Below are 141,935 nucleotides of genomic sequence, written 5' to 3'. Positions count from 1 at the left end.
GAGAGAATCTTAAGCAGGCTCCACACTCAGCAGGAAGCCCAATGCAGGGCTCCTAACACCCTGGGTTCACGACCTGAGCTGAAATCAAGAGTCAATCAACTGAGCCCCCCAGGCGCCCCAATTTTAGAGTTTTAATTTTTATTTTAAATATTGAGACAGCTCCTGTATTTCAAAGCTTTACTTTAACAAAGTAGAGCAACACTTTGGTACATGGCGACCCACATACTCAACAGACATCTACCGGACTCCCACTGCTTCGGATTCTTTTCTGGGTCTCAGTGCAGATTTACGCTCTAGTGAGAGAGCCAAGAAAAAGTAGACATGCCAGGAAAAAACAACATATTTTCAGCTATAAATGGCAGGGAGACTACAAATGAGAGCAATGGACATCAGCAATAATGGGCTGGCGGTTATACGCTCATTTTATTTGGGGCCACTGCTTTGCGACATGACAGGAGTGTTCGCCACACGAGTGTTCATTTTTGTGCACACCTACGTCCACTGTTCTTTCCATGTAATGTCAGTACAGTAAATACTTTGAAATCTGGTAAAAAAAAAACCAACAGGTTATTTAAGAAAAACAAAGAGGCTAATGAAGTTTGAAACGAGAAGTATCAACACTCAATGGATGATACCATTCATCTGTAGAGAATCCACTCTACATGATAGGCTCTCTGTCTAGGGAAAGTCTGATGCCCAGTCGAGGTTTCTGGGCTGTCACTTCATGTCCACGGTGTGACTGTCACCGTGGCAGTCTGCAGCAAAGAGCAGGACTTGCCCAGCCCACTGCGTCTATCACTTATATCCCCACCGCGGGCAGAGGGCAGTCTCAGGCTACCATGGCTTGACGACTGTCGCCACAGTGGCCACTCAGAGCTGACCCCATACTCCCGGGACCATCCTGCGAGGACAGCCGGCCTCTGCACAGGGGAGAAAAAGGTACTACCAACCGCGCCCACTTAACCACTCTGGCCCCCCAGCATTGATACTGCTTACTTTAAGTTAATAAGCTGACATTCCATTCTTACGGACTGCTGCGCCCTTCAGAACTTGGTTAGACAGTTTCCCCTAAGCCATATCACTGTCAAAGCCAGTGTCTGAACTGCAAAACTAAGGCCTGAATGCTCCCTGGGTCTTGAGGTCCCAAGTTCTAGGAGGCCCTGCTTCCTTATTTCCCACTCACTCTCTGCTCTGATGTGTATAGTTCCCACCTGGGGCTCAGTTTAACGGGTCACCTAATCTTCCCACGTTCTAGGTACTGTGCTAAGTGTTACAGACTCAGAGATGAATAAGACACAATTGCTGCATTTGGAGAGGCGGTCTTATACACAAAAAGATAATTTTATATAAAGGGATAGAAAGGAAGCTTAGAGGCAGGTGCTGGGTCCTACCTGGGGATATCTGCTGGATGACATTGCACTTGAGATGGAAAGGCTAAATAGGAGTTAGCCAGGTAAATAAACACGCAGAAGGGTCATCAGGAGGGAGACAATATATCATACACAACATCAAGAAGGCAAAATGCATACCGTGCAGACACGGTGCCAACAACGAGTGAAGTGGAAGGAAGGGAGCGGCGGGCGATAAGGGAGGGACACACGAATCAGGTCAGGGACCTGAGCTCATGCTACAGGGGACAGGGGTGGGGGTCTTAGCACAGGAGCAGCACGATTGCCTCCGCCCAGGAAAAACCCCTCGGCAACAGCTGGGAGGGGAGGCCTGAGGGGAACACATAGCTCTCCCAGACTTAAAATGCCTGGGATTGTCCTAGCACAATGGAAAGGCAGAAATGGATTCTGAAGCAGAAGGAAAGCAATGGCAAGACTCTGATTAAATCCATGGAGGTGGGTGAGGGCAAGGAAAGATTCTAAGATGATGCTCAAGTTTTTGTGTTGGGCAACCGAGGGAAAGGCAAATGGGACAGCAGAAAACACTGAGAACCACAGGGAGGGGAGGGAGGCGCAGGGCGGGAGAGGGGAGATGCGCGGAGTTGAGTTTTCAACACAGAGGCTGGGGTGGCCAGGGGGCAAGAGCCTGCAGTTCAGCGCGATGAAGACGAATTTGGGAGTCACCATTTCTTCAACAAACCCTTACGGAATGGCTGTCCCTACCAAATACGGGCTGTGGGAGAGAACAAAAGGCGCAGGTCACCGGAGAGGAGCATGCGGTCAGGCTATCAGAGGGCTGAGAGCAGAACCGAAGGAAAAGCAGCGCTGGAGCACTGGTGGCAAGAGCACTGATGGCAGGAGCGCCGGTGGAAGGAGCACTCGTGGAAGGAGCACTCGTGGCAGGAGTACTCGTGGCAGGAGTACCGGTGGAAGGAGCACCGGTGGAAGGAGCACTCGTGGCAGGAGCACCGGTGGCAGGAGCACCGGTGGCAGGAGTACTGGTGGCAGGAGCACTCATGGAAGAGCAATGCTGGGGTGAACGGAAGAGCAACAAGAAGCAGAAGCAACGTTGCAAAGACAGAGGAAGTTAGATCAGCGTGACTGAGGAAAGCAAAGAACGAAAAGGCCCGGAACAGGTCACTTGACTTGGCAACACCAGGTGGCCTTGATCAAAGTGTCGCACAGGTGAGAGGAGGCCAGACATCACTGACATGAAATGTGAACAGGAAGTGCTAGAACAGAGCACAGAACAGAAATGCTCGCAATCCGGGGAAATCAACAATTTGTGATTTCCACCTTCAGCGTATCTTGTATAATTCAGTACTGGTGCGGTGATTAATTTTATGTATCATCTTGGCTGGGTCACCAGCTGGACCAATAATCTTTGGTCAAAGATTAATCTGGATGTTTCTAAGAAGGTGTTTTTTGGATGAGATTAACACTGAAACTGACAGACTTTGAGTAAAGTAGATTATCCCTCACAGTGGGGGTGGGGGGGTCATCCATTCAGGTGAAGGTCTTAAAAGAACAAGAGATTAACCACCCCTAAAAAAGAATACTACCGGCAGACTGCCCTCGGGCTCAAACTATACTAGTTCCCCAAATCTCTACCTTGCTGGCCTACCCTGTAGATTTTAGGGTTACTAAGCTTCCATAACTGTGTGAGCCATTTCCTTAAAATTATCTACCTATCCTTCCATCCCTCCATCCGTCCTTCCGTCCATCCGTCCGTCCATCCATCCTTCCATCCTTCCGTCCTTCCTTCCATCCATCCGTCCTTCTGTCCATCCATCCTTCCGTCCGTCCTTCCATCCATCTGTCCATCCATCCTTCTATCCATCCGTCCATCCTTCCATCCATCCTTCCGTCCATCCATCCATCCATCCGTCCAACCATCCATCCATCCATCCTTCTGGTTCTGTTTCTCAAACACTAATACAGATTTTGGCATAGAGAATGGTTGTAGAAAATAGAATCTCAAGGATAAGTTTTCTGAATTTGATCCTGGGGTTTCTGGAATTGGCTCTCTAATCTGACTTAGATTTAAAGACACAAATGACTCAATTTCCCAAAGAGCACAGACAGTCCATGGCATGATCTGGCCACAGAGATACGTATCCCCACTGGATACTCCTACTAATTAAACACTTATAAAAGGCAAGGTTCTGGGTCCCGAAGTATAGAAAAACTTTTGAGCGTTCATCGAACTAATGAATACAATGATATCACTGATTGTTCCTAATGTCACTACATAAGGTGGGAGAGACACACGGGCTCTGAGGGTTCAAGATCTAAGCTGAAGTGCTGCATAAGTGATCAGAAGACATCTACTCTATCCTGAAAGAGGCCCTTATCTGCTCAGCCCCAGAGCTGAGCTACTGATACCGAGCCCAGAATCTCATCCTGAGAGGGGCTGAATTACGAGCAGAGCAAACGGAATTCCTAACCTCAGAGGGTAGCTATTAAAGTGACGGCACTGATTAGAAAGGAATGGAACCGGGGCACCTGGGTGGCTCAGTTGGTTGGGTGTCCAACTTTGGCTCAGGTCATGATCTCACAGTTCATGGGTTCGAGCCCCACATCGGGCTCTGTGCTGGCAGCTAGCTCAGAGCCTGGAGCCTGTTTCGGATTCTGTGTCTCCCTCTCTCTCTGACCCTCCTCTGTTCATGCTGTCTCTCTCTCAGAAATAAATAAAACATTAAAAAAAAGAAAGAAAGGAATGGAACCCCGAGAACCGGGGACCCTGTGGGAAGACTCTGATGAAGGTGGAGGCATTGAGCCCCTAACTGCCGGCAGAAGACCCTCTGATCTGAGCAGACTGTCCATGCTCTACCTGAGACCCCGCCGTGGCCTGTCTGGAGGCAGCCGTGCTGACAGACACCGATTCTCCTGGGAACCCACACCCACTGCCCTCAGTGCTTCCAGATTTACAACTAGACTCAAGTCACAGAAGGCCCCTGGAGGTACAGGGTATGACCCACGAGAAGGCCCGCTACACTCCAGAAAAGCTACTTGATGTTTCTCATTTACACAGACAGAAATCCAGGAAACACCCATGGGCTAACGCTAAAAGAAACAAAACTGCATCAGGCCAGTTACCGATCGGGGCGCACTAACAGATGTTCTGCATTTCGGGCTGCCGCTCAGACAATCACAAAGAGCTCTAATATTGGGTCCTTGGCTGAAACGTGGACCACAAGTGGCCACAGTAAATGGACACGAAGTGCCGGACCTGTCCAGTTCAGTAGAGGAAGGGATTCAAAGGCTTAGGTAGACTGGGCGTTAGAGTGGACTTGTCATTCAAGACCCCCCACCCCGGAAGGGTCCAGCAGACACACCTCTCCCCACGACCTTGAGAAATAAATTTCTGGGAGGAGCCCCAGCATCCCAGAAGAGCACTGCGATTACTCTTCTCTTAGGCCGGCCCTTCGGTGGGAACACTGCCTCCTAAAGGCGATGGAAGGAAGTGCATCCTGGAGCAGCCAAGCCCCAGAAGTGGGTCTGGGCACCAGACGGACAGTGGAGTGAGGCGGAATCAGAGCAGCCTGCCTTGCACAGACCTGCGGCATTGGCTGGATGATCACGGAGTTCTGAAAAGAGATACAGACGGGCAGCCTCCTCAATCCTTACTTGACCTGTAAAGACTTTTAAAAAAAATTTTTTTTTATTTATTTTGAAAGAGAGGCGGGGGTAGGGGCAGAGAAAGAGGGTGAGAGAGAATCCTAACACGGGGAGCCTGACACAGGGCTCAAACCCACAAACCGTGAGATCATAACCTGAGCCGAAATCAAGAGTCAGATGCTTAACCTATGGAGCCACCCAGGTGTCCCTCTTACTTGATCTTTAGAAGCAGAAAAGTTCTAGGTCAAGTGAATTAAAGCCTTGAGTCATAAAAACATAAAGTTACATGTCCTTAGTCATTCCCAGCCTTGAGCCTGTTTACAGACCCAGAGCCCCGGAATAAAGGGGAGGCCAGGTCCAAACGAGCATCAATCAAAAAAGGGATTTGAGTGAAGGCATTTAAGCGGCAAACCATTAGCTTTATGTACCGAAATATTTAAAGAACTAAAAATGTGTTTTGTTGTTCTTAGTATCAACAGCAGTAAAAGAAAATGTCAGAGATACAATACTGCGCAGGCCCACAACGTCTGATTGAAAACCCTTGGGGCCAGATGTGTTTCAGACGGAGACTTTTTCAGGTTTTAAAAAATTAATACAATGCATACAGTATATATTCTACACCGGCCTCGGCAGGGCCCCAGGCAGCAGCCCATGACCCAACACGTTGGTATGTCTGCAGTGAAACACATGATCAGTCACTGAGGGTGGGATCCTGACTAAAAACAGTCTCTCATTAGTACAGGTCAAATCCTGCCACCGAAAGAGTTATGTCAAAGTTCGAAAAAACGTTTCGCCTTCCGGAGATCTGGAAATTTCTTTTTTTTTTTTTTTTTTTTTAAATATTTTTATTTATTTCTAGAAGAGAGAGAGACAGCGTGAGCAGGGGAGGGTCAGAGAGAGAGGGAGTCACAGACTGAAACAGGCTCCAGGCTCTGAGCTGGCAGTCAGCACAGAGCCCGATGCGGGGCTCGAACCCACGAACCGCGAGATCATGACCTACGCGAAAGTCGGACGCTTAACCGACTAAGCCACCCAGGCGCCCCTGGAGATCTGGAAATTTCAAAGCGCAGATAAGAGATGGTGCAGCTGAAGCCTGAGAACGAGAAACTGCCCCTCGGCAGGTTCTGTCCCGCAGCCTGTGTGCGGGAGCCCGATCCACCCGGTGGCAATGGGTGTCGCCTCGCCTCATTATCAGTACATTCTCCGCTTGTCAGGGTGTCAAACTCAGCAAGCCTCACCCGGGTTCGTCTACACAGCCGGTCACTGGGGGGAGAATTAAATTCCTAACAGTGGGAAATGAAGACAAAGTGCCCAGGAGTTCGGAGAGGAGGGCTGGAGCTCCTCTTGCGGCTGCGTGGGGCCCCAGGGCCTCTGCCAACAGGGTGCCCGGGAGGGGTGCAGGCGCCGACCAGCCTCGGCTGCGGACTCTCGGGGCCTGTCTGGACGCCCCGCAGGGCAAGCCTGCCACTAGTCTAACTGGGAGAACTCGGCCCAGGCCAAAAGGTAAAGGCTCGGCGGCTCGGCCCACACGCAGGGCCTGCCCAGGGACCCGTCTGGGCCCAGCATGCAGTCAGACACCTGGTTAAGCGGATTCACACTGTGTCCCAGCCAGAAGGGTCAGCGTAAGGGTGAGGAACCTACAGAAATCACTCAAGATTACAAATCCCTGAGGACTAGGGGCACCTGGGTGTCTCCGTCCCTTAAGCATCTCACTCTTGATTTTGGCTCAGGCTGTGATCTTGAAGTTCATGAGTTCGAGCCCTGCATCAGGCTCTGCGCTGACAGTGCTGAGCCTGCTTGGCATTTTCTGTCTCTCCCGCTTACTCTCTGTCTCTCTCTGTGTCTCCCTCCCTCCCAAATAAATAAATAAATATTTAAAAATCCCTGAGTAGTCAGAGCATTGGGCGGCCCAGGTTTCGCACTGTTAGTAAGGATGGCTTCAGCACGGCAGCTCTGCCTCTGCAGAGTACAATCTGCAGTGTGGAGGCACTGACATTCTTACACAAACATTACCACAGAGAGAAGGAAATTGGTGGATATCCCCGGACAGAGTCAAGATGCTCTGTAAACATTTCAGATACGCCAAAGGCCTCCTAAAAAAAATGCATAGAGGCTTTGCAAGAGAAATTCTATAATACAGCAGAGAAGTGGCAACTAACTATATGCTTTGAGCTCCAACTCTATCATATACTAGCTTTATGTGACCTTGGACAAGCTACACAACCTCTCTGATTCTTAAGTTTCCTCATCTGTAAAATTCATAAAAATAATAATCATCACACGGAATTGTAATGAGTAGATGTGAGAATGCGTAGAAGTTGCTTAGCGAGGCCCGGCTCACAGGATGCACTCAGTCCGTGAAGGCAGAGCAAAAGACAACATGGCTAATTCTCTTTCCAAACTTCTAAGGACTAAGACACAGGAACTATGAAGGGCAGAGAGAGAGCAAGTAGCTAGGGAGAACTTCTGAATTGATATTCTGTCTATATAGATACGGGCTGTGTGTGTGTTGTGTGTCTTCTACTATCTATAGTTATACACACACACACACACACACACAACACACACACTTAACCATTCAGGAGATTTCAAATATTTGCATTTTAACACATTTTTCTCTTAGGAAACTGAGTCCTTTACCTATTACTTGTGTTTCCAAGCAACACCCTTTGAAGAAGGCTATGTAGCAACTACAACCTGAATGTGACGGAAGAGTAACTAACTATAAAACACGGCCTGGCAGAGACGCATAAAATTCTCACTGAAGCTTAGTCTACAATATGGCACCTTCAGTTTTCCAAGTGCTATCTGGAAAAAGCACAAGATTATGTTAAAGTGACATAACTCCACACTGTGTTCCTTCATGTTTGAAGAGAAAAGAATAACACATTTCCTAATTTCGATCAAAGCATTCTTAAAGATAATTTTTAAATTCTTTTTAAAAGCTTATTTACTTGAGAGACAGAGAGTGAACAAAAGCATGAGTACAAATAGGGAGGGGGCGGGGAGGGTGGTGGAGAGAATCCCAGGCAGGCTTCACCCTGTCAGCACAGAGCCCAGTGCAGGGCTCATACCCACAAGCCGTGAGATCAGGACCTGAGCCCAAGTCAGATGGTTACCCGACTGAGCCACCCAGGCATCCCCCAGAAGTGTTTTTAAATTGTACATAGTAGATTCCCAAGATCTCAAAGTAGAATATCAGAGTCCTAGTATAAACAATGTTTGTTGCAAATTCATCAAAGTTTACTTGGTTACAGCATGATACTGACAGAGCTCAAGTTGTGGATTTCAGTCTAGGTGACAATTACCTACAATAATAAATAACTTAAGCTCAGTAAAGACCTAGTACATTTCTGAGCACAATTAATGAAAGCTAAGGACTGAGTAAGGTGTATCAGTTGCTAGAAAACTACAGTTAAGCCTTGAACAACACCACTCAACAGCAGGCCATTAGCAGTTAAGTTTTCAGGAAATTAACATTATATACGAATTTTCAACTGTGCGGGGCAAGGGGGGGTGGTGTCAGCGTCCCGAACCCCAGCGTTCTTCAATGGCCAACGGTATTCCAACCACACACCCAGTCAATCAGAGGTATTGCAAAGCATCACAATTTCTAAAGAGACCCCTGAGTTGGAAAGAAAAATAAATAAATAAATCACTGAAGACGTTATTAATGTAACTATCCTTCTTTTCTTGATAAAGGCTTAATGGGACCAAGAGAAAATTATAAGTGAATGAAAATTATAGCACCCACATGCACTCAAAAAGAGAATGAATGAAGAGGTTTAAGGGCAAAGATATAAAGGTCCCAAGAGAACGTTAAATTTCTCAATTTAGGCACTAGGAATGGGCACAAAGCCAACTGATGTCTCCTTCTCGTGGCAAAGCCCCAAGGCTGTGGTCTGGACTTTAAGGCACTGCTGAGGTCAAGCACTTGCAAAATAAGACTGGAAAAGGCAGAAAGGCAATCACTCAAGATACATGAAGGCTTCATGTCTCCTCGGCCATAGGGACCCAGACCCAGAGCCTTACGACACTTCAGACCTCAGGGGATGCTTCTAGTTTTCCTAATAATTAAACTACCTTTGATGGGACCTAAAGCCCAAACTAATCCATGAAATTTCTGTCAGAGCAAACCCTTTATTCTCTCTTTTCAACTCATGCCAGTGGTTGTAGAGAGTAAAACTAAAATCTTCACAAGGTTTAGTACATGTGAGATGCATGTTTCACACAGAAAATTCAAAGTCTCAGATAAAATATACAACTTAAATAAAAACACTGGCCTTGGGGCCCCGCCAAAGATTCTAATCATCCAGGAAAAAAGCAGCCTCAGTGGGAATAGAAAGGAATGTGAGAAATATTTAACAGGTAGGCCAGCATGTTCTAGAGGGAGGGCATGCAGCAGTATTTCTGAAAAGCTGTGTAGATCGAGTCTTTCCCAATCAAATTACATGCTAAAAACTCAGGAGGAAAGATCAACCATCAGTGAAATCCCACATGTCCTTTGTGAGTTTAAAAAATACTTATTTTGGGGGGCCCCTGAGGGGCTCAGTCAGTTAAGTGGCCGACTTCGGCTCAGGTCATGATCTTGCGGTTCGTGGGTTCGAGCCCCGCGTCAGGCTCTGTGCTGACAGCTCAGAGCCTGGAGCCTGCTTCCGATTCTGTGTCTCCCTCTCTCTCTGCCCCTCCCCTGCTCACACTGTCTCTCTCTCTCTCAAAAATAAATAAAACATTAAAAATAAACAAATAAATAAAAAATACCTATTTTGTAATACACGTACATGCTCTACAGTTTTATTAATTCTGCAAATTTTCATAACAGGTGAATCCTATTTCCTTCAAAGTGGTGACTGTCAGGAATGTCCGTCTGTCCTTCATTATTCATTACTGAAGCACATACATCCTGGGGAGAAGCCAGGCTCCCCACTGCACCCACAGTAACTCAAACAGCACCAGGCACGCAGGTGTCCGGGAAATGAAATGCATTAGGACTCTGTGTGGTTGTTATGAAAACACAGACTTCCGTTTCACTTAGATCTCTGTCACTTAAGAGTTGTCTTTAGGGGCGCCTGGGGGGCTCAGTAGGTTAAGCTTCTGACTTCGACTCAGGTCAAGATCTGACGGTTTGTGATTGGGGATTTGAGCCCCGCGGCTGGCTCTGTGCTGACAGCTCGGAGCCTGGAGCTGCTTCAGAGTCTATGTCTCCCTCTGTCTCGGCCACTCCGCCTCTCTCTCTCTGCCATCTCTCTCCAAAGTAAATAAACAATAAAAAAAAAAAAAAAAAAAGACTGTATTTGTTTCTTCTTTTGGCAGTGTCCGAGCCGAGTGGCTATGCCAGAGGCAGGGGTGAGAACAAGTGGTAGAAATTTTTTGTAAGACTAAGTTTTCTTTTATTATCCCGGCTGGTAACTAAGTAAAAGGCTGAGGGAATTAGTACTGAGATCAGTGGCCTTTCAACTGCAGGGACGGTGTCTCAAGTCTAAATCGTGGCAACAAGGATCAAATAATTTTGAATATTGAAATCAAAAAGTCCTATTGACAAAACGGGCTACAACAAACATGATAAAATTACTTAAATATGTAATAACTAGTAATTCCAAAACGATGCCATTTAAAGTAGTTGAAGAGGGCGTCTGGCTGACTCAGAAGAGCATGCGACTCTTGATCTCAGGATCACGCGTTCAGGCCCCACACTGGGTGTGTGGAGATTACTTATATAAATAAAACTTAAGGGGCACTTGGGTGGCTCAGTCAGTTGAGTGTCTGATTCTTAGTCTTAATTTTGGCTGAGGTCATTTTCTCACATTTCATAGGTTCGAGCCCCATGTCAGGCTCTGAGCTGACAGCAGAGCCTCCTTGAGATTTTCCCTCTCTCCCTCTCTCTCTGCCCCTCCCTCACACACTCTGTCTCACTCAAAATAAATAAATAAACTTATAAATAAACAAATAAAACAAAAAAGGAGTTAAAAAATGTTAATTTATTGCATATATTTTTGAATATGAAAGAGTGAAAATAACCAGATAATACATGAAGTCACACTTGGGAAAAATATTCCTTTTTTTCAAGAAACATTTACTGGACACCCGCTATGTGCCAGGCTAAATCCCAACTACACATTACAAACTACTAACAGTTATCAGGACATGCGTATGCCTCACTGCCCTTTAGCAAACATTAGCATCCGTCAAATCCACCGTGCTAAGCACCAGGAACATGTATACAAACCAGACAAACACTATCTCTGTCCTGGGTTCTCAGAGATGAAGAAAGAAAAACCAAAGAGTTAGAAATTACAAAAAAGAAATAAACAAAGGATGAGGAAACGGTAAGAGGGGACTCTTCTGGATAGGGTGGTTAGAGAAAGGCCTCTCTGCAAAAGCGACATTAAAAAAGAAATGTTTATTTTTGAGAGAGAAAGCACATGTGTGTGCAGACGAGCAGAGAAGGGGCAGAGAGAGGGGGGGCCAGAGAATCCCAGCAGGCTCCGCGCCGTCAGCACAGAGCCCAACTCAGGGCTTGAACTCGCGAACCTTGAGATCATGACCTGAGCTGAAATCAAAAGTCGGTCACTTAACCCACTGAGCCACGCAGGTGCCCTTGAAAAAGTGACCTGTAGGCGCTCACTGATGCAAAGGAGACGGCTCTGGGCAGTTCTGGGGAAACAGTAGACCAGGCAGCAGGGACAGCAAGTGCAAAGGTCCTGAGGGGGGAAATGAGTGTCAAAGAGAAAAAGATGGCAGTGTGGCTTGAATATAGTGAGCAAGGGGGTGAGTGACACAAGCTGAAGTCAGGGAGGCAGGAACCAGGTCACACAAGGCACGTGTGGCCTTGGGGAGAAGCTGGCATGTCATTCAGACTGTAAGGGGAAGGCCATTACGGAATGATTACATTTTTCTAAAAATCATTCCTGCAGCTGGGTGAAGAATGGATTAAGAAGAGGCAAGATAAGGGAATGGGGAGACCAGCTGGGTGATTCTGCCTAAAATTCTACAAGTGGACTATTGGCCGACAGAAAAAAAAAGTGGCAATGCGGAGAGGGCCGAATGGATGCGGGGCCTGATGAGGGACAGGGCGGAACGCAGGGTGGGTCCCGGGCTTCTGGGATGAAGGCTGGCGCCACGTGCTGAAAGGGGGGCTGCAAATCGCCAAGCTCTGTCCTCCACACGCGGTGTCCGTTCCCGGGGAAGGGGGACCAAAGACATGAGCAGTGGCAAGAGCAGAGAGCCCTCATCCGACGCTGGTCTCCACCTCCTGCCCGGGCCTTCCTTCCTTCTTCATGTAACCCCATTCTTCCGGTTCTTCCTTGATCTCACCAGGCCTTCTCAGGCCCCATGCAGCCAGGGGCTCTGGATCCCCGCTTTTTCCTTCAATACACTCTCTGAGGGGACCTCAGCCAAACCAGTCACTGCTTTTACTATCTTACGTGATATCTCCCAAATCTGTATTTCCAGAACTTTCTCATCTCTCCAGCACCGGCGATCCAACTGTCGTCTGCCCACCTGTATTAGGATGTCTCAGCAGCATTGAAAACTCAACAGACCCCAAAGGAACTTCATCCTCATTTCCTCACACGCCATCCCCTCGTCCCACATCCTGTGAGGAGCCCCACCTGCCAAAAATGGGCTCAGCTTCCAAGCCCCAATCCCTAGAACCGCCTTACACTCCTCTTTCAAGCCGACAGCAAATCAATTTCCAAGTCCAATTAAATTTATTCTCTAACTGGCTCACGCATGTATCCTCTCTTCACACCCACTGCTTTACCTCGTGCCCCCCTCTGGACGATTGCGGTCGCAACCCCCCCCCCCCGTCTCAGCCTCACCCCCCCCCGCCCCGGCCTTCAAGGCTCCGCGGAGAAAGAAATGCTTCCCAGCCTCCCACAGTCCTTGGGATAAAGCTCCAGGCTTACAAACGGCAAACAAGGTCCTCTGCGAGTTCATGCCTCTGGCTGGCTCTCCCACCTCGACCGCGCCCATCTCCCTCCCAGGACACACTCCTGCCTCCCCCCACCGACCTTCCAGGAGATCCATTCAGGCCTCTGTGTACACGCTTTCCATCCAAGCACGTCTTAGATCACGTGCTTCTCCCACTGAACTGGAAATTATGTGAAGGCAGGGACCATCCTCCTAAGAGCACTTCTGGTGCTTGATACTTAGAAGGTGCTTCATAAGTGTCTGCTGAGTAACTATGTATCTGGATCACATTCAGGAAGGTTTTCTATAAAAATGAACTGTTAGGTACACCGTCCATGAGCAGGAAAAGAGGACTTGGCAAGAAGGAACATTCAACAGTTTTCTAAAATTAAGCTAATGTTTGTTAGCTGCTGACACTTACACATCAGTATCCACCTTCCATTACTGAAGAGCTGGGCACACCCAAGGTCTACGTAGCTATTATGCTGATGATCTTTTCCTATTAATACCCATTAATATTCAGTTGTTCAGTTCTGCTTCTTTTAGTACCTTGAGCCTAATGAAGATCGTCCTGACGTGGCCCTCACTTGCAATGTCTGGCCTCTTGTGCGTAATTCTGTCTGAAGCCCACAAGATTTCCGACAAACCTTAGTTTGAGGCTATTTCCTACTTGTTTACTTAAAACACAAATATTGGTACGATCACCAACAACCCTCCCCCCCCCCCAACCTTTCTTTCCCCCTCAGTAGAGAGATTTACACGGAACGGACTGTCTTACGCGTACAACATACATCGTCATGGGGACTGAGACTTCTACGTTTACACCTCACCACCGCTGGAATCACTGGTTAAATGATAGTTTTCCTGGTTCCGGAGATTACAGGAAGGGCTATTCCAGGAAAGAAATAACTGAGTAAACTTGTATCCAGTCACAGTGCTGCAACTGACATTTTGAGAAACAAAAGAAATGAAAAAGGCTACGTGGTTCCCAAGGGCTGGCTCTCCCTATAACCATTACTTAACCACGTTCTGAGGCCGCGAATCCTCCGCTTTGAACAACAGCACAAAAAAGTCCTGTGGCCAACGTTTCAGACGCCCATAAAACAACTCCCCCAACGCAATAAATCGAGCCTCGGGTTTACCTTAGGTTGACCCATGAAATTGAGCAGGAAAAAAGGGTCATTTGAGAAAAATATAAAAGGAAAAGGGCCAAACGGGCTTTTCAATGTCCTGCCTTTCGATAAACTGTGGTGACTCTGCCTGGAGTTATTACGGGTCTGACCAAATTCTTTCAAGCCAGGTCACTGCAGGAGTGTCCCAGTCTCTGCTCCGGAACGCGGTCCCTCGGTGGGCGCTCTGCAGGCCACCCGGGAGGCGCCCGAGACCCCAGGGCTCTTCCATCGCGAGCCTTAAAAAACGGATCGGAGCCTCCGAAATTGAACTCACAAGATGAAACAAAACATTCGCTCAAAGCGGGGAAACACACCAACAAAGGCCTCGCAAATGAGAGCCTCACAGCCGCCCGGCCACCCCGCGGAGCGGAGCGCGCGACCCCGGGCTCCTGAACGGGGGTCCCAGGCGGGCTCCGGCGACCCCAGCTCCCCGGGCGGGGAGGTCAGGCGCCCCCGCCCGCCCGCCGCCCCGACAGCCCCCAGGGAGGAGCAAAGTGGGGAGCGCGCCCCTCCTCCCGCACACGCAGGGGTCGGGAGCAAGGCAGGCTCCGCACCCCCCCCCCGCCGGCCCCAGAGCGCGCAGGCCGCGCCCCCTCCCCACCTCGGCGCCCGGCGCGCAGGGCCCGCGGCCGCCGCGAGGGAAGGGCGCCGACCCCCGAGGCCCCCGCCGCCCCGGCCCGGCCCCGGCATCACTCACACAGCGCGAGCGCCGCCGCCAGCACCGACCACAGCCGGCGCCCGCGGGCTACAAGCGCCGCCTCGGCTCCGGAGGGCGCTGCCATCGTCCCGCCGCCGCCGCCCCGGCCCCGCTGCGCTCGGCTCGGCTCGCGGCAGGGACTCAGCCCCGTCGCCGCCCGCGCCCGCTGGCACCTCCACGCCGCGCTCCCCGCTCTCGGCCCCACGCCCGCCCCCGCGGCCCGCTCATTGGCCGGCCCGGCGCCCTGGCGAGGCCGCGATTGGAGGACACCGGCTGCCCATCACGCCCTCTCTCCGCAGGGCCCGCCCGCCCCGCCTCCGGTCCCACCCAGGCTCCCGCCCAGGCTCCTTCCCCTGGCGCCCGAGGCCCGCGGCTCCGGCGGCGCTGGGCTCCCGGCCGGCCCTCCGCCCGCGCCGGTGCCCGCCGGTGCCCGCCTGCCGTCTCCGCCGCCTCGCGGCAGGTCGCGCCCCGCGGGTCTCTGCCCGGCGCCTCCGGGCCGCGGGCCTCGCCTCCGCGTCAGCCCTTCGGCGCCTCCCGGAGCCTCACCTGAGGGAAGGCGGCAGTCCGTTGACACAGGAACGAAAACGAGGGGGCGCGGCGACGATGCCGCCGCCCGCGTGGGGCGCGACCCCGCCCTGCCCCTTGCGAGGCCCGTCCTCTGCCTCCACCGGGTAATTTGTGTCTAAACTTGAGAAATGTGCCGGCCTGGGAAGAAGTCTCCGTCTTGCCCGGAGCTCCTCTCGGGAGCACTCCCTGGGGCGTTCCCTCCCTGGGTGGGATCTGGGACTCTTTCTGCCGCCCGGAACCCGAGTGAATGTGCTTTTTGTTTGTTTTCCTTCTGTCCACAAAACGTCCCTCCGCGTGTCGATAAAAACGGGCGTGGGAAGTTTCCGGCCCTGAAGTGCGTTGAGGACTCAGCTCGGCTACCTTCGCCCGGGCAGTGCCCTGTGCCCGCTGGATGCCCAGTGCATCCTGAAGAGTGTTTGGAGGGGTCCGAGTGAGAAGGCCCACGAGGGAAGAGGAGCACGAAAAGTTGGCGGTAAATGAAGAAGAGAATCTGGGGCGGGGAGTAGAGTGAAGGAAGGAACAAAACGGAGGCAATTAGGACAAGTGTGGGGAAAAGCCTGGTGAGAAAACCCAAATGCAACCTCCCATCTCAGGGTTTTGTCTAAAGTCACCCTTATAAACGTGGGTCCTGATATTTTTGCTCTTTAAGCCTACGCACCTTGTACTGAAGCTCATAATAATTAGCATGAGTGAGAGAAAACTAAAAAAGCATGACAGCGCTTTGCCCTATTTCCCTGAGAAGCGAGTTCCTAGCGAAGTGTGTCTGGAATGTCGTCGGTTGGATAGAATGCAAATGCATTCAGTGAGTAACTACTATGTGCTGTAGAACATCTAGGCTTTATTCCCAAGAAGTGCATACACCACCAGTGTAGACAAACACTACTAGATTTTTAAAAATTTTTAAATTTATCTTATGAGAGAGAGACACAGAGTGTGAGCAGGGGAGGGGCAGAGAGAGAGGGAGACACAGAATCCGAAGCAGGTTCCAAGCTCTGAGCTGTCAGCACAGAGCCGGACACAGGGCTTGAACCCATGGACCACGAGATCATGACCCACGCCAAAGTAGGACATTTAACCAACTGAGCCACCCAAGTGCCCCAGTACTAGAGTTTTTTAAAATGCTTGAAGAGAAGGGTAAATAAAGGAGAAACCCAAGGCCAACAGGGAAAGTGGTTCTTAAAGACACACGTAATGTTACAAGTTTCTCTGACTGTGATGTACCCGAACACACATACCTTCCCCTTCTGAAAACCACTGGCCCAAGAGACGTGTGGGAAAGGTAGATGCAGAGAGGATGTGGCATTTGAGACGGACTTTAAAGGATGAGTATAGGTTCACCAGAAAGTAGCAGGAAAAGCAAACTCAAACGGGAAAGCAATACCAGCTCCAAGAAACAGTGGGTAAATCCTGTGTGGTTTGGAACTTCAAAGAAGTGAGGGAAAGAGAATGCTGCGATGGAAAGAGGATGCTCTGGGCATCTTTTGAAGAACCCTGGGTTGTCTTTATTGCATGGGCAGTGGGGAGAGGAAGGGGAGTGACAAGGTCAAGTCTGTGTTTTACGAAGGTTACCGCTGCAGCAGACAAGGTGAGAGGGAGGAGAGGTGGAGGGGAAGACAAGAAGTGGAGAAACATTCCAGTGAGACAGTGACAGGACTGGGGATCAATTGGATGGGAAGTCTAATCAATAGAAAAGAATCCAGAAAGACAGATGTGACCTCTAGTTTTTGCCCTGAGTAGAGAATGGTACTACCAGGCAACCAAAACTAAGAGCCAAGGAATAGGGGCTCTTGGGTGGCTCAGTTGGTTGAGTGTCTGACTCTTGGTTTTGGATTGGGTCATGATCTCATGGTTTGTGAGTTCAAGCCCTGCATCCCTGCTTGGGATTCTCTCTCTGCCCCTCCCCTGCTTGCTCTCTGTCTCTCTCAAAATAGGTAAATAAACTTATATGTATCAATCCCTATCAAAATAACAGCAGCATTCTTCATAGAGCTAGAACAAACAATCCTAAAATTTGTATGGAACCACAAAAGACCCCGAATAGCCAAAGCAATCTTGAAAAAGAAAATCAAAGCTGGAAGCGTTACAATCTTGGACTTCAAGAGGGATTACAAAGCTGTAATCATCAAGATAGTATGGTATTGGCACAAAAACAGACACATAGACCAATGGAATAGACTAGAGAACCCAGAATTGGACCCACTAATGTATGGCCAACTAATCTTGGGCAAAGCAGGGAAGAGCATCCAATGGAAAAAAGACAGCCTCTTTAGCAAATGTTGCTGGGAGAGCTGGACAGCCACATGCAGAAGAATGAACCTGGACCACTTTCTTACACCATACACAAAAATAAATTCAAAATGGATGAAAGACCTAAATGTGAGACAGAAAACTATCAAAACCCTAGAGGAGAAACCAATCAACAACCTCTTCGACCTCAACCGCAGCAATTTCTGACTCAACACATCTCCAAAGGCAAGGGAATCAAAAGCAAAAATGAACTATTGAGACCTCATCAAGATAAAAAGCTTCTGTACTGCAAAGGAAACAATCAACAAAACTAAAAGGCAACCGACAGAACGGGAGAAGATATTTGCAAATGACATATCGGATAAAGGGCTAGTGTCCAAAATCTATAAAGAACTTACCAAACTCAACACCTGAAAAACAAATAATCCAGTGAATAAATGGGCAGAAGACATGAATAGACATTTTTCCAAAGACCTCCAGATGGCCAACAGACACATGAAAAGATGCTCAACGTCACTCATCATCAGGGAAATACAAATCAAAACCACACTGAGAGACCACCTCACACTGGTCAGAGTGGCTAAAATGAACAAATCAGGAAACTACAGATGCTGGTGAGGATGTGGAGAAACGGGCACCCTCTTTCTTGCACTGTTGGTGGGAATGTAAACTGGTGCAGCTGCTCTGAAAAACAGTGTGGAGGTGCCTCAAATAATTAACAATAGAACTCCTCTGTGACTCAGCAGTAGCACTACTAGCAATTTACCCAAAGGACACAGGAGTGCTGATGCATAGGAGCACATGCACCCCAATGTTTATAGCCAAATTGTGGAAAGAGCCTAAATGTCCATCAACTGAGGAATGGATAAAAAAGATGTGGTTTAAATATATAAGGGAAAACTACTTGGCAATGAGAAAGAATGAAATCATGCCGTTTGCAGCAACGTGGATGGAACCGGAAGGTATTATGCTGAGTGAAATAAGTCAGTCAGAGAAGGGCAGATATCATATGTTTTCACTCATATGTGGATCTCGAGAAACTGAACAGAAGACCATGGTGGGAGGAAAAAGGGGAAAATAGATACAAATAGAGAGGGAGGGAGGCAAACCACAAGAGACTATTAAATACAGAGGACAAACTAAGGGTGGATGGGGGCGGAGGAGAGGGGGAAATGGGTGATGGACATTGAGGAGGGCACTTGGGATGAGCACTGAGTGTTGTATGTAAGCCAATTTGACAATAAATTATATTCGTTAAATAAATAAACTCGTTAGTAAAAAAACAGAAACAAACAAAAAAACCTCTTTGACCTTGGCAGCAGCAATTTCTTACTCAATACGTCTCTGGAGGCAAGGGAAACAAAAACAAAAATGAACTATTGGGACCTCATTAAAATAAAAAGCTGCGCAGTGAAGGAAACAATCACCAAAACTAAAAGGCAGCCGACAGAATGGGAGAGATATTTGCAAAGGACATATCAGATAAAGGGTTAGTATCCAAAATCTATAAAGAACTTATCAAACTCAACATCCAAATAATCCAGTGAAGAAATGAGCAAAAGACATGAATAGACACTTCTCCAAAGAAGGCATCCAGATGGCTGACAGACACATGACAAAAATGCTCAACATCACTCATCATCAGAGAAATACAAATCAAAACCACAATGAGATACCACCTCACACCTGTCAGAATGGCTCACATTAACAACTCAGGCAACAACAGATGTTGGTGAGGATGTGGAGAAAGAGGAACTCTTTTGCATGGCTGGTGGGAATGCACACTGGGGCAGCCACTCTGGAAAACAGTCCATTTTTGAGTTTCCTCAAAAAATTAAAAATAGGGGCGCCTGGGTGGCTTGGTCGGTTAAGCGTCCGACTTTCGCTTAGGTCATGATCTCGCGGTTCGTGGGTTCGAGCCCCACGTCGGGCTCTGTGCTGACTGCCAGCTCAGAGCCTGGAGCCTGTTTCAGAGTCTGTGATTCCCTCTCTCTCTCTGACCCTCCCCTGCTCACGCTGTCTCTCTCTCTCTCCTAGAAATAAATTTTAAAAAAAATTAAAAAAATTAAAAATAGAACCCTGTGACCCAGCAATTGGACCACTAGGTATCTATGCAAGGGATACAGGTGTGCTGTTTTGAAGGGGCACATGCACCCCAATGTTTATAGCAGCGCTATCGACAATAGCTGAAGTATGGAAAGAATTCAAATGTCCATCAACAGGTGAATGGATAGAGAAGATATGGTATACGTATACAATGGAGTATTACTCGGCAATCAAAAAGAATGAAATCTTGTCATTTGCAACTATGTGGATGGAACTGGAGGGGATTATGCTAAGTGAAATTAGTCAGAGAAAGACAAATATTGTATGACGTCACTCATATGAGGACTTTAAGATACAAAGCAGACGAACATAAGGAAAGGGAAGCAAAAATAATATAAAAACAGGGAGGGGGACAAACATAAGAGACCTTAAATATAGAGAACAAACAAAGGGTTACTGGAGGGCTTGTGGGAGGGGGATTAAGGAAACTACTCCTAACTTGGTTGTAAATTAAAAAATAAATTAATTGGGGCGCCTGGGTGGCTCAGTCGGTTAAGTGTCCAACTTCGGCTCAGGTCATGATCTCACGGTTCGTGGGTTCGAGCCCTGCGTCGGGCTCTGTGCTGACAGCTCAGAGCCTGGAGCTGCTTCAGATTCTGTGTCTCCCTCTCTCTCTCTGACCCTCCCCTGCTCACTCTGTCTCTCCCTCTCTCTCAAAAATAAATAAAACATTACCCCCAAAAATTAATTAATTAAAAAACCACGTGTGTGTGTGTGTGTGTGCGCGTGCGCGCGCGCGTGTGCCGAGGAAGAGAAGCTGGTCTGTGAGGACACCTAACGAGCTGGGCCTAGCTTCCAGCCCCAGCCAGCTACTCCCCTGCACTGCACCCCTTGGCATTCTCTCCAGTCCCCCATAGCCTGGGCGCGACCCCCACAGGCAGGGAACCCAGGCCAGAGGGAACAAACAAGAACACTTGACCATGAGGTGTCTCGCAGGGGGCGGCCTCTGCCGTGCTTTCCCTCCGCGTACCTGCAAGAGCTCAGATATTTCCAGAACTTCCACAACCACCTGAAAGCGGACAGAATGAATTTCCCATGAACACCCTTTCTAGAGCCTTTCATCGGCTCCTTGTTGCCCTTAGCACGAAGTCCCAGCACCGTGGCCGGCACGCACGCCCCTGCAGACGGCGTCTGTGAGCTGCTGCCCTGGGACCTCTGGCCCGCAATCCAAAGCCACTCGCAGGTCCAGCCCCGCCTCTTCACGCCCGCAGGGCTCTGTTCTCGCTGCTTCCTCGGCTTCGGGCCTCCCCGTGCCCCTCGGGCAACGCGTATCTTCTCATGTTTCACCACAGGAGCGGAGGGTGATTTCCTCTAGAAAGACTGCCCGCAGTCTCTAACGTCTGCCCGCGCTGCCCTGTGCGCCCTGACCACTGCCACCCGCTGCGCCTCTGCACTCGTTCTCATTTCCAGAACACCGTCCTTGGGTTTGAGAAGAGGACTCCTCTCACAAGGTCTTTGTGAACACAAATGGGAGTATGTCTTGGGCAGGACGTTCTTGGTAAACGTTACGAGCACCGTATCAGCACCTGCCTGTTACCCACTTACTTGTCTGTGTCCCATATGAAATGGTCCCCCCCCCAAGGAACTGCAGGGACTCACCACACAGGTCTCTGTTTCCCCAGGGCTTCAGACGGAGCCGGGCACACGGGCAGCCTCATCTATTACTCTCACACTTGCCCCTCCTCTCAGCCACACTGTCCTCATTGCCGTTTCTGGAACGTTCCAGGTACACGCCCGTGTCAGGGTGTCTCCACCGGCTATCCCCTCTACCCGCTGGGGCTTCCAGACACGCACCTGACTCCCACCTTCCTGCCCTCCCAGACTTTGCTCTCATGTTATCTTCTCAAAGAGGCCTGTGCTTACCAGCCATTCAGACCGCAAAGTCTCCCCATACAATATAGCTCTGCTTGTATTTGTTGGATAAAGAGATGGATGAAAGATCATTAAATTAATCTAGTGGAGAAAAAACCACCATGCAAGCTTATTTGAGCCATAGTCCTTACACTGTGGTTTCTGACCCTGCTGTAGAAAGCAAATGGGGGAGAGGGGGCGCCTGGGTGGCTCAGTTGGTTGAGTGTCTGACTTCAGCTCAGGTCACGATCTCACGGTTTGTGGGCTCGAGCCCCACGTCGGGCTCTGTGCTGACAGCTCAGAGACCGGAACTTGTTTCAGATTCTGTATCTCCCTCTCTCCCTGACCCTCCCCTGCTCACACACACACACACTCTCTCTTTCTCTCTCAGAAGTAAATAAAACATTTAAAAATTAAAAAAAAAATAACTGGGAAAACAAACGAAAAACTCGTGGATTCCAATCATTATCAGTTAGCCCAGAATCCTCATTCAACAAACCTCCCTCTCTTCCCATGCTTCCTACTTCCTCCTAGAAACTCCCCTTCATCAGCTTAAGCAGTTTAGGCGATACAATCGGAATCAACTGAGGACTTCCAATCAAGTCAGAAAGATCCTTCTTATGGATGGCTGCCTCTGACAAGAAGGGGAGCCTTGGGGAAGAACTTTCCCCGCAGAATCAATAATAAGAAAAAGTCATGTGCAGAGGCTTTCTGATAAGAGTTGTGTACACAGGCCCATTGCCTCACAGCCTTCCTTTTTCATGCAGTGCACAAAAAATGCAGGAGTGGGGCCCTGGGTGGCACAGTCCGTTAAGCGTCTGACTCTGGGTTTTGGCTCAGGTCATGATCTCACATTCATGAGTTCGAGCCCCGCGTCTGGGTCAGCGCTGCTGGTGTGGAGCCTGCTTGGGAATCTCTCTCTCTCTCTCTCTCTCTCTCTCTCTCAATAAATAAATAAATAAATAAACTTTAAAAAAAAAGATAAGGGACACTCAGGAGCATCCAGAGTTAGCAAATATACACGGACAGAATTTTCTAGAGCTGGAATTAGTGGGAGAAATTAGGAAGAGGGTGACAGGCAGCAAAATTTCCAACAGCTATTTGTGATTGTGGCAGAGTCCTCCCCCACCTCCCGCATTCTCGCTGGCGTTCTTTCCCTCCTTGTCTTTTAAGATCTGTTGCTACAGGAATTGGAACACTGTGATCTGGCTCGCGATGGCAAGAGGTTCCTGGAACACTGAGAATCGGACTATTCATGGATAGATAGCAGAGCCAAAGATGGATCCCAGGCCACCACGAAAAAGATTTGCCTGAAGCGAAATCAATTTCGTCAGCATATCTATTGCCAGAATGGCTTGATTCAGGAGGAGGGTTGCATTTCTGCTAGAAGATGCTGATATTTTGAGCATTAGAGTTCTAGTGTCTCTGATGTTTCTGGGCACCAAATTGGGGTAACAAGCATAATGGGGGTGCTTCGAGAGGGGTGGCCAGTAGACGTTTGTGTCACCGGGTTCTTCCTGCACTGTGAGGGGAGTAAAAATCCTTGATCCCCTGTACACTGCGACCTGTGTACCCCACTTCCGCCTCACAGAATCCTACAAGGAAGAACGTCCCTTGCAGAGGTCACAGCTCACGGGTGTTCCTTCACCATGATGCAGATCTATTTCTCACTGGGGGTTAGGCGATTGCTATTCTGAGTTTTGTTACTGAGGGTCTTCCTGCATTGTTGTGAGAGGCAAACGAGACAGCCTAATGGAGCCTGAAGAGTAATAGACAAACTCTTTTCCAATCACTGGAGCGAAGTAGGAGTTAGGAAAAAATCCCTGAAAATACTAATAACTATAGTAAATTCAAATGGGAAAGGAGAGCACTTAATATTTAAGTGTTAAGTGTCCCGGGGACATTTTTTTCCAGTTACATTTTGATGAATAAAGTGAGCTGGCATCTAGAATTAATTAACATTTTAAAGGGTATTCTTATCCTCCTTGCCTTGAGCCCTAAAGAACTCCAGACTCAAGTTAGGACAGTTTCAAATAAAACAAAGCAGGGTGGGGAAAGTTAGAGCTCCAAAACTATAATTTGCCAGTGTCAAACCGTAGGAAGAAGGTTGACAATTCGGTGCCTGGTACCTAGTACTTCTACTGTTTGTTGAATGAATGAGAAAACAGATGAATGAATACACTGATGAGAAATAAAATAAATGAAGAGGTCTATTTAGGCTACCCACCCTTCTATTTGTTGTTGCCCATATGGTTAGTTATTTGTTAGAGAGACAGTTTACCAAGATTTGTATCTTTAAGGAACTTGAAACTAATTGCACCCATTCATCAATTACTTATTGAGCACAAGCTTTGCTTGCATAAGCTTAAATACTAAGTATTTAAGATTTAAAATGTAGTAAACAAGCCATGCCATACAGATGTTGGGACAATCGGACACCAATTACAATGAATTATACAACTGGTCGCCAGTTATACAGATTCCAGTGTTGGTGTCTTGTCCTCCAGTAAATCATGATTAGAGAGACGAGAGTGCACCCCAATTATATGCCACATACAACTGATTTTTAATATGTTAAAGGATTTATCAGGGAAGGTTAGAGTTTGGGAAGGTTAGGGTTTGGGATTTATCCAAAAGGAAAGAGATTTTCCAGCTGAAGAGAACAGTCTGAGTAAAAACAAAAGATGGGAATTCACAAGTCTTGGACAGGTGGCATTTTGAACACTCGGATAAAAAGTAGTCCAGAAACGACAATTTTACTATTATTGGAGAGCGCAAGGTCCAGAACACAGTAAGGAAAAGTGTCTGGAATTTTCCTGCCACGGGGACATTGCAACAGACACCTACTGCGATCCATTAGCGATGAATATAAACAGAATTCTGGTTTTCGGAATGAGAGGTAAATATTACACTGGTAATGAGACCGTTTTTTCTTTCTGTGTCAGATTCTTAAGGATAAAAAGTTGATAAAGAAAATAGAAAGCTGGAGAACACGAACACGAGAACATTATAAACACGATATAGAAGCAACCACTTGGGGGCGCCAGAATAAATTTCTTCCTTTAGGATGGCAGGCGGCAGACGACTACATCGGCTCGTTGGTCTAGGGGTATGATTCTCGCTTAGGGTGCGAGAGGTCCCGGGTTCAAATCCCGGACGAGCCCTCTTTTCGCTTTCCTTGATGAATTTAAATATCTGGATCTGGATTTTAGAATGGAGCAATCCACGTAAGAAGTTTATGTTGGTCCGAACACAAAATTGAGGTTTTTGTTTTTTTTTTTAACACTGCCCCCAATATCACTAAAAGACCACGTGAAAACGTAGAAAGTTTGAGGACACTGTAACCCTGGAAACGCTGTCCCCTGCGAGCGTCGGAGTCGCGCGCGTGTGCGAGGGACGCAGGGTTCCGTCTGCGTCGCCCGCAGGTGCGGTTTGCACACGCCGCACGTCCCGCCGGCGGCCGGGCGGGAGCGTCCGCACGGGAGGCGCGGGGGCGGCCCGGCGGGGGCTCCGCGCCCTGCGCACGTGCGGGGCGCCGGGGGGCGCGGGGGGCCAGGCGCCTCTCCCCGCCCCGCGCCGCCGTCAGCAGGGAACCGCGGTCCCGCCCCGCGCTCGCCGACGCACCGCGGCCATTTGGTACGAATGGATCCCGCTCGATTTCTGGCTTCGCAGTATCGGGGGAAGCAACACTCGAGCCCGGGCGCCCAGAGTCCTCTGTCGTGCAAGTCTCTGCACGCGCCGCGTGGGTAAGAAAAGAGACGGGGGAGGGTGACGTGCGCAGAGACAGAAAGAAAAGCCTGGGCTCGTCCGGGATTTGAACCCGGGACCTCTCGCACCCGAAGCGAGAATCATACCCCTAGACCAACGAGCCACTCTCGGCAGAGCGGGTCCCGGCGCCTCCCTTCAGCCTCGCCCCGCCTCTCGGCGCCCTTCCCGCGACCCAACTTGCGACCCTTCTCGCACCCCCTGGCCGTGCACCCCGCAGCGGGGCGCCCCGGGGTCCCTCTCGCCTCGGCGAGGCCACCCAGCGCCCGGGGCCACGCCGCACACGGCGCGTGCGGGAGTCGCGGCCGGGAGGGTGCGGGGCGCCCCCGGGTGCCCGCCGCCCAGCGTCTCGCCGCCGCCAGGGCGCGCTGGTCTCAGGCCCCCGCCCGCCCCTCGGACGGCGGCCCGCGGCTGAAAGCAGGCGGCGGAGCGGGCGCGGCAGAACCGCGGCGGAGGGCGAGGAGCTAACTGTCCCAGCGCTGTTCACGGGCCCCGCAGGCGCGGGGCTCGCGGGGCGCCCGGCGGAGGGGGGCGGGGGCGACAGGCGCCCCGGCGGCGGCTGCGGGAGCCGCGAGTACCGCCTGCCCGGGCGCCCCCTGCGGCGGGCGGGCGGGGCCTCGCCTCCTCCCGCCCCGCCCCCTGGCGCCACGGCCCCAGAGCCCCGCCCCCGGCGCCACGGCCCCAGCGCCCCCTCTCCCCCTCCGGCGCCCCGGCGCCCCGCCCCCAGCGCACCTTCCCCCCCCCCCCGCGCCCCGGCCCCAGCGCCCCGCGCCCCGCCCCCCGCCCTTTCCAGGGCTGCGCAGGGCCAGTCGCCCGCTTCCAGCTTCTCGGACCCCAAGCTTCCTTTGAGTCGGGGTCCGTGGCAGCCGTTGCTTCGTGGCCGTCGGCTCTCCGAGGAGCCAGTGTTCTTGCCCCTTCACCCTTCGGAAGCTCCCCGCTTGCCTCAGCTTCCCTGCTCTCGCCCTGTCGCTTCCTCCTGGGGCCCCGCGGGCTCTTGGGGTGTCTCTGTGACGGAAGGTCAGGACCTGCGCCCACGCCCTTGGCGGAGGGGGGGGGCACAAGTGGAAAGCCCTCAATCAAGGAGCAAAACTGAAGAGATTTGGTTATGAAAAGGATAACGAAATCTGGCCCGTGGCGATCCCAGAGTCCCGCCGCCCCCGGAGTGGGGGGACCTGGCCAGGAGCGCTGCCGGCCAAGCCCTCTATTTGCTCTATTTAACGACACCCCCTTGTCGCTGAGACAGGGTGTCCTCCTACTGAGCCAAGGTTTCAGAGCTTCGAACTCCTTTGTAGTTTGAGGATGGGTTCGGGGTGCGGTGGGTTCAGGGGTGAGCGCGGGGCGGAAGGAGCCCTCCCCTGGGGGTTCGCGGGGCCCACGCCGCCCCTCCTCCCAGGGAGATGAGGCTGGGGCCGCCCCTGCCCGTGCCCCAGGTCATTGTGGGGCTTCCCTCGCCTGCTCTCTCGTCCCTCACGTTGTGTGACGACTTCGGACGGTTCCATCCAGACGGTACGGGCCCATCCCCCCTCTTCCGTCAGGAGCCCTGAGTGGTGTCCAGCCTCTCACCCGTGTGAGCGTTAACTTGACGCATCTGCGGTGTGTCTGCCTTTTCCATATTTTTAGGTGATTCCCTGACATCACGTGATACGGTCAAAGGAGGTGACCGTTTTTGTACTTCGACCACTTCGATGGCTCTTGATGCAATTCCACGGCGACGAGCTTGGCTTGGCCCGTTAGCAAGTTAGACGGACACTGGCTCGGAAGAGGTTCTCGGAGAGCTCGGAACCCCACGCTCTGGTATTTTAATTTTACTTAAGGGATTTGGTGGCAGCAAAGCTTTCTGAGAATGGCGGTGACGTTTTGACTTGGGGTCAGATGCATGAGAGGAAGATGGTGAGATTCGAGTAGGTCCGTTGAGGGATGATTCGAATCGCCCTGGGATGATGTCAGCGTTGATGCCTCGAACCTGCGAATGGCCTTAAAAAGCACTTAAGTTCCTATTTTGTAATTAACGTTTGCATGCTTCTGAGTTCGGGCCCAATCTAGCCCTGAGTGGTGCAGGCTCAGTTCTGACATGATGAGGTTAGTCTTTGGAAATGAGAGCACAATTTAATCACACGGGCCCGCCCTTCGGAGGAACCTTCCCGCTAACCAGGCACACAGGACACAGGACGGGACTTCGACGGGGTGCGCTGAGCCTTCTGTGCTGCCGGTGAGGCTAGGCACCCAGTGCCTCTCAGGCCACCGCGGTTGTCAGAACTGGCGGATGTGCCTCCCCACTCCGGGTCATGTCCTGATCCAAACAGAAACTTGAATCTGCTTGCAAATGCGCATCTTCTTCCAGACTCCAGTCCAATATCCTGTAACAGCTTCAGCTCCTTTTTACTAAAAACATTTCTATGTTTCTATGTGGTTTCCCTCAGTGGCTCCTTGTCTGAGGTTTATCTCATGCCTTCCTCTGAATTTTGCAGTCCCTGAATCATCAGAAACGAATCTCTGGAGCTGCCTCCACCTGAAAGGTTTCATTCCAAAGTTTTCACTGGATTTGAGGTCTGAGAAGGTGATAGAAATCTCAGGTCTAGGTTGTGAAAGAACCGTTTTCAGCCAGAGCACCATTTCCACTGGTGCCGCTTATTTTCCTTCTGTTTTATACAGACTTGGTCTCGCTCTGGAGCTTATTGGCTGAACAGAAGACGACACAAGTGTATAGTTTTCATGAGCAAAAAGTGTGATTGTTCATGATCGTATGTTACAAAAAAGAAAGATACAAGACATATAGTAAGATCTTAATTTGTTACAACCAAGAATTAAAGCAAAAGTGTATATGCAGATTAACAAACTAGAAAAATCCATTAAAATCTAAATATGTGTTTTCTAGGTAGAGGGATTTTAAAGAACTTTTTACTTATTATTCTTTTCCTCCACATATTTTTTTTAAAATAGAGATGTACTTATTGCTTTTATAATGAGAAAAATAAGGCTAATGAATCTTGGAATCACAGAGGAACACAGAGGGCTTAATGCTTTCTTTGTGTTTGGTACAGGACAGGAGATACGGAATCGGAGGCAATGCAAAGCAGGCCCTTTGCTTTTTCATTCCAGCTGCTTCCAGGGGCAGCCCCAGTGAGGACGTGCCTGGCACCATGCCACACCCGTGGCTTCCTCACATAGTCCGGCAGGAGTGACTAGCGTTGCAGGTGCTATTCTTCTGAGTGCCAGCCACGTACAGTCATTCTAGGGTCTCGTTAAAGGGTCTGCCTGAAGTGCGATCCAGCCCCTCATTCTTTTAAAAAAGAAGTTGAGTGTGAGAACTGACATGACGGGCTTGCCTACATTCAAGTACTGTTCTCAAATATCTTTGTGAAACTACACCGTGAAAGGCCTGAGTCATACCTTACTGAAGTCCCCAGGGGGACCCTTGCTCATTTCACCCCCTTCCTTCTGCTTCCTGGGCCCCTCCGGGCATCTCCCTGGCAGTGCCGGGACCAGGGCGTTGCAGCGCCCACGGAGAAGCCCACAACTTGCCAGGATTAGAAGGAATAAGAGGTCTTTCTGCTCCTGTTTCTGCGGTGGGTGGATTTGCCCTTGGGGCTCCCTTTTCACTGAGAGGCATAAAACACACTCGTGGTCTCCTCCTCTGTGGAGTCTCCGCGAGCCACGGTCTCCCGCCCCGCTGACCACCGCGGGGCCTCTCCCAAATCCCACAGCTCTCCTGGGACTTGAGGCAGAGCTGGAACAAAGGTCTTCTCAGCAACCATCGCCACTCAGGTCAGGATGTCCCTGGGCTGGACCGGGACCTGGGTTACCCCTGGCAATGTCGGGGGGTCAGGGAGTCTCTGCCCCTAGACTTTTCAGTACCTTGCTCTTCCCTTTCAACCCCATCTGGGGAGGAGGTCAAGAACCAACTCAACCCAACGTGTGGTGACAAAGGAGGCTGAAACTATTACCTCTCTCAGGACATGCCGTTTGGGGAAGAAGACTGAAGCCAGTGAAGTGGGGGCTGATCACGACATTGCCGGCATCTGGTATCAGATAAGGGAGGTGTTGGGTGGCAGTGGATGTTGAAAATAATCCTACTCCAGCTCTGAAATCAGTTTATTCATTCATCACTTAACAAATATTTATTGAGCACCTATAGTGCATGAGGCACTGTGCATAACGAACAATACAGACAGCGTCTTCACCCTCAGGGAGCTCCAGCTTAGCTCTGGACAAGCAATACATTACTCCATGAAATCAGGAGACTGACTTCCGTTGGTGGCTTATGAAGACAAATTCCATTTTATTTGAGTAGCACTTGCATTTTGCTCAGTGGTCTTGATATCTTCAGAAGTCACCTGCTCACACATCATACAGGAGCATTCTCTTCATGCTATTTTACCTGGTCCATAGAGCATGAAGTTGATTTTAAAAATTTTAATTTTTTAGTAAACAATGGAATAGGAGTTTGGTGTGTCTGGGATTTCCCTATTGGACACATCTGGCGTGTGTGTGTGTCGCGCACACACCTACCCAGCATAGTTTCCGGTAACAGCGCCCCATTTGACACCTGTTGTTCCCATTGCCGATTGCACAGGATTGACCCTTAGCTCCCGGCAGGGGCCGGGGGGAGGGGGGTGTCAGGTGACCCAGGCCTGGCCAATCTGATCTCTGCATCTCCTCGATCATAAAGACTAGTTCAGGTATGAACATGTGACCCACAGGCGTCCACACAAAACCTTTGCAGGCTTTCCCCCCAGTGTTATTGGAAAAGAGTACTCTCTTTCTGATTGGTTTGCAGGCTGTGAAGAGCCCGCTTGGGAGTGTGGCCAACGCAGAGGAACGCAGAGACCAAGAATGAGAGGTTTCTGATACTGCTTCAGAGTTGCATTAGGTCTATGCATGGATTTTTAACTCACGTTATTCGGTGTATTTTGGAGAGAGAGAGAGAAGGGCAGAGGGAGAGAGGGAGATGGATTCATAGTTTTCTGTTTTTCATCAGCCGATTTGAGTGGGTTTCTTTCATTAGCAACTGAAGGTCCTCATTCATTCAACTGTATGAAATTATTACACTCCAAGAGTATTTATTCACAAGAAGATGATGAACTGGTTGCCTGTCCACTAATTTCTTCCTTTTGTTGGACACGTACTTATCGTCTCGCCTACTGGCCACAGGCCCAAACCGGCACGGTTCACGGTGACCTCGGCGAGCAGCGCGGAGTGCCCAGGCCGCGGGCGTCTCGTGGCCATGTGGCCATTGTGTGCCGCTGAAGCAGCGTAGCAGCCCCCACCCAATACTGGCACACCCCTTCAGAGCGCCCCGGGGCTTCCCCTTGCTCCGGTTCTGGAGAAAGGAAAGACAGTGTGAAGTTCCGGCTGGATGACAAAGGCACAAGGGAGTGACTCTGCCCCTTTCGTTAGCCTTGTGGCTGATACAGAATCCATTTTTCTTTCAAGCCTTTCCTTCAGGGAAGCCTGAAGGAGACAAAATCTTCCCGGCCCGGTGAGGACTTTGCACCACCTAAGACACGCATGGATCCCTTTGATCCTCAACTTTGAAATCCCAGATCTGCAAATGCCACACATCGTCACGGCTGCTTCGCGAAGGACAGTGATAAACAGCCGGCCCGGCCCCATGGCAGGAGCCGAGGCTCCCGCGCGTCATGAACTCCCTGCCAAGGGTCCCCATCACTAACAACCTCTGGGAATAGGGCCTCTGTTTTCTCACAAAATAGATCCAGAAATGTGTCTAATGAGGAACCGGGCAGATAGGAAGGTATTCTGACCCCATGACACCCGTTCCCTGTGTCACATTCTTGTCGTATTGCATTGCTCCTTACTCACCTGCTACTGTAAGGTGTAGCCACTCCAGACAGAAAGTTTCATCTTCACATCTATATCCCAAGCTTTCTGTTCCACTCCTTTTTCAAGTAAAGTGGCAGATGTCCCCTTTATGACACACATGCTCATAGCCGTGCACACATTCACTAAACTCTGGCTTGAATATGCGTGTGTGTAGAAACAACACAAACCCATATAGAACTGTTTGTATATCTCTGTTGATAGATGATAGATAGATGAAGGATAGATATGGAGGGAGGGAGGGAGGGATGGAAAGATGGATGGATGGATGGATGGATGGATGGATAGATACACATTAACAGACTTCAAGTTAACTGAAACACACATCTCTCTAAAATTCTGCTAAAACATAAAACTAATATTGGGCTTGACTATGTTACAAGTTTTCGAAGACGCATGTATTTAAAAATAGTTTTGAAAAAGTATATATCCCGAGTATGAACACTATTCTGGCATTAGGAAAACGGTCATGGATGAGAACTTTGAGGTCCCAGCAGTGACATAAGGCCCTCTGTCCAGAGGACTGTGTCTGAGTCAGGGTAGGAGGTGGTCTCACAGACCCCCAGGAAAACAGCTGCTCCACCTACCTCATTAGCACGACGAGACCCTGAAGTACTCAAATCTGAGTTGAGAACCGACCCTAAGGATCACTTCTTTGGACTGGCATCTTTGGGTGGCAGTGCATCAAGAGGGGACAGGGTATTGGTCAATGAACAGGGAGTCAGGCCCCTGTTCCTTGCAAACCCCCCCCCCCCCCCGCCCTTTCCACAAAGAAAAAGCGAAAGCTACCCAGTGAGAACAGACAGAAGACCCAACCGTCCTGAGTCTGGAAAGAGAGCCTGGGCTTTGATTCAAGAGCAGCTTCCCAGGGACTCTGGGAAGGATGTGTTTGTTATGTACCTTTCAAAACGTGCCGCTTTGAGCGAGAAAGATCTCCTTCTGAAAGTGCGAATCTCCCCCTCCCAGGACAAGTCAGAGGGCAGGCATGGTTAAGGTGCCCTCGCTCTGCACGGAGCCAATGGGGCGCCCAGAGCCGTGAAACCTCAGGACATCTGCCTCGCCATGAGATTTGCTCCCTGCCCCACCTCCTCGTCCCTGGCAGAAGAGGGAGGGCTGACCTGTCACCTCCCAGTGTGCCATCAACCAGAAAACTACCCAAAGTAAAAGCTCCCGTGGCTGGAACAGATACCCATTTTTTAATGCTGCAATAAGTATCTCTTTCCAGTCCAAGCTTTTAAAAACTGGCTGGCCAGTTCCAACTTGGATGAAGCTGAGAGACTGTCTCGGGGTCTGGCTGCAATTGAAGGTCTTCGTAACTTACAGGACTTGTTTCCAGCAACACGAGGCTCTTCTGTTCCCAGCCACCAGAATTCGTTTGTACATACATCTGCGAATCGCAAAAACTCCCAAACAGTACAAAGGCTATCACTTTACACAAACAAAATTGGATAAGCTAAATCAGAATCCAGTTCCGAGGCAGGTGGGTGTGGCTGGGACGCAGGCCCCACCCTTGACCAGCGGGGTTCCTGGGAGCTGCCACCACAGTAAATTGTTTTAAATAATTTTGTTTGTTTTTAACCAGGTCCATCCAGTGACACAAACTCAAGCTGATACGAGGCTCCTGCCCTCGGCTGGTCTCTGTGAGGGAGGGTTCGGCATGGAGACCTGGAAATGACACACTCTGTCTTCCGGCTGCCTCCGACCCTGCGCGGGATTCTGCTTCGGCGATGGCTGCATTTGCTGCTGCTACTGTTGCTGCTACTTCTAGAGAGAGGTCTCCAGCAGCTTTGTCACTAGGCACAAAGCTGCTCACATCTTAGTGTCCTGGACAGGAGTGTCACCCTGTGAACAGCGGAGGAAAGAATGAGTTAGGAAGAGAGTGTGGTAAATCCTGACACTTGGCAGATTTCCGCGGGGAGGCCAGATCCAGCAATAAGTATAACACCGGTAGAAGTGACGGTAACGATAACGGCATGTGCCTGATATAGTGTTTGTTTGTTTTTACAAGCATCAACCCATGTGTTCTTCATAAAACAGTATGAGTTAGGTACTTCCTTTAGCTCTGTTCTACAGGTGGGGCAATTAAGGCACAGAAAGGTCAAGTGACTTCTACTAGGTCACACAGCTAGGAAGTCATGGAGTCAGGATTCAAAACCAAGGACCAGAGCCTGAACCCTCCACTATTCGGTGACATTGCCTATTCCTTGACGCCTGGCTTCCCACGTCCTTCCTGCCCTAGCTTCTTATCTACAAATTCATTCCCACTCCGTTTCATCTCTGTTACACTGCTCCAAAATCTTTGGTGGCATAAAATGCAAAAAGAATGGAAAAAATCGAAAACAGAAGACAGATACTTAAGTTAATAGGGCAGGAAAACAGTTATTTATTCAACATTTATCCCAAAGTACTACTTTTAGCTCCTTCTGGGATGAGCTGCACCAGGCCTGACCGCCAGGAGTTCTCTGGTTGAGAAAGAGGCATTTATGAATGCGCCCAAGCGCCAGGTGGCATGCGCTGTGGGCCCCGGAACGCACTACGCTGAGTGTGCGGTGGCCCCGGGTCTCTGGGGGTGTTTGGCACTGGGGCAGTCGGGGAGGGCCTATGGAAGGCCGAGGTTCGGCGGGAGGATTTCCAGCAGCAGTGAAGGAAATCCCAGTTGGGGGCGCAGGGGATGGAGGACGCATTGCGCCTTGTGGAATGGGGGGTGCTGTGCGCCCCATCACGGGGGAAAGGGGAAGACTCAGCATGCTGAGCGGGGTGCTCTCAGGTGGAATCAAAGGTTTCGGGGGAGGAGAGTAGCCACCGAGACAGCGTTTCCGGGATGATGGATCTGGCGCTAACGTATAGGCTGGGTCTGGAGCCCAGGAATTCCATCAGGACTGGGTGGGGATTGTAGAGCTAAGGGCGGGCAGCGCTGGGGCCACAGCAGAGCTGCCGGACAAGGAGGGACAGTGGAAGGCACTAAATAGGAAAGTCCCCAAGACCCGGGGAGCGGCGAGGCAGGGAGGTGGGAGAAATGGAAGCACCTCATTAGCACAAACGCCTAAGGGTAACAAGGGAATCTGGGGTTCAGGCGGAAGACACCGGAAGACACGGCAGGCAGGACTGGTTCGGTCCTGAGTGCGGGCGGCTGGCAGGCATCCAGGCGCCCGGCCAGCTGGGGCTGGGACATGGGGCCTGCAGGTGAGGTCCAACCCTAGGGGTCAGTCACAAAACACACAGCCGGAGCGTGGGAGCCGGGGCTGAGGACAGAATGTGGGGGTCTTCTTCAGGATGGGAGGCGGGAGGGAGGCTGGCCGGGTGGCCCTGTGCTGGCAGAGAGACGGGAGGGAGGCGGCGTCAGGGGCGGGTCGCCAGCGTCAGCCCCTTGGCGGAGGTGGGGATGACCAGTCTTTGGTGGCACCTGTGAGCTTCAATTCTTAGTGAGAAGCGAGATCACAAGGGGAAGCAAACGAGAGGAGACAGAGGGATAGGGGAGGGGCTGCGGGGAGCTGAGCAGGCCTGGAGGGAGGGGGGGGGGCTAGAAACCCGGAACACGTGGATGGAGGGGAGATCCCGAGGGTAAGCCCTCCCTAAACTGCAGACACACTCTGTAAGTGTCCTGTAAAAATGTCTGGGAAGTGGTATTGGGGGGAAGCCAGATCACAGCAGGTGGGGGTGTGTCTCAGCAAGGGGGGGGCCTGTTCCCGGATTCACGCTCCCAGGGTCTGAGGCAGGCAGGGCTCTGGCTGCTCTTCCCTTCAGACCCCCGGGAGGGGAGGTCATTTGCAGAGCGGGAGGGGCCGAGGGAGGGGTGACCAGCAATGTGGGTGTAAACAGGCTGACGGGTGCAGGAGGAGGGTGTCCAGGCAGCTGGGAAGATGGATGTGGCTCAGCCCGGCTGTAAGAGTTCCCAGTAGACCCAGGCGGCATGGCTTTGTCAAGTCCACCAATGACACGCAGGAGGCGTGGCAAAGAAGGTGCGGCGACAGTTAAGCTTTGCAGATTGAGAGAGAGAGCAGGTCAATGGGAAGGGGGCAGTGAGGGGGCGCCCAGGTGGCTCAGTCGGTTGAGCATCCGACTCTTGATTTCGGCTCAGGTCATGACCCCAGGGTTGTGGGATCGAGCCCCAGTGAGGAGCCTGCTTAAGATTCTCTTTCCCTCTGCCTCTCTCCCCCACTCGTGTGCGTTCTCTAAAATATTTTTTTTAATTTTAGAAAAATAATAAATAAAACGAGGGCGACGAAGGTGCAGGGTAGCACTGAGGTGCCGGCCACGGGCCGGGTCCCCGCGCCCGCCCTGGGTGCTCAGTGTAGAACAGGTTGGAGGCTGAGGGCAGGGCTGAGGAGGGAAAGCAGAGGAGTGTGTTCCCAAGAGAAGTGCAGAGACACAGGCCAAGAACTGAGGCTCAGAGACCCGCCCACTTGACCGGGAGGGACAAGTTAGCAAGTTATAGGGGCAGGGGAGGCCCAGGGGCAGGTGGTATCTCCTCAGCTGAGGGAGAAGGAATTTTCAGTCCAAACACTGAGAATCCCAGGAGAGCGCCTGGGAAGAGCAGCGGAGCCAGGCAGTCAGGAAGCCGCACTTCCCGCCGGCCCTACGAAGTCTTAAGTGCTGTCGACTGTCTTGGGTGTCGCCGCTGGGTACGTTTACCTCTGGCATCGCCTGCGCGCCCTGTGCGGCACTGCGTCCGGACCGAGCGTCTGGGAACACGTGCTCCGTGGGCTCAGGGTGGGAGTCGATGGGGCTCAGCGCCCTCATTCCGGGGCACTCTCCCAGCAACACAATCCCGAGTGCTGTGCTCGGATGCAGCCGGCCTGCTCCAGGACGGAAGGTCCCAGAACAGCTCATTCTTTAAGCACCAAGTGTTAAAATACTCGTGAGGGGCTGTGTCACAGGCAGCTAAGCCTCCACAGAGCTGGGGCCTCGGGCCTACGGAGGCGGCCTCTCCCCGCTCTCTCAGAGGGGTCGCTCCGTCCTCTGTGCCTCACCGAGTGCTGCCGCCCCGGAGGGCCCCAATGCCTGTGGGTGCTGTTCACCTCTGTCTTCTCTGTCATCGTTACTGAGGGAGAAGCGAGGGTGGGAGTCAAGGGGCCTCCCAGGATAAGGAACCTGCGACGCACAGAGATGCGGCGTGACAGGGCGCACTCTGATGACTACAGCTGGTGTCCTTCGTGTCAACACTGAGCTCAGTGACCTTGGACAACTCATGTCCCCTCTTGGAACCTCTGCTCCTTCCTCTCTAAAACTAGGGGGTGGGATGAAGGGTCAAAGTGTTGTGCCTCGGCAACAGGTCAGGAGGGGAAAGGATGGAGAGGTGCGGAGGGGGGGGGGGCTACTCTCTGCGACCCAGGCTCTGGTCTGGAAGAAGAGTGCTCCTGCGGGTGCGGGCCTCGGCTCCCTGGCCAGGGCTGTCCGACGGGGGGTACGCAGGTGACCCGAGAGGTTCCAGGTGAGCCTGAGCCAAAGCGCCCAGAGTTCCTGCAGGAAACCTCTACCTGAGACTCCCTGAAGCTCTTCCCCCGAGGTGACTTCCTAACCCTTCAAGACCAGAAGATGCTGCCAGTGAGACAGGAAGCTCTCCTGGTAAGACGGCCACCTCCGGGCCTGAAAATAAGATGTAGCAGCCATGGGCAGGTGAGCCCGTGGACTCAGTGGCCTCACTGTCAAAAAGAAGTGAGGATGTGCAGGGAGCGCCTGGGTGTCCGCCTTTGGTTTAGTTCATGACCTCACTGTTCATGAGTTCGAGCCTTGCATCAGGCTCTCTGCTGTCAGCTTGGAGCCTGCTTTGGACCCTCCGTCCCTCTCTCTCTGCCCCTCCTGTGCTTACACACACACTCTCTCAAAATGAATAAGCATTAAAAAAAAAAAAAGAAAGTGAGGATCTGAGGCATGTGTTTGCTTCTGGACACCCGGTGACGATCCCCTGCTGACAGGACCAGATCCTGCATCTAGAACAGATGGTGGTGGAGAAACGTGAAGCATCTTTATCTGACAGCCCAGCCGTGGACGCTCAGTCCCGCCTCAAGAGCCTTTGGGACTCATGCCTTCTTCTCTCCAGCCTAGTTTGAGTGGGAATAAGGCGAGGGTCCCTGGTGAGTTCTCCCACCCCCAAACACATCAATCCCTCTTATGTGTCTACTGGTGTCATTCAAGGCTATTTCTTTTGCATCAAGCAGTTTTCTCACTTCTAAAAATTGATTTGTTCACTCAACAAATATATTTTTTAAGAGCTACAATGTTCTGGGTTCAGAAGCAAGTGCTGGGAATCAGTGAGGGGGGAAAAGTAGAAAGAGATGATGAGAAAATAAATAAGAGCGTATCAAACAGTGCTGTGCACCCTGATGGCAGAGTGGAATAGCGGGTGAGGGTGGCCAAGTGGTCAAGACGGGCCCGAGGGACATCTGAGGGGTGGGTGGGAGGCTCCCAGGCGGATGACAGCCGGGACAGCGCTCTGAGCGGGAGTGAGCTTGGTCTAGTGAAGAACAAAATAACCACTGACGTGGCTAAAGCACAGTGAGGGAAGGAGCAGGGACGCCTGAGAGCAGCTGCCCCTCACGCAGGGCTCACGGAGGGTCCGGGCTTCGTGCACCAGGAGCCGTGGGTCAGGGGGCGGCAGGCACAGCGGGCCGCGTACCCAAGGACACGTCCGGTCCCAGCCCCCAGTGCCTGCGAACGCGGCCTTACTTGAAACTGATCTTTGCTGATGTGATTAAAGGTGGATTTAGGGTGGGTCCTACGGCCAGTGACCAGTGTCCTTCTGAGAGAGAGGAGGAGGTTTGGGGACGCACAGAGCCAGGCAAGACCCCTTGAGGACAGAGGCAGAGATCAGAGTGACGTGTCTAGAAGCCGGGGAAAGCTGAGGATTGCTCACGGCTGCCAGATGCTGGGAGAGGCCAGGAGGGGCCCCAGGGTTGCCAGCGGCCATCAGAAGCTAGGGGACGGGCACGGGACAGGGCGCCCCCCGAGCCTCCAGTGGGAGCCAACACTGCCCACACCTCCAGAACTGTGGGAAAATACAGTTCTATGGACTTAAGTTCCCAAGCCTGTGGTGATTTGCTACGGCAGCCCCGGGAGACGAATACAGGAGGGGAGTGAGTAGATGCTTAGCCAGGAGCAGATGGTCTACACACACGTGCACGCGGTTTCTCCTCTGCTTGAGCTCTGCGCTTCCCCGGGAGAACCCCCTGCCCCCCGCCGCCCTCTTCAGCGCGCCCTGAAGAGCGGCAGGTCCCCCACGCTCGCCTGAGCTGACGGACCCTTCATGTCTGAGTCCAGGGCCCTGCCTCAGTCTCCACACGCACCCAGAGCACAACAGACCTCCGAGTGGGCAGGAAGGCGGAGACAGCACGAGACTGTCCCCTCACCATCTGCAACGGCCCGTCTCCGCCCAGTGCCTGTGCCCCTGCACGCGAGCGCCCGCCCGTTCTCCAGGAGTGTGAGCAGCCCCGCCCGCCCCGGCAGGTGAACGCGCCGGCCACTCACCTCGGTCTCGGGGGCCGCGCTGGGGCTGCAGCCTGGCTCCGGAACGGCCCCCTCCTCGGCCTTCCCCTGCTCGCCCTCTGCTCCCCCGGGGGGGCTCGGCGGGGCCTCCCCGGGCGCCTCCCCCGCCAGCGGCGTGGTGTCTGGGCTCCTCGGCCCCGGCTCATCCTCTCCGTTTCCTGCCCCCTCCTCCTCCACCTCCGCAGGCTCTTCCGGCTGCGCTCCGGCTGCTTTCTCCTCTGTGGGGCTCCCGCGCCCGTTGGCGGCCTCCTGGGCCGGCTGAGCCGCCTCCTCGCCAGAGCCCCCCACGGCCTCCTGGGGGTGCTGGGCGTCCTCCGGGGCCCGGCCCTTCTCCTCCTGCTTCTCGGTCCTGCTGGACGGCCTCCTCAGAGGCGGCTTCTCCTGGGACCCCAGCTCCCCTGCCGGCCCCTCGCTGGGCAGCGGGGACCCCGGGGCCTTGCTCTTGGCTGGGAACACGTCATCCCCATTCTCTTCCTTGGCACCATTCTCCTGGGAAGACTCGGGGGCCCTGAAACCTCCCAGGTCCCCACAGTCCGACTGAGACCTTCGGAACCGCCTGGAGGGGGGGCGCCTTTTTATCGAGCCCCTCGTCCGCACCTGGGGGAACGCACAGAGAAACATCACCCACAGCCTGTAAGGAGGCCCAGAGGCTGTCAAAGGTCATTTGACTTCCCAGGAGATACCCCGTGTGCTGGGGCCCTGGGGGGGGGGCGTGAAAGCACATAGTAACCCGTAAATTTCTGTCTCATGAAAACACAAATGCTCTCCGTCCACTAAAAATGATAACCTCTAATTTTATTATCCTGTGAAACATCCATCAGTTTGGTGTCTGACTTGCCAATTTGATTCTAACATTTGTTTTTTCAATTGCCTGTAAATAACCAGTTGTTCGAATGTTCTTTGAACGAGCTTTACCCTCTAATAGGTTTCCCCATAAACTGACAAACTGAAAATACTCTCTCTCTACTGTAAGCAAGAGTCCTATTTTAGCATTTAGGAAGTTATACTTTGACAAAGGCGAACCCAACAGAGAAGAGGGTTAGGGGCCTGCAGATGGCCTGGCCTGGCCGGGGCCCTCACGGGGACACCGCTGGACAGCTGGTGACCAGCTTCGCCCCTCTCCCGGTGTGGCCCTCGGCCCTCCCGGAGTTGGCCAATGCCAGATTGTCGAGCAGTCAGATGCCTTTGCTTCCCCGGGGCCGGGCCCTCCGTGAGCGGAAGCCGTGCCTCGGAAGCGTCCAGCACAGCTGCCGGGAGACCCTCTCCTCTCTGGGATCGTGCAGGCCTCGGCCAGGCCCACCAGACTTGGCCCCAAGTTCAATAGAAATGTTTATTTGGAGGCCCTACTTTATTCACGTGATGGGTCCTTTAAAATTATTTATAGACAAAATCTTATTTTTATAAACCTTAAATCTTATTTTCCCACTGGCTTACACTTCAGTTATTTGTCAATTCTAGTTCCTTCTCAGAAATGTGGAGTCTGTACCTGGTGTACAAGGGCTTCCCAGGCCCTTTGCTGCGGCCCCACAGGCTGTCCAGGCCCAGCCCTCGTTATCAGAAGGATTCGTTCCCCCTGCTGTCGGAGGGCTAAAGCCCCCAGTATTACCACCAGGGGGCAGCACCCCCTCCCTGGCCCGACTCCCCAGCCTCCCTGGAGAGCACCTACGCAGAGACAAGGCTCTCCCCCGGGTTCCTCTCTGCCATCGGGGGTCTCTCCCTGGTCTCGCTCTGGGGGGAGGACCCTCCGAGCTGCCCCAGCCAGCAGGCTCCAGCCTTAGGGCCCGCTTGTTTCCCCAGGGCCCACCTGTTTCTACACACCGAGCTCTCCCCCAGATGGATCTTCCGGAATGGCCCAGGAGACCCCACTCTTTCCATCTGTAACTTTAAAGTTATATCCATTTGGCATCTCTTATGCTGGCCCTTGCCTGGCTCTGGCCCAGATTTGCGGGGGCCCTACAGGGGCTGTACTGGGCCGTATCCCCGATTCTTACTGTGGCGAGAGAAGGCAGAGGATCTGATGAAAGAAAGCGCACACAGCCACCAGGACAGTGTGGGCAGAAACGGGCCCGATGTACGGCTTTTTGCGGAGGGACAGTTGGGTGTTCTCTAACTGGGGCAAGCTTAGCCCACACCGGGTCACTCAGAAGTACTCATGTCAAGCCAGGACGGGCTGTTCCAGAGTCCCAGCGGCCTTGCCCACCCTCTGCACCAATCACTGATCAGGCCTTTAGCGTTTCTTTTCAGCTTGACACAACTCTCTGTGCAGCTGGGTTCGGTCGGGAATTCTCACCCCTCTCCATGGAGGACAGAGCATTCCACCCCACTGTGCCTTCTGGGCGAGCGGCGCAGCTACGGGGAGAGGGGCTGGCGGGCAGGCGAGGCAGCGGGGTTCTCGGTCACAGATCACCAGCAAGAGGAGGAATTTCCCTCCTGCTGAAAACCAGCTCCACCTGCAGCTCGAATATGTCCCCCTTTCCCCAAGGCAACACCAGGGCAGAGATGGTTCAGGACGCTGGGCGGAGCCACAGCGCTTGGACGCGGACGTTACCTTATTGTAGCAGGGCAGGTGGCTGCCCTCGGGGGGCTGGTCAAAGCTGACCGGCACCTCCTCCAGCTCGCCGGCCTGACTCCGCACGCCAGGGCTGCTGGGGGTGGACGGCGGGCTCTGGAACGGTGACACCACGGCCTTGAGTCCGGGACTCTTGGGGGAGGCGCCAGGCAACAGGGCTGCTGGGTCGAAAGCTAAGTTGGCCTGCCGAGAAAAGGTGACACATTTCAACCAGGGGTGGGACGGGATGGGCGCTTCTGCGTGAGCCTGCTGGGTGCCCGGCCTGGGGCTGCTCGGAACCCCGCAGTGAAGTGAGGCTTTTTGTGTTACTTCCTGACCAACCATCTGCTGTCACCTCAGGTCCCGTCCGTGGAAGCACTGCCTACCCAAGCCATCTTGGGCTACCTGGCTCACCACAGCCTGCACTCTAGAATGCTCCAGAATGCCCAGAAAGTACAGCTTTGGCTCCAACAACATCCTGGAACAGATCCAACTTACAAAGAAGCCAAAATGGCAGCCGCCAGCGCCCGCGGCGCACGGTCCCACAGCACGTCAGCGCCCTTCCTCCACCTGCTCAGCGGAGCGACAGCAGCCACTGCCGCCGGGTGCCTACGATTTGCTACAAGACTGTGCCGCCGGCTCTCGACAGCAGCCCCCCGTGCTCCCTTTTGTTCTCAGGGCTGCCCTGGGCTCCACGCCAGGTCTGCCGGTCTCTTCAGCCATGTTGGCAGTTGGCCAGACAGGCTGGGGGACACAGCAGGTTGCCCGGCCCTTCCAAGCGGGAGCCTGTGGGGCAGACACCAGCGTGTGCCGCTCCCCGGGCCACGGCGGGGCAGGTGAACCCAAATTCACATGCACCCAGAAGGCAACAGAGAGGCTACCCGAGGGTAACCGAAGCCGGAGGGAGCCAAGAGCTGGGCGGGCGTGGGGTGAGGCGGGTGCTCCCCGATGCACCTGTCCCAGCGGAGAAGGCCTGCGGCGTGGCTGCGGTCAGCACCGGGGCCTCTCTGCCGCCCTCACTGTCTCCAGACCCGGCCTGGCGTCCTCCTGCCGGGCACACAGCAGGGGGGACCCGCCCTCGCCAGGAAGGGACAGCGTGAGGGACAGACGGCACAGTGGGAAGTACAGGGGCCTCTCCACACACACAGACTTGACTGCAAAACTCAGATTTTTCACTTAATAGCTGCATGACCTCCAGGGAGTCCAATAAATAGCCTGAGTCTTGGACTCTTTATCTGTCCCAAGCGTTTGCCTGACGGCCTGAGTCCTTTGTGATCTGGTCCGTCGCACTCACTCCTGCCGCCACCCACTCATACTCCACGCTCCCCTCCTCCCTCATTGTCCCCTCGGTGCCCCCTCGGCTGGAAGAAATACTGACACTTATTTCTACTGTGATTTTAAAAAGGGCCCTACAGCAGGGGCACCTGGATGGCTCAGCTGGGTAAGTGTTGGGACTCTTGATTTCCACTCGCGTCATGATCTCTTGGTACATGAGTTTGAGCCCCGCATCGGGCTCTGCGCTGGCAGCACGGAGCCTACTTGGGATTCTCTCTCCCTCTGCCCCTCCCCGACTTGTTCTCTCTCTCAAAATAGATAGACTTTAAAAAAGAAAAGGCCTTATAACATGGACAAAACTGAGTCATGGTAAGAATTAAAACATAAAAGTTGCATAGCAATGCTGTGAGCCCAAGCCGTGTCAAAAAGCACCATATGGTGAGTGCCGGTGACAGGGCTTCAGGGCAGTGGACCCTTGGGTTGGGGGTTTAAGGAAGTCTCCCTCCCTGCCCAATTTCAAGCTGAAAAATTTCCTCTGTAAGACTGCTTGCAAATAAAATACATTTTGCTAGCTAGCGGGAAACTTGAACTTGGAATTATGGACTACTCCAGTGAAGAAAAACCATACCTCATAACTCATCTAATAGAATATTTAGAAGGCAAGTCTAGGTGATGATGCATTTCTTAGTTCTGGGCCCCCTCCTTCCCAACAAAGCAAGGGCTCCTATGGGATCCGGCCAAACTATCCTGTTGCTGACATTTTTCCTCTCTTTCTTTTAAAAGTAGGCTCCTGGGGCACCTGGGTGGTTAAGTGTCCAACTTTGGCTCAGGTCATGATCTCACAGTTCGTGGGTTCGAGCCCTGCATTGGGCTTTGTGCTCACAGCTAGCTCAGAGCCTGGAGCCTGCTTCAGATTCTGTCTCCCTCTCTCTCTGACCCTCCCCTGCTCACGCTCTCTCTCTTTCAGAAATAAATAAAAACCATAAAAAAAAAAAAAAGTAGGCTCCAGGACTCATGACCCTGAGATCAAGACCTGAGCTGAGATGGAACGTCTGATGCGTAACCGACTGAGCCACCCAGGCGCCCCCTGCTGCTGACGGTCAGAAGGACCAGTGATCACAACCTCACTCAGCGGCTGAGCTGCCCAGAGAGGCTCCTCACTGCCGGGAAAGGGGAAGGAGACCAAGACTGTGGGGCCTCAGAGCAGGTGGGAACCAATTCCCGGCACCCAGACGGGGGCTGAGGTGGGCTGCAGGGAAGCCAAGGTGCAGGTCCTGGGCTACACCCCTCAGCTGGTGGAGCATCTGGACCCCTGCTGAGAGACCCTCCTTATGCCCATGAGCTGGTTTCCTCAGCTGGGCCCAGACGGGAGGCTACAGTGCGCGAGAGCCTTGCTGTCCTGGGTGGTGCGCAGACCGGTGGAAGCCTTGCATCTCCCACAGGCCCTGTCCACACATGCCTCTGTCCTCTGCGCTCTGGCTCACGCTGTTCCCGCGCCAGCAGCACTTTCCTCCTTCCCTTCTAGCCACCCATCCTGGAGGACTGGTCCAGGGTCCAGGCGTCTCAGAAGCCACCGACTCACTGCCCCTGCCCGCTCGCTCTCTCCTTGCTCTACCATTCTTGAGCATGGCTCTCACCTGGGGTGGCAGTGGGGGCAGCCGCGTTCCCCGAGACACCTGGAGACGTCTTTCATCATCACAACTTGTTGGAGAGTGCTACTGGCATTGAGTGGGCGGGGCCCAGCGACGCTGCTAACATCCCGCCCTGCACAGGGCAGCACCCCGCCACAGAATTATCCTGCGCCAACAGTGCCCAGGCTGAGGACCCCCAATTTGGAGGAAGAGGAGCCCACACACAGCAAGTGCGCCATTTAGACCTCTGGGGTTCACGCTCCTTTACATCTCTTACTGTCCCATGTGTGACAATCCTGTGTCCCCCAAAAGGCTGTGAGCTCAAGTACACGGCCGCACGGTTCAGTTCCAGCCCCAGGAACGCCGGCCAGCTGTGGCTGCAATGGTGAGGGCTCTGGGTTCACAGGCTGACAGATGGAGAGGCAGGCACTCCGAACAACAGGTTTGGCCACGCCAAGGCAACGCCTAGCTGCTGAACCTCAGCACTGTGTAAAGCTGAGATGGTTCGTGGGGGCTTGGGAGGGAGGACTTGGCTAGTCCTAGAGTGTTTCTTGGGCTAAAATGTCTTTTTCCTCAAAGATTCTTGAGACATCCCATTACCCATCAACCGACTTTAGCTGTTAACTTCATGAGCTCATGCTTGATATGTTTACTTTAGCTCTTTTCCCCTAGACAGGAGTCCTCTTCCTTCACAGCTGGTTATCAGAGGTCAACCCTTCAGATGACAGATGGTGCTATCCCAGGAGCCCCAAAGACTTGTGCATGTTGGGTAAGAGGTGGGGTGGGGTCAGAAGTAGCAACGGGTAACCCTTCTGCACTTACCTGAAGCTTCTCAATCAGAGGCGAACTCTTCACCTTGAATTTAGGAGGGTGGCTTGCATTGGGCGGTGATTTCTATGGAGCAAATGGACCAATACAAAGGAATCAGTGAAATGAAGGGAGGGGGGGTTCTGGCTGGAGCCCTGAAGGTTCAGGTGAAAGAAGAGAAGTAGTTGATTTCACCGCTTACCCACTTAGCATCAGCAGCCCACTCACCTGGTCGGGGCCTGGGCGGGCTCCCCTCCACCCCTCCACCCCTCCCTCATCTCACAGCCTAAGACCACTTGAATCTATGAATCAGAACAGGCTGGACAGACAACTAAGACACAGGCGGTCTCCTGTTTCAGAAAGGATGACTTCATGGTCATTATGGGGCAACAGACGATGGCTGAGGGGATGAGACCTTGACCTCATGACCTTCAACAGCATGAGCCAACAACGGGAGGGAATTCCAAAGAGAAGGGGCAAAATGACTATCTCTTCTGTTTGTACAAACACCAGAAGAAACCACAGACCAAAGGTGAAACCTTACAGAAATATAACTGAAATTCCTCCCTTGAACTAATGATATTTTGGAAAAGCCAAACCACCAACAGTGTTATCTATAGATTATCATCTTCCAAAACATCGTTCATTTTGATTAAGCAGACATTTACTGGGTATCTGCTACGTTCCAGGCACTGTGTTGCCTGGTTATACAAAGATGAATGTGATTTAGTCTCTGGCCTCTAGAGGTGGTCAATGGCTGACACACACATTTAAAACCGTACGTATGGGGGCACCTGGGTGGCTCAGTTGGTTAAGTGTCTGACTTCAGCTCAGGTCATGATCTCATAGGTTGTGGGTTCGAGCCCCACATCAGGCTCTGTGCTGACAGGTCAGGGCCTGGAGCTGCTTCGGATTCTGTGTCTCCCTCTCTCTGTGCCCCTCCCTGGCTTGTGGTGTCTCTCTTGGTCTCTCAAAAATAAGTGTTAGGAGAAATTTAAAAATAAAAAACCATACGTGTGTTCTGCTAATTGAAGAGATCTTTGTGATGAACGTATGTCAGGGAACTTGTCTGTGTTTTACTTTATGAAAAAAGATGGGCCCCTTCTCGTTTTGTTCCCTGCAACTTGAGTCTGGCTCCACAGGCAGATGATGACGGTAACGATGGTGGTGGTGGTGACCCGAAGCCCCGGGTACTCACTTACCTGAATCACAGAAAGAAAACTCATCTCTTGGAAATATTCTGAGATACATACTGAGGGAGAAGATTGTATTTTAGTGATGGGAGAAAAAGGATTTACTCAACTGAACCCCTTGTGACCCTTCTAAGGCCCAACACTGAGGAAGAGGCACTGGAGGGGTGTGGTTCCCCCCTGGGACCCTGGCTCTGGCAGGAGCCAGATGGGCGCCCTGGCCTCAGCCCCCCGCCAACACCCAGGCAGGCAGGTTAGAGTAAGTGATTCTAAGGACCCCTGCAGCCCCAAGGCGCCTCTGGCTCCATGAGTTTACATCATCAGACATGCTCCAAGCAGTCTTGCAAGGAACCTTGTGTCGGTGACGAGTGCAAAGAGCTGTCAGCCCCAAATCAGTTGATTCCCGTGCTTTATGGTGAAATTTCACATGAGCCAGTATTTCTAAAGAGACTGTTGAAGGAAGTGCAGCAACGATTTTGCTGACACACCTCACTTTATGTAATACCAGAAACTCTTCTCTTCTCCAAACGACCACTATTTTTTTTTTTTTAAGTAGGCTTCACACCCAGCATGGAGCCCAACGCAGAGCCTTAACTCACGACCCCGAGATCAAGACCTGAGCTGAGATGAAGAGCTGGATGCTTAACCAGCTGGGCCATCCAGGCACCCCCTGACCACAACCTTCTGAAGAGAGTGGAAATTCAATAAATGCAGCCCTTTCACTATAGGACAGTGTGGGGAACCCAGCTCATGCTCCCCAAATCCTGGTTGGTTGGAATTGAGCAGCAAAGCAGGAAGACTCCGAAGCAGCTGCTGGTGCAGTTCCTAGGAATGGCAGCAGGTGGCAGCATCTCCTCTGCCTTGTAACACAGGACTCAGGCAGGTGGCTCGGCCTAATACCATCAAAGGAGAAAAACCAGCCTCAAGCTCTATGCGTATGTGCACAAGTCTACACGTGACGTTCCTATAATGCCTAGAAATTGCGAACCTGGTTTTTCAGATGGGAGTGTTCTTCAGCCCTTCTCTGGCAGACAAGGCAGGGTGTACGACTGTATTCAATACCCTTTTGGTTAAGTCCTCCACGGAGGAATGACTCCTGGCTCCCCCACTGTCTCAGGCAGGAATGAAGGGATGGGGAGACCCTTCCCTGCACTGTGCCTTCGGAACTGAGCGGCAGCCTGATGGGGGCCCTCCCTTCAGGGCTCCCTGAAGTTTCGGCAGGCTGCGCCGTGGGAGTGCACAGTGTAGGACAGCAGGCCCCAGCCTCCGTCCAGCCCAGCCACACAAAGCTGGTTGTTCTTTTTATTGCTACGTGATTTTCTTTTTTTAAATTTTTTTTAATGTTTTATTTATTTCTGAGAGAGAGAGACACAGAGAGAGAGAGAGAGACAGAGAGAGAGAGAGAGAGAGACAGAGAGAGAGAGGGGGGCAGTGTGAGTAGGGGAGGGTCAGAGAGAGAGAGAGGGAGATACAGAATCCGAAGCAGGCTCCAGGCTGAGCTAGCTGTCAGCACAGAGCCCGACGTGGGGCTCAAACCCATGAACCATGAGATCATGAGCTGAGCCGAAGTCAGACGCTCAAACAACCGAGGCCCCCAGGTGCCCCTGCTACGTGATTTTCAAGGTTACAGAAAGTCATTGATCCTGGAAGCAATGTCCTTCCTATGTGCAAGCAGCCTGTCACTCCAAGCAGGACTTTTTCCTCTAATGTCCACCCTCCTATTCATCCAGCCCTCGGCTCTTATATGCCATTTAACTGCCGGGTGGTACCCCAGAATGAGCCTGTAGATTATTTCTCCCAGAGCCAGGGAGCTAACCTGACTTATTCTACTTTTATTCCAGAGAATATAAAACATCCCCGTCTGGCCCCCATCATCCATTTGGTTAGTGTTCCTGTCCTACTTCACAAATAAGGAAGAAGGCTCAGTGCAGTACGGTGGCTTGTCCAGGGCCAAGGCTGGGTCATCAGGGAGCAGCCTCCCAGGAGGCTCCTAACGGCCAAGGCCTCGGCCTATTGCCCAGGGGCTGAAAGTCACAAGGAGAAGTTGACCCTCGGTAAAGAGAACTTGTTGCTATGTATTTGGTCATGGCACAGGCTAATAACCCCATGAAGCTGTATGACCATAATGTCGGTGCTTGAGAAAATGCCAACAAAAAACCTCAGTTTTTAAACACTGTCTCTTGGGGTTCCCATTCCAGAAGAAGACCCTTGTTCAGTGTGTGGGGGAGCGACCTCTGAGCAGTGGGGCTCTAGACACCCCCACCCCACTGGACCAGGGGCAGCTGTGAGTGTCCACTTTCTCTGGTAGGCTCTGGCCGACAAGCCCCGGGGCGGGGGGGGAACAGATCTGAAAACTGCTGCTCTCCTCCACGTGTTCGTTACACAGGTGGTCAAGGTCACACAGGTATCTAGTGTCTACTGTCGGGCTGCTGGTCCCCAGAAGGGAAGGGGGCGGGAGGTAACTGAAGTAGGATCTGGGAACTGAGCGGTCTTTGGCTTGCCTGCTCTCTCTAGAGGTCGGCTTCCCGCTGGACGAGAGAACATGTGAGCTCGTTTCTGGGGGAGCATGCCGGGAACACAGTGAAGGCCCATGGGCTGCTGGGGCGGGGCACGGACAAGTCACTCTTACAGCTACAATTAGATGAATAGGGTAGGTACACGCGCAATCTGCTAACCTACCGCTGGCTCTGACCTGTGATGCCAGAGCCTGCCTGATGCCGGTAACACTGGCTTTTTGTATGTGAGGGCAACGAGGCCTCTGTGTGCTCGGATTTTCTTCCAGTGATCCAAAACGATAGCCAGTGTTTGCGAGGACATCACAGAACCACGGCATTCACTCACGAGGCAATTCTGCCTTATGTAAGCGCCGCCTCTTTCCGGGAGTCTTCTCCACAAAGAAGATGGTGTAAGCCGGACCTGAGTAAAATGTAATTCTCTACGGCCCGCTCTCTGTGTTGAAATTCCCAGGCCTGAGGAACAGTGCTCCTGTCCTTGACAGACCCTGAAGGGGGCTCCGTAAGAGAGAGCGGGAAGGAACCGGGTTTCCAAAGCAAAGGATTCCAGAAGCAGTAAGAGGAGACTCATCCCTGAATCTGAACGGGAGAAGCTCCCCATCCAGGTTTCAAGGTCTACAAGTGTGCGTCCTGTGCCCTGTCCTGTCAGAAGGAGAAGGCACACCCACAGCCAGTGTCCCCGAGCCTGGGAGCAGCACTTACCTCCTCACCGTTCTGGCCCAGCTCTACCTTGGGGGGGAACAGGGGGAGGGAGCAGGGCGGTTTCCTTCTTGTTGGCTTACAGGCTGGTGTCTGGAGGGAGGGGACAGACATACACACAGAAAGAAAAAGAGAGAGAGGTAATCAGACAAGTGGGAGGAAGGGGAGGAAGCGGAAGCTGGTTTAGGAATGTGCAGGGGTGTCTGGAGGAGGAAAGATGTCAGAAAGGCTCCCTGCCACTAGCCACACGCGGGAACCCCCCCCCCCACCGCCCACCCCTGACTCCCAGGCTCCCGTCCCAGTCCTGCTGCTGCCGGAGTCTCCTCTTACTTGGGAGTCATTGGCCTGAAACAGCATCTCAAAATGACATCTGTTTCCAGCCTCCGGGCGCTGCCAGCACCTTAGACCAGCACTATCTCCCTCCCCCTTTATGACAGTCCTATCGCGTCTACAAGTCAAGGACTGGCTTTTCAGATAAACAACTGAATTTTCAGTAAAACAAAAGCACAAAACACTGCACCTAAAAAAGCATGATAGCTGCGCCTTTGTCCCGAGGGGCCACCCCCGACCTTGGGTGCCCTTCCTCCCTGGTCTCCTCATGAGCTCTTCAGATTGCGTGACTCCAGAAAATCTAGCCCAAATCTCTCCAGCATAACGACACCCGCTTTTACTCTGTCCTCTCCAGCAAGATACCTCTGGAGCCCATTGGTCACGGGATCCCTGTCCTTCTTCATCCCTGGCTTCCTCTCTGAATGCACTTTCTGTAACTTTTCTCTTCCTCCTCAAGTCTCAATTCATAATCTGCCCTCCCCTTGCCTTGCTCCGGATTCCTGGACCCTGGGACAGGGCCGAGCATGGCATATCTTTATTCAGGAACAGTCCAGGCCTGGCACTGCTGGGCGAGACCTCAGTCTCCCACGGTGGATGATCAAGATGGAACTGAAGCCAGGCTTCCATCCTTCAGGCTCTCTGCCCCGGGCCTCCTCCCTCCCGGCCAGAGTGTAAGCCTCACTCTGGTGAGGAAAGATCCTGCACAGGCCAGCAGCATGGCCACATTCCTCACATTCAGAGGGACCCCTCTCTGGCTTCTCTTCCTAATTTGGTAATTACCAAGCCTTCTCCCTCCCTCTTCTCCAGGCCTGACCCAGACTTCCCCTTCCTCCAGCCCCCTTCCAGAAGAGGGGCTCGGAAGCCGCCTGACTCACCTCCTTTGCAGCCGCTGCCTGCTCCCTAAACCGCCCAGCCAGCTGGGCCACCGAGGGGGGCGCCGAGTCATCCACACTGGCACCGGTCTCTGCCGATCTTTCCTGGCAAACCAAGGGGAAGCAAAAGTTAACCAGCAAATACACACTCAGCTCTTGTCAGTGCTGCTACTGGGTGTCACCCACGGCACTTGTCTGGTGGCCCTACGCGGAGAAGCTGTGACAATGAGGTCTTTCAATGGCATCTTGCAAGTGGCCCTGGCGTCCAAGGGTTTTAAAAAACCATCTAATCGACCACATTTAGTGAATAGTAACAGTGCGCTCAGCCCCAAGTCCTGTCCTGAAGGGGAACCCAGGGACTTGGGAGGCAGTATGAGCCCTGTGTCCTTCATTCTGCAAAGACCCAGACTGAAAGGGGGCATCCGAAGGGAAGAGGATGTAGGAGTCTCCTTCCCTGGGGTCAGAAGAGGGTTTCAGCAGTGGGGGCTGGCAAAACGCATTGGCAAGCGAGGCCTCAAGCGTATGAAATGGGGTAAGCAAATGCCCCTCGTTAAACTTTCAGTGTGTATGTACGTCTCTTTTCCTTCCTTAACTGAACCCCTTGGACAAAGAAGCGTTCGGCACGTTATTTGCTGAATTAATAAACAAGTGGCATGAGAGGCAGGTGGCACGGCAGGTGAAAGCCATACCCCCTGGGTTCAACGGCCCCTCCCCCCCATCTCTCCCTAGCTCAGTGACCTGGGCAAACGACGTCACCTTCCTGCGCCCTGACGGGGACAACAGTAGCACATCGCTGGTAGGCTTGGTCTGTGGATTAAATCATTTACTATCTGTTTGAAGGGCTGGGACCGGGCCTGGCACACCGTCAGCGCTGGGTAGATTGGTTTAAATCAATACAGCGACGGGGTCCTGCCCAGAAGCCTCGTGATGATTCAGGTCAGGCCCCTGGCACCGTGCATTTGTCTCTACAGCACCTCCTCCCTTTCCCTTCTGTCCGTTTTTGCTGCTGGACCCGCAGGGGAGTTAGGCTTCCCCACGATGGCTCCACGCCCGCTGGTGCCCCTTCTGTGCCTCCAGCGCAGACCACTGCCTCCCTGCGGCCGCCCTCGCCCCGTGCGCCTCCAGGCTCCCCCAGGAGGCCAAGACGCAGCCCGGACACCGTCCACCCCCACCTGCCACTTGTCACCGCGACACGACACACTCGGCTTGCGTGCGGCCTCCGAAGTAACTGTTTAAACGTCCCTCCTACAGACGTTAGGCTTCTGTGTTTTGTGACCACGTTGGCGGCATTTCTCACACCCCTGCAAACGCTCTCTGCCTCTTCCCCGCCTCACGTCTGGCCTGACGCTGGAAGGATCCGGGCAGCTGCTGGCCCAACAAAGCCCACTTCCCCGTGGGCCGCGGACGCCGCGGACAGCCCGCACGCTCCCCTCTCCCGCGCCCCTGCATACTACACTCAGAGACACACGGGCACGCATGCGCATGCCGACGCGGTACATCCGCACGCACGCGCGCGCCAACGCACCGGGCGCGTACGCAGGCGCGCGCGCGCCAACGCACATGCGCACACGCGCTGCACACGCTTCCGGGCGTTCGTTTATGTGCCGTGGTGTGTCTCCACGGGGGGGTGGGGGGGGTCGCTGTAAATGTCTCTGGCTGCTCCCGACGCTGCCCGGTGGGGCGGGGGCCCGGCAGACCCCGAGCCCACTAAGGAAGGTGCAGTTGAGCGAACAGGGCAGAGCTCTGTGAGGAAGGCGTTGTTTAGAGACGCGGAAGAAGTGCTGGGACTACGGACCTTCAGATCTGAGAACAGGGTGTTCTGAGGAAAGACCGGTCCATCTTTACTGTTTCCGGCTAGAATTCAAGGTCAAACGCATTCCAGCCTAAACACCAAATGCTGACTTCGCATAAAGGTGTGAAAGGATTCACCTCGAATATTCAAGATGCCAGGTTCTCCGCGATGCTGGGGAAGAGCGGGGGAATCCGATGCCCACCCCCGAGAAGGGCCCGCTGGGCAGGGTCACAGGACGCACACCCGTCTGCCTGCCACACCTGCCACGATGGGGGTTGTCCGAGGCGAACAGCTCATCCTTTGGGAACAACGGAGAGGCTTTGGGCACAGGGAGATTAATTGAGCCGCTCTTGGCAAAGACGCCAGGCTGATCGGTTTGTCCATCTGTCTAACTTCCTGCCCACATAACAGATCAGTCTCTCCGTCCGTTGCTATTTATTGCTCGGGTCCTGCTGACAGCGTATTTTACCTCAGCTTCGAAGGCACCAATCGCGGGTGTGCAGGAAGATACATTCCAGATAAAAATAGAGCCGTACAGGAATCAAAAACTCCTCCCGAACTTCCCCGTCTCGAAACTGGGCTTGGCCAGGGGCTCAGAAGTCAGAGAACTACGAAGCTTCTGGAAGCATTTAGGGCTTAAAAGCTGGGTTGAAGGAAAGATTGTAATACATCTGAGTTTGTTTCCCTAGGGCCCAATGAATGACTTTTCTTTAGAATGTCTAAGGACGCCAGAGCTCGTCGAAGCTGGCAAATCCACCACCGGCCCCTCTTCAGACTCTTACTCTATGTTGTAGAGGACTGCCTTTTCCTAGCTAGCACATCGCAGCCCAGAAAGGGCAAGCGACTTAGCCAGAGTCACACAGGAGGAAGCCAAACACAATAATCTACAAACATTGTACTCCAACACGTGATAACCCAGCAATGGATATTAGTTAAGTAGTATAATTTGTGAAGGTGTCTTGAACACTGTAAAGTGCTATATGAAGAGTGAGATTGTTATTAGCCACTGGGTTGCACAGATACAATGGAGGAAGCATGGCCTTGGAGATGGACAGGCGCCGGTAGCTCAGCCTGTTTGAAGTTCTGCCTGGATTTCTGCCTTGTGATTCTCACAGGTACAGCTACTGGCCTCCTCCAGTGGTCCGGTGGCACGCCACCTCAGGTCCAGGTTAGTGAGCAACTTCACTAGCTTTCTGTCTTGGCCCTGAGGCTGGTTTGGTAAGGCCATGCTCTCACCTGGACTGAGGAGGACGTCCGTGTCCTTGCCTAGTCTCCAACTTTCCTGGGACCCCTCAGCCTCCCCGGGATTAAGTGTTCTTTCTCTGTCCCTAAAATGTCCATGAAGTATTTAACACAGCGCCTGGAACTTAGAAGGTCCTTGTTGAAAGACCCAGCCTGCAGTGTCAGGGCCTGGGTCTCTGTTCCCAGGGTCATGGACACCCGGAACTTACCCCTCTGGACCACAGGAGGGGTCACAGGACTCCCCGGGCCTGCATCCACACTGAGTCTTAATCACTGCTTAGACCTCAGCTCATCCTTTCTTCTTGGGCCAATCAGCATGTCTTAAATCTGTTGTCTGGACTCCTCTCCCACTGTGTCTTGCTTTAGTTGACATGTTCACGGACTGTAGGTCTCCGTTCCATTTTCCTGGGCCCAGATCTTGCTTACCAAGCCCTCCCTGCTACCATTCCAGCCCGCCTCTGCCAGCCAGCTTGGAAACCGCTTCTGTGGTTCCTGTCTGACTTTTGCCTAGGCCAGAAAGAGAAATCACCTCTGGTGTTTACTTTCCATTTCTATGGGACTTTCTTCTGAGAACTGAGGAGCCCCTGTGTCTGGACAGCATGGAACTTCCCCCAAGCTGTTGCCGTGTTGAGTAAATACGGTTTGCACGCTGCCTGCCATCCACATAGTGGAATCTTTGTGTACAGGCCCGCACTGGGCTCTACCTACCTCCCTGGCTCTGCCCCCGTCTCTCCATCCTCCACCTTGGCCCAAAACGGAAGGTTCTCTGGCTCACCAGAAACAGGCCAGACAACCAGAGCGTTGAAAATACAAGGTATGCTTGCTTCCTTGCTCTTCTAGATGTACATTGGATCTTAACACAGTCACGTAAGGGATTCACTCTCTTCCAACGGGACCACACTTAAACTGTCACTTCAGAGGGATCAACAGACAGTCTCTCTGGGATGCCACAGTGGTTCCAGAGTCTTCCTTAACACCCTTGCCTTATCCCTGACTCTTCAGTTCACCCCAGCGTCCAGCCATTACCATCCTCGGATGATGCAAACGGCATTGGACCGGGAGCCAGGTGGGCCCATTTGACTTGCTTACATACTCAGAGCACCTGCTCTGTGGGAAGCACTCTCCTTAATAGCACTTGACACATTTCCTGTAACCTTCACAGCACCACTGCCAGAAGAAGAAAGTACCCAGAGTCGCTGAGTGACTTGCTATTCAAGTTAGGGCGTGCCAGCACCACAGTTCTCTAGATTCCAAAGCTCTAGCTCTTTCCAGACCAGCATGCTAAATAACTCTAGAGCTTTACCGGAAGGGTTATCTTATTCAGACATCAATACCTTACTCTGTCATCAGTAAACATTTACTGTTCTAGGCCCTGGGATAGAACAGCAAACAAGACAGATTTCTTACCCTTAAGGGGTTGCTGTCCCAGCAAGGGAAGCAAACCTCGAACATACACACAGATAAATAAGATCGCCTTTTAAATGCTAAGGAAGAGATAAAATAGGGCACTTTATCTCTGGGGGGTGTGGGGCGACATCTATGAGGGAAGACATTTATCATCCGACTTAAATCCCAGCTGGGGAAAGGATGGGAGGAAAACTCTTCCGAGCAGAAAGCACAGATAGGAAGGCTGGGGGCCAGAGCTAAAAGTGCGGTAGGGACGTGTTGTATACACGAGACAAGGGGGCGGGGAGGGCAGCCTGGGGCCTGCCATGTGGGAAGCAATCTGTATTTTACTCTGAGGGAATGGAACGCCATTTGGAGGGTTTCAAGGACGGGTGTGACCTGGGTCACACGTAAGAGGCTGCTCTGCGGAGGACGGGTGGGAAGTGGATGTGGAGACCAGGAGGAAGGTTCTGGCAGTGGTCCAGGCAACGGTGGAGCAGCCAGGCTTGCAGCAGGCAGGGGGTGCGAAGGGGGGCGCTGGGGGTAGGACAGCGAGGAATTATCGATGCACCGGGTCTGGGACGCAGGGGACGGGAGCAGCCAAGGAAGGCTCCCGGAAGTCTGACTTGGACAACGGGATGCAGGGGTATTTTCCTGGGCCGGGGCGGGCTTGTTGGGGAGAGAAATGCAAGTGAGTCTAGATGAAATTGAACAGTTCTTCGTTGCTCATGAAAGTCTGGACTGTCTGTTGATACCCAAGGGGAGACACGGTACAGGGAGCCGAACGGACGCCCACATCTGGAGCTCAGAGGCGGCCACCAGGCTGGAAACGAAACTCACTAGAGCTGGTATTTGCCATCACAGGACTAGACGAAATCACAGGATACACAGACGAAGGAAAGGAAGGGGTCCACAGACTGAACTCTGGGCCATCTCCTTATCGCTGAGCTGGCTTCGCTCACAAAGGTGGCGACACTGCCCCTGTGGCTGCAAAGCCAGCCCCGAAGACTGCAGACGGGAGGCGTCGACGCCAGCAGATTTCTGTGGCCGAGGTGACAGAAGGTAAGAAATCCTGGAATGTCACTGGACAGAAAAACATCACGTCCTTCACACATGCTGCTGTCCCTTATTCCTCATTTCTTGAGCATCTGTAGATGCTGCAGGATGCGCTGGGGTAAGAGTGGCCCTCACAGAGGAAACAGCCTTCAGAGGAGGTGGGAATGGAGAGGAGGTGACGAAGGAGAACAGCAACATGATGAGGCAGAGGAATAGAAACGGTGGATGTGAATGCTGATCAAATATTTCATATATGGGCGCCTGGGTGGCTCAGGGGTAAGCATCCAATTTCGACTCAGGTCATGATCTCATGGCTTGGCTCGTGAGTTCAAGCCTCCCATCGAGCTCTGTGCTGACAGCTCAGAGCCCGGAGCCTGCTTTGGATTCTGTGTCTCCCTCTCTCTCTGCTCCTCCCCTGCTTCCGCTCTGCCTCTCTCAAAAACAAACAGTAAAAAAATTTTTTTAAACCAACAAATATTTCATGCACGTCCAAAAAAGTCCCAAATATCCCCTACCTACCCACTTATAGGCTTTAAGGATCTGAAAATAGCAGGTCCTTGGCCTCTGAGAATCTCTCCCGGGGAAACCCAGGTAAAGTACTGTGCTTGCAGGAAGGATGGGCCCCTGACCCGGGGAGTGTGTCCCTCCTGAGGACCTTCAGGGCTTCCCATTCCTCCCAGGATGTGGCCCAGCAGCATAGACAGAGTTCAGCAGCCCTCAGTCAGCAGGACACAGTGCCGACTTCTTTAGTGGTCTCAGAATCAGTGTAGCCCACAGCGCCAGGGGCCTGGAGGGTCGTCCAGGTGGGGTCAGCTGGGTGAGCGGCAGCGGTGCAGGCAGGGTTAGGGTCCAGCTGCGACCCAGCTAACAGCAGGGACAACGGAAGTGGGACAGAGATGCTCATTCTGAGTGCCATTGTAGTGACAGGACCTTAAAGATGTAATTTGGGAGATCAGGTATGTTAACTTTCTTTATAAAAACCGGTCAGCTATTGGACAAGCATAAGGAAAACATTTATTTTGAGTCTGACGCGGTTGGCAATGCACAGGGACAATTTGACAGAAGTGGAAAGAACAACCCATTCAGAGTCAGACCTGGGTTTCAGTCTTGGCTCTGACATATGGTGGATGTGGACCTTTCTGACCCTCAGTTTCCTCATTTGTAAACAGAATTGCTGACATCCATCAGCCTCTGCTCCAACCCAGCTTGCAACATGTGCCCTGTTTTCTGGAGGCTGCACCATAGGGTGTCCCCTAGACACCAGCAGGTGGCTGATATCCCCAGAATCCCCACAAGATTCAGAATTAGCCCCATCTACCCTAGGAAGCACATACACCTGACTATATTATTGTGCCCTAAGTGAGGCGGTAGAGCACAGAGCTCAGGCTTTGAGCCGGACTGCCTGGGTTCAAATCCTGGCTCTGCATTTACCAGTTCCATGGCCTTGAACAACTTACCTTAACTTTTGTGTGCCTCAGGTTCTATCTGTAAAATGGGGACGATGGTGGTAGCACCTATATGGTCATTGAGGGATTTAATGAGCTCATGTATGTAAAATGCTTAGAATGGAGGATGGAATAAAGTAAGTGTTCAGAGCGGTTAGTTTTTACTAAATGCTGGCTATGGGGCTAGCGGCTCCCATAAATGTGCCCAGGCGTGTCCACGGTCTCAGCTAATCTACTCTTGCCCTTCCATTCCCTCTGGGTCACAGCAGCCTAGGGAGCCCCAGCTGGCTAAGATGGGCTCCTTCTGCTTCCTGCCAGCCTTAGTTCAAGAGCGGGCTGTCTTACTACCGAGGCAGCCTCCTAACACTCCACCACCGAGTGTCCAAACCATCACTGAGAAGCTGATGTGCACAGTAACGAGCAATTAAAACAATAAACAAAACTAAGTTTAATTTTATGGTGTTTAGGGTCATGACATAGATCCCAGCTCTCCAAAGCTCTGTAGAAAATCAAAACAGCTGGATCAGAATATCAAGTCCATGTCCACTCACTGATGAATGGATAAGGGGCTGTGGCATATCCACGTACTAGACTGATACTTGGCCATAAAAAGCAGTGAAGTGCTGATCATGCTACAACATCGATGAATGCTGAAGACGTGACGCTTGTTCAGTGAAAGAAGCCAGTCCCCAAAGACCACATATTGCACGATTCCATTTATATGGAAAGTCCAGAAGCAGCAAATCTATAGAGACAAGAGAGTAGATTCCTAGTAGATCACCGTGTTGTAGATCACTGCAGACAGCGGGGGTTGCCTGAGGCTGGAGGGGGCGGAAGACCAGGAGGCGCGCGAGTGCTAAGGGGGATCTTTTTTGTGCCGTGACGAAAATGTTACAAAATTGACCGTGGTGATGGTTGCACAACTCTGTGAATATACTAAAAACCGTGGAATTTAACCCATTAAATGGGTGAATTGAAGGCTATATAAATTCTCTCCCAATACAACTTGTTGGTTTGGGAGTGGGAGAGGCCAGTGGAGAGAAAACAGCTCGTGTCCATGTTCCTGACTCCCCTTCCTTCGTGGTCAGCATCCTCCTCCCACGGGCTCGGGCTTTCCCAGGCTCCCAGCATGCCTTGCAGCTGCAGACCTATGTCAGGAGTGTCTCGCCACTTGCTGCTGGAGGGGCCCGTCGTGCAATCAGGTACCTTATAGGTTTGTAAGGAAGACAGAATGAGTTTGATGCCAAGCACTCAGCAAAGAGCCTGACACTTAGGGGGCACTCAGTCCACGGTCGTTCACTTATCTATCCACTCCGTGAATATTTATTGACCATCTATCATGTGCCCAACACGGCCTAAGTGTGGGGATGTGAAGACGAAAGCTCATGGTCCTGGAGCTCGAGGAGCTTCCATTCTGGCTGAAAGACTACCACAATGCAGAAAGACCACGGCTCTAGCTGGGAAATGCATGCCACTGTGGTAGAAGCTCAGGAGAAGGGCACTTAAGCCACGTGAGTGAATCAGGGAAAGCTTCACAGAGAAAGTGACGCTCAAGCAGTCCGGAAGGGTAAGTCAGAGCCTGCCGGGAGGGATGGAGGGATGGGGGGGGTGAGGGAAGAGGCCTTGTCAGGCACAGGGGACCCACCGGCAGGTGCAAAGTGTGGAAGACTAGTATGTCTTTGGGAAACTAATTGGTTCAATATGGTCTAAGCGGAAAGGGGGATGGAAAAGAGGCAGAGAAACAGGAAGACGTGTCTTGTCCAGGCTGAGGCAAGTCCATTTAAGCTGGGCCCTAGCACTTCCTTATTAGCTGATTCACCTTGGGCACATCTTGATTTCTCTGAGTCTCAGTTTCATTACCTATACAATCAGGCTGATAATCCCTGTCTCACCGTGTTGTGATGAGCAGGGTAGGAGATCATGGCCATCGGAGCCAACACTTCCTGTGAGCTTCCTCGTGCTAGGCCCATACCCTCAGTGCTCGCTGGGCACGAGGGACGCGCAGGATGAAAGCCGTGATGCCGAGGCTGTGCTACGGAATGTGGACTTCATTCCCTAGGCTAGGGCGAGCTAATAAAGCGTTCTGATCGGGAGCTATAGGACTTGCTGTTCAGGAGCATCACTCTGGAAGCCAGTGGTACATAACAGGTGTTTCCATCCGTTCTGGTGCTCGGGCAACTGGAGGGATCTGGTGCTCTGTGAAGGTGGTGCTGTTGAAAAGAGAAGTGTGTTTCCATCGCCACCTCCTTCCTCCTCTCCTCCTTTGCTTCTCCTCCTTCTGTTAGGATTATAGCTTGTTACCGCCTAACACAGGGAGCTCCCAGAGGTTTGCCAGTAAGGACACTAGGTAGGCCCTGAGCATAGTCCTGCATCTGTCCCTTTCTCGTGTCACTTGAGCTCCTGAAGCCTCAGCCTCCTCGTCCGTGCAGTGAGAATAATGCCTGCCTCCCCTTCCTCATGGGGTAGTTGTGAGGCTCGAAGGACACAAGGGGAGGGGAAACAGATGGCCAGGATGGGTACTGTCTGCACCCCAGCGTTTATGGGCTGCTGGGGGACAGACGGTTCAAACGCATCCGGATGTGACAGGTCTGCATGACAGGCGTAAGTGGCCCCCGAAGATGTCCACATCCTAATCCCTGGAACATGTGACTATGGCCAGTCCTGTGGCAAAGGGGAATGAAGGGACGGAATGAAGACTGCTGAGCAGCTGGCCCAACACAGGGACACTGTCCTGAAGTAGCTGGGTGGCCCCAGTGCAGTGGCGAGGGCTCCTAGACGTGGCAGAGTGGGCTGAAAGGGGGGTCCGACTCGGAGTGAGGCTGTGAGGAGGGCACACCCCGCCACCGCTGGCCCGGAAGATGGAGGAGGGCAGGCGGCCTCCGAGCTGGAAGAGGAGAAGGCTGCCGCTCCCCTCGAGCCTCGAGAAGTAACGCAGCGCGGCGAGGCCGTCGGGGCTTGTGCCCGCCGGAGCTGCAGAGCAACGGACTTACATCATGTAAGCTATGAACCCTGTCACACTGGCCGCGGGAGAAGGAGACTGTGAGCCACAAGTTCTTGCCGAGCACCTGTCCCCGGGCTGTGTGTCTGGGCTGCGGGTCACAGCGCTGAAGACGCCGCGCCTGCTCCCCCGGAACCCACGTTCGGTGGGGGGGCCAGCAGCGAACAAATGAACCAGTGGATGTGTAGTATGTGAGTGGTGCCAGTGCTCTGAATGGTTAGCCTGAGAGAGGGGGCGCAGGCACTGCTGCTGGGGCGTGATCACAGGAGATCTCCGGAGGGGGAGGGGGAGGGGGGAGGAAGAAGGNATGACCTGAGTCAGACTCAAAAATCAGATGTTTAACTGTCAGAGACCAGATCCGGCAGGTTCAGGGGTCCCTGAAGGATGGATGGTGGGGGGGGGGGGGGGGGAGGGGGGAGGAGGGGGGGGGGGGGGGAGTGGGGGAGGGGGAAGAGGGAGAAGGTGACGCTCAGTTGAGGATGCTGTGAACTGAGGACAGGGTGAAAAGCACAGTTGGGGCACCAACCAGGCAGAGGCATCTGGGAAGGCTCCCAGGAGGAGGCACTGACCTGGCCACCCGCCGAGGGAGCGAGCGAGGGAGGCGTGTGTGTGTGAAGGCAGCGAGGCCAGCGGCACCTCAGGAAGCACACGGACGCCCTAAGCCTGGTGCGGGGCTTAAAGTGTGAGGGGTGAGAGGAGGCTGAGGGAAAAGGGCCCTGTAAGCCGGGACCGGTTCTAAGGGCCACGCAGTCATAGGAGGGTTTTAAGCAAAACCACTGGACGCTCTGATGATCCCTGTGGCTGGGGACAGGAGCCCAGTTAGGAGGTTGTGGCCGGCGTGATAAAAGGGGACGTGAGCGCGAACTCACTCAGCCCCTGCTGCCCATGGGGCCTCTGTCCAGGTCTGGATGCGTCAGGGGGCCCAGGCGGTGTGTTTGGAGAGGCTGAGTGTGGAGAACAGTGGGCGGGGTGGGAAGGGGGCCTGACAAATGTCAGGGGACAATGGCTGGGGGCAGTGGCCAGGATGAAAGCAAGTGTGGCGACGGGGCCCGAGGGAGTCTGCAGTCACGAAGGACAGCTGTTAGGTGTCTAGCGTTATCTGGACCTTCCTGCAATCTGGACCTCGAGTAAAGGCTAGAGTGCAAGCAGCAGCCTTTTATTCGTGCTTTCTTAACAGGTGAGAATCCAAAGTGTCTACAGCCCACCTTTCGTGGGTAAAGGAATAGCGTTGCGACGCAGAGTCCGCGGGCTCACCCACTCAGGAGATGCAAACGAGCCCTTACTACACGGCAGGCCCTCGGCCACACCCCAGGGGTTTGTGGGCGAGCTGGCTGACGGGGCGCTGAGGGTTACTGGCCTTGCGGGAGAGCGAGGACCAGGACTTCGCAGGGGCAGCGAACAGGGCCCAGAGGTGACGGTGAGCAAGACGTCCATCTGGGAGTTGGTGGCTGTCTTTGGGATGGCTTTACAGCCACAGGGCTGGAGCCAGCTTTCTGCTGACCTCAGGAGTAGGCCAGACTAGGGCGCATGCTGTCCTGCACTGGGACGGGGCCGTGGGGACAGGTCTCAAAAGCGATTTGGGAGACAGGATTACAAAGCAGGATGGGTGACTGACCAGGTGGTGCGGGGAGGAGTCAGGATCCTGCCCAGGTCCCGGGGTGGACGGCGGCGGGGGGTGGTGAGGGGGTGGCACCCTTCCCAGAGAGGAGAGCCCAGGGAGGAGCTGGGCCCCAAGTGTCTGCTGGGGATTTCTGGAGCCCGACAGACCTCGGATTGAAACCTGGCTCCTGCTACAGGGTGAAGGTGAGATGCAGAGGAGGCTAGGGTGAGGAGGTGGCGTCCAGGCCGGGCTCCGCCGCCGCTGTCTTCCCTCTTCCCGCCGGCCGGGAGCGAGGGCCAAGGAGCAGAGCCTGCCCAGCCTTGCCTGTCAGGCAGCCTCTGAACAGCTCAGCTTTTTGTTTTTGTTTTTGTTTATAGTTTGTAGGGCCAAAGGACTCTGCAGAGCTGGCAGGGGTGATTCGGTGGGTTTCCCCCACCGAGGGCGACAAACCAACCTACAGTCCACAACTCTCCGGGGAGTTCGATCGTGCCCTGTCCTGTGCCCTCTCACACTGCTTAGTCCCATTTCACTGAGCGCCCCGCTCAGTCTGAGGCCCAGGGTGGGGCCCAGGGAGCCACCCCGGGGACCTGCGGCCACTGGAGGCCCGGCATGGGTACCTAACTAGGAGCCGCTTCTGCTTCCCGGGTGAGAGTGGCACCGAGCATGTGTCCTAGGGTCTCGGACATTTGTCCTTCAGGCCACAGCAGAAAGCTGAGGCCTGCCTTCTAAGATTAGAAAAGTCACCCAAGGACCTGGGCCTGCCTCCCGGTCAGCTGCAGCCTCTCCTGTTACAGCCGCTCCCCTGCGCTCCCCTCCTCCCTCCCAGTCTGGGTGGGGCTGGGCTCTCAGCAGGGAGCCCCTCGGGACACTCTGCAGGCGGGGTCACCCCGGGCCAGGCCCTCGGCCCCCTCCTCTGGTTTTCCCACCTCTTGGACTCATCCATCCATCCATCCATCCATCCATCCTTCCTTCCTTCCTTCCTGTCCCTCCAGGCCCTGGGCCAGGATAGAACAATAAACAAGATGACACTAGTTCTTCCATAACGGAAGCTTTGGTCTAGTGAGGGAGCCGTGCGTTCAACAGTCATCATTATTGTTACCCCAGCTTATTGTTCATTAGGGCGGAGAATGAAACTGAGGGAAAGGACACCGAGAGCAAGTGACAAAGGGACCTGACCCAACAATCATGTTTAAACTGAGATCTGAAAAATAAGCAGAAGGGATGTGAGTGAGATGCGGTGGGGAGGGGCGGGGGTAGCCAAGAGCATTCCAAGGAGAGCTGACGCAAAGGCCAAGAAATGAGAAGAACAGGTGTTTGGGGTAATGAAAGGAGGCTGAAACTCGGAGAGCTTATCAAATACCCACCGGTTTGCAAGACTGTCTCCTTCTGCTGTAATTTCTGAGCACAGGGACCATATCTTATTCATGTCCCCATCCCCCAGCCCATTGCCTGGCCCATAGTGAGTGCTCGAGAACTGCCAGTAAATGAATGAGTGAAGAAATGAATGACGCGCAGTACTAGCCAACCCCACTGGGCTGACATTGTGAAAGCTTGATAAATATAGATCAGGACCTTGGAGTGAAAATGGAAACGAAGTGTCAGCCAGGGTTGCCTCTGGGCATACCAGACCTGAAAATTTTCATTAAGGCTCCTTGACTCACCCAAGGTCACTGGACTCATAACTGGAGGGCAAGGAATGAGGTCTTTCTTGCCCAGTCAAATACTTAGCAGTCTGAGCCTCCGATCTCTATTTGGAGCCGGGCGATCCATTTTAATTTCACGTTCCCATCCCTGGCATCTGTTGTCCCCAGTTTTAAGAACCCAACCTACCCTAAAACATGACCTATCTAAAACATACTTAAAAATCTACATCTTTATCTAGAGTGGTTGAATCCTTGTGCTGGCTTGTTGATATTTTCAGATGTGTTTCATCAAGAAGCAAACTGAGGCAAAAGGAAGCACGGGTCCCCTACCAAAGTAGAATGGTGTCTGCCCCAATGGATCTGAGGCCCAAGGCTCCGCCCTGACGTCTGCCACTGTCCTCCATGCCTTTGCTGCCCAGGCCGCTCTCTGCAGGAAGGAACCTGCAATCTCTGGTGCATCAAAGAGGCCCCATGCATGGGAACAGGCTCTACCTGCCCTAGAAGCCTACTCAGCGGTGAGGGGGCCGGAGGGGTCTTGAAGCTGTTATTTATTTATCTTTCCCATCTCGTCTTGCCACATCCTTCAAAGAAGAGAAAAGAGAATTTCCTTGCCTGAGTTGAGTTGCTTCACTTGAAAGGTCTATTGGGTTTTGTAGAGCAAACCTGCTGGCAAGGGGAGACCGGAAGGGTGGGGAGTTTGGCCTTCGGCCTGCAGAGACTGGCCAATGGCCAGACCCCCCCTTTCTCCTCTGCCCTTCGCTCCATCTGCTCCCTGGGGGCCTGGGGCTGATTCGCCGTGGGAGCGGCCCTTCCAGGTGCTGCCTGACAGCATTCCAGGGCGGGAATGACCGCAGACCTGCGAGCAGTGACTGCAGGGCCACTGGGTCCCCATGGTACCCAACATTATCAACCCTCAGCGTGATTTATCCACACCGACAACCATTGCTCAAATCTCTCTCTAGAAACTGGTTTTGACTTAGTAATAGCAATAATAAAGCAGCTAATATACTGAATATAATTTATCATGCCGAGTGTTGCGTTAAGCTTATCTCCTTCAAGTCTCACGCCATCCCTGGGACACGGGTTTCCAAATCACCTCCAATTTGCTGATGGGAAAACAGACAGAGAACCCCAGTTACTGGCCGGGTACCGCACGGCTACCCGCCACAGGTCTGCCATCCACATGCACACGGTCTACTGAAGCCCGCGTCCTAACCACAGTACCACGCAGCCTCCAGCAGAAAAGCATTTGGGAGTTCACATTTTGGGATTAAAAAGTACTATTGAATTCAGTAATAATAAGACAAACAACTCCCCCCCCCCAAAATGGGCAAAATATTTGAATAGACACTTCACCAAAAAAGATACATGAGTGGTTAATAAGCACGTTAAAGAGTAGGTAAATGCAAATTAAAACTGCAAAGAGACAACTACACACGCACAAGATGGCTCAGATGCACCAAATGGACAAGACCAGATGTCGGTGGGGCTACAGAGCAACTGGAACGCTCTTCCCATTGGTGGGAACGCTACACGGATAGCCACTTAGAAAAACATTTTAGCAGCTTCCCATCAAGTTAAACACACACTAACCTAAGAGCAATGAAAGCATAACTCTATGTAAAAACTCATAGGTAAATATTTAGAGCAGTTTTACTATTAATAGCCCAGATCTAGAAACAACCCAGATGTCCATCAACTGGTGGGGGGGTAAACAAGAATACTGTGTTATACTGGTATTATAGACTACTACTTAGCAAAAAATGAATGAACCAGTGCTACACACAACAACATGGGTGAATCCTGAAAGCATTATGCCAAATGAAAGAAGTCAGACACAAAATACTATCAGTATGATTCCACTTACATAATCTTTTTAAAAGGCAAACGCTACAATTACAGCAGATCGCTGATTGCCCAGGACCTGGAGTAGGGAGGGGGGATCGACTACAAAGGTACAAGGGAATTTTTGAAGAGACGGAAATGTTCTATCCCTCAATTGTGATTTATAACTTGTGGTGGGGGGAACATGACTGTACACAGCTGTCAACACTCATCAATTTGTACACTTAAAATAGGTGAATTTTATTGTGTATAGATTTTACCTTACGAATGTGATAAACATTTAAAAGATTTTAAAAAGTGCTCATCAAATTAAACATTTTTAAAACTTTACCTGCATGATATGTCCTTTCATTTGCCCCGGGGCTAGGGGCCCCAGCCTAGTGCCAGGATGCCAGTCCCATGGGCCCAATGGCACTGGCAAGATGGCGCCACGGCTGCAAGAGGTTGGCAGCCCCCGGCAGCCTCTAGGAGCAGCCACATCCGGCCATTCCTGTCCAGCCCAGGGCAGCTGCCAGCACTCGTGAAGAAAGAATGGTGAAGAAAGCACAGAATTTGAAGCCTGCAAAGGCCAGGTTTTTTGCTTTTTGTTTTTTTTACCATTCACGGGTGGTGGAATCTCGAGCAATTGACTTATTTGCTCAGAGTCTCATCTATAAAATGTGGATAATAACAGCCCCTATGGGGTCATGGGGATGCTGGGAGTTAGTGTTCAAATCCAAATCCTGCCTCTTACAAGATCTATGGTCTTAGGCAAGACTCTTAACTTTGCTGAGCCTCAGTTTTCCCACTTGTAAAAATAAGACTTTTACCAGCAGTTGTCTCATCTGATTCCACTATTCGGGCTGTAAAGCCCAAATGAGATAATGCACATAATGCCTGGCACATAACAAGGTTTCCCTCACATGTTAGCCATTGTCGTTGTCGTTTAAGGTGCCGACTGCCACGCGGCAGGTGTTCGCTGGGACGTGGGCTCCCTTGCCCTCCTTGCAGGGCTGCTGGGCTGCCGCCAGTTGGTCTTAAAAGACCTGCAGGGACGGGCAGCGACCCGCCACGTCCTTCATTCTCATCCTGCAGAACAAGTTGGCGGAGCAGGTGGGCTGGCACTGCCTCTTAGTGTCCGAGGACTTTGCACACGGGACTCTTCCTAATCACACCAACGAGCGGACTGACCACCTGCAGTGCGATTCTGGACTCCGGCCACAAGCAGCCTCACTCACGGCAGGCCGTCCGCGTGCTGGGTCACGTGCCTGTCGAGTGGGGCACTGGGGGCCGACCAGCCCGCAGAGGGGGGCCTGCTCGGGCTTCTGTAGGTGGGGAAGGGTCTTGCCTTTCACCCAGCACCCCCCGTCCCCCCGCACCCTGAAGGGCCCTAAAAGGAGAAGGCCCCATGGCCAGGGAGTGAGGGCCGTGCCTGCCCCTGCAGGTACAAGTCTGATCAGGAGAGCTTCTCAAGTGGGAGCAGGAGCCCTCGGGGCTGCTGTGGGTGAGTGGCCTGAGCCATTGGGTCCACATGGAGCCGGGGTGGGAAGAAGGGGTTAAGTTCCTGGGCAGACATGCTTGGTCCTGCAGCAGGGAAGAACCATGTGAGTTATTTCGAGAGTTGAGCAGCCTGGGGGCGGGGAGGCCACTGACCCAGCAGTCAGGGGAGCCTTGTGAACTCTCCGCCCTTCCGCTTCCTCATCTGTGAAATGAGGGGCTCGCTAAGGCCCCTAGAACCACCTCACTCTATTTTCTCACGCTCACATCACGCCGAAGAAAACATCTTTCTGGTGGAGATGGAAATGGAGGTGCAGGCAGAATCGGAGCACGCTTGGCCGGGAAGCTCAGGGACCCCAAGGAAATGCAGTGGTTGAGCCCGGACCCCTGTACACACAGCTCTTCTCCTCCGCCCTGCAAAGGAGAGTCTAAGAATGGGGCCCTTTCCCATTCTCACACCGGAAATCAAACGGGTAGTGTGATGTAATCCCTTCGTTCCAAATTTAGCAAACTGGGTCCAGTGATTCTTTCGGGAAGAAGAGTTTTAGAACAGCGCGCCGGCATGGCTCAATAGCCTCGGGAGCGTTTAGCACTTAAAGAGAAAGTGGGTGAAAAACCCAGCCACAAAGAACAACGACCAACTTGGGCCCAGGGCCAGGAGGCCGGACACGTGCACCTGTGCGCTGCCCCAGGTGGGGAAAGAACACCCCTCACTCCGGTTTCCTTTTAAAGTCTACTCACTGGGGAAGCCTTACAAAGAGGTGACGGCAGGTGTGGTTTTCTCTCATTCACATCCCTGGGCATGTTTGCTCTCTGCACACCAGGGGCAGGCACAGCCTCGAGGTGTGAGGCGGGAAGGGTTGAGGCAGGGACCAGGGCTCTAAGAATTCATGGGCCTGCAGGGAAGCTGGGGGTGGGGTGCACCCTGGGGATGGGCGACTCTCTGGGGCCCCGTGCGAAGGAGGAGGGATCTTTTCCACAGGGGGCTCCCAGGTTCTGGGCAGGAGTTTGTCACAGGAGACCCAGGTATGTGGTGAGCACACAGATACCCTGACCCCAACCCAGGAAGCAATGAGTTCGCGTCCGGCCTGCCCTCCACCACCTCCACATGGGGACTCTCTCCCAACACCAGCCAGTCTGTTCTTCGACTATCAGGCAGATGACTCACAGATGATTTGGTTTTTCTTAATGTTTATTTTTGAGAGAGAGAGAGAGAGAGAGAGAGAGAGCAAGTGTAAGTGGGGGAGGGGCAGAGAGAGAGAGGGAGACACCGAATCTGAAGCAGCTCCAGGCTCTGAGCTGTCAGCACAAAGCCTGACACGGGGCTTGAACCCACGAACCGCGAGATCATGACCTGAGCCAAAGTCGGACGTTTAATCGACGGAGCCCCCCAGGCGCCCCTGATTTGGTTTTTCTTATCGACAATGGAGCTGTGGACATACCAGGCAATACTTAATCCCATCATACCCTGTCCCTCACCCCCAGACCTACTAAATGTCTCCAGGAAGCGCGGGATGGCCTTTGCTATGGCTTTTCCGGGAGAGGAGGCTCCACTCTCAGTGGCTTCTAGGTCCCTTCACACACAGAGGATCTGGGAGTGCAAAAGGACCTCCCTAACGCCCACAGAGAGCAGAGGGGGAACAGTGCTTATTTCCACCTCCGCGTCAGCACGGTGCTGGTAATGAGGTCAGACGGGCCCAGCCAGCCTACTGTCCAAGTTCGGGCTGGTGAAGTGCAGTGTGAGGGCCCAGAGTCCAAAGGGGAGGCAAGTCCCGGATCTGTCCCGGATCTGTCCCTCTCAGCGGGGACCTGTCTCCTCTCGGAATCATTGCCTCGTCTGTAAAATGAGGATGATACTTGTCACATAGGGTCATTATCAAGATGAAATAAAATGTGTGTGGGAAGTGTCTTACAAGCCAAAAGTTATTATTCCTACTTTCCACCAATTTTACTTCATGTCATCAAGAACTGTTCCTTGGGTTAGAACCTGCTTGGTCATTGAGACATTTAGGTTAAGCAGGGACTTCTCCATAGGTTCATCACTGCAGGTATTTCAAGGGCAAGCAAGATTTAAAAAGATTCAATATTTCCACAGAGTCATGGCTAAACCTCATTTTAGTAAAGGCTAGAGAAAGTTCCCAAAAAACCAAAGCAATCAGATGGCCAAAAGACACATGAAAAGATGCCTGATGTCACTCAACAGCCGGGAAATACAAATCAACCCTACAATGAGATGTCACCTCATACTTGTCAGAATGGCTAAAATCAAAAACATGAGAAACAAGACGTGTTGGCGAGGAGGTGAGAAAAAGGAACCCTCTCACACTGTTGGTGGTAATGCAGGCCGGTGCAGCCTCTGTGGAAAACACTATGGCGGGTTCCTCACAAAATTAAAAATAGAATTACCATATGATCCAGTCATTTCGCTACTGGCTATTTACCCAAAGAAAACAAAACAAAACAAAAAACTAACTCAAACAGATATATGCACTCCCATGTTGATTTCAGCCTTGTTTATAATAGCCAAATTAGGGAACCAACCCAAGTGTCTGTCCATAGATGGATGGATAAAGAAGATGTGGTATATATATATATATATCTATATATAATGGAATATTGTTTTTTTACTGGGCCATAAAAAAGAATGAGATCGTGCATTCGCAACAACATGGATGGATCTAGAGGGATATTGTGCTAAGTGAAATAAGTCAGTCAGAGAAAGACAGATACCATATGATTTCACTCATATGTGGAATAAGAAACAAACCAAACGAACAAGAAAACAAGATGAACAAACAACCAGACGCCCAACTACAGAGAACAAACTGGTGGCTACGAGAGGGGTGGTGGGTGGGGGTGGGTGAAATAGGCGACGAGGATTAAGAAGCGCACTTGTCATGATGAGCACTGAATGATGCACAGACTTTTTAAATCACTGGACTGTCCACCTGAAACTAATGTAACACCGTGTATTATCGACATTGGAATCCAAATAAAAAAATAAAAAGCAACCAGTCACAACTTGGTTTGGTGAGAGACATTCAGTCATGGTCCCTGCTCTGTTGAGGGGAAATGTGAAACAAAAGTAAATAAGGAGTGAGTTACAAAGAAGACAGCACAGAAGTCGTATCCATGGGGCATGACTACTGGCCCCGAGGAATGGCTCTAAGTGCTGCTGCATCTGAGGACCCAGGAGGGAGACATCACGGGGTAAGGCCAGGGGTAAGACTGGATCGGAAGGTGGGTACAGAGAGTGCTCTGCAGACTCTGCTCCTTATGTGACTGTGGGCAGGCAGCTTCGCCTCCTTCAGGCTCAGGAACCTCGTCTGTAAGTGAGGACGGCAGGATTTACATCATAGTCTCGTCTAAGATTCAAAGGAGAGCATGTGTACAGTGCTTCGCACTGGGTTTGGCACATAATAAATGCTCAGTAAGTGTAGGCTATTATTAAACAGGAAGCCAAAGTACTGAGAATTTATCCTGAATCCATCGGGATTCCATCAGGGAATTTAAAGAAAAAAACATTTGTCCCGAATTCTCGTGATGCAAACCACACTGCAAAGAGGCACTCAGGCGGCCCACAAGGGTGCAGACAGCCTTCTGGAGAAAAGGCTGGGTGTCCAGGGAAGGGTGCGCGACCCGGCTCAGGCAGCAGGAAGCAATCCTGTGACCCTGGAGGCCCCGGAGCGAGGGTATGGACAGTTCAGGGACATTCCACAATTATCCTGCCAGAAAGATGGACAAAATATAAAAGAGAGCTGGAAAAATGGAAGGAAAAATCTCATTTAAGGAGCCAAGTGAGGAGGGGCTCACAGGGGCGGGAAGAGAAGACAGAGCCTAAGAGCTGGAGACAGAAAAACTCCAGACTGATATCAGCTATAGGATCTGGCCAGAGAATAGACACGTGGTCTGAGGGGAGCCTGGAATAACAGTTCCCAGCATGCTTTGCTGAGTTCCCACGCCTGGCTCTGGGGTTCATGACATTTTTTTTAAATTGATAGTCCCTTCTCTTTAAGAAAAAAATTTTTTTAATGTTTAGAGAGCAGGGAGGGGCAGAGAGAGAGGGAGACACAGAATCCAAAGCAGTCTCCGGGCTCTGAGCTGTCAGCACAGAGCCTGACGCGGGGCTCGAACTCATGAACCGTGAGATCATGACCTGAGCTGAAGTCAGATGCTTAACTGACTGAGCCCCCAGGTGCCCCGGGATTCATGACTTTTAGAAGGCACTGAGATTAGTTAGCTGAAGCATAGGACTCAACAGCAGAGTACAGGATAAAAGAGTGTTAAAATGAAGTAGTTCCCTTTTTTCACTAAGGCAGAAATCCTAAAACATACTGTAAATGAAGTAATGAGAAAACAACAGATCTGAAAAAGCGTCTGTAACAGATCAAAAGGAGATGGTGTCTGTTATGCTCTTACAAAATGACAAGAACAATGTAGCACAAAGGATATAAATAAGCAATTCACAGACAAAGCAGACGCTCAAACTCACGAGTGGCCAAAGAAATAGAAGTTAAATTAACCCTAAGTTTATCAGACCAGTCATGGGGGGTGGGGGCAGCCAGGAGGGGAGAGAAACAGTTATTGCTGTTTGGGAAATGGGAATAAGGAACCATCAGACGTTGCTGGAGGAAATGTGAGTTCTTACAGCCGTTGGGGAAAGCTGTCTATCAATATTATTAGGTTAGATTATACGAACCTTGCACCTCAGCCCCATGCTCCTGAGAACGTACTCCATGAGCATGAAAGGCCCAGCATAGGAGGACCCGGAGTCTGATTGCAGCAAAACAATGGGAACAGAGCAAATACCCAGAAAGAGGGAAATGGTTTATGGTCCATCCACATAATGGGTTATTATGAGACCTTTAAAAAGAATGAATTAGATCACTCCAAACTTCCACGAAAAATTGTAAAGTGAGAACAGTAAGATGCACAGAAGGCTGTACAACATGGCTCCAGTTTTATAAAGCAACGACTAAGCGACCCATCTCCCTACGTGTGTGCGTGTGTGTGTGTATCTACGTGAGTGTGTTTGTGTAACGTATATGCAATGATTTACATAGAATAGATACTTTTATCCTACAGAAAGGGGGATATGAGGTTTCTGGAGGCTGGGGTGGGGAGGAGGGAAGCTGAGTTAGAGGAGGCAAATCAAAAGGAAAGCACGGCCTGTAAAACCCCAGGGTGCTTACTATCATTTCAGTTATATCAAACTGTGTATGTGTATTTGAATGAGCAAGTTAGAACTGATTTCTAGGGTTGCCCAGGGTTGTTTTCTTTTTTTCTTTTTAATGTTTTTTTTTTTCTAGGAGAGAGAGAGAGAGAGAGCGCGAGCAGGGGAGGGTCAGAGAGAGAGGGAGTCACAGACTGAAACAGGCTCCAGGCTCCGAGCTGGCAGTCAGCACAGAGCCCGACGCGGGGTCCGAACCCACGAACCGCGAGATCATGACCTGAGCCAAAGTCGGTCGCTCAACCGACTAAGCCACCCAGGCGCCTCACCCAGGGTTGTTTTCAGAGGAAAGAAAGCAAGTTGCTGCGACGTATAATAAGGTAAACATAATGAAACAAAAATGCTTACACACCGAAATGAGACTTTTAAACTCTACTCCCCAAATCGTTCAGGAAGGGAAGGTATGGTTGGCACAGGAGAACAAATACCTGAAAGCGGCTCCGGAGTGAGCTGTCAGTCCTCTCAAAATGTCAAACCAGGGCCCGAGTGTCAGGGGACGGGACACAAATACCCCGAGGGGAGTAGAAGGGGGAGATGAAGTTAAAAATTCCGTTGGTATCGAATATGAGCCGGTGATCAAAAAGAATGTAATCTTGTCATTTGCAACAACATGGAAGGAACTGGAGAATATTATGTTAAGCGAAATAAGTCAGAGAAAGACAAATATATGATTTCACTCACACGTGGAATTTAAGAAACAAAACAGATGAACATAGGGAAGGGAAGGAAAAGTAAGATAAAAACAGAGAGGGAGGCAAACCATAGATTCTTCAATACAGAGAACAAACTGAGGGGTGCTGGAGGCGAGGTGGGTGGGGGGCTGGGCTAAATGGGATGATGGGCATTAAGGAGGGCACTTGTTGGGATGAGTACTGGGTGTTACATGTAAGTGATGAGTCACTGGGTTCTACTCCTGAAACCAATATTACACTATCTGGTAACTAACTTGGATTTAAAGAAATGCATTTAAAGAAAAAGAAGCTGTGTCAGTATCATGAATTTTGACTTCAAGTTATATTACAAAGCTGCAGTAATCAACGCAATGTGGTACTGGCACAAAACAGACGCACAGATCAACGGAACAGAGTATGAGACCCAGAAATAAACTCACAGCCATATGATCAATTAGTGTTAGACAAAGCAGGAAAGGCTATGCAATGGGAAAAGGACAGTCTCTTCAACAAATGGTGCTGGGAAAACCGGTCAGCTACACGCAAAAGAAAGAAGCTGGACCCCTTTCTCACACCATACACACAAATAAATTCAAAATGGATTAAAGACCTAAATAGGAGACCTGAAACCATAAAAATCCCAGAAGAGATCACAGGCAGTAAGGTTTCTGACACTCCCACCACAACATCATTCTAGATACGTCATCAACACGGAAAGCTTTAGCACAGTGAAGGAAACAATCAACAAAACTAAAAGGAAATCTATAGAACGGGAGATGTTGGCAAGCGACATGTCCAATAACGGGTCGGTATCCAAAATATATAAAAAACGGATACAACTCATCAATCAAAAACAAACAATCCAATTAAAAATGGGCAGAAGACATGAACAGACATTTCTCCAAAGAAGACATACGGATGGCTAATGGATGTTCAACAAGATGTTCAACATCACTGATCATCAGGGAAACGCAACTCAAACCACGAAGAGCTATCACTTCACACACACTTCACACTTTTTTGTTTTTTTTACCTTCATGTATATTTACTTAGGAAAAGTTAAAAACATCTAGATGGATATCAAGAGTAAAACTAAAGGAAAAAAAAAAAACCACTTTGTGTTTAAAGACATGATTGCTTTCAATCACATACATGATAGTAATCATTGCATACATGCTGTTTTCCACCGGTTATTTCACACTTCATACTTCACACACACCATTAGTCGGAATGGCTAAAATCAACACAAGAAACAACAGGTGTTAGCGAGGATGTGGAGAAAGAGGAATCTTCTTGTACTGTTGGTGGGGATACAAACTGGTGTGGCCACCATGGAGAACAGTAGAGAGGTTCCTCAAAAAGTTAAAAATACAACTACTCTTTAATCAGCAATCACACTACTAGGTATTTACCCAAAGAATACAAAAATACGAATTCAAAGGGATGCAGGCACCCCAATGTTTGTGGCAGCATTATTCACCATAGGCAAATTATGGCAGCGGTTCAAGCGTTCATCGATGGACAAATGAATAAAGAACATGTGGAACATATACACAATGGAACATTATTCAGCCATAAAAAGAATCAAATCTTGCCATTTGCAACAACATGGATAGAGCTAGGAGTATAACGCTAAGTGAAATAAGTCAGAGAAAGACAAATACAATATGATTTCATTCACTTGTGGAATTTAAGAAACGAACGAGCAAAGGGAAAAAAAAGAGACAAACCAAGAAACAGACTCCTAACTATAGAGGATGAACTGGTGGTTAGCAGAGGGGAGGTGGGTGGGGGCTGGGTGAAATAGGTGATGGGGATTAAGGAGGGCATCTGTCATGATGAACACCGGGATGGAGTTGCTAGCATGGAGTTGCTGAATCACTACATTGTAGACCTGAAAAAAAAAAAATAACTACTCGCTCTGGCCCACTGCCTTCATGGCTCACACGGAGTCATTTTTCAGATCATTCAAATGATTTGATTTTTCAAGAGAAGACTAAAATCCTGACTTGTAAGTATAATCTATTGCTTTTGGGTTTTTCTTAATGTTTATTTTTGAGGGGGGGGAGCAGGGGAGGGGCAGAGAGAGAGGGAGACAGAATCTAAAGCAGGCTCCAGACTCTGAGCTGTCAGCCCAGAGCCTGACTCCGGGCTCGAACTCGTGAACCACAAGATCATGACCTGAGCCAAAGTCAGGCGTTTAACTGACTGAGCTACCCAGATGCTCCTTGGTTTCGTTTCTAATAAAAAAACAAAAACAAAAACAAAACAAGGAAAACTTCACGGGGGACAAAATGTCTGCCTGCAGCATGTGATCTGGAAGTTTGCTACTTCTGATTTATGGAAAGAATGTTTATTCTATTTGGCCCGTTTTCCTGGATAATCCCAGGAGCTATCTTTTGGTTTCATAGGTGAATTTATTTTTAATTGTTAAGTGTATTTCACTGATTCATTGCTCTTAATATTAAATAACATCACAGACATTATTACCTCCTCATCGGATTCTAAGGGGGATGGAGGTGAACTCCAGACAGGAAGAGGGAGGGTCCCAGGCTTGAGTTCCGCTCCTGCCCTTCAGCAGAGCCTAGACCCCTTAACCAATCTAAGCGTTAGTCTCCTAATCAGGAAAATGGAGCAGAAACATGCAACTCACAGAATGGCTGTGAAGGTTTTAAAGGATTAGCTGTGTAATAAAAGCGCTCCCTAAATTTGCCCCATTCCTTGTGAGGCACACAGGAGGCTTCACGAGCTCATGTATATTGTGAAACAGAGGAGTTGAGAGAGCTCATGTTGCTCTACTGAGGGTTTCTTCGCTTAAAAGGGCTTCCCATATCCAAAAGGCTTCCGTGACGTTTTTCCAGAAGTTTTATTTTATGTGTAACTTTTTGGGGCAAAAATAAACAAATATTCTGCCTTTTCCATAGCTTTTCTCCAGGGCTATCATAACAGCTGGGAGGTGGGAGGGCCATCCCACAAAAAGAAGAAATAAGGGGAACGATTCTTCTGGAGCTGCGGAGCTGCACTGTCACCAAGGCCACAGCAGCCAGGGCCTCAACCACCAGAGGTCTGCTGGAGACAGAGACTTCCGGCTCTCCAGTCCCCCACCCCCACCCCCGCTGGCACCTCTCACCAGGTGGAATTAGGTGCCAGGCCCGCTCGCTGCACGGCCGAATGGTGGCCAGCACCCAGTGGGCTGTGGAGGGACCGTGTGTGCGCCTCACTTTGCCCAGAGGGGATCTGAGGTGGCACACGCGGGGCCCGAAGCAGGGAGACTTTGGAAATCTCAGGAACAAAGCTGATTATGTCATGGGCTCTGTTCTTTCTGACGGCACCGCCATAGGAAACACCTGTGGACAGCAGGAAACCGGGATTAAAAATATCTGCCCGATCCCTAAAAAATAAATAAAAGAGGAGAGTCAAACGGTCTCTCTTCATCACAGGGAAAATAGGGCAGTATCTGGTTTGAGCCATTTCCTCTCTGCAAACCACTCCCTCCCGTGGGCCGCCCTCCCCAGGCAGAGATGTACCGGGGCCACATGCTTCAACAGCCCGAGGCGCCCGGATGCCTGGGGTGGCTGTTGGAGAAGGTCCCCGAGCGGGTTCCAAGTCACCACGCTTGAGGTTTCTTTCGCAGGAGCGGGGGACTGAGGAAGCTGAGCTCATTTCCTTGGCGAGAGGTGTAGCCTCCATCTAGTTTTGGAAACAAGGGGCCCCTGTGTTGCCCCCCGACAGTTTCCCAACCCCTGGGAGCCGGTCTCTGGGAGCCCTGAAGGTCGGCGGTAATCGCTGGCTCCCTGAGCACAGGGCAGACTTGCAGATGGCGGCATCAGGAAACATGGGATTTACGGTCTTCAATTCATACTGTATTTCCGGTCTGGCCCCGTCATTCTCACAGTGGTCGCTGCGCCTAAAAGCCCCCATCACCTCTCCTCTGATTGTGGAGACTGACATGGTCACCTGACTTATTTGCCTCTGGTCTTCTCCCTCCTGTCCACGTTCCCCTCTGATCCCCAAACAATCTAGACATAAAGTCTCTCTGATCAGGTCTTTGCTTGGCTTACCTCCTCTATAGTCCCTACTACACAATCAAATAGTCTTAGTAGAGACTATGAGGCCCCTGGTGACACTTTCTCAATGATAACCGCCAATACTTAGTTTGCATTTACCATGTGCCAAGAATACTCCCCTGTGCTCAACAGAGATGATCTCATTTGGTCAACCACCAGCCAGCCAGCCACGCATTATGACCATCACGGTGTTGAGGGCAGGATCGGAGCTCAGAGAGGCCACATGGCTGGCTGACAATGACAAAGCTGTGACGGAGCTGGGACCCCAGCCCTGGCCATCGAGCTCCACACCCCGCTCTTCCCACCAAGCCTCACTCCCGCAGCGCCCAGGTGCTCTACGGGCTTTCATGCCTCTGTGTCATCGTCCATGCTGCTCCTCTACCTCAAAAGCCTTCATCTCTGTGCTCTCCACCTGGACAGCTCTTCTTTATCCAAGACCCAGGTTCTTGCTTCCTCCAAGAAGCCTTCAAGGACCTCTCCCATAGCACCTCCCTGGCTGCAGTGAACTCTGGTCCCTCTCACCAGTGTGACTCCCCTTGAAGGCCTGTATCATCGACTTTCGATGGCCTTCCCCCGCTCCCAGCAGAGTGGCCAATTCGCACTAGGTGTGCAATGAATACGTACTGGTTTGGAGACACCAGCCACTGGATAAAGACTGGGGCTCTGGTTTCTGGACCAAGTCTCTGGGCCTCGGACTCTCCATCTGTTAGAAAAGACCAGCCATCTACTCAAGCTCCTCTCCTGTGGTCCCGGCGGGGGGCCCCGGGGCTCAACATGCACCCCGGGCTGAAAACCATTGCTTTGGTCTGAAGAAGACTTAGCGGAGGCCAAGGCTACCAGAGCAGAAGCGGGCTGAGGGAGATCACACGACATGTGTACACATGTGAAATCTCTGTAAGACCAGCACCAGAAAGCAACTAACTCAGAAAAACTTCCAAAACTAAAGGGGAAAGTCCCCAAAGTTATCATCTGGGAAGGCACGGAACGTTGACAGTCAATAAGAAAATGCAAATTAACTTTAAGGTAACATCACACAACCGTTAGATTGGCAAAAAGTGTCGTAACGAGAAAAAGCCAGCGTTGCCAGGCTTATAGGGAAGTGGTTTCTTTAAAACTTGCTCTTAGCGTATTACATATTGATTCATCGTGCCCTATCTGGAAACAATGGTCTGGGACTGTGTACCAGGAGCCCGAAAATGCTTTGCTCTATTTTTAGAGTGGACACTAAGGAAATGAAGAAAAATGCAGTTTATGCAAAATTACCTACGGCACTGCTATAAAGGTGAAAAGTTAGAAACCGTCTGAATGCTAAATTTGAGAGTACAGTTGGAGTAAACCACAGAGCATAAAGGCAATAAAACACTACACTCCCATTAAAAATGACAAGCACTCCACATTCCTAACATCTCCGTGTTTCTGGAACAGAAAGAAAACGAGGGCTGAGAAATTCACTGTCTTGTATCTTGTACGCCGTGATGAGACTCGCAGTCACACACACATAAATGGACAAAGACAGAAGTGAATTCCGAAGGATGGGCAACAAAACCGTAGTGTTGGTGAGCTTGAGGCTGCTCACAGGTTCCGTCACGAGAAGGCGTGTGTCCCCAGTGGGGCAGCGAGGGTTGCGTCTCCCTGTACGGAGGGCAGCCCTGGTGCCAGTGTGACAGCTGTCGGCGTGTGTACCTAGGCCTCGTGGCTGGAAATACGCTCCCGTGTCGGCCGTGGTGAGGTTTCAGCTTTAAAGGGACCCAGTTCCTCTTAGACTCAACCCCTCTCCTGTCCAGATGATAAGGAGGGAATCACTGGAGAGTGAACAGAGACGGGAGCCTGGGTTGGGGGGGGCAGGGCGCGGCCCTCCTGCGGGAACAGGCGCTGCTGTCTGTGTGAGAAGAAACATCTGAGGCCCCCCCACCCAGATGGGGGTGGAGGTGGGGGGGAGAGGAGAGCAGTCTGAGGCCCCCCCCACCCAGACAGGGGTGGAGGTGGGGGGGAGGAGAGCAGTCTGAGGCCCCCCCACCCAGACGGGGGTGGAGGTGGGGGGGAGAGCAGTCTGAGGCCCCCCACCCAGACGGGGGTGGAGGTAGGGGGGGAGGAGAGCAGTCTGAGGCCCCCCCACCCAGACAGGGGTGGAGGTGGGGGGGAGGAGAGCAGTCTGAGGCCCCCCCACCCAGACGGGGGTGGAGGTAGGGGGGGAGGAGAGCAGTCTGAGGCCCCCCCACCCAGACGGGGGTGGAGGTGGGGGGGAGGAGAGCAGTCTGAGGCCCCCCCACCCAGACGGGGGTGGAGGTGGGGGGGAGAGCAGTCTGAGGCCCCCCCCCAGACAGGGGTGGAGGTTGGGGGGAGAGCAGCCTCCTCAGGAACAACCGGGAGACGGCCCCCAGCGGCCTCTCGACAGGACACGAAGGCAGCGGCCCACGTCCAGGCTGCCATGGGCCTGCAGGGCCTCACCCTTCGCCTTGGCCGGGCACACACGGCCCCCCACGCGCCCACACGGCGCAGTGCCTGGGGGGTAAGAGCCCCGCACCGGCTACGAAAACGGCCCGCAGGATGATGGGGAGGAGCGGTGAGGTTCCAGACAGAGGGACCAGTGGGAGCCAAGGCCTACCAGACAGGAAGCTGTGAGAAGTTTCCAGAAGGGCTGGAAAGTGCCACGGTCGCAGTCCACAGCACTGCGGTCTGCGCCGGCAGGGGAGGGGCCCAGACGGGGGCTGGGCCTGGGTGAGGGGAGCACGGGGAGCCAGGCAAGAACTGCCAGTGCGGGGTTCAGTGTGCCCGGTGCCCTCTTTCCAGGATGCGGCCCAGGGACAGGCCGGACGGAAGGAACAGAGCAGCTGGGCCTGGAGCGGAAGGTGGGCCCTGGGCTCAGAGGCCTGGGGGCTCATTCTCCCCCCTCACTCTCCCCCACCCCACCCCACCCCCGCGCTGGGGGCGGGAGCCCTGAGCTCCGCTATAACCTTCGCATTCTCACCCACGGCTGGAAGCGAGGCTCCGGGTCTGGGGGCTGTTTCTATGGGCTGCCTGGTGCCCCCCAGACTCATGTTGATGCCTTAACCTCAGAGGGAGACCATGTGGGGATAGGTCTTCAGAGAGAAAGTTAAGTTAGAACGAGGTCCTCAGGGTGGGTCCTCACCCAACGTAACGGGTGTCCTTCTAAGAAGACCACATCGGGAGACACCCTCACAGAGGGAGGCCCGCGCAGGGGCAGACGCAGGCCTCAGGACTGTGGCACGGCGTTACCGCAGCCTCAGCCGACGAACACAGGCACTGGACCCCACCTGCGGAGGCCGCCGCCGAGGCTGCGCCCTGAGGTTCCCCTCACGCCAGCCCAGTGTGCACTGCTTGCTCACGGCATGAGGGGACTGGACTTTGCTAGAACTGTGGCTAGAACAGCGCTCCCGGCTGGGGTGAGGAGGGGCAGTGGTCCCTCTGGTATGGACCCCAGGCCCTTCCTCAGGACCTGGGGCCTCCAAGGCGGGCCCCAGGGGAGTCTAGTCAGAGACACCCACACACGTGAGAGTCCGGAAGTCCTGCCGACCCCCCCCGACCCCCCCGACCCCCCCCCCCCTGCTGCTTCCTCGTTGTGGCTCAAACACGGCTTCTGCCCCTGAGCAGTGACCTGGGCCTGGCCCACCCTGCTCTTTCATCTGTAACAGCTGCTCTGAGTTTCAAAGGCAAACCACAAAAGGAGGAGGAAGTAGAGCCCCAGGCAGAGGTGCACACCCTCTGGCTTCCCCCCACCTCACCCTCCACCGCCCCCCCCCAGACCCCAGAGCGCCTGCCTCTCTTTGAGGGACTAAGTCGTTTCCAGATACTTCCGTGTGTTTTCCAAAGCGCAGAGGTGACGTCACCCTGCCTCTGTGGGGTCTTCTGTAGCTTTTCCAAGTCCTTGACTCTGAACACACTGTCTCATTTGATCCTCCCAGGGAGCCAGGCAGGGGCGGTGGCACCCCTGGAGAGCACCCCAAATCTGGTGCCACTGATCACAGCGATTCCGTCCAGAGCCCCGACCTCCCGCGCCACCGTGCCCGGCTTCTCCGGCTGCCTGCGACCCTCGCCGGGTTCTCCCCTCCCCCGCCCCGCACACGCAACACACAGTGCCCCTCACAGGCCCGGGACGCACAGGTGACACATTATGAGACTCAGTCCCAGCCCAGGTCTGCCCTCTCTTCAAACGCTGTGGCCGCACCATTAGAGCCCAGGGGCCTGGAATGAGGCTGCTCCTTCCCTTAGTCTTCAGGGAGGCCTTTGGAGAAAGTTCGCCGGCCCTGGGAGGAAGGGTCCCCCTCCCGCTCCCCCGCTCCCTCTGCCCCCGCAGTCCGTTCTGAAGCCACTCGCCTGATCTCTAGTTCAGACGACTGACCAGCCCCTACAGGACCCCATGCCGCGTGCTCTCCCAGCCACAGCGAACTTTCTGAGATGCAGATCTGATCACAGGACTCCCTGCCCCCCATGGCTCTGAGAATAAAACCAGCAGTGGCACCAAGAGGCGGCTTGGGGGGCGCCAACGTGTTCCCCACGAGCTCATCAGCCTTGCCAAATAAACATCCAATTTGCTACTTCAAAAAGCGTGCGCTGCATTCGCACGCCCCTCAGGGCCCTCAGGGCCCCGCTCCGTGGGGACGTGGGGACGGGGAGCTGCGTGCCTGTGGACAGAGCCCGGGAGAGGCTCCTGGGGTCCCGCGCCCTTCTCTCCTGCCTGCTGCGTCCCAGCTAGGACACCCCTGCGCCGAGCTCGTCACCTCCTCTGGGGAAACCTCTCCTCCCTGCAGGTCACACCCTGATCTGTGTCCTGGACACACACCTACTAGAATAGGTGGCCACGCGGTCGCAGGCACCTGTCGTCCTCCGCGCTTCCCTACGAGGCTGCAGGCCCCTTGAGGGCAGGGCCCAAGGTTCATTCCCCTTTGTGTCCGGAATCTCCACGCGGACCTGACACAGTGGGCGCTCATCGCATATTTCACTCAGCAAGCGGGACAGTGAGCTCTCTCCTCCCTAACCCAGACCACTCTTGCCCGTGACCATGAGTGGTGTCCTACAGGGCAGGTCCACTGCTCCTTAGAGGCCATCGCAAACCCCAGGGCCGTCTGCCCCCGCGCTCGGCTGGGGAGGGAGGCTCCCGTGTCCCATGCTCGTCCGCCCCTCCCTCTCGCCAGTGTGTCATTTCCCCTTATCTGCAGCTGTGCCAGCAGGAAGCGCCAGATTGTTGCTTCACTTCCCACGGTGCCCGCAGCCCCTCCCGCCCTCTCCCCTGCTCCTGCGGGCGGGTGTCCTGCGGGCGGGTGGGGGGCCCGCCGGAGGACCTGGGAGAACAGGGCTCGGCACCCACCACCGGCCGCTCTCGCCTCGCATTCCCTGCAATTCGTGCACACCAGGGTCAGTGAGCCTTGAAGGAAGGAAGGATGGACGCGGGCAATTTGGCAACGTTTACTGAGAGCCATAGACACATTCATATTCTTTGACCTAATAATTCCACTCCTGGGAATTGCTTCCAAAGAAATAATTCAGAAGAACAACAAAAAAAAGATGCATGCGCTGTGTATAGCTATGTTATTTACAATAAGGAGAAAGTGAAAGCAAAATGCCATGTCCCAAAATAGAAAAGAACTATTAAGTAAATTATGGTATATTTGTATAACAGAATACCATCCAAACATTTAAAATGAAAATACGACTATGTGGAGCAAGGATATTGCCTTGGAAATAAGATGAAATGATACAGGTTTGCATATACACTGATTACAATTTTCTAACAACCAAGTGTGTGGCTAAAAATAATAAAGACACAAAATTGGAAGTAGTTACATTACGTGGAATTGTCTTTTTCTCCCAGTTTTTTTTTTTTTAATGATAAAGGGGATTACAGTTGAGGATCAGAAAGGAGCAAGAAAAATAGTCATGTTAGGATGATGAATTTTTATAATTTTACCTTAAAATGTGTAATATTGGTTTAATAATAAAATAACACTTTATTTATTTTTAGAGAGAGAATGAGAGCAGGAGAGAGGGGGCAGAGGGAGAAGGGGAGAATCTTAAGCAGGCTCCACGCTCAGTGCACAGCCCAGCACTGGGCTCCCCATGACCTTGGGAGCACAACCTGAGCGAAATCGAGAGTCAGACTCTCAATGGACTGAGCCACCCGGCGCCCCTAAAATAACATCTCAAAGCTAAAGTGAAAACCCCTGAACACAGCATCCTTGGGTTTCCTAAGGATGTTTTTGTCAGTTGTGGTTTTTGTGTTGCTTTACAAATAATACAAGGGCACCCTCACCGAGGCCGTCCCGGAGCGCCACAGGTCGCGAATTCTGATGTGAGATCGCTAGCCTGGCTGCGCGAACCGCACTTAAAAGAACTTTGGCTACAGAATAAACAATTCTGCTCCCTCTCCCTCCATTCTCTCCCTCTTGACTACCACAATCCCTGCCCCAGGTCACAGCTGCGGGGTGACCAGGCCCCCGTGCCTTGAGCTTGAGAGACAGTTAGGGGAAGGAGGGTGGGATCCCGCAAAGGAGAGACCTGAGGAGGCCGCCCGTGCAGGACAGACACTCCAGGCCCTACATTGGTGGGGGTGGGGCACAGAGAGAATGCCCGAGACGGGGTCTTTTTTTTTTCTGTGTTAGTTTATGTGAAGTTGATGGTCGCTTAAAACTCCCAGCCCTCTGGGGGCCTGAATAGCTCAGTAGGTTAAGCCTCTGACTCTTGGTTTCAGCTAAGGTGTGATCTCACTGTTCATGAGTTCGAGCCCCCTGTGGGGCTCTGCCATGACAGCGCGGAGCCTGCTTGTGATTCTCTGTCCCTCCTTCTGCCTTTCCTCCGCTGCTCGCTCTCTCTCTCTCTCTCTCTCAAAATAAATAAGCATTAAAAATAAAACAGAACCGGGGCGCCTGGGTGGCTTAGCCGGTGAAGCGTCCGACTTTCGCTTAGGTCACGATCTCGCGGTTCGTGGGTTCGAGCCCTGCGTCGGGCTCTGTGCTGACTGCCAGCTCAGAGCCTGGAGCCTGTTTCAGATTCTGTGCCTCCCTCTCTCTCTGACCCTCCCCTGCTCACGCTGTCTCTCTCTCTCTCTCTCCTAGAAATAAAAAAATAAATAAAAAAATAAAACAGAACCCTCACCCCTCTGCATGTAAATGGAAGCAGTCCTTCATCGTCCTCATTCGTCTGCTGATATTGCTCAAACAGGAGAGTGGCCCACGGCCTTGGCCTTGGCCTGAATGCCTCGTTGTGGTGGCTTTTACCTCCCCCGCTTCAGAGACCACTTCTGTGCAGGTGACCACTGAGCTTTCTGAACGTGGGCTGCCCCCGAGACCCCCTCCGGCTAAATACCACATACTGGGGATCCCTCCCTCCGTCTTTGCCTTTCCAATGTCAAGGCCACCTCTCATTGTGCTTTAGCCCCTCAGCTGGTACGTCGTCCCCTAGACTCTCCCCACCCTCCCCCCACTCCCTGGGACTGGATGAATGGCCCTCCGGCGCCCTTTTGGCCCAGGGAGCCCCCCACCAAGGACCTTCACTTTGCACTGAAGGAAGCTTTACCAACGTTGTCTTTCTCGCCTGTGCACAGTCTCCTTTCAACCTAGCTTTCTGCCAGCCCCCGCCCCACCTCTACCCTCCCCGTGTGCACACACGCTTGTACGCACGTGTGCATGCACGAGCACTCGCTTAAGAGGCCCTCCATTTTGGTCACTTGAGGTACGACTCACGGCTGCCCACGTACGTCTCTCACTCCTCCTCCCCGTCACAGCAGCTTCTCACCGTTTCTTCCTGCACCACAACCACCTGCTTAAAAAAAACCTTCCTCGTGTTCAGGCCCGCTCTGAAGTCAGCCCTCCCGTGAAGCCTCGTGCAACCACCATTCTCTGAGGAAATCCCCCCACCCCCAGCATCGTTGCTAACCCTTCAGGCTTATTGAGATCCCGTCTTTGCACGCGGCCGCCTCCGGGGATCCACACAGCACCGACGTACAGCAGGCCCAACGAACACGTGTGCAGTGACTGGCCAAGCGGACGTGCCTTTCTCGGCCAGGCCTCTCCGGGCCGGGTGCACGTCTCCCGGCAAACGACTTTACACTCACCCCTGTTTAATTTCATTAGGTTGGTTTTGGCCCAGCATCCCACCCTATAGAGATCATCTGAACTTGAACCTCACGTAGCGTGTATTAACTAATCTGGCTGGGGGTCATCTGAACTCTATTCTTCATGAAAGTCATTCACAAAAACGTTTAACAAGCCGGGGTTAAGGACAGGGCCCTGTGGCCCGTCCCTGTCCTTCCGGAAAACCCTGAGATGCGAGGCGCAGCTCTACTACACTTTGGGCAAGGGAGCTCATCTGCTCCGAACTCATCTTGCCGAGAAATCCTTTGGAACACAAGTAATGCAACCGTCTGAGGTATCGAAATACCCTGGTTGGTTGGCGGAGGAAAGCGCCCGGGTCCTTCAGCCCAGCCGGAAGCGCAGGGCTGACGTCAGCTGAAAAGGGCTCTGGCTGCAGTGGGTACAGGGGCCTCCATGCAGGTGGAAAGGTGAGGATGGACCCGGGGACGTAACCCAGGGAAGCCAGGTGGGGGTGGGGGAAGCAGTACTTTGGTTGGACTCCCTCCTTCCCGGGTCCTGCCTCATTTCACTGCTCTACCAAGGCGAACCCACCAAGCACACGCACTGTCCCCTCTCCCCGCACCCCTTTTTTTTTTTAATGTTTTATTTATTTCTAGGAGAGAGAGAGAGAGATGGCGTGAGCAGGGGAGGGCCAGAGAGAGAGGGAGTCACAGACTGAAACAGGCTCCAGGCTCTGAGCTGGCAGTCAGCACAGAGCCTGACGTGGGGCTCGAACCCACGAACCGCGAGATCATGACCTAAGCGAAAGTCAAGTCGGACGCTTAACCGACTAAGCCACCCAGGCGCCCCACCCCGCACCCCTTTCTTTGAAATACAATTATGGAGCCAATGATACTCCCTTCTTCCTGGAGGCCTTGGCTGCCCTGAGAGCCTGCAGCTTAGATTTGCTGTTCCAGCACCCTCCCTCCGCCCCCCTCCCAAGGACCAGCCTCTTACAGGAGCCCGGGGAGATGCACCAGCGGAGGTCTGCACGCCGTGTGTGCTAACCGCCCCTCTACACACACACTCTCTCAGCAAGTCACACACTCTCAGGCTGGAGGAGAACTTCAGACGTCCTCTCGTCCATGCTGGGTCCCAGCCTAAGCTGCACCAAAGCAAGGGAGGCCGTTCTCTCTTAAAATATCTACTTATTCATTCAGCAATCATGTCCAACCTAACAGGTGACAGGCACTGTCCGAAGCACTTTCCACCAACAGTAACTCATGTAATCTAACAACCCAATCACGTAGGTGCTCTTACCTTTTTCATTTTACAGATGGGAAAGCCAAGGCACACAGAGGTCACAAGCTAGGAACCGGAAAGGTCAGGACTCAAACCCAGCCGTGTGGCTCCTGGCTGTGTGTTCTTAACCCTTATGTTATGTCACGCAGCCTGTCTGGCAAGTAATGTGAAGCCTGCATTCCGACCTTCATTCAAAAGGGCGAGCCGGATCCATACTATGCAGATTGTAGGTTCCTGGGGTCAAGGATGGGGAGTTTTAGAGCTTATCGCTTAGCTGAAGAGACATGGGAGCGTGCTTTCAAAAGAAAGCGTGGTAAATTGGAAAGCATTTTCCTTATCACCACTGCGCAGACCAGGATCTCTTTTAGGTATCTTCTGGCTGCCATGGGAAGCCTTAGCTCTGCACATATTTACCAAAGTCACCTTCTTGGCACGTCCTCTGCCATCTTCTATTAGGCAAAGAGAATGCCAGAACTTTCTTACAGAAGACACACTCAGGAATGTTATGAATTTTCACCATATCCACTTCATAAACATCAATAACCATGGTGCCATGACTGTACATCCATGGGATATTTTTTTAACTTTTTTTTTTAATGTTTATTTATTTTCGAGAGACAGAGAGAGACAGAATGCGAGCAGGGGAGGGTCAGAGAGAGAGGGAGTCACAGACTGAAACAGGCTCCAGGCTCTGAGCTGGCTGTCAGCACAGAGCCCGACGCGGGGCTCGAACTCACTAACTGCGAGACCATGACCTGAGCTGAAGTCGGATGCTTAACCGACTGAGCCCCCAGGTGCCCCTCCATGGGATATTTTAATGTTCCGAGGCAGCTTCACAATTTTTTTTAAACACACTGGCTCTTACTGCCTTCTCAAATAAGCCCTCCAAGGTGAAGAGGCACAAACGTTACAGATGGGGCACCAACCAGGACCCTAAGCCTACTTACTGACTCTGGACCTGAAACTCGGGTCTCACGGTTCACCCGTCTACACGGCATCCCTGTCGGTCTGTCCCAAATGCAATACTCAGAAAAGGAAACCTAAGGGGAACAGGGGGCAGGGGGCAGCCTATTGTTACCGGTTCCTTCAAATTCCACCGCCTGATTCCAGTGTTATTTGCAGGCTTGCACTCACCCCTTCCTTAGACACAGAAGGAAGGGCTTATGGGAAAAATTGCAATTCTGAGTGTTTTGTAACTACATGCCGGAAAAAAAAAAGCACAGATTCCCTATTCACTATGGGGGAGGGCTTCCAAACCAGCAAGGGTGGCTGTAAGCGGGCTCTCCTGACGGCACCGTCTGTGGGATTGGCTGTTCCAGGGCTGGATGTTTGAGAAGCTTTTATTTTGTTTTGTTTTAACTTTTTTATTCTTTTTTTTAATGCTTATTTTTCAGAGAGAGAAAGAGCGTGAGAGGGGAAGGAGCATAGAGAAAAGGAGACACGGAATCTGAAACAGGCTCCAGGCTCTGAGCTGTCAGCACAGAGCCCGACTCGGGGCTCGAACTCACGAACCTTGAGATCATGACCTGAGGCAAAGTCAGGGGCTTAACTGACTTAACTCAGGTGCCCCTAACTTATTTATTCTTTGAGGAACACTGTAAACAGTTGCACCTAATCGCTCATGTTTTCTTTCATTGCTATCGTTTTCCTACAGAAATGGGGGGCGTATTCATCCCATGGCTCTCCCTTCAAACCCACCTGCCCCTCCGGATCAAGCTCCAAAGCATGAAGACTTAAAATCACTGAAAATGTTCTTTGCATTTGCGAAGCAGGTCCCGTTTTAATCAGGAAGAACATCTCCAACCACGAGTTGTGTACGCCTCCAGCACGGAGAAGTCTTCTCGCTCGTCCTTCACACCTTGGTCAGTCTGAAGACACGGTCGCACCTGGCTCACAGATCATGTCGTCTCCCCTGGAAGCCCTGTGAGGCTCCACAGCAGCTGGTGGTGTTGACAGAACACTCCCAGCTCCCCTCATTCCGGGCTCTCCTTACCCCTGTGGCTGTGTGGCCAGAGCCACGGCCGGTGCAAGTCCTCCAAAACGTTCCTTCCCTCTGCCATGACAGCTGACAATGTTCCATACGGAAGTTGCTCTGTCAGCCTGGGTCCCAGAGGGAGGCCAGTGACACGGAGCCGAGCCCCCAGCCCCACTCTTAACAGACACATAGCATCAGAGAAAGAAACCTCTGTTGTCTTTGGTCACTAAGACTGCGGAACTACACTTCACAGTCACACACTAGCCTGTCCTGACCGTTCGTTACCTGTCGCCACGTGTGCCACCAAACTGCTTACTCACTGCCCTCACAGGGCCAATCAAATTGTCTTGTATCATTTCTTCCCTCTCTGCCTCCTCTCCACTTCCAACTGTATGAATCCTGAGACCAGGAATTGTGTCTTATCAATTTCCATTTGGTAGCTACTCAAAACACGTCCTCAAATCAATGAATAAAGGGGTGAGTCATGAACAAGGTATTTGATAACAGAATATCAAATGACATCAGATAAAATGCAATTTTATAATCTTGCTAGGCACAATCCTTTCTGAAAGTGGAGTTGATCCTGGATGATCTTAAGCGGCTCTTCCCAGCTGGCTCACACCGTACTTATCTCATTGGGAAGAGAACATACCAGGAGGTCATCCTTAGCTCCGTAGCGGCCTGCGGACCTCCTCTCCAAACTGTGGCTCTGACCATAAAGTGTGGCTGGGACCCACCGCAATGTGGGTCTTGCTACCCAAGAGGCAGGAGATCAGTCGCACAACAGACATCAATGAATGTCCATTGGTAGTTCACTCAAGGGCAGTGCCAGAGGTGGTGATGTCCCAATACGGCTTGCAAAACGGCGGGTTCACCCTGCCAATCCCCGGGTCCCCCGCCCCGATGACGGACGACAAGCTGCCTGCTATAGTGAGCTACATGGTGGCCCTTCAAGAAGACGCGATCATGCCCTAGTCTCTGGAGCCTGTGAATGTCACCTTATTTAGTAGAAGCGAATTGATTCTGGATTATCAGCGCGGGTCTTAAATCCAATGACACACGTCCTTCCGAGAGGCACACAGAGAAGACGGTAAAGTGAACGTGAGGCAAAGATGGCAGAGGCCTCAAGCCCGAAGCCGCTGTGCACCGGGAGCGGGAAGAGGCGGGGACAGACTGCCCTGGGGCCCCCGTAGGGAAAGGGGCCCTGGGGCACGGATCTGGCCTCTAGAACCCAGGGCATACATGTCTGTTGTTTTAAGCCACCTCGTTTGCAGCCTTGTAGTGGCAGTCCCAGCAGACTGTCCCCATCGCCACGGGCTCTGGACCCTCGATGTGGGCGGAGCTTTGCTGTAACCCGGGCCTGGCCGCTCAGAGCCCCCCGTTCGCTGCCCCTGAAAACACAGGGGCTTGGAACCCACCTCGTTCTCCCTCCTACTTCACTTCAGGCCTCTGGGAGGGGATTCGGGCACGCCTGGGAAACAGGGCTCAGGGGCTCTCCCAGAAGACCCCTGGGGGGAGGCGAGAAAACCAAGGACAGCACTGCACCGGGCCGGGGGGGGGGGGGTCAGGCCTCCCCGCCCCCACTCGGGGCCTCTGCGTGCCGCTGGTTTACAAGCTGTTCCTCTCCCTGCCCCATCACTCTCAGAGTTAAGGGTGCTTGCTGGGGAAGGCCAGGAAACTGAGCACCCCTGGGCGAGGAGACCACACACCAAAATGGGGGGGAGGCAAGAAAGGAATAATGAGCTGATTCCAACCCCCGATGTGCAGCCCTGTACAGGGAAGTGCGGGTGCTGAGCGCCCGGAGTCCTTCTGTGGAGGTCTGACTTCACCACGAGCTGATTTTACACGTGACCATCGGTCAACATTTCTGGTTAGTTTCCTCATCTTTGAAATGAATGGAAAAGGGGCACCTGGGTGGCTCAGTCGGTTAAGCATCTGACAAGATCAGGTCATGATCTCGTGGTTTTGTGGGTTCAAGACCCCGCTGGGCAGCGCGAAGCCTGCTTGCGAGTCTCAATCTCTCCCCCCTCCTTCTGCCCCTCCCCCACTCACATTGTCTCAAAATAAATAAATACACTTAAAAAAAAAATAAAACGAACAAACGGGAACACACTGCTAACAGTCCTTCTTGCTCTCAACACTCTGAGCCCTAAAACTGAATTTTCATTTAAACTTCCTTTTTTGGGGGCCATGGACGCTTACGCTAGTTTTGCCCAGAGATACCACTAGAACCTTTCAGAAATCTTTCCCACGTGCCGCGAGGTCTCAGAGCAAATCTCTGCCAGGCCTTTAAGGCCCCGTGCCTTGGGCCACCCGGCGCCCACTGTGCGCTGGCTCTGAGCTGGGGGGGGGGGGGCGTAAACACAGACACCGTGGGGACAGCCTGAGCCCCTCCAGCGCAGGGGGAGGGACAGGGGCCACAGGACCCCTCCGGACGGGGCGGGTTCCCGTGCTGGCTCTGCCGGTGGCCACCTGCAGACGTAACTTAATCACACGGAGTCCCCGGCGTCCTCAGCTAGAAAACAGATGCGATGGGCCTTTATGAGGACTAAAAAAATTCTGCAAAACCTCTGTATTTAGTAGGCACTCCCCCACTGACGTCAACGTGGCTGCTCAGAAAGCATTTCCCACAATCCATCGAAACACACCTCAAAAGCAAGGTGAGCCAGAGACCCGAAGCCTGGGAATGTGTTTTGCGGGGGTGGGGGTGGGGGGGTGCCTCTGAGGCTGCCGGAGCTGTCCCTTCGGCTCACGCGCTGGGCAGGGGTCTGCAGGGGAGGCCCCGAGGGTGCCTGAAGCCCTCCGCGGCGTCCTGTGACACGTACATTCTTGGTGACCTCTGCTGTGGCTGCTGGGCTTGTGTAACAGCAGCCACAGGCTCAGCTTTCTGTTTCCGTTGGGCTGTGTCGCCGGGCCCAGCCGGGGCGAGGCGCGCGCTTGGCGGCCGCTTCTGGGCCCACCTGGCCCGTCCCCACCCTGCCCTGGGCCAGAGAGAAACGCTGGCTTTTCAGCACAGGCACGGGCGGTGCGGCCACATGAGCCGCAGGGGGAGGGGTGACAGCGGCTGCAGTGGAGGTGTGAGAGGGCCGGACGGTGTCTGTGAGCCTGCTTATTCCCAGAAGCCTCCTCTCTCTCTCTCTCTCTCTCTCTTCTTCCTTCCTTTCTCTCTCTCAACGTTTATTCGTTTTTGAGAAACAGACAGAGCGTGAGCAGGGGAGGAGCGGGGGGGGGGGGCGGGGGGAGACACAGAATCCGAAGCAGCTCCAGGCTCTGAGCTGTCCGCAGAGCTTGACGCGGGGCTCGAACCCACGAACCGTGAGATCATGACCTGAGCCGAAGTCAGATGCTTAACCGACTGAGCCACCTGGGTGGCCCCGTCCCAGAGAAGGAAGGTGGGCCATGGGGGTGGCTAGAGGGAGCCTGACCAAAGGCATCCCCCAGGGGGCCCAGGGGGCCCAGCCCGTTGCTTCACACAGATTTCCTCAGCAAGAGTGTGCAGGTGCGGCCGGGGGCAGAGCACGCGGTCACTGGGCTGAAGTCCTCGTGGCTGCGCACCCCCAGGGCTGCCAGGAGGCTGCACCTTTGTTGGGGGGATCCCCAGCAGCGGAAGCAAGATTTCTCTGGCTCCCATTAGAGAGGCTGCCTTTGAACTCCTACACACCTGAGACCTTATCAAGATACTATCTTGTATTTTTTTTAATGTCATGTCACGTGGGTAGATCTTGTTTCCCCAAATAGAAGAAAGCTCCTCTAAGGCGGGAACTGTAACTTACGTTTCTCTGTCACCCCATCCTGTGCCCCAGCTGCCAATACCTTTGTCTGGCTTTATCCTCCAGGAATGAAGCGGGGGCTCCCCCGGGGACATCGTGCTGTTTCCAGCACCAAACACTTTGCTCTTGTCACTTCCCCTCATTGCAACGCTTGTCCCCATTCTCTGCACCAGCACTGCTACTCACGTCTCCAGACTCAACCTAGAAACTGTCTGCCACAGGAAGTCCCCCTGAATTCAGGCCGGGTGCACTGCCGCTCCTGGGGGCTAGTGAGCCCACACCTCGGTCTCGCCCCGCCCCCAGACCGGAGTCCTGCAAGGCTGGGCCGGGCGGGGTCTTGATCTTTGTGCCCCCAGTGCTGGGCCTAATTACAGAGCTGGGGTGTGGTGTCCTGTGAATTGTTAGTGATCGATTACAGAAGATCCAGCCTGGGAGAGAGCTGTGATTGCTACCCCGAGGCCAGGAGGGTGGCCCTGATACGGCGCCAGCAGGCTCCAAACAAACGGCTGGGGACACCTGATGACACAGACGCTTAGTTTCTAGGCCGGAGAGAATGTCGGACTCCGGTGTTTGGAACTTCTCAGTGCGTCCAGCCTGGGGGCCCCAATACTATCTATTAAGGATGGGCTCCGATGGCATCTCAGAAAGGTCCCCTACATGTCCTGCATGTCCCGCCCCAGGGCGCCACTGGAGGAGCTGTGACTGCAGTGGTTAGAGCCCCTTCTCTCAGAAAAGGATGTGACCCACCCAAATGAGCCTTCACGGGGAAGCCTCGCGGGCTCAGCCCTCGTTTCCCACAATCCCCAGAAGACAGGTATTCAGGAAGCCCCCCAAAGAAGAAGATGGGGTGCTTACTGCCCTAATGACAAGGCAGGAGGGCAGTGTCCTCACTGGCCTGACTCAGGTAGGTCCATTCGGGAGGTGAGCTCCCGGAGAGCCTTAGAGCAGGAGGGCTGATGACGGCCACCAGGCCCCAGCACTGCGTCTGCAGTACCATGTGTCCTGTTTTGCACACAGAGATCAAAACGCCTGTATAATCCCAGAAGGCCGGACACGCGGTGGAGATCGCGTTTGTGATGAGACTCATGATCGTACTTCTCAAGGCCTAGGCGCTGCACTCCTCCCCAGAGAGAAACACTGCAAGCTGTTGGTTTCCAAAGGTCCATCGGCAGCCTCAGCGTCTCGGCTTCCTCCCTTACGATGTGGGGTGGGGGGCAGCGAGAGATGGCTTCATCCCACCCACAGCCTCGAGATGTTTCCATTCTAGTGAGTGGAGCAGGGGTGGTCAAGCTGGCTGCGAGCCTACAGCTATTACTAGAGGAAGGCGGGGCTGCCTGCAGACTTCTCTGGAACCCAGATGCTTTCCCCCGTGGCCCTGATAAGATTACTGGGCCGCTGAGCCGCCAGCGTTCAGATTTCCCACGGAAGCCGCGCTCTGGCTCCCCTCGCTCCAGGAGGCACGCTGTGGATCAGGCTCTGAAACCCGACTCCATCCAGGAATGCACTCACCCCTCCTGGGATGGGGCCTGGGCCCTTCCAGCCCGGCTGTCCCTGCAGCCCCGTGAATGAAAGGTGTCAGCTCAGTGGAAGCCAGTGGAACTTTGTGGGTCCCGCAGAGCACGCGGGAGCCGGACAGGAATGCGGGGGTACATGGGCACGCCCGCGAGTCCTCCTAGCTAGCCCCCCGCTTCCAGAGCCCGTGCACTCGCCGATGGGGACCCCGGAGCTCCAGCCAGCGGCCAACATACGGCTCCGTGAGAGGGTGGGTCCGAAGCCAGCAAAGGCCGTTGGTGACATTGTGGTAAGAAAAATTTAATGAAATAAAAAAAATCAGTGAAAACGTAGGTTACAAGTGGAATATGTCAAATATACAGGTGCACACACGTACACACGCACTCTGTCCCCCCCTCTCTCGTCATCGGATGCCCTACAGGAATAAAAGAGGTGACAGCCCCATGAGTGACATTTCAAATACAAGCTTCAGGATGGAATAAATGCTCAGTAAATACTGAATAAATGGATGGGTAACAAATAGTCTCTGGGAAGGACCCGGAGTTGCCTCAGAGAAAAGGGCTCATTAGCCGTCTCCATCTAAGTGAGAAATCCACTGTTTGTTCAGTGGCAATAAAGTTTAATTGTCTCAGACTAAATCCTTCATTTGTTCAACGAAACAGACACACGGTTGTGGGAGAGAAGTCTAATTTTCATGTGTCTACTATTAGTTGAACACGTGAAGGATTTAGTCTGTAAAAATTAAAGTTGTTGCGAGCACTCTCAGGCTCTTTGGGAGGGCCTACAATTTATATTTAAACGACCAAGAAGATTAATTTAATTTAGAGGCCCTAAGTCTCCAGCTCTTTCTTTACCATGTACTTCTCTCTTCTGGGCTCCTACCCACCGTGATGTCACCTCTGATCTCTTCTAAAAAAGAACCGTATTTGCATCTCAAGAGGCCTGTATTTCTCACCAAGTGCTGGGCATCTCAAAACCAATATACCTGAACCTTGCTTTCAGAAAAAATCCGAGCTTTCTCCCGCGTTCAATCACTTATTTGCTTGTTCAAAAAGCACTTACTGCCTGGTGGGCCTTCCAGGGAGACAGCCAGGTGGGCAGAAAGTGCCAAGTCGGCCTAGGCCTCGAATCCAGCCGAACAAAGTGCTCTGAAAGAGCAAAAGGCTCTGGGGGGGGGGGGGGGGGGGGGGGGGGGGGGGGGGCATCTGGGAAGACCTCCCAAGGCGGACACACTGGAGCTGTGGACGGGTGGACGGAGGGGTCAAGGAGTTCCCCGTTTCCGTTAATTCATTTACCAAGCAAACTCTTCTTGAGAAATGGGATGATTATAATTCTAGGCGCTGTGCTAATCTCTGGAGACCAAAAGACCAATTAGAGGCCCTGCTTACAAAAGGCTTACAGGTTCGTGAAAGCTGCCTTGGTGTCTTGGAGAACGCCCCTCTTCGGGGCACGCTCACGAGTTCACACGCCAGTGTCAGTTCTGATTTCTCCTTCCACGCGCGGTCTTTACTCTTCCGTCTCTTCCACCCTTTCTGCGTCTCGAAGTCAGAATATGCGTGGGCGCTCAGAGGGGCTGCTCAGCCTCCTTGCCCTGCTCACTCTCTGAGCTGCCATTTCTGCCATTTCATTCCTACTACCTCCTGGCCGCCATCTTTCCTAGGCCGCCATCTTTCCTAAATGCTGAGCAGTTTCCTACTGTCCATGGGGCAGAAGCCGGGCCCATCCACTATCTGGCCTTTGAGGCCCACAGCTGGCCTCTGTCTGAATTAGAAAAAGGCACCCCTTTGGGGGGCACGGAGAGACAAGGAGACTTTGTATGAAGAAAAAGTAACCCTTTCCTCCAGATGGCTTGGATTCCAGCTCCCACTCACCCACTTGGCCAGCATCCACTATACTTGGAGGCCTTGTGGTTTTTATCTTATTACTTTCATTTTTTGTCTCTCACTGCTTCCCTACCTTCCTCTCCAGCCAACTGGCCTACTTTCCTGAACAAAGCTGGCATGATCTCCCTGTACCCATTCCTTATGCCTCTCCTCCTCACCACCCACCCTTCTTTCAAGGCTTCTGTCAAGTCTCACCTCGAAATATCGAAATACTGTAGCACTTATGATCTGCAGGAGTCACTCATTTGGCATTTACTCTTCCGAAAATGGCAGCCATGACAGGGCCTAGAAAGTCTCCCTTCCCCTATTGGGCTGTGGACTTTTAAAAGACATCTTTATCTTGCTCATTCCAGAGGGCTTAATGAGGGCTGAAGTAATGACTGACACTGCCAAGAACCATAACCGTGACTTAAAAAAAGAGAAGATTCGCCCAAGACTTCTAATAGGTAAGTGGGTTCTAGAGAATGAACGTTGAGTCAGCCTTATTGGGCTGACCTGAACTCCTAATACCGAGAAGTAATGTAACTCAGTTTCTCCCCCGCGAGGAAAGTGGTGCCTTCACTCTCAAAAGTGGGTCTCCTCTCTCAGAAGAGGGTTTTCCTCTGAGATGCGGCAGGAGCTCCCACACCCCACTCCTGCAGACCATGACCCACCATGAAAAGTTTACTTCCTGGTTCAGAACCGTCACCTCCCCAGCCCCTCGGTTTCCTCTTTACTTCCTTTTCCAGGGCTGGCAGTCCGAGTTCTTTTTTCAGTCGTTTCGACAAAGAAACTTCAAAAGCCATCACTGGCAAACTGACAGACTTCGGGGCGACTGAGCCAGTCCCTCCCACACCCCACACCCCACACCCCCATCTTGGTGAGATCCCCCTTCCTAACTACACATCATCTCTGGAGACCGGGGAGGGGGGGCACTCCCCCCTCCCCCACAGGCCCCAAGCCACACAGGAAGTTGCTCAGGTGAGCATTTCAGGGCCTCCACCCCGCACAGGTCCTTCCTCAGCCGAGGGAGAAGAGGGCGCCTCTCGGGAAGGGGCCCCTCTGTGTCTTCCCAGAACAAAGTTCACGCAGGCATTTGGCCCTCGAGCGCCAGCATGCTTTGAAGCCTGAAGCGTGCTTTGCTCTTACCCCCAATCCATTTCTGCAAGAGACGAGACAGGTCCTAAATCATGCTGAACCCCCAGCCTAGGGTCTGAGCCCCCTGTACTCTCCCAGAGGAGGGAACCCCCTTCTTAGGCAACTATTATTATTATTATGTTTCTGTTTATTATGTTTAGTTTTGGGACAGAGAAACAGAGCGTGAGCAGGGGAGGGTCAGAGAGAGGGGGAGACACAGGATCTGAAACAGGCTCCAGGCTCCGAACCCCGAGCACAGAGCCCGACTCGGGGCTGGAACCCATGAACCCTGAGGTCACGACCTGAGCTGAAGCCGCCTAGCAGCCGGCGCCCCGGGGGCTGTATCCCCCGGAGAGAACCCCGCCGCCTCCCAGCTGCGGACGCCGCCTGCCGGGCCACCCCGCCCAGCCCGGATCCGCAGGAGTGTCCACGGAGGGTGCGGCCCACGCCCTGGGCCCCGCACACAGTCCGCTCCGGAGAGGCGGCCGGGCTCCCGCGGAGCCTGCCGCGGGGCAGGGACCGGCCGGGCGTCACTGTCGCCGACCGGGAGCTCCCTCCGGCAGCACGCGGGTGGGGATCCCCCGAGGGGCTCCCCACCCCCGTGCGCACCTCCTCCTCCCGTCTTTCCCCAAAGCCCTGTCCCGTTAAGACGGGCAGAGGGCTGAGTGTCAGGCCATCTATGGGAGCCCCGAAACGTGGAGAAGGGGGGACGGGGAAGTCGAGGGCACCCCCGCGCCGGAGAGCGGCGCCCGGGCCCCGCCGAGGCCGCGCGCGCGCCCGGAAAGCCCCCCGCGGAGCCGCGCGCCCCCCACGTGCGGCCGGCGCGCCTCGCGAGGCGGGGACCGACCGGCGACTCTCGCCGTTATCGCAAACGGTGCCGTTTCCCGGCCCGCGAGCGGAGCTTCTCCGAAAGTTCTGCAAGAAGACGCGCCAGACGGGCTGCAGGGGGAAAGGGAAGCCCGGGGCCCGGCACAGACGTGCCCCCCCCCGCGGCCCCCGGGGGCCCGTTCCGTTTCCCTGTCGGGACCGATCGTGTCTGCAGAGTCAGGGGCTTCGGCGCCCCCGCAGGCTGTCCCCACGCGCTCGCCCGGTTACGAAGCCGGCTGCAGCGCGACCCCCGGGGGTCCCTGACCCCACACCCGGAGCCCGCGGAGGGGTGCTCCCGTCGCCCCGGCCCGCCCGGCGGGGTCCCCCAGGAGCCCGGGGCGCCCCCCACGCCCCCCCTGCGCCCCCCGCGCCCGGGCGTTACCTCCATGGCCTCCAGGTGCCGGCTCCGCGGCGGCCGCGCTCGCTGTCCGCTCGGCTCCCCGCGCCCGCCGGGCAGGGGCTGCGGCACGCAGGGCAAGGGGGCGGCGGCGGCGCGCCGGCTGCCTCGCTCGGGACTGCGGGCGGCCGGGCCCTGCGCGAGAGCACGAGGGAGGGGGAGGCCGGGGGAGGGGGAAGGGGTGGGGAGCGGGGGAGGGAGGCCGGCGATCAGGGTTTAAATTTAGACGCAAATCTAAACAGATACTGTCCCCTCCCAGGGCAGGACTCGGGCGCGGGAGCCGCGACTCCATTAATCTGCCCAAACATGGGGCTGGGACAGCCGCCTGGCCCCTCTTCCTCCAGAAGTTTCTGCGGGACCCCCTGGCCTCTGCCCGGGGCCCAGCCCTCCTCAGCCTCGCGCTCCATTCCTGTGCTAGTTTCTGCCCCTAAAAGTTAAATTTGCTCTCTTATTCCTTTCCTCTCCGCGTTTTTCTGTTTCTTTTAGGTGCATCCTTATTGCTTTCTTCTTCTTTTAATTATTGCATTCATGTCCTACCTGCGTTTCCTGGCGTCCCACGACAGCGCTGTAGAGGCGTCCGTGCTCCTCAGGGCCCCGCACGCACGGAGCTGTTCCAAGGCTCAGGGAGGAACCGGCAGGACCCCCTTTCGTGTATCCATGTCTTTCCCTTTCCACGTGCATCGTCACATTTTCAGGAAGCCGCTATCAATCTATCCATCTCTCCTCTGTGTATGGGGAGGGGGCGGGGTGGGGGGTGGGGAGGGAGGGTGAGAAATCCAAGCAAAGATTTTCAGGTTCCCTGTAACGGGAAATCTTTTTCTTCCCCCGGACTTGCGGATGCACTGGATTCTGTGGGAATTTCAGCTCCCCCAAGCTGCTCGCTAAAGGGCCTCTTCGCCGTGCCTATTAAATAGAATAAAGGGCAAGATCCTGAACATCCGATTCCCAGAAGACCCGGCCCAGCGCCCCCCCCCCCCCCCCCCCCCGCGCTGTCCCAGGCCTCTGGGCAGCGAAGGGGCTGGAAGAAGAGGAGGCTGCAAGGGAGGGACGTGGGCCCTGGGATCTGCAGTCGCCTGTGTACTGGCCGCAGCCTTAGGTGTCCCTTCTGGATCCCTCCTCCCAGGACAGAGAAGAGGGGGCACCGGGCAAGGATTGTGAGTGGAAAGGAATTGGCGGGCAGGGACCGAGGCCCCCTGTTCTGTGGCATTGGCCTGCCCCGCCCCCACGCCCAAGCCTCGCCCGGGGCACCCCGTTGGGAAGGCCCTCTTCAGGGGGCCACAGGGGGCCCTGTGACGGGAGATATGTGGAAAATCCCATAAAGGAAACAAATTGAGAGTTAGCTGACACTAAGTGCTGCCCTGATTCTGCTCTACATCCCGGCACCCCCCCGGGGTCTGTCAGGCCCTTCCATTGCTGGTTCCGGGGGCAGCCTTCGAAACATGACCACCTTCCTCTCACAGAACCTTCTAAAGCTGACTTTCTAAAAACACTAACAGCCCTGGGGCGCCTGGGTGGCTTAGTCGGTTAAGCATCCGACTTTCTCTTAGGTCATGATCTCACGGTTCCGTGGGTTCCAGCCCCGCATCGGGCTCTGTGCTGACTGCCAGCTCAGAGCCTGGAGCCTGTTTCAGTCTGTGTCTCCCTCTCTCTCTGACCCTCCCCTGCTCACGCTGTCTCTCTCTCTCCTAGAAATAAAACATTAAAAAATTTTTTAAAATAAATAAATAAATAAAAACACTAACAGCCCTAATGCCAAAGCATTTTCTAGTTCATCCAACTGAACGGAACATCGGGGGCAAGACCTTGAATTCAGAAACAGATTGAGGGTTGTATTCTAGCTTGGCTACTTTCTTGCTGGGTTTCCTCTGACGAGTCACTTAACCTCTCTGATCCCCGGTTTCCTCAATCTGTACGGTTTAGTCGTCACTGTGAGAAGAGTAGCTACTTTTACAATGCTTCACTTTGTGTACAAGCTCAAGTCGGTAGGGACCAGATATTTCTCTTACCAGAACAGGGCCTTCTGGGGCCCAATGAAAGGGCCCCCTGCCCCTAGGAATTAATGGTGAGTCCCCTCTCCATTTCAGCCACACAGCTACAGAGGTGCGAACTCGAGGGCAGGATCGTCAGCAGGAAAGGAAATTTCCTGGTAGCTTGCAGTGCATACTTGTGACTATGATTGTTTTCTTTTCTTCCTTTTAAAGGAGCGGGGCCGAGCTGGTGATGGGAACATGGTGTCTTACCTACCATGTCTTCTAACCCTGACACATGACGCCTTTCTCTCTCCGCCTCCATCTTGCAGTCCTCCTCTTCGACTCAGAAAGGGAGCTAAGGGGCTGCCCCGGCACAGGCTTCTGGCTTCAAATACAGGAGGACGGAAGTGCCTACACATAGGAAACCGTTAGGCCCAGATAACATCTCAGTCACCCAAGGTAACTTGCAGCTGCGCCCCACGCCCTGCTCGGGCCTCCCCTTGCCCAGCGAGGATCCACGCCTCACGCTGCAGACAAGCTTGGCCTTGGCCATGATCTCAAGATCTGCAGGGTGGAAAGCTGCTCCAGCTTCGGGCCCCAGGCAGAGACCTGCCCTGGAGGCAGGCATGGAGATGGGGAGAGGGGCGTGGAGGGGAGGAACAGCCCCCAGCCCAGTTTCAGTGAGTAGGTGCGGGGGGGAGGGGTGCCCCCTTCCGTCCCCCTCCTGCCCCTCCGGAAGATCCCCAGAAGCCAGAGTGGAGAGAGCCCAGCCGGTAAACACTGTTTTTGCTGGGTCACCTGGGATTGTGACTGGCTGCCCTGCCCAGCCTAAGGGGAAGGGAAAGTGGCTCTGAGGGGGTGGTTCCCCTCCCTCTCTGGGGGGCTGGCTGTCTCGTTGGGACTCACTTCCTTTACTTCCTCCCACGTCCCTTCACACAGCCTTGCAGTCTGAGGCAGCCAAGCAGTAAATAAAGGCGGTGGGGAATGAAGAGCAGCGCAGCCAGGGCGGGGGCCCGCGTCACCACGAGCAGAGCAGCCGTACACATGGCCGGCCCTCAGTGGCTACGTGGTGAATGAGCGGATAAACGAATGAATGAAGCAAATTAGTAGAGTCTTTGTCGTTACATCAAAGACAAAGCTTTTTCCATAGATAGATCTCCAATGAGAGAAAAGATCATTGAAGACCATGAGAAGTTAGGCAGTGCTTAGTTTTCGAGCAGAATTGTCAAGAGCTCAGTCAATCAGCTCCCAGTAAGTGCCCACACCATGCTGCTGATGGTCCATTAAAATTTTTTTTTTAATGTTTTATTTATGTCTGAGAGAGAAAGACAGCGTGAGCAGAGGACGGTCAAAGAGAGACGGAGACACAGAATCTGAAACAGGCTCCAGGTTCTGAGCTGTCAGTACAGAGCCCGACGTGGGGCTTGAACCCACGGACCGTGAGATCATGACCTGAGCCAAAGTCGGATGCTTAACCGATTGAGCCACCCAGGCGCCCCAACTGATGGTCCATTTTTAAAATGAAGAGCAAGAAGGGGCACCTGGTTGGCTCAGTTGGAAGAGCATGTGACGCTTGATCTCCGGTCATGAGTTCGAGCCCCATGTTGGGTGTAGAGATTACTTAAATAAATAAAACTTTTAAAAAATTAAGAGCGAGAAACAAAACAAATATTCTTTCATGACTGCAAATAATTAACTTAAAAAAATATATATATATACTTTGCCCCAAATTCAGGGAATGTGGCAAAAATAAAACAACTCATTCTGCCGTGATTATCGTTGAGGAACAGAGTTGAAAAGATTCAAATGAAAGCATGAAGACTTAGGGTTTTTATGTGCTTGTGGGATGGCAATGGAGGGTTTCCCAGAGGAAGACGGCGGCTGTATTTCATGTGTGAAAGGGAAATGGAGGAAGGCAGTGGGGTAGCAATGGAGCCACAGGGAAGATGCTGAAGTGTGTGGAGAACAGTCAGCAAGGACCGGAGACCTCATGAGGAAGGCTTTTGACTGGCCTTGGGGGGTCAGGAGATTGGCTACACAAGGAAATTGAGCAAATCAGTTGATGTATCGAGGCCAGTGGGAGCCAAGTTTCTCACTGATGGTGAAGGGAGGTACAGTTATGCAAGGGGTGGCGTGGGGGGCTAGAATGAACTAGACTGGACTAGAATGAGCTCCAGTGCTGGATTGGAATGGGAGGCATTGGTGTGAAGTCATGGTTTTCAGTGTGCAGGTAGCGGTACATAGCAACGCGTATACACACATGCACAGATTTCTTAGTTTGAGCCACTGAGAGCGCCTGGGAGCTGTGACACCCCAGTAGCAATCAATCCACGCAGAGCCCGGGTCTTGGTGCCTAAATACCATCCTCCACTAAAGGAATAGGGGCTCCTTGGAGAAGATGGCTGATGACAGGGCTGGGGCAGATAGAGAACAAGATGAGCCTGGAACTTCTTGTTTTGACAGAAAATATGGAAGTTCTCAATGAGTGACAGAGAGACGTTGAAAGAACACAGAAGCCTGCTCGCAGCAGGTTCCACTGGTAACATCAGGATAATTTGGGGATACTATGAGGGTGAAAGAAACGATGATAGCAATGAAGTATAACCCATGAAATAAAATAGAAGTTCCTGAGTCCTGGGGGGCTTGGGTGGCTCAGTCGGTTAAGCGTCCGACTCTTGGTATTGGCTCAGGTCACAATCTCAGGGTGGTGAGTCAGAGCCCCGTATCGGGTTCTGTGCTGAACACAGAGCCTGCTTGGGATTCTCTCTCTCCCCTTCCCCCCACTCTCGTTTTCTCTCTCTTTCTCCAAATAAATAAACTTGAAAAAAATAAAAGAAGTTCATGGTCCAAACGGCTGTAAACAAACAAGTGAATAAGTAAGTGGGAGAAGAGAAAGTTCTTACCGCACAGTACCAGTGAACAAATGTAAAACAAAGTTTTAAAGAAAACTGCCATATAATCATCATAGTTATAATTTCAGGTGAGAAACACTATTGGGTGTTAAATCTAGTGGGTAGAAATGAGATGAGGAATGGGATTTTACATGATTTTAAAAGATCTCCCCTACAAATGACTCATTAATTACAAAGGGGAGAAAGTACCTTTACAGGGAACAAACCTAACAGACACCATCTGAATCAAGTGATCAACGTAAACATGACCAACAAGGGGACAAATTGACGTCACATGCTACCTGAGGAGCTACAATAGGAACATACCGTTGCTTCTGTGGTGGTCTTGCCCAAAGTGCATAGAGCAAATCTAATCATGGGGAAACGAAGCAGAAGCTACATAGGAAGCCATTCCTCAAAGTGACAGGTCCGTAACCTCCAAGGGCAGTCAAAGGAAGCGTGGGCATCGGGCCTCGGCTGAAGGGGATGGGAGTCCCGTGATCACTAGCTCCATGTGTCTTTCTGGGTTGGCTCCTTTGACTATACTATAAAGTCCATTAAAGGGTCATCGTCTATACCTGCATCAAATCACAGCAACGTACACGTAGAGTATCTTCTGGTGTTATTAGTCGATTATACCTCAGTAAAGCTAAAAAAAAGACAGAAATTATTATTAGCAAAACTGTAAGGAATCCTGGGTGAAGGATACGTGGGGTCTTTATATTAATCTTACAGCTTTTCTCAATGTTTAAAATTATTTCAAACTAAAGAAGTGAAGAAACATGGTGGTGGGGGAAGAATTGAGCCGTCCCATTTCCTTGATTTCAACGGACTCCCTATCCAGCCTCTCCACCGTCTGTTCCACCCCCCTCCACCCCCACCCCAGATGTCCACTGGGGGGCCAGGGGTCTGCTGTCCCCCGCGCTGGCGATAGACAACAGGTAGAGAACACCTAGTCCCCTGACATGACAGAGGATGGAGACAGGAAGGGGGAGATGAGCCAAGTCTCTCTTTCTGCAAATACCTTTGTGTGGTTGCGGTAACCGCGTGCATCTTCGTGATTTTGGAGGATTACAAAAAAGAAATCGATCTCTTTTTCTTCATCTTACTTCACACACTGACACACACACAGGCAGACAGACACACACACTCCTAGGAAAACACGGCTTCTAGAACCAGACGCGAAACTTCTGCGCACTCATCTGCAAACTCACCCTCCGCCGCCCCCTCCCCCCCAAGTCGCGCAGAGACACACGCCCAAATGTCCCATGATCTACTGCGGAGTTGCACCCTTAGAAGAAACCCACGGTGCCCTCAGGGTGGAAGTGCACCCCAGACCCAAATCCACTGAGGACTCTGAGAGGGACTGCCCGAGCACTCACTAGCCGCCCTTAGGACAGGAGGAGCCTTGTCTCCGTGTTACTTACGAGCTCTCAGCTCTCAGACAGAGCTACCCCTGGCGTCTGCAGACACGTGACAGCCATGTAGCCCTGGAAGACGTGTGCTCCTGCTCTGCCGGGTTCGGTTTCCCCAACACTGCAAGAGGGGAATGCACATCGCTTTGGCTGTTGGAACAAGTCCTGTTTTCTGTGTGTGTGGTAATATTAAAGCAAGGGAGTACTCGGAATAAAAGGAGAAGAAGAAGAAGAAATCAAAGAGCCAAACCAGGCTGAGGGAAGGCTGTAGGTACTGATAGAGACTGCACTGCGCTCGGCTGCACCTGGGGAGGGGCTGGGTGCCCCAAGCTGAGAGAAAGCCCATCGGGGACTTCCTAGGATGGGGCAGCGGCAGCCGGGCAAGGACACCGGTCCCAACACCAAGGCCAAGAGCAGCACTGACAAAATCCCAAAGTGGGTAGCCTGGAGGCCCCAGAAGATCGCGGCCTTCTTCCGAGGCCGACTCCGTGTTCGGAATGAAATTACACAGGTCTACAAGGAAACGCAAACCTTCTCAGCCTTGGAGCGCCTCCTGCAGAGGGCCTGAGAGCCAGCCTCCCCGCCTACTGTGAATTAGAAAGCCGCGAGGAGCTTTGAAAAAAAAGCGGGTGATTCAGGTAGACACAAACTTAGAAGAAGACGACAAAATCAGGCATATATACCAGCACAGGGAAAGGGGTTCCTCAAAAAATGTTCGGCAGAGATGTGGAGAAAGAGACTGGCATGTACGGGCAGAGGGAGAAACACACACGTGCAGAGATAAACAGAGATGGGAGAAAAGGAGGCCAAAAAAAAGGTAGGAAACCTGGCTAATACCTATTGGAGAAGAAAAAAATTAGATTGAATAAATGAGATTAATCACTGTCAGAATTTGAAGTGTCTTAATTCCTATCTGAGTCTTGGGCAGCAGGTATAGATAATCCTCTATTATTTCCTTATTTATTTTTATTTTTTAACATTTATTTTTGAGAGTCAGAGAGAGACAGCATGAGTGAGGGAGGTGCAGAGAGAGAGGGAGACACAGAATCTGAAGCAGCTCCAGGCTCTGGGCTGTCAGCAAAGAGCCTGACATGGGGCTTGAACTCATGGACCACGAGATCATGACCTGAGCTGAAGTCGGATGCTTAACCGACTGAGCCACCCAGGTGCCCCTTTCCTTATTCTTACAAAGAAAAAGGACGGATTTCTTCTAGAAAGAAAAGTGGGTGATACGTACAGAATTAAAAGTATGTTTTTCTAGAATAATTGCATCTCACAATTTCTTTTAGGATATTGTTAGTAACGGTAAGTGCTGAGGCTGTTTTGCTGGTAAAGGCGTTTGTTTACTCCTACGAATCGGTATCTTGGATTGGGCAGGGGCTTGTCCAAAGCTGGCGGTTACCCACACGGCCTTAAAATAAGTATCTGCAATGATTCTGCACTAACGAAGTAGAACAGGTTATGAGAAAGAAGAGCCAAGTCCTGCCTGCCACTCATCCCCAGGCAAAGAATGAAGGTGAAAGCTGTCTGCACACACGTGCTCATTTTTCAACCCCAGCAAAGCATGCGTTTGCAAAAATCTCCTAAAAACCTACGGCCCCGCCTGTTCGTGCCCCTTTTCCTCTTGTGGTGGCCTCACTATTCATTTGCTCGGGACAGAAACCTGGGAGTCATTCTTGATTGTTCCTTCCTTCTACGAACCAGGTGCTACAATTTGGGCTCCGAAACGTCCCCCCTTCCCCCCCCCCCCCCCCCCCCCCCCCCCCCGTCACATCACTGCCGGTTTTCATCTGGCTGAGATGTCCTGGCTCGTCTCCTAAGTGTTGTCCCGACTCACCATCTCCGCACACGCAGCTTCCACTCTACTGACAGCCACCTTTCCAAAACGTGTGACTCACACCCTTTCCTGACAAGGAAAAGGCCACTTCTCCGCAGAGAATCTACACTGCCCTCCACCCCGGAGGTGTGTCCTGAACTGCTTTCCAGTCTCTGAAAGAGCTCTTTTCTCAGCCGGCAACACAGTTTCTTGCTTCGCCCAAATCCGTCTCTCAGTTCTCAGTTAGGCTTCCCCCAGGGAGAAGGGCCTGACATCCTGCCCCCCCCTACTCCGGACTCCCCCCCCCCGCCCCCCAGAGTCGTGCTTCCCACTCGCACCTCCTGCCTGTGCTGTTTCTGCCGTTGTGAAGGTTGCTTTCTAATTGCCTGTTTCCTTTCTTTATACTCTCACAGAACTTGAAGCTTAATGAAGGCACATTCCATTCTGTCTTGGTTAAAATTCTATGATCGATGCCAGATTCAAGTTCGGTGAGTAAAGACTCTGTTGGATGAATGAGTGGACACTGGCTCCATGCAAAGGAAGTAGCTAATCCATTTGGTAATCCACCTCTTGAACATTCACCTAAAAATGCAACAAAAACACAAAGTGTAGTAACATAGAGGATAGCACAGAGATTTACAAAGATCAGCGTAGAAGCCAGACTTCCTGGGTCCTCCCGTGACCTTGATCAAGTTATGTAACCATTTTGCCCCTCTGTCTCTCCATCTGTAAAATGGGGATAATAACAAAATTTGCCACAGCTGTCAGGAGTGAATGAGTTCATACACGTGAAATGTTTAACATAGTTGCCAGTGAATGTCAGTGTGATAAATGCCGGGTCGTTGCTGACATAGTAGTAATGGGAACAGCAGCTATAGCTTGTCACGAAGAAAGGACTGTCCCCAGGGGCAGTCTAGGTAGGCCGTGTAGCTTCCTTCGCAGCCCAAGCCCATGGACATCTCCGCATTCCAAGCCGTCTGCTTATGATTTCTACCTACTTCTTATAAAGTTCTCTGCTTGGCTACAGTCTCACCTTGGAGGAAAGATACATCTTTGTCATATTTCTCCTGATTTGTACTCTATTCAGCACTTCTTGAATATTCTAAGTTCAGATTCAATTCTGCATTTTTTGGCTTGCACATGCCAAAAAAAAAAATGGTGGGGGGGGGAGATAGGGATTTCATAGCTCAATTCTGATTAAATTTCATTCTCTTGAGCAGTGTTTCTTCATTTTGGAAACTAGTTTTAAGTTACCCTCATTTGAATAATGCATAAGTTTCATGCATGGAAACTATGGGGTTTTTCTGGAATAATCAAGGATTTGACCTTCTCTTCACTTGCGCTCAATCCTACTGAATAACCTCGCAACTTTTAGTGCCGAAGCCTTTTCTCTGGCTGCCTGGTTCTGGAGTACGTCATTATTATATTTCCTACACGCATATCTCTTCGTGCCCTTTTTCTGCATCCTGACCTGGGAGAGCATTTCAGACTTGGTGTGCCCAATACCATTCGGCCCTGTGAGGCCCACGCAGGGTCCCCATCTTATAAGGGTGTCATTTATCTGAGAAGGCAGTAAAGAGTAGACGCATGAATGCTTGAATCATAGGTCCTGAGGAAGGCCCCGAGGCAAGAGGAAGAGGAAGCTGACCTCGTGCTTGGTGGAGATGGGGATGGAGGGGCTCTGGGTCGAAAAACCCTGTGCGCGAACCAGGAGACTGAGGAGGGGCGGAAGGGACATGAGGCTTGTCACATGCCAGCATGGACGGTCCTTCTCAGGTCTACAGTTTCTGCCACCACAGGGCACACATTAGCCCTTCGAGTGGGCATTAAGTTTATCCTGGCCTCCTTCTGCGGGCGGCTGCTCCCAGAGTTTTGTTCTGGGAGTGCTTTACACTTGGTATTTGCTTCTGCAAAATAGATGACATGTGCCTTTGGAAGCTTGTTGACCTTGGGCACAGTTGCTTCTAATTTGTCTTTTTTTGTTCGTTTCTGCACACGATGGGAATTGTAGGCAGCAACAAAGAGAAAGACACGGGGTGAGCAGGGAGAGGGGATGACCACCCACCTGTAGTGACGGAGGGCAGAGGGGCCACGCCAAGGGCTGGGGACCCCGGGACCGTATCTACCATGTGTGTGCTTCCTAAAAGGTAAAGTTACTTCCTTATTTGAGGATCATTCTCATCAGTCACGCATGGATGTAGTGAGGAGCTCATCATATAAATGACCATAAATCCGAAATGAAAAAGGATTAGGCATTAGATGTGACCCTACACAGCCCAGCTGGTGATCAGCAAAGGAGGCAGGCAGCCCCCGATGGAAACCTGCAGGGAGAAGAATGCATCACTGCCGCTGAAAGGGGAATGGTGTGGGTGGCAGTCATAGGGAGCAGGGTGGGGGTAGGGTGGGGGAGGAATTTGCATCTCGTGGCTTAATCAGATCTGAAACCTAACATCCTGTTTTCTGTAGGTCGAGCACATCAGCAGCTGAAAGCCTCCTCTGACCATGGTCAGCCTCAGGAAGTGAGAGTTAACGGCCTCACGGATGGGAGCCCAACTCCTGAGTGACCATGCCTGGGAAAGTGTCCACCCGCACCCTGGACAGCCCCCCAGCTCTCCCTCCACCACAATTCTAGAACTCCAGACCTCACCCCTCCTCTTCAGAGACTTATCAACAGGAAGTCAAGTCAGCTGGAACACTCTGTCCTTTTGACAGTTTTGTTTTAATTCTGCAGCTGTGTTTAAGGCTTTGTGAATTCTCTCTCTGGCTCTGGGTCTTGGGGTCTGTCCGTCTGTCTGCCTGGTGCTTTTTTTCCTCACACCCACGCGCAAGTCACGGTTACCAGAAGGTTGGTGGACCCGAATGAGAACTAGGGTCGAGAAGAAAGATGTGGGGTGGTAAGGAAGCACTTTAGGGCCCGTAATAGTAGCAGTTGATGAGCTAAGGAAGGTGACTATTTGCTTAGGGATCAATACTGAGGAGAAAGGAAATGCTGAGGAGGAATTCCTAAGTCGTCAGCAGGGTGCACCGTCCATAGCCATCTCCTATGGCTAGGACTACGTCCTAGTGTGGGCATGTCTTCTTTCGTCAGTATTCCCTGGTGTCTACTCAGCGGATGCCTTACTCACACTTTTTCTGGCTCAGGAAGCACATGGTAAACAAACGAACGAAGTTTCGCTCCCTTCCTGCATCCTAGTCAGCTTATCACTCAAAAACCACAGCACAGCTCACACATGCAACACGATCCTCCTTGGTCCTAAGGTGTTAGCTCTTCATCTCTGGTAGCTGCAGTTCCCAGGTCCTTCCTTGCGGAGTGTCTGAATTTTGTACATGGAACAGCATTCCAAGACTCCTCAGGGCATTGTTATTTTCTATCCTGGTGTCTTTTCCTTCTACTGCCTCTCATTCGAGTCTAGAGGGAAAAGACCTCTCAACTCAGACACTGGGGTCTCTAAAGCCCCCTCGTGGCTACAAGGAAAGTGGTGATTATTCTTTCTCCAAATTCTTCTGCCTCAACAGACCCAAGAAAAATGTCTCCCGTCCACGCGAGTAGCCAGCCCACTAAACTTACAGGTGTAAACTGCCAGGGATGCTTTTATTTATTTAAAAAATGTTTAATGTTTATTTTTGAAAGAGAGACAGAAAACGAGCAGGGGAGGAGCAGAGAGAGAAGGGGGCGGGGGGGGGGGGAGACGCAGAATCTGAAGCAAGCTCCAGGCTCCGAGCTGTCAGCACAGAGCCTGATGCGGGACTCGAACCCACGAGCCATGAGATCGTGACCTGAGCTGAAGTCGGACGCTTAACCCCACTGAGTCGGCCAGGTGCCCCGCCAGGGCTGGTTTTAAAGGAGTATCTGTGGCAGCAAAGGACTTACAGGCACACAGGTGGGAGACGCTTTGTCAATCACTTGAAACCTAATATAGCTCATAGGATAGGTATGGGCTCTCCCATATGTCTCTGTAAACCCACAGCTAGAAAATTCATACGCAGACCTGTTGTCAGTTGGCAATCCTGGACTGTGATTTCAAATGCCTGCTAGTATCTGCCCAAATTGTAGATTTCAAAGTCATTATTTTGAATCAGAATCCTATATTTAAGAAACAAAACTATATAAAGCCCACAATGAGCATCATACTCAACAATGAAAAACTTGAAGATCAGGAACAAGGCAAGTTTGCTCAATCTTATCACTGGAAGTTCTAGACAGAGCAATTAGGCAAGAAAAAGGAATATAAGGTTTCCAAATTGTAAAGGAAGAAATAAAATTATCTTTGTTCACAGATGACATGATCTTATAGGCAGAAAATCCTAAAGATTCCTCCCCCCACCAAAAAAAAAACTGTTATAACTAGTAATCAAACTCAGCAAAGTTTTGGGATACAAAATCAACTCACAAAAATCAGTTTCATTTATATACACTGACAATGAACAATCCAAGAAGGAAATTAAGACAACAATCCCATTTACAATGGCCTGAAAAAATAAGATGCTTAGGAGTAAACTTAACCAAGGATGTGAAAGACCTATACACTGAAAACAACAAAACATTGTTAAAAGAAACTAAATAAGACACAAATAGGAGCGGCTGGCTGGCTCAGCCGGTTAAGTGTCCAATTTCAGCTCAAGTCATGACCTCACAGTCTGTGAGTTCGAGCCCCGCGTCGGGCTCTGTGCTGACCGCTCAGAGCCTGGAGCCTGTTTCAGAGTCTGTGTCTCCCTCTCTCTCTGCCCCTCCCCTGCTTGTGCTCTGTCTCTGTCTCTCAAAAGTAAATAAATGTTGAAAAAAACCTTTTTTAAAGACACAAGTAACTAGAAAGACATTATATGTTTGTACATTGGAAAACTTAATATTGCTAAAGTGTCCACACCACCCAAAGCTATTCAATACAATTTCTCTTAAAGTCCCAATGGCTTTTTTCTCAGAAATAGAAAAAAAAAACATCATAAAATTCATATGGAATCTCAAATTGCCTGAATTGCGCCACCCGCGGCCCCTGCCAAATCTGGAAAAACAAGAACAAAGTTGGAGGCCTCACACTTCCTGCATTGAAAACATAAATGCTGCGGTAACCAAAACAGGTGCTGGCGTAAAGACAGACACAAAGACTGATGGAACAGAACAGAAAGCCCCCAAATCAGCTTTGTGTGCACAGTCAAGTGATCTTCAAACCAGCGCCAAGACCACACGATGGGAAAGGACAGTGTCTTCAACTAACACAGCGTTTGGGCGCTGGATATTCACCATGCGAAAGATCGAAGTTACATTCTTACCTTATACTGTATTTAAAAATTAACTCAAAATGGGGCGCCTGGGTGGCTTAGTCGGTTAAGCGTCCGACTTTCGCTTGGGTCATGATCTCGCGGTTCGTGGGCTCGAGCCCCGCGTCGGGCTCTGTGCTGACTGCCAGCTCAGAGCCTGGAGCCTGTTTCGGTCTGTGACTCCCTCTCTCTGACCCTCCCCTGCTCACGCTGTCTCTCTCTCTCTCTCTCCTAGAAATAAATAAAACATTAAAAAAAATTAACTCAAAATGGATTAAAGACATAAACATAAGACCTCAAATTACAAAAGTCCTAGAAGAAGACACAGGGGGCATCTCCGTGACCTTGGCTTTAACAGTGATTTATTGGCTATGACACCAAAAGAACAGGCTACAGAAGCAAAAATAGACCAAATGGGACCACATCAAACTTTAAAACTTCTGCTCGTTAAAGGAAACAGACTGAAAAGGCAATCTATGGAATGGGGGGAAATAATCGCAAATTACATATCTGATAAGGAGATTAGTAGCCAGAACGTACAAACAACTCAGACAAGTCAACAACAGAAAGGTCCTGGGGCACCTGGGTGGCTCAGTCAGTTGAGCGTCCAACTTCGGCTCAAGTCATGATCTCAAGGGTCATGGGTTTGAGCCCCGTGTCGGGCTCTGTGCTGACAGCTCAGAGCCTGGAGCCTGTTTCAGATTCTGTGTCTCCCTCTCTCTCTGACCCTCCCCTGCTCTTGCTGTCTCTCTCTCTCAGAAATAGATAAAAAACATTAACAAATTAAAAAAAAAAAACAACAGAAAGGTCCTACAACTCAACAATAAAAACCGTAATAACTCAATTAAAAGATGCGCAAAGGACTTGAAGAGATGTTTCTCAAAGAAGATACACAGATGGCCAACAAGCATGTGAAGCGATGCTTAACATGACTAGTCATTAGAGAAATTCAAGTTACCATCCCATGAGATAATCAGTTTACACTCATTAGGATAGCAACTATGAAAAACACAAACACAAAATAACAAGCATTGGCCAGGATGTGGGGAAATTGGAATCCTTGTGCACTGCCGGTGGGAATGTAAACTGGTGCAGCCACTATGTAAAATGGTATAGAGTTTCCTCAAAAAGCTAAAAATAGAATTACTGTAGGATCCAGCAATCCCATGTCTAGGTATATATCCAAAATAATTTAAAGCAGGATCTCAAAAGATATTTGCACATCTATGTTTATTGCAGGATTATTCACAAGAGCAAGAGGTGGAAGCAGCCCAAATGTCCACTGACAAATAAATGGATAAAGAAACTGTGTATATATATACACACACAGTGGAATATTACAGCCTTAAAAAAGAAGGAGAATCTGTCACGCGCTACCACATGTATGGACCGAGGGGACATTATGCAGAGTGAAATAAGCCAGTCACAAAAAGACAAGTACTATATGTCTCCATTTACATGATAGATGCAGAATAGTCAAATTCACGGAAACAGAAAATAGAATGGTGATTGCCACGGGCTGAGGGAGGGGAGTGGGAGATCGTTAGTCAATGGGTATATTTTTCGCGAGATGAGCAAGTTCTGGAGATCTGCCACACAACAGTGTGAATATAGTTAACACCACTGCACTGTACACTGAAGAAGATTACGAGGGTACATTTTATCATATGTATTTTTTGTTTTAACCACAAATAAAACTATACAAGGTGGAGGGGAGGGGAGGAGAAGCATGAATGCTTGAATACCTCCAATCGAAAATTACCTTCATTGATGCCATAAACACCTTTGGGTTTATGTCAAAGACCGGGCCTATGACTAACTTGAGTAAAGATTTCTAAAAAAGCATATTTGGCACCAACAAGGAGAACCCCTTTATTTTTTAAAAATTTTTTATTTTTTTATATTTTTATTTTATTTCTAGGATAGAGAGAGACAGCGTGAACAGGGGAGGGTCAGAGAGAGAGGGAGACACAGACTCTGAAACAGGCTCCAGGCTCTGAGCTGGCAGTCAGCACAGAGCCCGACGCGGGGCTCGAACCCACGAACCGCGAGATCATGACCTGAGCGAAAGTCGGACGCTTAACCGACTAAGCCACCCGGGCGCCCCAAGGAGAACCCCTTTATAACAGCGAGGCTTCCAACGGTGGTCTCTTGTGAGAAGGAGTGTGTTCTCCCGGAGTGAACACTGGTGAACTGAGAAGCCAGTGTCCGGCACTCACTTCCGGATACGACACCCACGTTCTGATAGACTCGAGCTTGACTTTTAAGGTAGTTCCTAACGCGGAGATTCTAGGACTACAGACCACAGTTGGGCTGATAGTGGTGCTGGGAGAGAACTCTCGGCCTTGCACATGATCTCAGCCTCTCTGACTGGGCCGTGAGATGAAGTGCGGAAGCCACAGACTGAAGCCCCAGGTGAGCGGATGAAGTGCAGGCTGGTTGTTACAGTGAGCGGCTGTGGGTTGGCCGGTGTGGCGTTCAGGGGTTGAAGGAGGGGCGGAGGCAGAACAGGAGGCCAGAAAAGCCTTGGGGGGAGTGGACGGGGGAGGGACGCGCACGACGAACCTGAGCATCTTTCAGAGTAGGACCCAAGAGGTCATGTGCCTCCTGATACATGCAACAGGGAGCACACTGGCCGCCTACGATGTGACATTTGCAAAAGTAAAGAAATTAAAAATTCAACCAGAGTCTAATCACATTCCAGTTGGAGCTCCCAGTTTACAGGAAATAGAGCATATGGTTCATGTATGACCCGCGGGGATTTAATCAGCAAAACCTGGAAGAAGAATTGCTGTAGACGAAATGGTTTTTTCTACAAATAAATGACATCTTAAAAAAAATAAAGGGAAGAAGGAACTGTTCTCAATTAAGAGTGACTTAAGAGAAGTATCAACAAAAGGCAAATGTGCAGAACTTCATTGGATCGCGATTGAAATTCACCAATGGTTTTCAGACAATTGGAAAGTTTGAACGCAGATGATATGCAGAAATCTATGTTACTTTACTTAGGTGCAATAGTGATGCTAAATACCAAAGGTATTACATCTCAGAAGCATATACTGAAGTCTTCATAGCCAAACTTGTGTGACGTCCAAGATTGGCTGTAATATATTTCAGGGAAAAAATGGTTAAGGGAATAGATAAGGCAGGATTGGGATTACACTAATCATTGTGAAAGTGAGTGTGGTATGTGGGAAGTCTCTCTGGGCTTGTGTGCCCTTATAAATTTCCACAATAACTGAATGACAGTGAACCGACTCAAGTGGACCAGGTACCTGAAACAGGTCTCGGTGTAGATGGGGGAAGGGACACTGAAAACTTTGAGGTCAACAAATGCATCTTTCTCTACTTTATGGGGTTGCTTCAGGGCTGTCTCCTTCATGCGGTTAAGGGCAGAGTCACTTCATCCATTTCCTTACAACTTTGAGAGTCTGCTCCACGACGAGGCAACTGACACCTAGGTAAACTCCCGAGAAAAGTGCGTGGCTAGATCTATGAAAGACAGGTACAAGAATATTCGCATCAGATTGATTCATAATAGTACAAAAACTAGAAACATCCCAAGTATCAACGAGCCGATCAGCTAACAGTGTATCATACATACCCTAAAATGTTACTCAGCAGTAAAAAGAAACCACGGACACACACAGTGACACGGATGAAATTCAAACACTTAATGCTGAGAACCAGACAGAAGAATTTGTGCCTTGTCATTTGAGCACAGACACCGCTAATACAGGGTGATGGATGCCAGAGTATTAGCTGTCCCTGGGTACTGGTATTGACTGGGCAGGGACAGAGGGACCCTTTCAAGGTGATGGAAAGGTCTTACATCTTGATCTGAGGGCTGGGGCACACCTATGTAAGAACCCATTGACCCGGGCATTTAAGATCATGTGCATTTTGTGCATTCTAGGCTGTATATAACTCAATTTTCAAAATAGGAAAAAAAAAAAAAAAAGAAACCCTTTGAAGTGTTTGGAATTTCCAAGAGAGACCTAAGTGACGGCGGAATTGAAGATAATTTTAGGCTCTAAAAACACCTGAGCTCCTGATTCGGAAAACAAGTCTCTTCCGAGGGAAATGCTGCCTGGAATGTTCCGCAGCCCAGGGGTCAGGGAAGGGTTCCAGTTCTACCCCAGACTTCCACCCTGCTTCTCCCCTCTTGCAGAATACATCAGCGCTGTTCACGCAGCTGTTTGCCTCAGCAGCAACTAAAGAACCCATTCTTTTTCTGTTTTGTTTTTCTGAAAACATTCATGGCAAATTCCTAATCATCACCAATTCAATACCCCAGGCCAAACGAAGATGTCACGTAGAGTCATGAGCATGCGGCCTTCCTAGAAGAAATGATGTGCTGTGCCGACCTCTTCGGGGACAGCGGGGGGGCGGGGGGGGACTCGCGGGGGGCTGGGGGGCGGGTTCCGGAAGTCGCACTCCCGCGGACCCCCAGACCGTGCGCACGTGCCGGCCCAGCACGTGGTGACGCTGACCGAAGGGGGAGGAAGAAGCAGCGTGTCTGAGTTTCTGCTCCTCTTTCTCTCGTCCCTTTGCTTCCTCCTGCCGTCTTAGTGCCTCGGGGGTCCCCAGCCGGCCCTGCTGTGGCCAGCCCCCACCCCGCCCCCCCAGGGGCCGGCGGCACCCCGAGTCGGACGTGTGGCCGGTGCTCTCCGGACGCCCTCTGCCGGGGGCGGAGATGACGTCCCCGGGGAGCAGACGCTGGGACTCATGACCCAGGCGGGCGTCTCCAGGCGGGTGTCTCCAGGCCGGTGTCCCCAGGCGGGTGTCGCGTCTCCAGGCCGGTGTCCCCAGGCGGGTGTCGCGTCTCCAGGCGGGTGTCCCCAGGCGGGTGTCGCGTCTCCAGACCGGTGTCTCCAGGCGGGCGTCTCCGGGCGGGTGTCGCGTCTCCAGGCGGGTGTCTCCAGGCCGGTGTCACCAGGCGGGTGTCGCGTCTCCACGCGGGTGTCTCCAGGCCGGTGTCGCGTCTCCAGACCGGTGTCTCCAGGCGGGCATCTCCAGGCGGGTGTCGCGTCTTCAGGCGGGTGTCGCGCCTCCAGGCTGGTGTCTCCAGGCGGGTGTCTCCAGGCCGGCGTCTCCAGGTGGGCTTTTTCAGGCAGGTGTCACCAGGCCCGGTGGCTCCAGGCCGGTGGCTCCAGGCAGGTGTCACCAGGCGGGTGGCTCCAGGCGGGCGTCTCCAGGCCGGAAGCAGCAGCAGTGCACGCGCTGCAGGGAGGGCAAAGCGAGCCGGGGTGGCTTGGGGGGGGTGGGGGGTCAGGAACCGGGCGGGTCTGGACCCGTCGTGGGGCTTGGACTTCGGAAGGAGAAGGGGCAAGCCGGAGGCGGTTCGGCAGGGTCAGACCTGCGTTCGGGGACGATGATTGCGGGGGAGATGGAACCGGAGGCAATGGGTTTGCAGAGGGGGAAACAGTCAGGAGACCCTGGCCGCACAGGATGAAGACTTGACCGTCGACCAGAGGGGAGGGTTTGAAAGACATTACAAGCACCTTACTGATCAGCCAGGACTGGCGTGTGGGGGGAGCTGAGAATAACTGAAACTTTCGGTGAGGGTTGCCAGATTCCTTGGACAAAAACACAGGGCAGACGTCCAGATGAATTTGAATTTCAGATCATCGACGGCTAATTTTTAGTATAAACGCGTCCTGTGCAAGAATTCATCTAATGTTCAAATTGCGCGGGGTGTCCTGGATTTTGTCTGACGGCTCTACTTCAGAATCATTTCCCCGGACTGCAAATCTGATTTGCTTAAACCACTGCTATCTTGATTCAATTTCCCAGGTAGATAATCCTCCTGGAGAGAGACTGCACATGGTGGTGAGAAAGTGTTTGGGTCAAATGAGCCATCATGGTTTTCCTTTTCAGCTCAAGAACGAGCCTAGGGAGGAGCACTGGTCCAGCGTTGTGTTTACTTCAGCGGCATAGGCCACCCGTACCATCATTTACCCAGGGTGTTATTCGATCTATGTTAAACTTGCTCACTTTTAAATTAGCGTTGTCCTAAGTAATCATATCCATGAAAGCCTAAGTTTAGCGTGCTAGGTATTTTTTTCTGTGCCATTTTAAAAATGTTTATTTATTTTTGAGAGAGACACAGAGAGACAGAGCACGAGCAGGGGAGGGCCATAGAGAGAGGGAGACAGAGAATCGGAAGCAGCCTCCGTGCTCTGAGCTGTCAGTAGAGAAACCAAGTTGGGGCTCGCACTCATGAATGGTGAGATCATGACCTGAGCCAAAGTTGGATGCCTAACCAACTGAGCCACCCAGATGCACCTTTTCTGTACCATTTAAAATAAACACGACTATAAAATAAATCTTTAAAAAATTTTTTTATTTATTTTTGGGACAGAGAGACACAGAGCACGAGTGGGGGAGGGGCCGAGAGAGAGGGAGACAAAATCTGAAACAGGCTCCAGGCTCTGAGCTGTCAGCACAGACCCTGATGCAACGCTTGAATTCATGAACAGCGAGATCACGACCGGAGCCAAGTCGGACGCTTAACCGACTGAGCCACCCAGGCGCCCCTAAAGTAAATGTTTTTTATTTATTTATTTTATTTATTTATGTATTTTTTTTAATGTTTTAGTTATTTCTAGGAGAGAGAGACAGCGTGAGCAGGGGAGGGTCAGAGAGAGAGGGAGTCACAGACTGAAACAGGCTCCAGGCTCCGAGCTGGCAGTCAGCACAGAGCCCGACGCGGGGCTCGAACCCACGAACCGCGAGATCATGACCTAAGCGAAAGTCAGAAAGTCGGACCCTTAACCGACTAAGCCACCCAGGCGCCCCCCCTAAAATAAATGTTTTATCCCCACACTACATAAAGTTTGCATACACACTTTGGGAAATCCCAGTAGAGTAAGAAGAGCTGGGCCGGGGCTGGGCTGGTCTGACTCCTACCCTATGGGCCTGGAGCCCCAGTCACCGTCTGGGTGGGGAGGAAGATGTCCTAAGGTGCTTATAAACCTGCACTTGACTGTGCCAGACAGGAGAAGACGGACAAGCCCCTGATAAGGGCCGGGCAAGTGGGACCGGAGCTCACTTCCAGGGGTCTCCTGGCCCCACCCAGGAGGAGCAGTATGGGGACAGGTGAGGGCCAAGAACTTGGCTGCAGGTGGGGTTGAAGCACTGACCTCCCAGGGGAGCAAGTCCTCCCCACAGGGACTGTCAGCTGGTATCCAGGAAGGCTTGCTGTGGGATTCGGACACAGACTGCGATCTACCCACCTGCACAGTGCGAAATTGTTCCTGATTTGTTTAGAAAGCTTCTCCTCATACCTGGTAGCGGTTCAGATTGGTGTCAGTCCACCAGAGAGAGGGGTCTGGCACAGGTTTCTTGGTGGCGATTGGAGCCATTGGGATTGGGGCGCCCTGAACTGAGACCAACCAGTCATTCTTGGCCAAGCACCTCTGGCCCCAAAGGTCATGCCAAGAGCCCAGAGGCTCTAATCCCGATTTCAGCACTTCAGCCAAATAATGGCCCTCATTGTGTTTCCCAAATGCCACAAGGCTCTCTTTCCTCCAGGTTTCCCCGGATCCACCCTGCTGTATAAAGACCTCTGGCTGTGCCAGCTTTCCTCTGGGCCCCCTCTCTGCTTACCGAAGTCTAGAACCCCTTGGTGTGGGCTGATGGATACCTGCATACTTTTCCGAGGTTGGCTAGTGAGAGAAGACAGTAGGGATGGCGGGGGGCGAGGGGTGGTCAGTTAGAGTAAATGTTAGGCTGCTGTAACAAACATACCAAAATACAAGAACTGAAGCCAGGTGTTCCCTCTCACGTAAATTTCAGGTGAGTCGTTCAGAGGTGGTGCTCTCCAGAACGGCTGCCTCAGTCCTTCCGTCGCGTTCCACACCCCGGTCATCAGGAAGGAGTGCATAGGCTTTTGTTTCAAGGGGCTGGCCTGGAGGAGTGTACGCGTCACTCCTGCTTATATTTCGTGTTGGCCCAGACATAACTACATGGACAATTGCAGCTGTAGGGAAACTGGGAACTGAGTTGTTCGTGTGCAGTAAGAGCTTGTATTGCTGCAGAAGAAGAGACTAGATATTGGGAAGAACAGACACCCACTGCCACAACGAGTCTAGGACGCTCTTGCACGATTGAGAGGCCGCTGGTGTTCCCTTTAAGAGGTCTGGACTTCGAGTCAGGTTATCTGGTGTGCAGCCACCGCTCTGCCTCCTCGGTGTGATCGTGACGAGTTGTGTGACTTCTCTGAATCTCAGCCCTCCCCTCTGTTCAGTCAGGGAGTGGTGACCAGTCTGCCCACCTCACTGGGCCGCTGGGAGACTCTAATGCCTCTGAGAGCAGGTGGTGGTCACCTGAGAAGCAGAAGCTATTGCCCTGGGACACCCAGGTGTGGTTTCCTGTTGTTGTGGCTTTTTTTTTTTTTCAATTAAGAAAAATGTTTATTTTTGAGAGAGAGAGAGAGAGGGACAGAGCACAAGTGGGGGAGGGGCAGAGAGAAGGAGACACAGAATCCGAAACAGGCTCCAGGCTCTGAGCTGTCAGCACGGAGCCCGACGCGGGGCTCGAACCCACGAACCGTGAGATCATGATCTGAGCTGAAGTTGGACATTTAACTGACTGAGCCATCCAGGCGCTCCTGTGTTGTTGCTTGTAAGTTGTGAGAGCTTGGTGCTGGCTCTTCGGCTGGTTTTGGACTGAAAACCATATACCTGAAATCTCCTGGAGTTGTATTTCCACTCACAGGGGAGTACTTGGTGGGTCCTAGTCACCTCCCCCGTTAGCCTGCCCCGCCCCCCTCTCCCCAGGCTCCAGGGCTCCTATCATCTCTGGTGACGGTCATTGGCAACCTGCCGCACTGGCTCTTTCTGAGCTCTAACCGCGTGTGGCCGTTGAAGGCCCCGGAAGTTCCCCCTCACAGAGCAGATTTGGGTGGAAGGCCCTGGAACAGGAAGAAACCAGCGAGCAACCGCCTGTTATGCCATCTGAGCTGTTCCCCCCCCCCACCCCCATGGGCAACAAAGCACACAGGGCAGCCTTGGCATGTCTTTGCACACCTCACGCAGTTTTTGTGATAGTCTACGTACGATGTGTGTTAGTTACAGCAGAGCCTGTCTTATCTATTAGTCCTAAGCTCCGGAAGGAAGGAAGGAAGGAAGGATGGATGGATAGAAGGGGGCAGGGAGGGGCGCCCGGGTGGCTTAGTCGGTTAAGCGTCCGACTTTCGCTTAGGTCATGATCTCGCGGTTCGTGGGTTCGGGCCCCGCGTCGGGCTCTGTGCTGACTGCCAGCTCAGAGCCTGGAGCCTGTTTCAGTCTGTGACTCCCTCTCTGTCTGACCCTCCCCTGCTCACGCTGTCTCTCTCTCTCTCCTAGAAATAAATAAAACATTAAAAAAAGAAAAAGAAAAAGAAGGGAGGCAGGGAGGAAGGGCATTTTTCCCAGCACCTGTTATGCCATAGGCACATAGACAACTTGCCAGCAGTCACCCCGTACCCGGCCTCCCCACTAGCGAGTACTATGACTTCCTTACTGATGGACGAGGAGTTGGAGGTGGTACAGCACAGGCATCAAGATTTGAACCCGAGACCTAGGACACCAAGTCTGGCTCCGTTAACTGTGGTTCCATAATAATAATTATCATTTTTATTTCGTAGAGAGAAGGGAGGGCAGGAGCAGGGAAGAGGGGCAGAGGGAGAGAGAGAATCTTAAGCAGGCTCCACGCTCAGCGAGATGCCTGAGGGGGCACTGGATCCCATGACCCTGAGATCAGGACCTGAGTCAAAATCATGAGTCAGATGCTCACCCGGCTGAGCCACCCAGGCGCCCCCACGATGCCATAATTGTTTTTATTATAGTTGAGTGTGAAAAGGTAGAAAGCACCTGGTCAGTCCTTGGATCCTCCTCTGGGCACCCAGCGTGATTTCATATCTACTGCAGGGACCCAACAGAGTTAGAGTTAATCGCGTTTTTCACCAATTCGGCTCTGACATGCACAGCGCTGTAACTCACACGCGAAACAGGTCATTATAGTATTTACTGGGTATACTGAAGTTGTTGGATTGATATTTTTAAAGAATCATAGTTGGGGCATGGAGCCTGTTTAAGGATTCTCTCCCTCTCCCTCTGCCCCTCTCCCTGGCTCACTCTTGCTCACTCTCTCTCTCAAAAAAAAAAAAAATCATAGCTGCATCCCAAGAGTTGAAGGTAAAGTGCCTTGCAAAGTCTTTTATGGAATTAAGTAAGGTTTTTTTTAAAAAAAATGTTCATTTATTTTTGAAGGAAAGAGGGACAGAGCGCGAGTGGGGGAGGGGCAGAGAGAGAGGGACACACAGAATCTGAAAGGGGCTCCAAACTCTGAGCTGTCAGCACAGAGCCTGATGCGGGGCTCAAACTCATGAACCGTGAGATCATGACCTGAGCTAAAGTCAGTCGCTTAACTGACTGAGCCCCCTGGACGCCCCAGGACTAAGGTTTTTCTGTAGCTGCAACCAGCAAGCAAAGGCAAGGAAAGAAGTTTTTTTGGACACAATTGCTCAGACTCCTGATTCCAGGCGGGACCTAAGTAGGAGTTCACCAGTGGTCCGCCATGTCTGGTGTCTGGGTCACACTCGGTCCTAACTCTGTGGCAAAAGCAGATGGCACTTCCCGCGGGCATCCCGCTAGGAGAGAATTTCCCATGACACACGGGCATGGCAACCGTCCATCCTAGTTTTTATGGCATTGTCCAATTTCACGTCTTTTGTTTGGAAGTCCTTAGAAAGGCACGTGCCCAGTTGGGTAACGAGTCCTGCTCTTGAATTTGGGAAATATGGTTACAGCAGGCACGTGGAAAGTTCCTTTTATTGCTTCCTGCTGGTGGATGAAAAGTACAGGGCTGGGACCGCTCAGGACAGCCTGCTTTACCCGGGCGAAGGGAGGGACCTCAGGGCTCATGTCATGAGTCACTTTGTTATTTTGTTGAGGCCAGGAAGCCGGGTTGGCGGGGGCGGGGGCGGGAGGGGGAGCTTCTCACAGAGAAACTCAACTGAGGCTGGAGCAAATCCGCATCCTGAGAACTGGGTCTAGAAAAGCTACAGAAAATGGCAACAGGAAAGAAGAGAAGCAGAGGCAGAAACTGCTCTTTGGACCTCATTGCACAAAGGAAGGAGGTGACCCAAGGCTCCTTGTGACACAGGAAGAAACACATTTGAGGAAGTGAGAGCTCTCCCTGCAAATCCCTCAGATTAGAGGCCAACCATGGGTGGCCCGAGAGCAAGTGTGAGGCTCTCTTGTGGTTCTAGCTCTTTCCACACTCGGGTGGGGTCACCGCTGGGTAAGGGCGTCTCTCCCAAGCACTGTCAAACCAAGTCAAGGGCCTATTTGTTTTCTAGCATGAGTCCGTTAAGATGCTCCCGGCCCCCTTGGGGCGCCTGCGTGGCTCAGTCGGTTGAGTGTCTGAGTGTCCGACCTCGACTCAGGTCATGATCTGCGGTTTGTGGGTTCAAGCCCTGCATCGGGTTCTGCGCTGACAGCTCAGAGCCTGGAGCTGCTTCGGATTCTGTGTCCCCCTCTCTCTCGGCCCCTCCCCCGCTCACACTCTGTCTCTCAAAAATAAATGAATGTTAAAAAACATTTTAAAAAATGCCCCCAGTCGGCTCTCCTTCTTCCCACCCTTCAGCTCCTGGCCTGTTTGGCGGCTCCCTAAGGATTAAGCTTTGTGCCGGGTCTCAGGAGCCCTGGGGTCCTATTTGGATTCACCAAACCACTGAAACCTTGGGCACATCACTTCTGCCCCCTGTGATCCCCGGTTTCTTGCCAGTCAAACGAGGACCAGGAAAGACGACGGCTATAGAGCGCTGCCCGCTTCCTGACTCGACTGGTTACTTTGTCCTCGGCTGACTCCACGCTGGAAAAGCTTGAAAGTGTTAGTGTCCTCATACAGTAAAACCTTTTTGATTCTACACACTCCATTCATGCATTCACTTGAACAAGCATCGAGCACCACTGTAGACCAGTACTGCCGAGTGACTGGTTTGCACGCTTTAGCTGGATCACTGGTCCCATTAAATCCTCCCCCCAGTGCAGTGAGATACTACTTCCATGTTTAGGCTAACGAAGGGCTGAAGCTACCTGCTCCATACGTCTCTGATTCTGGCTCAGACTCCAAGGGTGGAGTTTCGATACACGAATTCTGTTCTGTGGAGACAAAGGACATTGGTTCTGATGTAAGGAGGGTCCAGCCGGCAGCAGAAGGCCGGCTTGCAGGCTCTGAGGCCCTTGGCGTTGTTCATTCGTGCACTAGGCCATGTCCGCCCCATTCCAGAAGCCCGGCGAGCCTCCGACACACAGCCAGCCCCTTTCTCTGAGGCCCCCAGCTGGCAGTTCCGGGACCTGGTTTCCCCCAGGAATGTGAACCGTGGAAACAGCGCCCTCGTGTGTCAGAATGACTACGCGCATCTGAACTCAGGAGAAAGATTTTTCAGCAATCTTAAACCATGAAGCACTTTAGTCTTTCCTTCCATGTCTTTGAAACCTGTCCGGGCGAAGTGATGGCGACGCGCCAAACCTGCCGACATTTACCCAGAGGCAAATTAGGAAGCGCAAGGAGAAGGTGAAGGGAAGTCATCTTGGAACCCTTCCTTGCTGAGAGATTTCATGTCCTGCACCAGCCTGGAAAATCAAAACTTCCAATCTGACAACGATCCTTACTTCTTTTTAGGTTCCTTTTCTTCCGTTATCCTTTCTTTCTCATTTCTTTCATCTTTTTCTTCTTTTCCATTCATCTGCCTTTCCCCCCTTCCCCTCTCTACTCTCCCTAACTACTCTTAGAAACAGTTATATTTACTTATGAATCATACTTATTATTTCTCTCTCTTAGGTTACTCAAAAAATATGCCTCTTCCTTTTCGAGTGTGTGTTTCGATGGGGAGAGGATGCATAGAGGGAAACACTGATCGAACCGAGAAAATTAGACCTGGATCGAATAGATCGGGATTTGTCTCCCTCTACCCCTCTCTGCCCGCTCTTTCCACAAAGGATTTGCAGTTGCTTAGAAATGTATGGCGTAGAAAACACGCCATACAAATGACGCAATATATACTTTGGGAGGTATAATGCAGGAAAACACACGTAATAATATAAAGATCAGGGGTAAGACCAGCATAAAGTAATGCCTATCTGTTCATTTGCTCAAAGTAGGTCACAAAATACTTCATTGTGAAATCTGAGAAACCAAGGCAAAGAGGAACAAGCAATTACTAACTGTATCATATCCACTAGGTGAAAACAAACAATTATTCTTTGGAGGGGCTGTGCTTTCTGAAATCGGGACCTGACAACTTCTCCCATGGGTACTCGTGAAGGGAAGGCTGAGTTGATGGGAAACACTCTCACCAAGGGCTTTGCCGGAGCCACAATCACAATCGGCGGCTACGGTTGTTTCTTATAACAATGTTCAAAATAAGGCTGATGGTGTAACTCCAGGATGTAGTGCCGCAAAAACAGAACCAAACAAGGGGAGAAAACAATATAATCCGATCAGGGGAGGCTCTGCTACTCTGATACATTCCAAGGGTATGTTTTAGAATAGCTACGAAAATGAGCGGACGCTTGTTCTCAGGAAATCCACCACCTGAATTATTTCTCCCGACTAGGAGTTCGATAAGACTGAACAAGGCAGAGTATGAGGTTGTAATCTCTTGAAAGAACCTGTGTTATTGATAAAAAGAGGATTATCGTGCTTTTAAGAACCAAAAAGGGGGCGCCCGGGTGGCTTAGTCGGTTAAGCGTCCGACTTTCGCTCAGGTCATGATCTCGCGGTTCGTGGGTTCGAGCCCCACGTCGGGCTCTGTGCTGACTGCCAGCTCGGAGCCTGGAGCCTGTTTCAGAGTCTGTGACTCCCTCTCTCCCTGACCCTCCGCTGCTCACGCTGTCTCTCTCTCTCTCTCTCTCTCTCTCTCCTAGAAATAAATAAGACATTAAAAAAATTTTTTTAAAAAAAAAAAAGAACCAAAAAGGAAACAAGAACTTAGGATTCCATCCAGACACAGGGCTGACTGGTGCTCTGTCCCATCTAAGCAGAGGGTAAATACAGGAGCTGGAGCCAAAATGTCTCTCAGAAAACTTTTTTTAAAAATTTTATTTTTAATGTTTTATTTATTTCTGAGAGAGAGAGAGCAGGGGAGGGTCAGAGAGAGAGGGAGACACAGAATCCGAAGCAGGCTCCAGGCTCTGAGCTGTCAGCACAGAGCCTGACACGGGGCTCGAACCCACGAACCGTGAGATCATGACCTGAGCCGAAGTCAGACACTAAGCTGACTGAGCCCCCCAGGCGCCCCTCTCAGAAAACATTTTGGGGGCTACTCCAGCTTATATAAGAAAGAGGCATCAAAGGAATTCTCAAATTTTAATGTGCACAGGACCTACTCCGAGACTTGTTGAAAATGCAGAGCCCTGGGACTGCCCCTCCCCCCCCCCAAAGATTTTGATTTCATTGTTCTAGAGTGGATCGATGAATCTGTATTTTAAACTCAAAAAACATCTGGGGCAAGACTCTGCCTTTAAATGGGGCTGTGAAAATTCTAGATGGGGGAAAATTCCAAGCAGATGCTGGCGATCGCTCACTTGGACAAGAATCTCTGAGTAACACTCCTTGACTGACATTAATTGCAAACTCTGTTTCCTGGTAAACGCTGCAGGTAATTTAGACCGTGTGCCCGCCCCCCTGCCAACCCATCTCTAGGGACTAAAAGTTCTGACCTGATGGAAAGGACTGCTGCTATAAGCCGCCTTTATGTCGGAAGACGTTTGCCAAAACTGCTTGGATTTTAGAATAGATCAACTCAAGTCGGGAGGTCGATTAGGATTAGGTGCGGCTGCGCCTGACAGGAAGGTCACTGTGGCTTGTGGGCTCACTTCTGTCGCTCAGAAACGAGTCCCCGGCTGGCAGTGCTGAGCGGGGCAGGGGGCCGAGGGCGGCTGCTGGGGCTGCTGTCACAGTCCTGTGTATTAGAGCGAGCGGGAGAGAAGGGTGAAGACAGAGGTACTCCTGGCCTTGCAAGACCTTTTCCAAGTTTGTACTCAGCGTCCCGCTTACATTTCACTCTCACAACTCAGCTCATGGCCTCGTCTAGGTGCGGGGACTTGGAGGTCTGGGAAGCGAACTCTTTGGTTTAGATGGCCACGTGCCCAGCTACATGTGGGGGTTGATTGCAAGAGAACAAGGGGAAAGTGGGTATTGGGGGACACTTATCCGTCTGGGCCATAGTCATGTGGACATAGATGAGGTGACAACGTCAGTCAATAGTAGAAGCCATTCCTAGCGGACAATCTTAAATTCACGTCACCTTTTTTAGAAAAAGTCTTTCTTTTCTCTTATTAAGATAATTTTCGGGGCTCCTAGGTGGCTCAGTCGGTTAAGCATCCAACTTCCGCTTGGGTCACCATCTCGTGGTTCATGGGTTCGAGCCCGACATCGGGCTCTGTGCTGACAGCTCAGAGCCTGGACCCTGCTTTGGATCCTATGTCTCCCTCTCTCTCTGTCCCTCTCCCTCTCACTCTCTCTGTTTCTCAAAAATGAATAAACATTAAAAAATTTTTTAAAAATAATTTTCATGTTATTATTTTTTATTAAGACAATTTTAATTGTATTATTCTTTTTCTTTTTATTTAGTTATTTTTTTTAATGTTTTATTTATTTCTAGGAGAGAGAGAGAGACAGCGTGAGCAGGGGAGGGTCAGAGAGAGAGGGAGTTACAGACTGAAACAGGCTCCAGGCTCTGAGCTGGCAGTCAGCACAGAGCCCGACGCGGGGCCCGAACCCACGAACCGCGAGATCATGACCTAAGCGAAAGTCAGACGCTTAACTGACTAAGCCACCCAGGCGCCCCTACTTAGTTGTGCCCCTACTTAGTTATTTTTAATGTTTATTTATTTTTGAGAGAGAGACAGAGAGAGTGTGAGCAGAGGAGGGTCAGACAGAGAGGGAGACACAGCATCTGAAGCAGCTCCAGGCTCTGAACTGTCAGCACAGAGCCCGCCGTGGGGCTCGAACCCATGAGCTGTGAGATCATGACCTGAGTGGAAGTCAGACTCTTAACTGATTGAACCACCCAGATGCGCCCAGAAATAAAAGCCTTGCTGATCTCAGGGGCAGATGCTCACGCTTACATCTTATCTCAGAGCAAAAGCAGTTCACTAGATAGATACACACTGAGAAGGTGATGGGTTGAAATCCCTCTGCTTCTTTCCGTCCTTAGCGTTTTGAAAGCTGCACGCGTGTCATACAGCTGTGACCAGCCCAGTGGCACAGGGGAGAGGCCAGTACAGGTGCTGTCCGGCCACAGCCTGCACAATCCTGCCTGGTGGGCCGTCTCGGGAACATTTTGGGTGTTTCTCACCGGGCAAGATTACGTCACCCACTCAAACTCGTCACCTGATTTCTCAGGCCGCCGTGCTTACCCTGACTTCTATTTTGTTTTGTTCTGTATCAGTGTAGAGTTTTATCGTTATTTGTCACGAAGAGGGAGGCAGGGAGAGTCAAAGATTACAGATATTAGGAAGGTCAAGGGGCTCGAGAAATCGCGATGGGTGCGTACGAGTTATTCCTCGGTATAGAAACCGGGAAACATAAACTGGAATAGGTTTTCTCTGGTGTTTGTTGTTGTTGTTTTGTTTTGTTTTTTCTTTTTCTACTTGACTTAAGGAAGTTTCTTTATTTTGGAACATCTGACGGCCGGACAGCACCAGGGGGCCTCTGTACCAAGGAGCAGGCTTGCTGGAAGAGAGGAAATCTTTTCCCTCCTTCCCCCTCCCCCTGCTTTTTGATATATTTCTTTATTTCTCTAATGCTGCCTTGTTGTACGAGAGACTCAGGGGGATCAAAAGTACAAACACATTGAAATTGGAGTCAGTAGAGGGGCGCCTGGGGGGTTCAGTCGGTTGAGCGTCCGAATTCAGCTCAGGTCATGATCTCACGGATCGTGGGTTCGAGCCCTGTGTCGGGCTCTGTGCTGACAGCTCGGAGGCTGGAGCTGCTTCAGATTCTGTGTCTCTCTCTCTCCCCCGCCTCTGCTCGCACTCTCTCTGTCTCTCTCTCAAAAATAAATAAATAAAAAAGAAATTGGAGTCAAGAGATAGAAAAAGGCAAGTGATGCAAGACTTATGCCAAATGCAGATTTCCTGGTTGGTAACTTTCAGAAACTCCATTTAAAAACAAAAACAAAAGACCCGTCAAGCTGGAATGTCTGGGTTAGAAGCTGGCTGGTAGTTTGCCTTGGAGAGGTGTGGATGGCCAGGAGGAGACATGAGCACAAGTGCTCGGAACATTCTGAGACTTCCTCCAGGCTGGTTCTGTGGCTGTGTGCAGTTTGTGAACATTTAAGGGAGCCATACTCTTGGGATTTGTGCCTTTCCCCTCAGATAAAAAGGTAAAAGGTAAATCCACGTCAAAACAACCGCACACTGGCTAAAGTACGTCCCTAGCCTGGATTTGAGAGGCAGACACCATTCCAGCTTCTGAAGTAAGACCACAGAGGAAGTGAGGTTGTCAATGTGGAAGGGCAGGACGTCAACAGAAACTCAGAAATCCACTTTGGAGCTTCCCAGCAGCCCAAGCAAAATGGAAAATAAAAAATATAGTCATTTATATGTATGTCAGGCCCAGGAGAGAATAAGATAAATGAAAACCCAAAAAGCTGCTTTCCTGGGCACACAAAGCTGACATAATATCTTCTGTGTGATTTTTCTCATTGGGTGAAAGAGGTTTTATTTTCAGTCTCTGGCTTATTTTATGATTTTTGCTTTGCTGGGCTGGGAAGAGAAATTTATTTTTCATGCAAAAGTAAATATGTTTATATATATGTATATAATATATATATATACACATATATATAATATCTGAATTAGATTATTATCAATACTCCCCCAAACTGCCAGTGTGTCTTCCTTTCAGCCCTCTGCTTCCCCAGTAGAGGTCATCTTATCCTGAATTTTGTGTTTTAAATCCCTTTGGCTTTTTAAAATTTATTTAGACAAGGTGCAAGTGAGCCAGGGGCAGAGAGAGAGGGAGAGAGAGAGAGAAGCGGGGCTTACCCAAAGTGGGGCTAGTGTTCACCTGAAGTGGGGCTCATGCTCACCTGATGTGCGACTTAAACTTACAAACCATGAGATCATGACCTGAGCCAAAGTCAGATGCTTAACGACTGAGCCACTCAGGTGCCCTAAATTCCTTAGGACTTTTAAAAAATAATTTTACCACAGACATATATATTTATAAACTATATATGCTAAACTTTGCTTCTTTTTGAGCTTAAAAAAGGCATTATATGACATTTCCCACTCAATGCCCTATTTCTAACATGCACTGACAATGAGGCAGGCAGCTGGAGAGAATTTATTTTCATTGTTGTATAACATTCTTGCAGTGGGATTTAGTCTAATGGGAAGAAGTTCAAGAATCCTTGGAGAACTCCCAGCACAGACACTCTTGTCCGGGCCTGGATGTGTGAGGTGGTGATGGGTTGCTTCAACCTGGAGCCTCAGGATGCAGCCAACGCAGGGAAGACCAGAGCGAGGAGGTAGGAAGAAACAGACATCACTTGACCTCCAACCACAGCCATGCCCGCACCTAGAGCTTCTCTTGGGCTCTGTAGTTACTTAGCTCATCTAGGCTCACGTTTGTGCTCTAGCCAGTCTGAGGGCCATGTTGCTGACACTTACCAGACACTGTCCTCACGGGTAACCATTTGAGAGCATCTGAAAGAAATGGAGGGAGAGAGGCCAACTCCCTTTCTACCTCCTAAGGGAAGATCATTGAAGAAGAAGTAAAGGTAACAAAAGCTTATTTCTCTTACTCTTTTTTTTTATATACATTTTTGTTTATTTCTAGGAGAGAGAGAGACTGCGTGAGCAGGGGAGGGTCAGAGAGAGAGGGAGATACAGACTGAAACAGGCTCCAGGCTCTGAGCTGGCAGTCAGCACAGAGCCCGACGTGGGGCTCGAACCCACGAACCGCGAGATCATGACCCAAGCGAAAGTTGGACACTTAACTGACTAAGCCACCAGGTGCCCTATTATTTCTCTTACTCTTAACTGAGCTAACAGATAACAGTTCAAAAGAATAATACTAACAATGCATTTGATGACGCATGCTGACATATATGTGTCTGATACATGTGCATGGAGATGCATACTTACAGACAAGTGAAATAAACTAGGGAGGGAGGGGGGAGGGAGGAGGAGGGAGGATCATCATACAATCCAGCAATCGCTCTCCTTGGCATTCACCCGAAGGAGTTGAAAACCTGTGTCCACACAAATATCTGCACGCGGATGTTAGTAGCAGCTTTACTGACAATCGCCAAAACTTGGAAGCAACCAATATGTTCTTCAGTAGGGAAATGAATACATCAACGGTGGCACATCCAGATAAAAATAAATGAGCTATCAAGCCTTGAAAAGACACGGAAGAACTTTAAATGCATATTATTAGGTGGAAGAATCCTATCTGAAAAAGCTCCATATTGTGATCCAAACCATGACACTGTGAGGAAGGCAAAGCTATAGAGGCCGTAAAGAGACGAGTGGCTGGGGGTGGGGCGGGGGGGAGGGAGGGATGAGCAGGTGGAGCCCAGAAGATCCTGAGGCAGCGAAAGTACTCTGCGTGTGTGTCATTATACATCTGTCCAAACCCACAGAATATATAACACCGCGAGTGAACCCTGGTGTAAATTATGGACTTTCATTGCTCATGATGTGTCAGTGGGGTCATCGATTGTAACATGTGGCACTCTGGCGGGGGTCGTTGAGAACGGAGGAGGCTGTGCGTGTGTGGGGTGGGGAGCATATGGAAATCTCTGTCCCCCGCATTCTTGCTGTGAACCTAGAACTGCTCTTTAAAAAAAAAATTCTTTTTATTTGAAAGGCAGACGGCCGCATGCGGCACCTCATTTGGGTGGGTCTGAAGTCTTGGAAGCTCGACTCCTCTACCTTCTCCTACAAATGGACCCTGAGAGCCTGTCTGGAGGTTCCCAGAGGGGAGCGCGGCTACTCATATGCCCTTGACCGAAGAACAGTCACAGAGGAAGTGGTCCTCTTCAACCACATGCACAACTTCAGGAGGGACACACGTGGAGCAGAGAGGGGGAGGGAGGAAGGGGACACCCACCTACCCAGCCAGATCACCCGAATCAACCCTGGAGATCAATGGGTGTCAGATTTTGCAGCCAGATCACCCTCACATCCAAAAAAGTCTTAATAATGATACAAAAGAGCTCACTCCCATCACACACACACACACACACACACACACACACACACACACACAGTGAATCATTAGGAAACTGGGAGCAGCCACCACAATGAAGAGTTAAAATCACTTTTTTAGTTTTAAGACTGGGGTCAGTTTTCAGACTTAGAACCCGTTCATATAGAAGAGGCCGAATCCCTTGGAAGAAGACCTTGTAACACCATGGCGGTATAAACGGCAATGATGTCCCCAGTAGCACCCTCCCACTGAAAGTTAAGATCTATGTCGTTAGGTAATTGTCCGCTGAGAACAGGGTGGTACCCAACGATTTTGAGGACACAGGTTCAAGGTGATATGGTGCCTGGAAACCTAAAGCATTACTTCAGGGCTTTGTTACAGCAAGAGCGGGTGGGGACCAGGTAATAGCTGGCCTCGGTCCAGCTCACAGCTGCTCTCCCGGGGTCCACAGGCTCTCCCGGGGGTCATTTTTCCTCTCCCCCGTGTATAATTTGAAGTCGGCAAACTTGAGGGTCAGCAGAAGCCCTGTACTGGCCTGCACAGTGAGGTATCATGGTGGGGAAAGAGCAATGCAGCCCTCTGAAGAGCTCCCTTACCCCATCCACATCATAGGGGGAAACAGTGGTGGCTCGTGCCACCGTTAAAAACACAACGGATGTGGGTTGGTGGTCTCCAACGTGTCTCCATTTAATGTATCACTCTGGCTTGACACGGACCCTGGAGGATGACAGTAGCCTGTGGCAAGCCCTACCGAGCCGCATCCTGAACTGCAGCTGCTGTGTTATACATGCTCTTTGCTCGTGAATAACACTAACGTGTCCGTGGTACGTGGCCTTTGGTTTGTATCCGCATCCCTTTCTTGCCCTGTCACAGAGGAGAATCTGAAAGAGTTCTTATTCATGTGGGAGTCAAAAGTATACATTCTTGCTCCTCTAGAACCATCCCTCCTTCTGCAATAATATCGTAGAGGGACCTGGACATTTGGGCCATGGTATGTGGTCATCACATTGGTCCATCTTGTTGCTGACATTGTGTTATTCATACTATATGACCAAACAATGGCTCATACGTTGGAGGACTGTTCAGACACAGGAGCCCTACTTTCTGACTCTACCCCAGTGTGGGCGTGGGGAGTGGTTATAGTCTGTGGTGGTGGAAGGTCACCCCACCTGTTTTTGCCAGCATAGGTGGAGTCTTAGGTTTTTCTATGGAATTTGGCTGGAGTAGAGTGATTACTGTCTGGAAGTTTCTGCCTTGCTAGAATGATCCATTCATGGTCTTTGGCTAAAGAGAACAGACTTTTGTTGGGACGTTCTCCCCTCCACCTCCATCTATGCCCATTTGTGTTTCTAGGTTGCCATTTTCTTTAGCTGCAAGTCTGGGGTGTATGAGACAGAAGAAAATCCAGAGAAACTACCACTGTGTCGTTCCTGAGGTCCCATGGCCTCTAGTTGGTCAGCCACCTGTTCTCCACCTTTCAGTGTCTTCCGGGTTTTTTTAAAATATGTGTGTAATTTCTAGAGTTTTCAGTTGTACTTAGTGGGAGGAATAGAGAAGAGGAATATTCACTCTGTCTTCTGGAACGTGGACATCCGGAAGCATCTGACCCACAGAAATGAGATCTCCCTCAACAGAGCATTGGACCAAGTGATCTACTTGCACAGGCGATGCAGAAGTGGGCCCATGACCCTGGGTTCACTGGTCCTTCACCTACCGGAACACTCAGAAAATGCCATCCTGAGAGAGCCACGGAACGCGCTTTGGAAGGCACGGCTGAGGTGCTGGGCTGGAGCTGACACCATGTGAAGGCTGGTGTCATCCTCTGGGACCAAGTATGCATTCCTGGCCACCCATCATTGTACGGTGTCATGTCCCTAGTAGGTAGACTACTTGCGCTTGGAAACATGGGGTAAAAATGAGAGACATCTTACTTATCATTGCTCCAAGTGGTCTACTTTGGAAATGTACGCTTCCTGCTCTACGGTGCTGGGCTCTGTAGCGTTAGAGGTCTTGGCTCCCCGGGGTGGGGGGGAATGTGTCCATGCATCACCTTGGCTTTCTCATGCTGAGAGACCGGCGAGAAAAGACCCGATCATTAGGAAGAGACGAATCTACTGTAACACTGGAGAGAAGAACTCATTGTCAACCTTTCCGTGGAGGGTGGGGGGAAGGCAGAGTCACATTCATTTGGAGAGTGGGGATTTGGTTTCTTCACTCCCTTGGTTTCTAGTACCTTGTAGGCTTGTTCTAGTTTCTGCTGTTCTAACTCATCTTGGTACCCAGTCTCAGCACTGTTGCTAAGAATCTGTGCAATGAGGCCTCCAGTCGACGCCACTGCTGGAGATATTGCCTGTGACCACAAGATACTTCCCTTCTGCCACCTCAGCGATTGATGCTGCTTTTTGATGCTTCCTGGGCCTGGGGGCATAGGATTGAGTTGCTAGAAGATTTGTCATTCCTCATTCTTCCCTGGATGGCTTTCTCTATGTCTCTCCTTCTTAAAAGAGAACAGACACTTCTCCCAGATTGCTCATGGAAGCTACAGGCAATTTCGCCTCTAGTCCAAGGTGTTGGCCAGGGAACACATTTAATTTTAACTTTCACTCCCCAGTTCTAGGGCAAAGGCCGCCATTCCCACGAAGCCTCCATCAACAATGTTGATTGTTGTTAGTCAATTGTTAGTCAATTGTTAGTCATTGTTAGTCAATGCTTAACAATAGGCTAAGAAAACAAAAAAGCTGGGATTCTTAGCATTTACCTATTTCCATGGTGTACATACTCCCAACACGATCCATTTCAAGCTGCTGCAAGGTCACTGAACTCAGAGCTGGAAGAGATATGCAGAGAGATGTGCCGCCGTTGAGAGCTAGCGCCAACCGGCTCCGGTGCATGGCTGCCCTGTTCCTACCTTCACACTTCTTTCTGGAAGCTGTGTGTCTCTTTTCTCCTAATTTACCCCCTCTGGAAATTTGTCAGCAGATCTGGCTTAAATGCATGCACCAAGGAGCTGATCAGTAAACATTTGTTGAATAAATGAAAGAATGAATGAAATCATCGTTGCTTGTTCTACAATCCTTCTGCGGTGCCGCACGAGGCAAATAATACTCACCGAAGAAATACTGGTTGGTGGGAAAGGCCCTCTGGACATAGATAGGGCCCCACATTTGAAGTCAGAAGTCTCAGCTTCAGGACTTCATGACTCTGCACTTCACTCAGATCATCTGCACAATGAGGCTGAAAAGAACCTGCTTAACACACAGAGTTGGTGTGAGGATCGAATGAAATAATGTGTAGTCAAAATTCTGAAGTGCTCTTTTATTGGTATCACTGCACAGCAGATCAGGGGTTTATAAAAGCTATGAGTCAGTTTGTAAGAAGCTTCATCAGAAAGTAAAGCTCAGTAAACATAACTATAAACCCAGAGTAGTGAGGATAGGCATGGGATCAGACAGATGTGGGTTTGAACACAGTCTCTACCACTCATTTGCTCTGTGACCTAAGGAAATCTCATTTAAAAAATGGAGATAATAATACCTACTTCATAGGGTTTTTGTAGGAATTAGAGAGTGTATCTGTCAGAATAGGCTAATTATGCTTAGTAACAAAAAAACATTTGAGTCTCTGGGAGGTCAAACAACAAAGGCTTACTGTTATTTCCCACTCATAATACGTGTTCTCAGTGTTCACTGCAGATCAGCCTGTGGGCGGAGAGGGTCTACTCTATACGGTTCCACGGTCTAGGGGGACAGGGCAGTCACATCTGGAACATTGCCAGCTGCCTCGGTAGAGGCAGAGAAGGCCTCACAGCAGCATGGAAGTGATATACATCATTTCTCCTTCTATCTCATTGGCCAGAGTAAGTCACAGGGCCCCACTGTCCCCAAGCTGGTCATTCGGGAACAGACAGCCCGAAATTTTGAGTGGGCAGCATAATGGCTCCCAGGGACAGCGTAGTGATGCCACTTGGCAGAAATGCCCACCCAGAGTCCTTTTCTCCCCTTCCTAGGTGCTGAGGAATAAGATGAACTCACCAACATGCTTGAAACTGATTTGACCAGCACACGCTGAGTATCCACTTAAAGCTTCCCTTTGCAGTTTCATAAACGTAGGGGAGGGAGACAAGAATGATGCGTTTAAAAATGGGCCCCGGAGCTCCTTTAGCAAAGGAAGTATAGTTTATATAACAAAATGCCCAGAAAGCCATTGTGTCATGGAAAAATAGCTCCAGAGCAGGGTGGCTGGGCTAGGAAAAGACATCCAGCTAAATTACTGTACATGTTTCAGAGACAAGACTTTACAGGTTCTTGAGGCAGCCTGGGGTGCTTTCTAGAAAAGAGATTCAAATATTCCATTTCAAACTATGTGCTGTGGTTCATAGCACTGTAGTTCCGCCTTCAAATCATCAACCAAAACCTGCCACATTTTGGGTCAGTAATGTCTGTCGTGGGTGGGGGTGGATTAAGAAAAAATGTCCGGTTAATTCAGGACAAAAAGAAGAGAAAGCTTCAAGTGATATAAGAATTTAGTAGGAAACTATTATGAGACATACAAACTCCTGAGAATCCTCGGTTTTCTGCAAGGAAATGTAATGAAGCTCCCAAAGTAGTGTAGGAGACGTCGGCTCAGGTCATGATCTCGCCTTTCACGAGTTCGAGCCCCGCGTCAGGCTCTGTGCTGACAGCTCAGAGCCTGGCGCCTTCTTCGGATTCTGTGTCTCCCTCTCTCTACCCCCCTACCTTGCTTCCTCTCTAATGGTCTCTTTCTCAAAAATAAATTTATTGAAAGAAAGAAAGAAAGAAAGAAAGAAAGAAAGAAAGAAAGAAAGAAAAAGAAAGAACGAACAATCCAGCACATAAAGTACTGAAATGAGTTCCCCACAGTTGTAAGTGGCAGCAAGGCAGGCCTGTCTCCCACGCTGAGGCTGCGAGCGGGTCTGCGCCTGCTCTTTGTTCCTGAGCACCCCGCGCTCTCCTTGGAACCACTCAACAACCCACTGCCCTGGCATCGGGGCCAGGAGGTTTACCTGCACACTGCATGTCCCTGCCTCCTGTCAAACAGAAAACGAGATGTCTTGAAATCCAGGTGGAACTTGGGTTCATCACAAGCTGAGGCGTGACGCACGTGGGTGGTGTGACTTGCGGGGAACAGAACAGGGTTCGTGAAGGGGGGCCGGGAAGTGCAGACTCCTGGGGCTCCTCCCGAGGTGGGGGTGGGGGTGGTGTTTTGAGAGGGCATCCGCTTAAAATTTCTGTAACACAGCTGTTTGTAAAAATGTTTTCCTCAGCTTACGCACGAAGCACTGAGAGAATTTACGGAGAGTTGAAGCAGGTTGTTCGCGGGGCCTCGGCCTCCCTGGTGGCACCTTGAAGTCCTGGCCAGACACGCGACCCTCCTTCTTTTTACTTCCAATAAGGAGTCATGAAGGCTTCTTACTTATCCAAATCATCCTTATGAAGTAAAACATTCCAACTGAAATTATTGTCAGTGGCTAACGGAAAACGTCATTCCCCTCGCAGCACTTCTGATAGCGTGGGAGGGGGGTTCACACCAACCGGCTCCCAGCTCTGCAGGCACCCACCGGGCGCCCTGGTTTCAGTTCTGACACCAGCCCTGCGGCTCTGGCACGGGCCCCGCCAGCTGGGGACTCGGTCCCACACGATGGCCCGTCCACGTCTCACACTCATCACAAATCGTGGGTCCCCAGAACACCCACACTTCTGTCCAACATGGCTGCAAGTCAGTGGTTACCATGACCCTCTCCTCAAGTTCCATAATCTGCCCGAGCAGCTCACAGAACTACGGGACACACTTATGTCTCCTGATTAGAAAGCTACAACGCAGGATAGAGATGAACAGTCAGGTGGAAGGCGCATCTACGCATCTATGCCCAGGAGGGTCCCAAGCACAGGTGCTTCCGTCCCCGTGGGGCCTGGGGTGTGTCACTCTTCGGCTCCTGGGCGCTTTTGCCATCCAGGGAGCTCTCCAAATGCACTTGTGTAGAGCTTCACTACACAGGCATCGTTGATTACATCATTGCCATTTTGTGATTGACTCGGTCTCCAGCCCCGCTCGCTCCCTGGAGGGCAGTGAGGGGAGGAATCAGGTCTAAAATCAAATATTACGACACAGGATACTCCTATCACTCAGGAGCTTGCACGGGTTTTCGAACGTCCGTGCCAGGAGCTGGGGTAGAAAGCAAACATATGGTTCTCATGTTTGTCGCGATGGTCAAGAAAGTCCATGGGGAAGAAAATAACGTGGAGAGAAAAATAACCACAGGCTTCCTCCTCCACCCCCGGAGAGACCGGAAACATGGAAATGCCAGAGCGGCCTTTCTCCCTGGTTCCCCTGGACCTCAGGACAAGAGAGGCAGGGCCCGCGCCTCCAGTCCAGGGCAGGGCGTCAGGCCCCGGGGGCCCAGCACCTAACTGAGGCTAAACAGACATCCCTTCCAATCAGCTGCCCTGGTATCTGGGAGTGGCTCGCAGGAAGCAGGTTGTCTGTTAGTCTACACACTAAATGCTAGCCCTTGGGTGGGGCCCTTAGCCTCTGTGGCCCTCAGTTTCCTTGGCTGTAAGATGGGGCTGATAAAAAGAAACCCTTAACCAAGGAACCTGGGGCCAGATGTGTCTCAGAATTCATAGTGTTTTGGATCTGAGAAAGCGAATCAGATGCCCAGAAGCGTCTATATTTTTGTATCGCGCCGCACTTCACAGCAGGGGCTGGGGCAGCACCCCATCAGCAAACATACTCCGTGAGAGGCCCTGGAGGGTTGAGAAGTGTCCACGGAAGCCGTCTGGGTCCCTGTCCTCCTCAGTGGGCCCTTCCACCCCCTCTCACGCAGGACCTCAGCCCTGGCTCCTCTCCAAAGCCCTGAATCCTGGCTGCAGACACGCACGAAGAATTCCTCCCTCCGCCGAGACCCACCTTCAACCCACGATCCCTGCACCTGCTGAATTAGGACTGATTCTCCTGCTACGGCCCTGGTAGACAGTCCCTCCCTCGTTCCCCGGAGGCAGAACACTGCTTTAGGGACTTCTCGGGCCTGGAGTTCTAGAATAAAGGCTTATGCTGAATGAGGCTTTATGCTAGAATAAAGGCTTTCTAGCTGTTCCTCTTCCACAGCATTTGGAATCTTACAGCGGAAGCACGGGCACGCTTCGAGTGGATAAAACCTGTCAAGGACCTCCCCCAGCCAAAGTGTGCTGCCAAGTGACTTTCCAGAACTTGGTGTTTTCAGAGCTTTTAGGGTTACCTGTACTGCATATCGACAACGTGAAGATGAATGAGACAGTCCATGAATGTGTTCAGGATGGTTCTGGGCACCTAGAGCTTACTCAATTTTTGCCACGTTTAGCAGACTGAGAGGGTCACGTAACTGAGCAATTGTCACCTTGGGGCTCGATCACAGCTTAGAACAACAGCGTGGGGGAAGGCAGCCTATCATCTGTGCACCCTGAGAATCTCCGGGGGGAGGGTGCCGCCCCAGCCACACCTGCGCCCCAGCACCCGGCTGTCCTCAAGCTCAGGTCAAGGTTCCAAAGGCAGCCTGTCCATAGAGGGCTCTGGCTTCCCCGGAGTTAAATTCTTTAGTTTTGCACAAGCCAACAGTAACGGGATCAGCTCCACCGCCTGAAGAGTGTCCAGGATCCTTGCGCTTTTCACCGGGGATGGGGGGACAGACGGACACAAAGACCGAAGGGTACACTCCGGTGAGAGGCATTTAGATGGGATCTGACAAATACCCTATGACGTCACTCATACGAGAACTTTAGGATGCAAAACAGATGAACCTAAGGGAAGGGAAGCAAAAATAATATAAAAACAGAGAGGGAGACAAACCATAAGAGACTCTTAAATATGAAGAACAAACAGGGGTTACTGGAGGGGGTGTGGGGGGGATGGGCTAAGTGGGTGAGGGGGCATTAAGGAATCTACTCCTGAAATCATTGCTGCGCTAGATGCTAACTTGGATGTAAATTTTAAAAAAATAAATTGAAAAAAAAAAAAAGATGGGATCTTAAATTGTGCTCTAAGCTGTACACACTACAGAAGGAAACCCAGGCAAAAAATGTCTAAATATTGCCCATGACTTAATCGCCCATCTACTAATTCATCCGGCCGTCAGGGCTTGGGCGCTGTCTGTGACCAGGGGAATTCCAGACCAAACAATGCGCACAGGGTCCCCGCTATGGTCTGAATATTTACCTCCTCCCCAAGTCCACACCTTGGAACCCTAACACCCCGTGTGATGGTGTTAGAAGCCGGAGCCTTTGGGAGGTGATTAGGTCGGGCCTGATGATCTTATGGAGAGAAACCCCCAGAGCTCCCTTGTCCCTTCCACCCTGTGAGGGTGCCAGGAGAAGGCTCTGACCCAGCAGAGCGCCCTTACCTGACCATCAGGCCAGCACCTCATCTTGGACTTCCAGATTCCAGAACTTGTGTTGTTTTAAGCCACTCAGTCTGTAGTACTTTATTACAGCAGCCTGAACCGACCACCAACTCAGTCTTCTGCTCACGGAGTTTCCATTCTAGTGAAGAGGATGGACAAACATAATCATTCGTTGCGGTGAGTGCTCGGAAGAAAATAAAGCGGGGTCGCGGAGCTGGGAGTGACCCAAGTGTGTTCTGGAAGGTGTGGCCAGGGAGCGCCTCTCTTCCTGAAGTCATCCTTCAACAGTGAAGGAGGCAGAGAAGAACTCAGAGAGGTGAGTTCCTGGAGTTTGGAGAAGCAGCATAAAGCCCCAGAGGTGGAAAGGTCTGAGGTGCTGGGAGACAGCCAGGAGACATGTGGCTGCAGCGGGGGTGAGCCGAGGGGCCGTGGCTTGAGGGCTCAGCAGGGTGCAGCCGGGTACCTCGTGGGCGTGCAAAGGAGTGGACATTAAGTGTAACGAGTAGCCGCTGGAGGGTGTAAGGAAAGAAATAACATGCTTTGATTATAATTAGTTAAGGCACATGAGAACTTTCTTAAAGTCATCTCTGCAGCAGTGTGGGGCTCGAACTTACAACCCCGAGGTCCAGAGTCGGGAGCTCTACAGACTGAGCCAGCCAGGTGCCCCTAAGGGTTGTTGTTTGGATAGGCAGTTCTGTTGCATGGTTTTTCACACGTCTTTAATGGAATCTATAAGGCGAAGGCTGTAAAGGACTTTTAGTTCATTCTCGTTACCACAGCTCATAGTCACCCAGCTACTAACAGTACCTTCTTAACCTCCAAAGTAAAATCATCCCTGTTTGTATCAAAACCTGTGATTTGAATGAACCTGTGTTCAAAATAAAGCCCGTGCCTAATAAGTGTAGCTTTTTCAACTGTGCAAAAGCTCCTCACATTAAAAACAGAAGTATTGGGGCGCCTGGGTGGCTTAGTCGGTTAGGCGTCTGACTCTTGATTTGGGCTCAGATCATGATCTCATGGTTCTTGAGATCAAGCCCCACATCGGGCTCCATGTTGACAGCATGGAGCCTGCTTGGGATTCTCCTTCTCTCTCTCTCTCAAAATAAGTAAAAAACATTAAAAAAATAGAAACATTTTTCAAACAGTGGTGTAAGTAACGGTGTGTTAAGATCTAAACGACACAGGTGCCTCATGTGGGAGCCACACAGTGTCTTGACAATTCAATTCTGTCTGTCACTACATAGCTCTCACTGTCCTTCTTGCTCTCAGGAACAACGATTAACAGCCCAAATTCCCTCTCCCCCCACCCCTCCCCATACCACTCACCCACTTTCTGGGTAAGTGAAGGTTTTGACACTGGGCCCAAGCATCTCGGAGATCGTAGAGAAGCAACACAGGGATTCGGTCCAGTGCCTGTCGCCTGAAGACCTTGACCAAAGCCGGCTTCTCATCCACCTCAAACATGGTCTCTAGCCAGCTCTAGAGAGAGGTTCCCCCCTTCCCCCCTTTACCCAATGACAGCTTAACCTACCTAAGTAGCTTCTGTTTGCCAGGAGACAAAGCGGGTCACATTAACAGTAACGCTCTAGGTTTACAGTCCCACCTCCACCCTGCCCCCCAGCCTGCCCGTCACCAAGGAGTCTTACACAGGCTCACAAATGAGCTCAACCGCCATGACCCACAGATGCACGAGGGCCCTTCCTCTGTTGGCAGAACCTTTAGTTGAGCCACTTTTGGCCATTGCACCTGACCCTGTAGATCTGCGCCACTGGCCCACGGCCACGAGGCACCGTCAAGGCAGGGGCTCCATGGCTGCCCGGCATTACTGCCACCGTATGCACTTTCAGTTCATGTGGTTGAGGGTTTTTTAGCCTCCTCTTCCCCTTTCCATCGTGTTCTGTTCTAGACTGAGGCATGAGAGTAGAGGAGGCTACCGAGCTGGGCTGGAGGATAGATACACATTGCAGGTGTTTTCTGAGTTTGTGATAGTTGTATTCATAACTGAACACCGAAGTCATGTAACTGTGTCTGTCTGAACCACTGCGTGGTATCCGTGCTCTGTGTTAAGCCCTTCTCCTTGAGTGATAGGACGTCACTCTGACATTGTAAAGAAGTCATAGAAAGACTCTGGCTTCCATCTTGCTGGCCCTCTCTCTCTCTCTCTC

General features: G+C 51.8%; 2 protein-coding genes, 2 long non-coding RNA genes and 2 other non-coding genes across 8 annotated transcripts in view; 2 read left to right on the top strand and 4 right to left on the bottom strand.

Annotated features, from left to right (window-relative positions):
* MPZL1 (myelin protein zero like 1) overlaps window positions 1–14,962 on the bottom strand; it is a 64,955-nt gene extending 49,993 nt beyond the window's left edge. For 2 of the 3 annotated variants that reach the window (XM_039241873.1, XM_039241875.1), the window contains exon 1: window positions 12,917–12,998. In XM_039241873.1, coding sequence (XP_039097804.1) covers window positions 12,917–12,983 — 67 coding nt within the window. In that variant the 5' untranslated portion in view covers window positions 12,984–12,998. Of the gene's footprint in view, window positions 1–12,916; window positions 12,999–14,789 lie in introns of those variants that run through there. The other variant, XM_039241874.1, reaches the window with a different exon arrangement.
* Window positions 14,963–24,652: 9,690 nt separating this feature from the next.
* Window positions 24,653–24,724, top strand: TRNAP-AGG. Its single transcript has one exon. It is a non-coding gene; the product is annotated as a tRNA-Pro (tRNA).
* Window positions 24,725–25,096: 372 nt separating this feature from the next.
* LOC120238239 lies at window positions 25,097–33,146 on the top strand. The gene is made up of 2 exons (XR_005530165.1): window positions 25,097–25,306; window positions 32,746–33,146. It is a non-coding gene; the product is annotated as an uncharacterized LOC120238239 (long non-coding RNA).
* Window positions 25,360–25,431, bottom strand: TRNAP-CGG. Its single transcript has one exon. It is a non-coding gene; the product is annotated as a tRNA-Pro (tRNA).
* On the bottom strand, window positions 29,413–98,523 carry RCSD1 (RCSD domain containing 1). Its single transcript, XM_039241886.1, has 8 exons — window positions 98,348–98,523; window positions 97,796–97,945; window positions 50,514–50,615; window positions 49,312–49,401; window positions 44,922–44,993; window positions 41,194–41,397; window positions 38,628–39,242; window positions 29,413–33,005 (listed from the first exon to the last, which is right to left on the bottom strand). Exons 1-8 carry the CDS (start codon window positions 98,489–98,491, stop codon window positions 32,973–32,975), a joined length of 1,410 nt encoding a protein of 469 aa, XP_039097817.1. The 5' UTR covers window positions 98,492–98,523; the 3' UTR covers window positions 29,413–32,972.
* A 39,562-nt stretch (window positions 98,524–138,085) lies between these two features.
* Window positions 138,086–141,935, bottom strand: part of LOC120238245 — a 5,918-nt gene continuing 2,068 nt past the window's right edge. The window contains exons 2-3 of the long non-coding RNA XR_005530166.1: window positions 139,771–139,909; window positions 138,086–139,171 (exon numbers count right to left, since the gene is read on the bottom strand). This is a non-coding gene — a long non-coding RNA (uncharacterized LOC120238245). The remainder of the gene's footprint in view (window positions 139,172–139,770; window positions 139,910–141,935) is intronic.

This window comes from Hyaena hyaena, unplaced genomic scaffold (assembly GCF_003009895.1).
Source record: "Hyaena hyaena isolate Hyena2069 unplaced genomic scaffold, ASM300989v1 scaffold_201, whole genome shotgun sequence".
Taxonomy (NCBI): domain Eukaryota; kingdom Metazoa; phylum Chordata; class Mammalia; order Carnivora; family Hyaenidae; genus Hyaena; species Hyaena hyaena.
The sequence above is the reverse complement of the archived record's forward strand: the minus strand, read 5'-3'. Positions and strand labels throughout refer to the sequence as shown.

Excerpts from the sequence above, each read along its gene's own strand:
- RCSD1 (XM_039241886.1), bottom strand. The coding sequence starts at position 98,491 with ATGCACGTGGAAAGGGAAAGACATGGATACACGAAAGGGGGTCCTGCC. Across the intron at positions 97,946-98,347 it reads TGGGACGCCAGGAAACGCAG|GGCCCGGCCGCCCGCAGTCC; the intron begins GTAGGACATGAA and ends GCTCTCGCGCAG. Across the intron at positions 44,994-49,311 it reads TGGGCCAGAACGGTGAGGAG|AAATCACCGCCCAATGCAAG; the intron begins GTAAGTGCTGCT and ends TTTGCTCCATAG.